The 137,004-nt window shown below is 49.4% G+C and overlaps 2 protein-coding genes across 2 annotated transcripts in view; both read left to right on the plus strand.

The window, feature by feature from the left end:
* The first annotated feature begins 49,345 nt into the window (after positions 1–49,345).
* On the plus strand, positions 49,346–113,848 carry LOC140394891 (BTB/POZ domain-containing protein 2-like). The gene is given in 11 exon segments (XM_072482048.1): positions 49,346–49,840; positions 64,498–64,654; positions 83,368–83,473; positions 89,588–89,598; positions 89,600–89,644; positions 89,646–89,724; positions 89,727–89,786; positions 91,870–92,062; positions 100,273–100,360; positions 107,422–107,568; positions 108,350–113,848. Coding segments are annotated over 11 exon segments (1,476 nt in total). The 5' UTR covers positions 49,346–49,412; the 3' UTR covers positions 108,512–113,848.
* Positions 113,849–123,004: 9,156 nt separating this feature from the next.
* LOC140395761 (E-selectin-like) overlaps positions 123,005–137,004 on the plus strand; it is a 124,515-nt gene continuing 110,515 nt past the window's right edge. Inside the window, exons 1-2 of the mRNA XM_072483917.1 lie at positions 123,005–123,041; positions 123,298–123,663. Of these exons, the coding sequence (XP_072340018.1) occupies positions 123,005–123,041; positions 123,298–123,663 (403 nt within the window). The remainder of the gene's footprint in view (positions 123,042–123,297; positions 123,664–137,004) is intronic.

Here is a 137,004-nt window from a genome sequence, read left to right on the forward strand (position 1 = left end):
CCCCCACACAGCCCAGTGCCCCACCCCCACACAGCGCAGTGCCCCCCCCACACAGCCCAGTGCCCCACCCACACAGCCCAGTGCCCCCCCCACACAGCCCAGTGCCCCCCCCACACAGCCCAGTGCCCCCCCCCCACACAGCCCAGTGCCCCCCCCCACACAGCCCAGTGCCCCCCCCACACAGCCCAGTGCCCCCCCCACACAGCCCAGTGCCCCCCCCACACAGCCCAGTGCCCCCCCCACACAGCGCAGTGCCCCACCCACACAGCCCAGTGCCCCCCCCACACACAGCCCAGTGCCCCCCCCACACAGCCCAGTGCCCCCCCCACACAGCCCAGTGCCCCCCCCCACACAGCCCAGTGCCCCCCCCACACAGCCCAGTGCCCCCCCCACACAGCCCAGTGCCCCCCCCACACAGCCCAGTGCCCCCCCCACACAGCGCAGTGCCCCCCCCCACACAGCCCAGTGCCCCCCCCACACAGCCCAGTGCCCCCCCCACACAGCCCAGTGCCCCCCCCACACAGCGCAGTGCCCCACCCACACAGCCCAGTGCCCCCCCCCCACACAGCCCAGTGCCCCCCCCCACACAGCCCAGTGCCCCCCCCACACAGCCCAGTGCCCCCCCCCACACAGCCCAGTGCCCCCCCCACACAGCCCAGTGCCCCCCCCCCACACAGCCCAGTGCCCCCCCCACACAGCCCAGTGCCCCCCCCACACAGCGCAGTGCCCCCCCCACACAGCGCAGTGCCCCCCCCCACACAGCCCAGTGCCCCCCCCACACAGCCCAGTGCCCCCCCACACAGCCCAGTGCCCCCCCCCACAGCCCAGTGCCCCCCCCACACAGCCCAGTGCCCCCCCCCACACAGCCCAGTGCCCCCCCACACAGCCCAGTGCCCCCCCCCACACAGCCCAGTGCCCCCCCCACACAGCCCAGTGCCCCCCCCACACACAGCCCAGTGCCCCCCCCACAGCCCAGTGCCCCCCACACACAGCCCAGTGCCCCCCCACACAGCCCAGCCCCCCACACACAGCCCAGTGCCCCACCCACACAGCCCAGTGCCCCCCCCACACAGCCCAGTGCCCCCCCACACAGCCCAGTGCCCCCCCCACACAGCCCAGTGCCCCCCCCACACAGCCCAGTGCCCCCCCCACACAGCCCAGTGCCCCCCCCACACAGCGCAGTGCCCCCCCCCACACAGCGCAGTGCCCCCCCCACACAGCCCAGTGCCCCCCCACACAGCGCAGTGCCCCCCCCACACAGCCCAGTGCCCCCCCCACACACAGCGCAGTGCCCCCCCCCCACACAGCGCAGTGCCCCCCCCACACAGCGCAGTGCCCCCCCCACACAGCCCAGTGCCCCCCCCACACAGCCCAGTGCCCCCCCCACACAGCCCAGTGCCCCCCCACACAGCCCAGTGCCCCCCCCACACAGCCCAGTGCCCCCCCCACACAGCCCAGTGCCCCCCCACACAGCCCAGTGCCCCCCCCACACAGCCCAGCCCCACCCACACAGCCCAGTGCCCCCCCACACAGCCCAGTGCCCCCCACACAGCCCAGTGCCCCACCCACACAGCCCAGTGCCCCACCCACACAGCCCAGTGCCCCCCCACACAGCCCAGTGCCCCCCCACACAGCCCAGTGCCCCACCCCCACAGCCCAGTGCCCCCCCCACACAGCCCAGTGCCCCCCCCCACACAGCCCAGTGCCCCCCCCACACAGCCCAGTGCCCCCCCCACACAGCCCAGTGCCCCCCCCACACAGCCCAGTGCCCCCCCACACAGCCCAGTGCCCCCCCACACAGCCCAGTGCCCCCCCACACAGCCCAGTGCCCCCCCCCACACAGCCCAGTGCCCCCCCCACACAGCGCAGTGCCCCCCCCACACAGCGCAGTGCCCCCCCCACACAGCCCAGTGCCCCCCCCACACAGCCCAGTGCCCCCCCACACAGCCCAGTGCCCCCCCCCACAGCCCAGTGCCCCCCCCCCACACAGCCCAGTGCCCCCCCCACACAGCCCAGTGCCCCCCCACACAGCCCAGTGCCCCCCCCACACAGCCCAGTGCCCCCCCCACACACAGCCCAGTGCCCCCCCCCCACAGCCCAGTGCCCCCCACACACAGCCCAGTGCCCCCCCACACAGCCCAGCCCCCCACACACAGCCCAGTGCCCCACCCACACAGCCCAGTGCCCCCCCCACACAGCCCAGTGCCCCCCCACACAGCCCAGTGCCCCCCCCACACAGCCCAGTGCCCCCCCCACACAGCCCAGTGCCCCCCCCACACAGCCCAGTGCCCCCCCCACACAGCGCAGTGCCCCCCCCCACACAGCGCAGTGCCCCCCCCACACAGCCCAGTGCCCCCCCACACAGCGCAGTGCCCCCCCCACACAGCCCAGTGCCCCCCCACACACAGCGCAGTGCCCCCCCCCCACACAGCGCAGTGCCCCCCCCACACAGCCCAGTGCCCCCCCACACAGCCCAGTGCCCCCCCCACACAGCCCAGCCCCACCCACACAGCCCAGTGCCCCCCCACACAGCCCAGTGCCCCCCCACACAGCCCAGTGCCCCACCCACACAGCCCAGTGCCCCCCCACACAGCCCAGTGCCCCCCCACACAGCCCAGTGCCCCACCCCCACAGCCCAGTGCCCCCCCCACACAGCCCAGTGCCCCCCCCCCACACAGCCCAGTGCCCCCCCCACACAGCCCAGTGCCCCCCCCACACAGCCCAGTGCCCCCCCCACACAGCCCAGTGCCCCCCCACACAGCCCAGTGCCCCCCCCACACAGCCCAGTGCCCCCCCACACAGCCCAGTGCCCCCCCCACACAGCGCAGTGCCCCCCCCACACAGCCCAGTGCCCCACCCACACAGCCCAGTGCCCCACCCACACAGCCCAGTGCCCCACCCACACAGCCCAGTGCCCCCCCACACAGCCCAGTGCCCCCCCCACACAGCCCAGCCCCACCCCCACAGCCCAGTGCCCCCCCCACACAGCCCAGTGCCCCCCCCCACACAGCCCAGTGCCCCCCCCACACAGCGCAGTGCCCCCCCCACACAGCCCAGTGCCCCCCCCACACAGCCCAGTGCCCCCCCCACACAGCCCAGTGCCCCACCCACACAGCCCAGTGCCCCACCCACACAGCCCAGTGCCCCACCCACACAGCCCAGTGCCCCACCCACACAGCCCAGTGCCCCACCCACACAGCCCAGTGCCCCACCCACACAGCCCAGTGCCCCACCCACACAGCCCAGTGCCCCACCCACACAGCACAGTGCCCCACCCACACAGCCCAGTGCCCCCCCACACAGCCCAGTGCCCCCCCCCACACAGCCCAGTGCCCCCCCCCACACAGCCCAGTGCCCCCCCCACACAGCCCAGTGCCCCCCCACACAGCCCAGTGCCCCACCCACACAGCCCAGTGCCCCACCCACACAGCCCAGTGCCCCACCCACACAGCCCAGTGCCCCACCCCCACAGCCCAGTGCCCCACCCCCACAGCCCAGTGCCCCACCCACACAGCCCAGTGCCCCACCCCCACAGCCCAGTGCCCCACCCCCACAGCCCAGTGCCCCACCCCCACAGCCCAGTGCCCCACCCACACAGCCCAGTGCCCCACCCACACAGCCCAGTGCCCCACCCACACAGCCCAGTGCCCCACCCACACAGCCCAGTGCCCCACCCACACAGCCCAGTGCCCCACCCACACAGCCCAGTGCCCCACCCACACAGCCCAGTGCCCCACCCACACAGCCCAGTGCCCCACCCACACAGCCCAGTGCCCCACCCACACAGCCCAGTGCCCCACCCACACAGCCCAGTGCCCCACCCACACAGCCCAGTGCCCACCCACAGCCCAGTGCCCCACCCACACAGCTCAGTGCCCCACCCACACAGCCCAGTGCCCCACCCACACAGCCCAGTGCCCCACCCACACAGCCCAGTGCCCCACCCACACAGCTCAGTGCCCCACCCACACAGCCCAGTGCCCCACCCACACAGCTCAGTGCCCCACCCACAAAGCCCAGTGCCCCACCCACACAGACCAGTGCCCCACCCACACAGCCCGGTGCCCCACCCACACAGCACAGTGCCCCACCCACACAGCCCAGTGCCCCACCCACACATTGCCCAGTGCCCCACCCACACATTGCCCAGTGCCCCACCCATACAGACCACACATTGCCCAGTGCCCCACCCAAACAGACCACACATTGCCCAGTGCCCCACCCACACAGACCACACATTGCCCAGTGCCCCACCCACACAGACCACACATTGCCCAGTGCCCCACCCACACAGACCACACATTGCCCAGTGCCCCACCCAAACAGACCACACATTGCCCAGTGCCCCACCCAAACAGACCACACATTGCCCAGTGCCCCACCCACACAGACCACACATTGCCCAGTGCCCCACCCACACAGACCACACATTGCCCAGTGCCCCACCCACACAGACCACACATTACCCAGTGCCCCACCCACACAGACCACACATTGCCCAGTGCTCCACCCACACAGCCCAGTGCCCCACCCAAACAGACCACACATTACCCAGTGCCCCACCCACACAGACCACACATTGCTCAGTGCCCCACCCAAACAGACCACACATTGCCCAGTGCCCCACCCACACAGACCACACATTGCCCAGTGCCCCACCCACACAGACCACACATTGCCCAGTGCCCCACCCAAACAGACCACACATTACCCAGTGCCCCACCCACACAGACCACACATTGCTCAGTGCCCCACCCAAACAGACCACACATTGCCCAGTGCCCCACCCACACAGACCACACATTGCCCAGTGCCCCACCCACACAGACCACATATTGCCCAGTGCCCCACCCACACAGACCAGACATTGCCCAGTGCCCCACCCACACAGACCACACATTACCCAGTGCCCCACCCACACAGACCACACAATGCCCAGTGCCCCACCCACACAGACCACACATTGCCCAGTGCCCCACCCACACAGACCACACATTGCCCAGTGCCCCACCCACACAGACCACACATCACCCAGTGCCCCACCCACACAGACCAGACATTGCCCAGTGCCCCACCCACACAGACCACACATTGCCCAGTGCCCCACCCACACAGACCACACATCACCCAGTGCCCCACCCACACAGACCAGACATTGCCCAGTGCCCCACTCACACAGACCACACATTGCCCAGTGCCCCACCCAAACAGACCACACATTACCCAGTGCCCCACCCAAACAGACCACACATTGCCCAGTGCCCCACCCACACAGACCACACATTGCTCAATGCCCCACCCATACAGACCACACATTGCCCAGTGCCCCATCCAAACCGACCACACAGTGCCCAGTGCCCCACCCAAACAGACCACACATTACCCAGTGCCCCACCCAAACAGACCACACATTGCCCAGTGCCCCACCCACACAGACCACACATTACCCAGTGCCCCACCCAAACAGACCACACATTGCCCAGTGCCCCAGCCAAACAGACCACACATTACCCAGTGCCCCATCCAAACAGACCACACATTGCCCATTGCCCCACCCAAACAGACCACACATTGCCCAGTGCCCCACCCAAACAGACCACACATTGCCCAGTGCCCCACCCAAACAGACCACACATTGCTCAGTGCCCCACCCAAACAGACCACACATTGCCCAGTGCCCCACCCAAACAGACCACACATTGCCCAGTGCCCCACCCAAACAGACCACACATTACCCAGTGCCCCACCCAAACAGACCACACATTGCCCAGTGCCCCACCCAAACAGACCACACATTACCCAATGCCCCACCCAAACAGACCACACATTGCCCAGTGCCCCACCCACACAGACCACACATTGCCCAGTGCCCCACCCAAACAGACCACACATTACCCAGTGCCCCACCCAAACTGACCACACATTGCCCAGTGCCCCACCCAAACAGACCACACATTGCCCAGTGCCACACCCACACAGACCACACATTGCCCAGTGCCCCACCCAAACAGACCACACATTGCCCAGTGCCCCACCCAAACAGACCACACATTGCCCAGTGCCCCACCCAAACAGACCACACATTACCCAGTGCCCCACCCAAACTGACCACACATTGCCCAGTGCCCCACCCAAACAGACCACACATTGCCCAGTGCCCCACCCAAACAGACCACACATTGCCCAGTGCCCCACCCAAACAGACCACACATTACCCAATGCCCCACCCAAACAGACCACACATTGCCCAGTGCCCCACCCACACAGACCACACATTGCCCAGTGCCCCACCCAAACAGACCACACATTACCCAGTGCCCCACCCAAACTGACCACACATTACCCAGTGCCCCACCCAAACAGACCACACATTGCCCAGTGCCCCACCCAAACAGACCACACATTACCCAATGCCCCACCCAAACAGACCACACATTGCCCAGTGCCCCACCCATACAGACCACACATTGCCCAGTGCCCCACCCACACAGACCACACATTGCCCAGTGCCCCACCCAAACAGACCACACATTACCCAGTGCCCCACCCAAACAGACCACACATTACCCAGTGCCCCACCCAAACTGACCACACATTGCCCAGTGCCCCACCCAAACAGACCACACATTGCCCAGTGCCCCACCCACACAGACCACACATTGCCCAGTGCCCCACCCAAACAGACCACACATTGCCCAGTGCCCCACCCAAACAGACCACACATTACCCAATGCCCCACCCAAACAGACCACACATTGCCCAGTGCCCCACCCACACAGACCACACATTGCCCAGTGCCCCACCCAAACAGACCACACATTGCCCAGTGCACCACCCATACAGACCACACATTGCCCAGTGCCCCACCCAAACAGACCACACATTGCCCAGTGCCCCACCCAAACAGACCACACATTACCCAGTGCCCCACCCAAACAGACCACACATTGCCCAGTGCCACATCCAAACAGACCACACATTGCCCAGTGCCCCACCCAAACAGACCACACATTGCCCAGTGCCCCACCCACACAGACCACACATTGCCCAGTGCCCCACCCAAACAGACCACACATTACCCAGTGCCCCACCCAAACAGACCACACATTGCCCAGAGCCCCATCCAAACAGACCACACATTACCCAGTGCCCCACCCAAACAGACCACACATTGCCCAGTGCCCCACCCAAACAGACCACACATTGCCCAGTGCCCCACCCAAACAGACCACACATTGCCCAGTGCCCCACCCATACAGACCACACACTGCCCAGTGCCCCACCCACACATTACCCAGTGCCCCACCCAAACAGACCACACATTGCCCAGTGCCCCATCCAAACCGACCACACATTGCCCAGTGCCCCACCCAAACAGACCACACATTGCCCAGTGCCCCACCCACACAGACCACATATTGCCCAGTGCCCCACCCAAACAGACCACACATTACCCAGTGCCCCACCCAAACAGACCACACATTGCCCAGTGCCCCACCCAAACAGACCACACATTGCCCAGTGCCCCACCCACACAGACCACACATTGCCCAGTGCCCCACCCAAACAGACCACACATTATCCAATGCCCCACCCAAACAGACCACACATTGCCCAGTGCCCCACCCACACAGACCACACATTGCCCAGTGCCCCACCCAAACAGACCACACATTACCCAGTGGCCCACCCAAACAGACCACACATTACCCAGTGCCCCACCCAAACAGACCACACATTGCCCAGTGCCCCATCCAAACAGACCACACATTGCCCAGTGCCCCACCCAAACAGACCGCACATTGCCCAGTGCCCCACCCAAACAGACCACACATTACCCAGTGCCCCACCCAAACAGACCACACATTGCCCAGTGCCCCACCCAAACAGACCACACATTACCCAGTGCCCCACCCAAACAGACCACACATTACCCAGTGCCCCAACCAAACAGACCACACATTGCCCAGTGCCCCACCCACACAGACCACACATTGCCCAGTGCCCCACCCACACAGACCACACATTGACCAGTGCCCCACCCACACAGACCACACATTGCCCAGTGCCCCACTCACACAGACCACACATTGCCCAGTGCCCCACCCAAACAGACCACACATTGCCCAGTGCCCCACCCAAACAGACCACACATTGCCCAGTGCCCCACCCAAACAGACCACACATTGCCCAGTGCCCCACCCATACAGACCACACATTGCCCAGTGCCCCACCCACACATTGCCCAGTGCCCCACCCAAACAGATCACACATTGCCCAGTGCCCCACCCAAACAGACCACACATTGCCCAGTGCCCCACCCAAACAGACCACACATTGCCCAGTGCCCCACCCAAACAGACCACACATTGCCCAGTGCCCTACCCAAACAGACCACACATTGCCCAGTGCGCCACCCAAACAGACCACACATTGCCCAGTGCCCCATCCAAACAGACCACACATTGCCCAGTGCCCCACCCAAACAGACCACACATTGCCCAGTGCCCCACCCAAACAGACCACACATTGCCCAGTGCCCTACCCAAACAGACCACACATTACCCAGTGCCCCACCCACACAGACCACACATTACCCAGTGCCCCACCCAAACAGACCACACATTGCCCAGTGCCCCATCCAAACAGACCACACATTGCCCAGTGCCCCACCCAAACAGACCACACATTGCCCAGTGCCCCACCCATACAGACCACACATTACCCACTGTCCCACCCAAACAGACCACACATTGCCCAGTGCCCCATCCAAACAGACCACACATTGCCCAGTGCCCCATCCAAACAGACCACACATTGCCCAGTGCCCCATCCAAACAGACCACACATTACCCAGTGCCCCATCCAAACAGACCACACATTGCCCAGTGCCCCATCCAAACAGACCACACATTGCCCAGTGCCCCACCCATACAGACCACACATTGCCCAGTGCCCCATCCAAACAGACCACACCTTGCCCAGTGCCCCATCCAAACAGACCACACATTGCCCAGTGCCCCACCCATACAGACCACACATTACCCAGTGCCCCACCCAAACAGACCACACATTGCCCAGTGCCCCACCCATACAGACCACACATTGCCCAGTGCCCCACCCATACAGACCACACATTGCCCAGTGCCCCATCCAAACAGACCACACATTGCCCAGTGCCCCATCCAAACAGACCACACATTACCCAGTGCCCCATCCAAACAGACCACACATTGCCCAGTGCCCCATCCAAACAGACCACACATTGCCCAGTGCCCCACCCATACAGACCACACATTGCCCAGTGCCCCATCCAAACAGACCACACATTGCCCAGTGCCCCATCCAAACAGACCACACATTGCCCAGTGCCCCACCCATACAGACCACACATTGCCCAGTGCCCCACCCATACAGACCACACATTACCCAGTGCCCCACCCAAACAGACCACACATTGCCCAGTGCCCCACCCATACAGACCACACATTGCCCAGTGCCCCACCCATACAGACCACACATTACCCAGTGCCCCACCCAAACAGACCACACATTGCCCAGTGCCCCATCCAAACAGACCACACATTGCCCAGTGCCCCATCCAAACAGACCACACATTGCCCAGTGCCCCACCCAAACAGACCACACATTACCCAGTGCCCCACCCATACAGACCACACATTGCTCAGTGCCCCACCCAAACAGACCACACATCGCTCAGTGCCCCACCCAAACAGACCACACATTGCCCAGTGCCCCACCCAAACAGACCACACATTGCCCAGTGCCCCACCCAAACAGACCACACATTACCCAGTGCCCCACCCACACAGACCACACATTGCTCAGTGCCCCACCCACACAGACCACACATTGCCCAGTGCCCCACCCACACAGACCACACATTGCCCAGTGCCCCACCCAAACAGACCACACATTACCCAGTGCCCCACCCAAACAGACCACACATTGCCCAGTGCCCCACCCAAACAGACCACACATTGCCCAGTGCCCCACCCAAACAGACCACACATTACCCAGTGCCCCACCCAAACAGACCACACATTACCCAGTGCCCCACCCAAATAGACCACACATTGCCCAGTGCCCCACCCAAACAGACCACACATTGCCCAGTGCCCCACCCAAACAGACCACACATTGCCCAGTGCCCCACCCAAACAGACCACACATTGCCCAGTGCCCCACCCAAACAGACCACACATTACCCAGTGCCCCACCCAAATAGACCACACATTGCCCAGTGCCCCATCCAAACAGACCACACATTACCCAATGCCCCACCCAAACAGACCACACATTGCCCAGTGCCCCACCCACACAGACCACACATTGCCCAGTGCCCCACCCAAACAGACCACACATTACCCAGTGCCCCACCCAAACAGACCACACATTGCCCAGTGCCCCATCCAAACTGACCACACATTGCCCAGTGCCCCACCCAAATAGACCACACATTGCCCAGTGCCCCACCCAAACAGACCACACATTACCCAGTGCCCCACCCAAATAGACCACACATTGCCCAGTGCCCCATCCAAACAGACCACACATTACCCAATGCCCCACCCAAACAGACCACACATTGCCCAGTGCCCCACCCACACAGACCACACATTGCCCAGTGCCCCACCCAAACAGACCACACATTACCCAGTGCCCCACCGAAACAGACCACACATTGCCCAGTGCCCCATCCAAACTGACCACACATTGCCCAGTGCCCCACCCAAATAGACCACACATTGCCCAGTGCCCCACCCAAACAGACCACACATTACCCAGTGCCCCACCCAAACAGACCACACAGTGCCCAGTGCCCCACCCATACAGACCACACATTACCCAGTGCCCCACCCAAACAGACCACACATTGCCCAGTGCCCCACCCAAACAGACCACACTTTGCCCAGTGCCCCACCCAAACAGACCACACATTGCCCAGTGCCCCACCCACACAGACCACACATTGCCCAGTGCCCCACCCACACAGACCACACATTGCCCAGTGCCCCACCCACACAGACCACACATTGCCCAGTGCCCCACCCAAACAGACCACACATTACCCAGTGCCCCACCCAAACAGACCACACATTGCCCAGTGCCCCACCCAAACAGACCACACATTACCCAATGCCCCACCCAAACAGACCACACATTGCCCAGTGCCCCACCCACACAGACCACACATTGCCCAGTGCCCCACCCAAACAGACCACACATTACCCAATGCCCCACCCAAACAGACCACACATTACCCAGTGCCCCACCCAAACAGACCACACATTGCCCAGTGCCCCATCCAAACAGACCACACATTGCCCAGTGCCCCACCCACACAGACCACACATTGCCCAGTGCCCCACCCATACAGACCACACATTACCCAGTGCCCCACCCAAACAGACCACACATTGCCCAGTGCCCCACCCACACAGACCACACATTGCCCAGTGCCCCACCCAAACAGACCACACATTGCCCAGTGCCCCACCCACACAGACCACACATTGCCCAGTGCCCCACCCACACAGACCACACATTGCCCAATGCCCCACCCACACAGACCACACATTACCCAGTGCCCCATCCAAACAGACCACACATTGCCCAGTGCCCCACCCAAACAGACCACACATTGCCCAGTGCCCCACCCAAACAGACCACACATTACCCAGTGCCCCACCCAAACAGACCACACATTACCCAGTGCCCCACCCACACAGACCACACATTGCCCTGTGCCCCACCCACACAGACCACACATTACCCAGTGCCCCATCCAAACAGATCACACATTGCCCAGTGCCCCACCCAAACAGACCACACATTGCCCAGTGCCCGATCCAAACAGACCACACATTACCCAGTGCCCCATCCAAACAGACCACACATTACCCAGTGCCCCACCCAAACAGACCACACATTGCCCAGTGCCCGATCCAAACAGACCACACATTACCCAGTGCCCCATCCAAACAGACCACACATTGCCCAGTGCCCCACCCACACAGACCACACATTACCCAGTGCCCCATCCAAACAGACCACACATTACCCAGTGCCCCATCCAAACAGACCACACATTGCTCAGTGCCCCACCCAAACAGACCACACATTACCCAGTGCCCCACCCAAACAGACCACACATTGCCCAGTGCCCCACCCACACAGACCACACATTGCCCAGTGCCCCACCCAAACAGACCACACATTACCCAGTGCCCCATCCAAACAGACCACACATTGCCCAGTGCCCCACCCACACAGACCACACATTGCCCAGTGCCAAATCCAAACAGACCACACATTACCCAGTGCCCCACCCACACAGACCACACATTGCCCAGTGCCCCATCCAAACAGACCACACATTACCCAGTGCCCCATCCAAACAGACCACACATTGCTCAGTGCCCCACCCAAACAGACCACTCATTGCCCAGTGCCCCATCCAAACAGACCACACATTATCCAGTGCCCCATCCAAACAGACCACACATTGCCCAGTGCCCCACCCACACAGACCACACATTACCCAGTGCCCCACCCAAACAGACCACACATTACCCAGTGCCCCACCCACACAGACCACACATTACCCAGTGCCCCACCCAAACAGACCACACATTGCCCAGTGCCCCACCCACACAGACCACACATTGCCCAGTGCCCCATCCAAACAGACCACACATTACCCAGTGCCCCACCCACACAGACCACACATTGCCCAGTGCCCCACCCACACAGACCACACATTACTCAGTGCCCCATCCAAACAGACCACACATTGCCCAGTGCCCCACCCACACAGACCACACATTGCCCAGTGCCCCACCCACACAGACCACACATTGCCCAGTGCCCCACCCTCACAGACCACACATTGCCCAGTGCCCCACCCACACAGACCACACATTACCCAGTGCCCCACCCACACAGACCACACATTGCCCAGTGCCCCACCCACACAGACCACACATTGCCCAGTGCCCCACCCAAACAGACCACACATTGCCCAGTGCCCCACCCACACAGACCACACATTGCCCAGTGCCCCACCCAAACAGACCACACATTGCCCAGTGCCCCACCCAAACAGACCACACATTGCCCAGTGCCCCACCCATACAGACCACACATTGCCCAGTGCCCCACCCATACAGACCACACATTGCCCAGTGCCCCACCCACACAGACCACACATTGCCCAGTGCCCCACCCAAACAGACCACACATTACCCAGTGCCCCACCCAAACAGACCACACATTACCCAGTGCCCCACCCAAACAGACCACCCATTGCCCAGTGCCCCACCCAAACAGACCACACATTGCCCAGTGCCCCAGCCAAACAGACCACACATTGCCCAGTGCCCCACCCAAACAGACCACACATTGCCCAGTGCCCCACCCAAACAGACCACACATTGCTCAGTGCCCCACCCAAACAGACCACACATTGCCCAGTTCCCCATCCAAACAGACCACACATTGCCCAGTGCCCCACCCAAACAGACCACACATTACCCAGTGCTCCACCCAAACAGACCACACATTGCTCAGTGCCCCACCCAAACAGACCACACATTACCCAGTGCCCCACCCAAACAGACCACACATTGCCCAGTGCCCCACCCAAACAGACCACACATTACCCAGTGCCCCAGCCAAACAGACCACACATTACCCAGTGCCCCATCCAAACAGACCACACATTGCCCAGTGCCCCACCCAAACAGACCACACATTACCCAGTGCCCCACCCAAACAGACCACACATTGCCCAGTGCCCCACCCAAACAGACCACACATTACCCAGTGCCCCACCCAAACAGACCACACATTGCCCAGTGCCCCACCCAAACAGACCACACATTACCCAGTGCCCCACCCAAACAGACCACACATTACCCAGTGCCCCACCCATAGAGACCACACATTGCTCAGTGCCCCACCCAAACAGACCACACATTGCCCAGTGCCCCACCCAAACAGACCACACATTGCCCAGTGCCCCACCCAAACAGGCCACACATTGCCCATTGCCCCACCCAAACAGACCACACATTGCCCAGTGCCCCAGCCAAACAGACCACACATTGCCCAGTGCCCCACCCAAACAGACTACAATTGCACAGTGCCCCACCCAAACAGACCACACATTGCCCAGTGCCCCACCCAAACAGACCACACATTGCCCAGTGCCCCACCCAAACAGACCACACATTACCCAGTGCCCCACCCACACAGACCACACATTACCCAGTGCCCCACCCAAACAGACCACACATTGCCCAGTGCCCCACCCAAACAGACCACACATTGCCCAGTGCCCCAGCCAAACAGACCACACATTACCCAGTGCCCCACCCAAACAGACCACACATTGCCCAGTGCCCCACCCAAACAGACCACACATTACCCAGTGCCCCACCCACACAGACCACACATTACCCAGTGCCCCACCCAAACAGACCACACATTGCCCAGTGCCCCACCCAAACAGACCACACATTACCCAGTGCCCCACCCATAGAGACCACACATTGCTCAGTGCCCCACCCAAACAGACCACACATTACCCAGTGCCCCACCCACACAGACCACACATTACCCAGTGCCCCACCCAAACAGACCACACATTGCCCAGTGCCCCACCCAAACAGACCACACATTACCCAGTGCCCCATCCATAGAGACCACACATTGCCCAGTGCCCCACCCAAACAGACCACACATTGCCCAGTGCCCCACCCAAACAGACCACACATTGCCAGGGCCGCAGCCAAACAGACCACACATTGCCCAGTGCCCCACCCAAACAGACCACACATTGCCCAGTGCCCCACCCGAACAGACCACACATTGCCCAGTGCCCCACCCACACAGACCACACATTGCCCAGTGCCCCACCCACACAGACCACACATTACCCAGTGCCCCACCCAAACAGACCACACATTACCCAGTGCCCCACCCAAACAGACCACACATTGCCCAGTGCCCAGCCAAACAGACCACACATTGCCCAGTGTCCCAGCCAAACAGACCACACATTACCCAATGCCACACCCAAACAGACCACACATTGCCCAGTGCCCCATCCAAACAGACCACACATTGCCCAGTGCCCCACCCATACAGACCACACATTGCCCAGTGCCCCATCCAAACAGACCACACATTACCCAGTGCCCCAGCCAAACAGACCACACATTGCCCAGTGCCCCACCCAAACAGACCACACATTGCCCAGTGCCCCATCCAAACAGACCACACATTGCCCAGTGCCCCAGCCAAACAGACCACACATTGCCCAGTGCCCCATCCAAACAGACCACACATTGCCCAGTGCCCCACCCATACAGACCACACATTACCCAGTGCCCCACGCAAACAGACCACACATTACCCAGTGGCCCACCCAAACAGACCACGCATTGCCCAGTGCCCCACCCAAACAGACCACACATTGCCCAGTGCCCCACCCAAACAGACCACACATTGCCCAGTGCCCCACCCAAACAGACCACACATTACCCAGTGCCCCACCCAAACAGACCACACATTACCCAGTGCCCCACCCAAACAGACCACACATTGCTCAGTGCCCCACCCACACAGACCACACATTGCCCAGTGCCCCAGCCAAACAGACCACACATTGCCCAGTGCCCCAGCCAAACAGACCACACATTGCCCAGTGCCCCACCCAAACAGACCACACATTGCCCAGTGCCCCAGCCAAACAGACCACACATTGCCCAGTGCCCCAGCCAAACAGACCACACATTACCCAGTGCCCCACCCAAACAGACCACACATTGCTCAGTGCCCCACCCAAACAGAACACACATTGCCCAGTGCCCCATCCAAACAGACCACACATTGCCCAGTGCCCCACCCACACAGACCACACATTGCTCAGTGCCCCACCCACACAGACCACACATTGCCCAGTGCCCCAGCCAAACAGACCACACATTGCCCAGTGCCCCAGCCAAACAGACCACACATTGCTCAGTGCCCCACCCACACAGACCACACATTGCCCAGTGCCCCAGCCAAACAGACCACACATTGCCCAGTGCCCCAGCCAAACAGACCACACATTGCCCAGTGCCCCACCCAAACAGACCACACATTGCCCAGTGCCCCACCCAAACAGACCACACATTACCCAGTGCCCCACCCAAACAGACCACACATTACCCAGTGCCCCACCCAAACAGACCACACATTGCCCAGTGCCCCACCCAAACAGACCACACATTACCCAGTGCCCCACCCACACAGACCACACATTGACCAGTGCCCCAAGCAAACAGACCACACATTACCCAGTGCCCCACCCAAACAGACCACACATTGCCCAGTGCCCCACCCAAACAGACCACACATTGCCCAGTGCCCCACCCAAACAGACCACACATTACCCAGTGCCCCACCCACACAGACCACACATTACCCAGTGCCCCACCCACACAGACCACACATTGCTCAGTGCCCCACCCACACAGACCACACATTGCCCAGTGCCCCAGCCAAACAGACCACACATTGCCCAGTGCCCCAGCCAAACAGACCACACATTGCCCAGTGCCCCACCCAAACAGACCACACATTGCCCAGTGCCCCAGCCAAACAGACCACACATTGCCCAGTGCCCCAGCCAAACAGACCACACATTGCCCAGTGCCCCAGCCAAACAGACCACACATTGCCCAGTGCCCCAGCCAAACAGACCACACATTGCCCAGTGCCCCAGCCAAACAGACCACACATTGCCCAGTGCCCCACCCAAACAGACCACACATTGCCCAGTGCCCCACCCAAACAGACCACACATTGCCCAGTGCCCCAGCCAAACAGACCACACATTGCCCAGTGCCCCAGCCAAACAGACCACACATTGCCCAGTGCCCCACCCAAACAGACCACACATTGCCCAGTGCCCCACCCACACAGACCACACATTACCCAGTGCCCCACCCAAACAGACCACACATTACCCAGTGCCCCACCCAAACAGACCACACATTACCCAGTGCCCCATCCAAACAGACCACACATTGCCCAGTGCCCCACCCACACAGACCACACATTACCCAGTGCCCCACCCATACAGACCACACATTACCCAGTGCCCCACCCAAACAGACCACACATTACCCAGTGCCCCACCCAAACAGACCACACATTGCCCAGTGCCCCACCCACACAGACCACACATTGCCCAGTGCCCCACCCACACAGACCACACATTGCCCAGTGCCCCACCCAAACAGACCACACATTGCCCAGTGCCCCACCCACACAGACCACACATTGCCCAGTGCCCCACCCAAACAGACCACACATTGCCCAGTGCCCCAGCCAAACAGACCACACATTGCCCAGTGCCCCAGCCAAACAGACCACACATTGCTCAGTGCCCCACCCACACAGACCACACATTACCCAGTGCCCCACCCAAACAGACCACACATTACCCAGTGCCCCACCCAAACAGACCACACATTGCCCAGTGCCCCACCCAAACAGACCACACATTGCCCAGTGCCCCACCCAAACAGACCACACATTGCCCAGTGCCCCACCCAAACAGACCACACATTACCCAGTGCCCCACCCAAACAGACCACACATTACCCAGTGCCCCACCCAAACAGACCACACATTGCCCAGCGCCCCACCCAAATAGACCACACATTACCCAGTGCCCCACCCATACAGACCACACATTACCCAGTGCCCCACCCATACAGACCACACATTACCCAGTGCCCCACCCAAACAGACCACACATTGCCCAGTGCCCCACCCAAACAGACCACACATTACCCAGTGCCCCACCCAAACAGACCACACATTGCCCAGTGTGTTCACAGCACCTTGACCACAGGAACAAAACCGTAACCTGGCCATCAACCATAACTTCTTTAGTCCTTTTGATTTAGTTCATGGTTTTGTGAAGACTGCTTAAAAGTAGGGCTTTGAAACATCTGCAGTTAAAAAACAGATTGTGATACATCAACAATAAGAAAACAATCCAGTTTTTACATAACACCCGTAGCATAATAACAGGCCTCAAACCACTTCAGAGGAATTTTATGAAACAGAATTTGACAGTGAGACACATGGAGAGATACTGTTGCAGGTGGCCAAAAGCTTCGTCAAAAGGTGGGTTGTCAGCAGCACATTCGAGGGGGAAAGCAAGGAGAGAGGTGGTCCGCTTCAGAGAGAGAATTCCAGAGCTTGACGTCTGGCAGCTGGAGGCTCGACCACCAATAATGGGCCAATTAAAGTCAGGGATGCTCAAGGAGCCATAATCAATGGGGTTGGAAATAACAGAGACAGATTGAGAGAGCCCAGGCAGCAAGGTCCTGGATGAATTGAAACGAGAAGTTTTAGGGCAGCACGGTAGCACAGTGGTTAGCACTGTGGCTTCACAGCTCCAGGGTCCCAGGTTCGATTCCCGGCTTGGGTCACTGTCTGTGCGGAGTCTGCACGTTCTCCCCGTGTCTGCGTGGGTTTCCTCCGGGTGCTGTGGTTTCCTCCCATAGTCCAAAGATGTGCAGGTCAGGTGGATTGGCCGTGATAAATTGCCCTTGGTGTCCAAAAAAGGTTAGTGGGGTTATTGGGATAGGGTGGAAGTGAGGGCTTAAGTAGGTCGGTGCAGACTCGGTGGGCCGAATGGCCTCCTTCAGCACTGTATGTTCTATGTTCTAAAATCGAGGCACTGCTATAATATTTATAATTTATATAATTTAATTACATAAATTGAGTACGTTTTCTGTGTTTCTAAAGCCACTTGGGACATCAGCACTCAATCTATCTAATAGATATACCTATTTGTTTGGAATGTAGATTGATTCAGCAGCTTGTCAAAAGATTCCAAATCCACTGGATTAAATTCATAATAGTGATTAAAATGATTGAAAAATATTAATCAAATTGAGTGTATTGTCCTCAAAGACATCTACCCGCTTCCACACAGGTGCCTTGGACACTGACAATCCAGCGGTCTCCTTTCTGGAGAATGTGCTACAATTGCTTAGCAATTCATTGAAAACACCTCTCAACCTTAATGTTTAATGTGTATTTCAGTTCTGTTCACACATAGGAATGTATTTGGCAAAAAGCACCTCCGACCCATTACACTTCTGATGATATTTACTGACTTAAACCATGAATATTGAATGAGTAAAACCTAACATTAACTACTCTCAATTATTGATGCCTACCCACAATCCATAACACCAAAGAATCTCTCAAATTCTGTTGTTACGGTCGTGTCATCAGCTAACCTGTGGATGGAGTTGGAGCCAAATATTGCCACGCAGTCGCGTGTGTATAGGGGATAGAGTTTGGGGCTAAGTACGCAGCCTTGCGGGGCCACAGTGTTGAGGACTATTGTGGAGGAGGTGTTGTTGTTTATCCTGACTGATTGTGGTCTATGGGTCAGGAAGTTGAGGATCCAGTTGCAGAGGGAGGAGCCAAGTCCTAGGTTTTGGAGCTTAGCTGAGATTATGGTATTGAAGGTGAAGCATTGAAGAAGGAGTAGTCAATAAATAGGAGTCTGATGTAGGAGTCCTTGTTGTCGAGATGCTCTAGGAATGAGTGACGGGGCCAGGGAGATAGTGTCTGCTGTGGACCGGTTGTGGTGGTATGCAAATTACATTAGATCGAGGCATTCTGGAGTAGATGTGTCTCATGACCAATCTTTCAAAGCACTTCATAATGATCATTGTCAAGGCCACTGGACTTGAGGGACACATGAGTCGTATAGAGCAGTGTTCTTCAAACTCAGGGGTGCGACTCGCGGGCGGGTGTCGCGAGGGTCGCGGAGCCATCCTTCGCAGCGCTCCCGATCACGCGCAGCAGCCGGCTTTTAATAACGCCGGCTGCAAGCGGCCTTCAAAATGTCCGCAAACATATTTTAAAAAGTCGCCCGCATTGCGCATGCCCGCCCGATCATCGCGCACACGTGTGCAGTGCGGCCGGTTTTTAAACAGTCGCAGCTTTTTCTTTTACAAGTTCGGGGGGGGTTTATTCATTTATTTTATTCATTTTACTTTTATTTTTTTTTACAAGTTCGGGGAGGTTTATTTGATAAAATTTTACAGCAAAAAGATGCAGAACTTTGGACAGATGGAGACTCCATACTTTCTGACACCGGAAGGCTTCACCTTCATCCAACAGGCTCCATTGGAGGAGCGTGTGTGTACGAGGGTCAAAGGGACCCAAAACCATTTCCTCCATTTTTGTCAACAGCAAACAAGGTAAGAGAAAACGGTGTGTCGCGAAGGTCAGCCGGCGTGGGTCGGGAAGGTCGCCCGGCGTGGGTCGCGAAGGTCGGCCGGGTTGGGTCCCGAAGGTTGGCCGGTTGGTAAAAATGGGCCCCGGAAAAAAAGTTTGAAGAACACTGGTATAGACCCTTGGTCTCCTTCTGCACCTTCGTGTCCCCTGCATGGCTGACACAGTCCCTGGCCCCACAACCACTAGGAGTTTCACTAGTATAGAAGTGAATGTTAGAGTCAGGTGACCTCACACTGACTAGGGGCTGAGAATGAAATTGCTTGTGCACGTTCATTCTGTTTTTAAAAAATATTTTTATTCTCCTCATTTTCCACCTTTTTCATCAAATATACACCCAACAAAAGATAACTGACAATAACAAACACAATAGCAATCCCCCAACCAGCATCTCCTTCAGCATACAAACCCAAACCGCTCCCCTACATCCCAAATACTAAACAAGAAAGACCAAAAGAGAATCCACGGTCGTCCCATACATGGTAAACAATAAACAATACCCCCCCCCCCCCAGCACCCCCTCCCCCCCCCCGCACCCCCTCACCCCCCCCCAGCATCCCCTCCCCCCCCAGCACCCCCTCCGCCCCCCCCCCCCCAGCACCCCTACCCCCCCCCCCCCCCCCCCCCCAGCATCCCCTCCATTGCTTCCTCACCGCGTCAGGGTCCCAGGTTCAATTCCAGCCTCGGGCCACTGTCTGTGCGGAGTCTGCACGTTCTCCCCGTGTCTGCGTGGGTTTCCTCCGGGTGCTCCGGTTTCCTCCCACAGTCCAAAGACGTGCAGGTTAGGTGGGTTGACCTGCGAAATTGCCCATTAGTGTCCAGGGATGTGCAGGTTAGGACATGGTATTATAGGAATAGGGCGGGTTGGGCATGGGTAGAGTGCTAATTTAAAGGGTCGGTGCAGACCCGATGGGCCGAATGGCCTCCTTGGCACTGCAGGGATTCAGTGCTTCTATGATCTATGATTCCATGAATTCCTGGGACTTCAGCAGGTTACTTTGCAGCAGAAGAAAAAAGGACAAAAAAATTAAATGGCAATACAAGACCAGAATTTGGAAAGTTTTAACTTTACATCTAACCATAAATATATTTTGATTTCTTTCCCATTTTCCTTCTCCATTACATTCCTAACACTTTTTCACGTAAATACTCCACCTCCAAAATCATACACATTTCCTTCCTCTTCTACTTTATAATTTACATCAGAATTTACAAACTCAAATTCACTGTCGCAAACAAATTCCCCCATCCTCCCCGGAAGTTAAAGTTTTCTTAATTTTGCTTCACAGAGATTCCTGACTTAGGTTCTGAAAGCTCGCAGAAGCTTGCATTCATTCTGTTCGCAAGCCAGCTTTGAAGCCACAGGTTTTGTCATAGATCATTTTTCATGGCTTTTATATTGGGGATTTTCAAAGCTAAGGTGGAAATAGAATATCTCGTGTTATTTGGGCTTCGGAAAGCTACACAACTAAGTTACCAGTCCTTCCTGATAAGTGAACCTTGAGAGGGACCTATTTCAGGAAATGCTACAGATCAGGGATAATCCACACTGACGATTCGACCCCTTTCGATCTGACACTTTCATCTTCGCCGAAAGCATTTGTGGTTTGATCCCACCTCTCAGCAGCAACTTCAAACTGCTCAGTCTTCACAGGCCTTTGTATCTTTAGTTCCTATCAGAAAAATCTAACTTTGAACATCATCCTGCAAAAGCGCTGAGTGCATCTACAGATCAATTGGATGTTAGCATTAAATAGTTTCTAAAGGGGAAGAAAAGCTGACATAAAGAGAGCAAAAGTTAAAGTTTGTGTGAGCTGCAATAAAATGTTCATCTGTGCCAAAGACTGAGCATTTCATAAGTTTCCTGTTTACAAAGCTGATGCAGTCAGAACAGGGCGTGACTGCTGATTACAGGAGGCTGTTGTGATTGGAAATCAGAATTGTGCATTGGAACGTGGCCGTGTAACTTGGATGATATGTAATATTGAATATTATGTTGAAAAAAATAAACCAAAGTGAATAGTTTTCATGAACAAAGGACAGTACATACTAAGTAGCTCTTTCTAAAGAAAATATATAATAATATAGCAGAGCCTTTGATGTATTTAATGTTTTGACTGAAGTGGAAATGAAATGGCTTTTCCACTAGCCTGTGTATTAGTTATCATTGCTTTTTAAACATTTTAAAAAAAATTTAGAGTGTCCAATTCATTTTTATTTCCAATTAAGGGGCAATTTAGTGTGGCCAATCCACCTAGCCTGCACATCTTTGGGTTGTGGGGGCGAAACCCATGCAGACACGGGGCGAATGTGCAAAATCCACACGGACAGTGTCCCAGAGCCGGGACCTCGGCGCCGTGAGGCAGCAGTGCTAACCACTGTGCCACCGTGCTGTCCTATCATTGCTTTTTATATCTTGATGTTAGCGTACATTCAGGTGGTCTTTTACGCGTCGGCCATCGTGGTGGCTGTGGCCGATGCAGAGGGAAAAGAGTGCCCCCATGGCACAGGCCCACCCGCGGATCGGTGGACCCCGATCGCGGGCCAGGCCACCGTGGGGGCACCCCCCAGGGACAGATCGCCCCTTGCCACCCCCCCCCCCTCAGAGCCTGCCCGCGCTGCCTGATCCCGCCGGTAAGAGAGGTGGTTTGATTCTCACCGGCGGACAAGGCATTCCAGCAGCGGGACTTCGGCCCATCACGGGCTGGAGAATCGCCGGTGGGGGCCTGCCGACCGGCGCGGCGCGATTCCTGCCCCCGCCAAATATCCGGTGCCGGAGAATTTGGCAACCGGCAGGGGCGGGATTCACGCCAGCTCCCGGCGAATCTCCGACCCGGCGGGGGGGGGGGGGTGGGAGAATCCCGCCCCTGGTCTCTGCATTTATCGATAAGATTAAAAGTCTTATATTTAATATACACCTATCACACCGTATCTACCATCACATCTCTGGGGGGATTAAACTCAACCATAGCATGTCCATTTAGTATCAAAAAGATATGACTGTTTTAAACAAGAACCATCTGTTAAATTACCAAATATCAAATCGACTACAGGCGGCATGCTAGCACAGTGGTTAGCACGGTTGCATTCGCGGCTGGGTCACTGTCTGTGCGGAGTCTGCACGTTCTCCCCGTGTCTGCGTGGGTTTCCTCCGGGTGCTCCGGTTTCCTCCCACAAGTCCCGAAAGACGTGCTGTTAGGTGAATTGGACATTCTGAATTCTCCCTCTGTGTACCCGAACAGGCGCCGGAATGTGGCGACTAGGGGCTTTTCACAGTAACTTCATTGCAGTGTTAATGTAAGCCTACTTGTGACATGAATAAAGATCGATCAATTAGGGGATCAGGGGTTATGGGGAGAAGGCAGGAGAATGGGGATGAGAAAAATATCAGCCATGATTGAATGGCGGAGCAGACTCGATGGGCCGAGTGGCCTAATTCTGCTCCTATGTCTTATGGTCTCAGAAATACCAATAAAGAAAGAATGAAAGGCTGTGCCATCAATAAGACCATAAGACGTAGAAGCAGAAATAGGCCATTCGGCCCATCAAGTCAGCTCCGCCATTCAATGTGACCATGACTGATCTGATCTGATAACTCCCAACTCCACTTTCCTGCCTTATCTCATTAACCTTGATTCCCTGACTGATTAGAAATCTGTCTACCTCAGCCTTGAACATACTTAACGCCCCAATCTGCAAGATATGAATCCCAAACTGGCATATTATAGATCATTGTTCACAGAATTACAGTGCAGAAGGAGGCCATTCGGCCCATCGAGTTTGCATTGGCCCTTGGAAAGAGCACCCTACTTAAAACCCCACTCTTCCGCCTACCCCTGTAACCCAGTATCCCCACCTAACCTTTTTGGACACTAAGGGCAATTTATCATGGCCAATCCACCTAACTTACACATCTTTGGACTTGTGGAAGGAAACCGGAGCACCCGGAGGAAACCCACGCAGACACGGGGAGAACGTGCAGACTCTGCACAGACAGTGACCCAAGCCGGGAATCGAACCTGGGACCCTGGAGCTATGAAGCAACGGTGCTAACCACTGTGCTACCATATTGCACAACTGACTAATCAAATTGCTCAAAATATTCTCGAAACTGTCTCTATCTTTGGTTTTGCTGATACCTTTAATTCTTTAGCTTTTATAAGAAACCTACAGGAAAGTTCAGATCAAAACACTTATTCTCCCCATAATGGTTTTGCAACCGTTTTGGCTTTGATGAAGTGTCACACGCGCTCGAAACATTAACTCTATTTTCTCTCTCTGCCAGACCTGCTGAGTTTTTCCAGCGTTTTGTGTTTTTGTGTATGATTTTATAAATATTTGGCAAAGATATTTTCACATTTGTCAGCTATTTAACATAGAATAACACCTCAAGGCAGAAACAACAACAAGAGTTTGCATTTACATAGAACCTTTACAGTGAAATTTCCCAAGGTATTTCCAGACCATTTGGGCCTCCACAGGTGAATGAAGAACCACCAATGTTGGAGGGATATAATTGGGGTGCTTTTGTGAGGGCCATGAAGAATCCAGCACGAGTTTCAAGGATACAAAGAAATAACATTTATTTACAATAACTAACACACACACACACACACCTAATGATTTCTCCGGGAAGCTCATACTCCCACAGGATTGTGGGATTGTCATTAGTCCCCAGCCAATGGTAAGCAGGCAGGTTATAACAGGTGCACAAGAGGCTAAATTGGAGGAATGCAGAGCGTTCCAAGGGTTGTAGAGTAGGAGGGGGGTACAGGGATAGGGAGGAAATGAGGCCATGGAGAGATCTGAAAAACAAGGCTGAAATTTTTTTATTGAGATGCTGCCAAGTCAGGAGTGACTGGTTGCCAGTGAGCGTAAGGGTGATGGGTGAATGGCATTTGTTTTATTTCTTCATGGGCTATGAGTGTCGCTAGCAAGGCCATCTTTTGTTGCCCATCTCTAATTACCCTCGAACTGCCATTCTTCACCATTTTAATCCATGTGGTGTAGATATACCTACAGACCTGTTACTGAGGGAATTCCAGAATCTTGACCTGGTGTCAGTAAAGGGTTTGCGATATAGCTGCAAGTTAGAATGGTCCATGACTCGGAAGGGAACCGCAACTGGCGATGATCTTATGAATCTGTTGCCCTTGTTCTTTTAATTGGTGGAGGCTGCGGGTTTGGATGGTCCTGTTGAAGGAGCCTTGGTGAATGGCTCAAGTGCACCTTGTAAATGGTGCAGACTGATGCCACCTGGTGTGAGTTAGGGTGAGAGATATTCCCCATCCTGCATCTTCAACTATTACTGTTCAACTATTTGAAGAAGAGTCAGACAGACTCGAAACACTTGGCAGAATTTTCCGGCCCTTCCAGTCCTGCTGAAGGCGAGACCCAGACGCTGCCAGACTGCTGAGTCTTTCCAGCATTTTCTGCTTTTATTTCAGATTTCCAGCATCTGCCGTATTGTACTTTTATTCCATAATTAACGGCCCATTTGTGGGCTGATTAAGGATGCTGTGGACAAGGTCTTCCTGGTGGTAGGTGGGCCTCACATTGTGAGCCAAGCCAAACAGGTTACCCTGGAGGCAGCTTGTTAGTGGCTGGCCTGCCTCCCTCATTCCCTCTAATGGAGCCCCAGCCATCAGCGGGCCACACCACTGTACCGCTCTGCGGAGAGTGTCTGACGATGGAGGCAGCTGTGTATTTCCCTGCTGCAGCAGCAGAGGCTATCGCTGATAGCACTGCCATCCTTCCAAAGCTGCATGCTCTCTGATTGGTCACAGCCTCAGGAATCCAACCACCCCCATCTTCCTCAATTGGATGGTGAAGCTGGAGACCACCTCTCACTCGGTTGCCTCCAGAATCTCTGGGCTGGGTACCTTAAAGGCCAGTGTGGAGTTCGGACCTGGAAATGGTCCTGACTTAACATTCCTATCATAAAAGCATAATAATCTACCATATTAGCACTGTAGCTTCACAGCAACAGGGACCCGGGTTTAATTACCGGCTTGGGTCACTGTCTGTGCGGAGTCTGCACGTTCTTCCTGTGCCTGCGTGGGTTTCCTCCGGGTGCTCCGGTTTCCTCCCACAAATCCCGAAAGACGTGTTGTTAGGCAAATTAAACATTCTGAATGCTCTGTGTACCCGAACATGCCCCAGAGTGTGGCAACTGGGGGATTTTCACAATAACTTCATTGCAGTGTTAATGTAAGCCTACTTGTGACACTAATAAAGATTATTAAATGCACATGCTGGACTGCATTACTACATAGTGGCTTTGAACACTTTGTTAATGGTTAATTGGATTGATATCTGCTTGAAGAATGTCAAAGGATGACTATTACATTTAAGATTGGCTCTTTACCCCTTTAATCCGCTTAATTAAGTTGTATTCGACAAAATTGTATGGTTCAAAACCACATGTTTTGTCAGCCAGTCAGTAATCCAACTTTTGGACAAAAGAGGAAAACACGGTCCTGGATGTTAAAACTGATTAATATCTTTTTGCATCCCGACTGCAGAATGTCCTGAACAAGAGCACAAATGTAACCTCAGTAACTGCATTGCCGACACCAATAAACCAGAGGATTCACCCAAACCAACAATAAACGTGTCTGTAGTCACAGTCATGACAACGGCAGGACCAATCATTTACTGCATTCAAGTCTTTGATAACATAATGTCGACACAGATTACACAATCGGACTTTGTGGTTAAAACAGAAACTCGTTTTCATTTCTGTTATCTGCACGATTCAAAATGTAATAATCGATTGCAAAAAACCTTGAAGAACCAATTCAGTATATTGCTCCAACAGATATATCTAATGTCAGATCCAGCACAGGTGTGTATTACTTGGCTAGGACTGCCCATTGGGTCATTCTATCCAGACAGCCTTGTTATGTAAAAGCGACATCCTGCGGATGGTGGAAATCTGAAATAGTGGTATTCTCTATCAGGAGAGATTTATGAAGACATGGCGTTTAATGGTGTTATGAATGGTGTATTTTTTAAAATGATGCCATAACCTACCTGGGTGCCTCACGTATGGAAGAGAAAATATATATTTTTAAAATAATGCTCCATCTAGTGGCAACACGGTGCTTCCCTTTCTGCGTTGCTCGACTACATTGCTCACCGAGATTTTCAGTGGCAGGTGCACTGAGCAGAGTTAGGCCTTGAACTGAACCGGTTCGCTCTGCAGCCCACAGCCTGGTGAGATTTGAATAGTACTTCACAATTTCTGCTGTATTGGATGATATTGGGTTTCTTTACTGACTCCTTTCTGTTGCCTCTTTATGACCTACTCAATATGACAAACGTGAGCAATTTTACTGCTTGGCACATTTTCCAATTTGAATTAGTCAGCATTTTTTCCAATCAATTGTGATGGATTTTGAACAATTTGGAAGCAGCTAACTGGCTGCTAAAAACATTGAGTTATGAAAACTCAAAGACCGAGACAAAATAAAACGCTGGATGGTTAATTTCCAAATAGATTGATGATCTAAATTAAGCAGAATAGTAAGAATTGGCAACAGTGTGTCTTTACACACTTTGGGATTTTTAAACAGGAAAATAAGGTTTTCTTTCCCCATGTCACATTATGATGCCTCAGTAATGTATATTCAATATAAAAAGCTAACAAGTTTAGTAACCTCGTGGTTACGGGATTGGCCCTAGCAGCCCGCAGGTAGCGATTTTAAGTCCCATAATAAAATGTGCTATTGAATTCAGTTAAGTCCATAATTAGTGGACTAGCATCAGAAAATAACCATGAAGGCTGCAATAAAAACCCAACAACTTCATTGATATCCTTCAGAAATGGGACATGCTGTGCATGGATAAGTGTGAGATCATCCAACTTGGTTGTAAAAATGGAAAGGCAACTTATTATCCAAATGGGGAGAGATTTTGGGGAGCTTCAGTGCAGAGGGATCTGGGGGTCCTTGTGCATGAGTCATAGAAAACGAGCATGCAGGTACAGCGGGTACTAAATAAAGTGAATGGAATGTTGACATTTATAACAAAAGGAATTGAGTATAAAGGTAAGGAAGTGTTGTTGCAACTGTACAAAGCATTGGGGAGACTGCACCTGGAGTATTGGGCACAGTTTTGGTCCCCTTATTAGAGGAAAGATGTAGTGGATTTGGAGGCAGTTCAGAGGACGTCACCCCAGAGATGAGGGGTTTGTCGTATGAAGAGAGATTGAACAGTTTAGTCCTATACCCTCCATTCAAATTGAGGTATATATGATGATAAAAGGTATGGACAAAGTAGACGTGGAGCTGAAGCTTCCTCTTGTGGAACATTCTAGAACGAGAGATCACAGTCTCAGGAGACGTGGTAGCAAATTCAAAACAGATTTGAGGAAAAACTATTTCTCCCAAAGGGTTGTGAATCTGTGGAATTTGCTACCCAGAGTGCGGTGGATGCTGGGACAGTCAGTAAATTTAAGTTAGACAGATTTTTAATTGGTAATGGGTTGAAGGGTCATGGAGAACGGGCAGGACGGTGGAGTTGAGGCCAGGATGGGATCAGCCATGATCACATTGAGGGTGTTAGGCTCGGGAGGCTAAATTGCCGACTCCCGCTCCTAGTTCTTATTATGTGGAGATGCCGGCATTGGACTGGGGTGGGCACAGTAAGAAGTCTGACAACGCCAGGTTAAAGTCCAACAGGTTTGTTTCAAATCACTAGCTTTCGGAGCGCTGCTCCTTCCTCAGGTGAATGAAGATGTTTTTTTTTTTTTAAACGCATTTTATTCAAACTTGTAGCAAAGTAGGTTACAGCAAATAAACACCCGGGAAACATTCTTCCCAACAATCAACTATACAGTTTGTACAGATTTTTCTCCTTTTTCACCCCCCCTCCCTCCTAATCACCACCCCCCCCCCTGCGACGAACAGCTCCTCAAACACGGTCACAAACATCCCCCACCATTTCTCAAACTGGGGCAGCACGGTAGCATTGTGGATAGCACAATTGCTTCACAGCTCCAGGGTCCCAGGTTCGATTCCGGCTTGGGTCACTGTCTGTGCGGAGTCTGCACATCCTCCCCGTGTGTGCGTGGGTTTCCTCCAGGTGCTCCGGTTTCCTCCCACAGTCCAAAGATGTGCAGGTTAGGTGGATTGACCGTGATAAATTGCCCTTAGTGTTCAAAATTGCCCTTAGTGTTGGGTGGGGTTACTGGGTTATGGGGATAGGGTGGAGGTGTTGACCTTGGGTGGGGTGCTCTTTCCAAGAGCCGGTGCAGACCCGAAGGGCCGAATGGCCTCTTTCTGCACTGTAAATTCTATGATTTTCTATGAAAAAACTCCCCTGCTGAGCCCATTAACTCATACTTTATCTTCTCTAACTGCAGGAAGTCATACAGGTCACCCAACCATGCTGCTACCCCCGGTGCAATTCGTCGCTGTGCAATCAGAGAGGCGAAGGCCAAGACATCGGCCTTCCTCCTCTCCTTGAGCTCCTGCTTCTCTGAAACCCAAAATATCGCCACCAAAGGGTCCGCCTCCTCCTCCACTATCCTGGCTAAGACCGCGAACACTCCCGCCCAGAATCTCCCCAATTTTTCACAGCCCCATAACGTGCGCATGATTCGCTGGCCCCCACCCACACCTCTCACACTCATCTGCTACCCCCTGAAAGAACCCACTCATTCTCGCCCGAGTCATATGCATCCTGTGCACCACCTTAAACTGTATCAGGCTCATCCTTGCACAAGAGGAGGTCCCGTTTACCCTTTGCAGTGCCTCACTCCATACTCCCCAATTGATCTTCATTCCCAACTCCGCTTCCAATATCTCTTGATCTTCACCACCCGCTCGCCTCCCTGCTCCCCAGCCACTTATATATATCCCCAATTCTTCCCTCCCCTCCACATCCGGAAGCAGCAGTCACTCCAGCAGGGTGTATCCTGGTGTAGCCAGTTAAAATGGCTAACTCCCGATTTAAAATGGCGAATGGCAAAGGCTGATGGGAAAGTCAGCCAACAGGACACAAATGAGCAGCTGCAGGTTGAGTGTGTATTTACCTCTGGAAAGGCCAGACAAGATCGATACCAGCAACCATCAGCATAACAAAACACCAGCCATCTGCATATTAATGAGCAATCCCCGGGAATAATGAGCAACATTTAGACACATAAAGCCAAACCAGACTCTTTGGCGCCAGCAGACGCCTACACAAAGGGAGGTGAACGACTACCTCAGGACCGCCCATCGATCAGGGAACCGCTCCAGTATTGGAGAAATCGAACCAAGTGATTGGGACAAAGTCCAATCACTTGGAACCAGGTACAGGGTCCGCCCCGAAAGGCGGGGAGCCCCTGGGGACTATAAGAATTAAGCCCAAGTTCAAATCGTTCTTCTTGACCGGGTCACTCAGCAACGCGAACCAACCCTCGACAGTGACCGGTTCAGCCGCCGCTGATATCCAGTAAGTCTTACTTCAACGCTCGCTACGAGATAGGCGCTCCTAGCTACCAATCTGTACCAACTTCGAATCCCGTAGGCTCAGAACCCGAATGAAAGGCCATTCGTTTCCCTGACCTGGTGGGCCAGTTCCAAGTTAAGTATTGGCCTGTTAGTCGTAGAAGTAGCTTAGACATAGAATTTATACATGAGTAGTGATTACTGTGTATAATAAATGTGCTTTGATTTGAATCTTACTAAGCGGTGTATTGGATTATTGATCATTACTCGGACTTGAACCATGTGACGGTATCAGAAAGATACCTGGCGACTCAAGAGCAAAGGTGATAAAACAGAGCAATTAAGCTAAGGCAAAAGTTAGCAACACCGGCAATCTAGGAAACCCCTTCCAGACCTTTTGTGCAAAGTCCCTAACTTGTAGATACCTGAACTCACTACCCCTCGACAGCTCTACCCTCTCCCTTAGCTCCTCCAGACTGGCGAACCCTTTCTCAAAATACAAATCCCTCACCTTGACCAGCCCCACTTCCCTCCACCTCCTGTATACTCTATCCATCCCCCCCGGCTCAAACCCATGATTCTCGCACAGCGGCGTTAGCACCGACATGTGAATGAAGAGGTCTGTTCCAGAAACATATATACAGACAAAGTCAAAGATGCAAGACAATGCTTGGAATGAGAGCATTTGCAGGTAATTAAGTCTTTACAGAGATGGGATAACCCCAGGTTAAAGAGGTGTGAATTGTGTCAAGTCAGGACAGTTGGTAGGATTTCGCAGGCCAGATGGTGGGGGATGAATGTAATGCGACATGAATCCCAGGTCCCGGTTGAGGCCGCACTCATGTGTGCGGAACTTGGCTATAAGTTTCTGCTCGGCGATTCTGCGTTGTCGCGCGTCCTGAAGGCCGCCTTGGAGAATGCTTACCCGGAGATCAGAGGCTGAATGCCCTTGACTGCTGAAGTGTTCCCCGACTGGAAGGGAACATTCCTGCCTGGTGATTGTCGCGCGATGGCCTTTCATCCATTGTCACAGCGTCTGCATGGTCTCTCCAATGTACCACGCTTCGGGGCATCCTTTCCTGCAGCGTATGAGGTAGACAACGTTGGCTGAGTTGCACGATTATGTACCGTGTACCAGGTGGGAGGTGTTCTCGTGTGTAATGGTGGTATCCATGTCGATGATCTGGCACGTCTTGCAGAGATTGCCATGGCAGGGTTGTGTGGTGTCGTGGTCACTGTTCTGAAGGCTGGGTAGTTTGCTGCAAACAATGGTTTGTTTGAGGTTGCGCGGTTGTTTGAAGGCAAGTAGTGGGGGTGTGGGGATGACCTTGGCAAGATGTTCATCTTCATCGATGACGTGTTGAAGGCTGTGAAGATGACGTAGTTTCTCCGCTCCAGGGAAGTACTGGACGACGAAGGGTATTCTGTTGGTTGTGTCCTGTGTTTGTCTTCTGAGGAGGTTGGTGCGGTTTTTTGCAGTGGAGCGTTGGAACTGTCGATCGATGAGTCGAGCGCCATATCCCGGTCGTACAAGGGCATCTTTCAAAGTCTGTAGATGTCTGTTATGCTCCTTCTCGTCTGAGCAGATCCTGTGTATATGGAGGGCTTGTCCATAGGGGATGGCTTCTTTAATGTGTTTTGGGTGGAAGCTGGAGAAGTGGAGCATCGTGAGGTTATCCGTGGGTTTGCGGTAAAGCGAAGTGCTGAGGTGACCGTCCTTGATGGAGACGAGTGTCCAAGAATGCAACCGATTCTGGAGAGTAGTCCATGGTGAGTCTGATGGTGGGATGGAACTTATTGATGTCATCGTGTAGTCGTTTCAGTGATTCTTCACTGTGGATCCAAAGGAAAAAAAATCATCGATGTATCTGGTGTATAACGTTGGTTGAAGGTTGTGGTGGTATGTATTAGGGGTCATGTGGGACCTGTGAAGCCGAGATGCTATTGGCTGACAGATCCCAGGTCCTGGTTGGATCTGCCGACTTCTGGCTCCGCCCTGAAGGCGGAGTATAAGAACCCGAGCTTCTCCCCGCAGCTTCATTCTGTTGCTGAGCTGCTGGGGACAAGCATCGCTTGGATCGACTTCATCACTTCTCGTCTCTCGTAAGTCATTGTGCGCTATAATTTATTAAGTGAGCTTAAAAGACTATGGAGCTCCGGATCGCCCCGGAATGCCTGCGGATCAGCCCCCACGCAGCGAACTCGGCAGCAGTATTCAAACACTGGCAAGCATGCTTTGAAGGCTACCTCCGAACGGCCCCCGTCCGGATCACAGAAGACCAGAAAATGCAGGTCTTGCGTTTGAGGGTAAGCCCGGAATATTACCCTCTCATAGAAGACGCCAAGGATTTCCCGACGGCGCTCGCATTGCTGAAGGGCATCTACACTCGGCCCATTAACCAGGTCTACGCGCGCCACCAACTCGCGACGAGACGGCAAAGTCCCGGAGAATCGCTAGAGGAATTCTACGCCGCGCTGCTAATTTTGGGACGAGGCTGCAGCTGCCCGCCGGTGAACACGATCGAACACACGGACCTGCTAATTCGTGATGCATTTGTGGCAGGTATGAACTCTCCCCAAATCCGCCAAAGACTTTTGGAAAGAGAGTCACTAGGACTCTCAGAGGCACGGGCCCTTGCAGCTTCCCTAGATGTGGCCTCGCAAAACGCCCGCGCCTACGGCCCCGACCACGCGGCAGCCCCTTGGGCTCCATGGATCCCTGTCGCGACAAACTCGGCCCCCCCCTCGCAAGCTTGCGCGGTTAAAGCGTCAGACCATCCCGGGGGTGCCCGCTGCTATTTCTGCGGACAAGCGAAACACCCCCGGCAGCGCTGCCCGGCCCGCGCAGCTATTTGTAAAAGCTGCAGCAAGAAGGGCCATTACGCGGCTGTGTGCCGGTCCCGGGGGGTCGCCGCAATCCCCAGAGAAGAACGAGCCCAGCACATCCCAAACGCTCCCCAACCCCCCCAGCGCCCCATGTGCGACCCGCGGGCGCCGTCATTTTGGGTTCCGGGCACCACGAGGGGAGGATGGGCGCCACAATCTTGTGACCCCCCAGTCACGTGCAATCCATGGGGGTGGCCATTTTGTCCACCCCCGGCCGCGGCGATTCATGGACGCCACCATCTTGGTTGACAACAAAGGACCCCAGCATCGACGGCTCCACGGGGTCCGAAGAAGATGCCGCGACACTACTACCACGACTGGCTTCGGTGACACTGGATCAATCGCGGCCCCGGACGCTCCAGACGACGACAACAACGGTGCTGGTCAACGGATACGAGACGCAATGCCTGATCGACTCTGGGAGCACTGAAAGTTTTATTCACCCCGACACGGTAAGACGCTGTTTTCTGACCATCCATCCAAGCATGCAAAAGATTTCCCTAGCTGCAGGATCCCACTCCGTAGAGATCAAAGGGTTCGCATCGCAAACCTAACGGTGCAAGGGAGGGAGTTTAAGAACTACAGGCTCTACGTCCTTCCCCAACTCTGCGCGCCCACATTACTGGGATTAGATTTCCAGTGTAACCTGCAGAGCCTAACATTCCAATTCGGCGGCCCAATACCCCCACTCACTATCTGCGGCCTCGCAACTCTCAAGGTTGAACCGCCGTCCTTGTTTGCAAACCTCACCCCGGATTGCAAACCCGTCGCCACTAGGAGCAGACGGTACAGCGCCCAGGACCGGATATTTATTCGGTCTGAATTCCAGCGGTTGCTGAAGGAAGGCATAATCCAGGCCAGCAATAGTCCCTGGAGAGCCCAGGTGGTAGTAGCAAAGACCGGGGAGAAGCAAAGGATGGTCGTAGACTATAGTCAGACCATCAACAGGTACACGCAGCTAGATGCGTACCCTCTCCCCCGCATATCCGACATGGTCAATCGGATTGCCCAGTATAAGGTCTTTTCCACCGTGGAGCTCAAGTCCGCCTACCACCAGCTCCCCATCCGCCCAGGTGACCGCAAGTACACCGCCTTCGAGGCAGACGGGCGTCTATACCACTTCCTAAGGGTCCCATTTGGCGTAACGAACGGGGTCTTGGTCTTCCAACGGGAGATGGACCGAATGGTTGACCAGCACGGGTTGCAGGCCACGTTCCCGTATCTCGACAACGTAACCATCTGCGGCCACGATCAGCAGGACCATGACGCCAACCTCCAAAAGTTCCTCCAGACCGCTAATGCCCTGAACCTCACATATAACGAGGAAAAATGCGTTTTTAGCACAAACCGTTTGGCCATCCTGGGATACGTAGTGCGCAATGGAGTAATAGGCCCCAACCCCGAACGCATGCGCCCCCTTATGGAATTCCCCCTCCCCCACTGCTCCAAAGCCCTGAAACGTTGCCTGGGTTTCTTTTCATATTATGCCCAGTGGGTCCCCCAGTACGCAGACAAGGCCCGCCCGCTAATACAGTCCACTACCTTCCCCCTGTCGACAGAGGCTCGCCTGGCCTTCAGCCGCATCAAAGCGGATATCGCAAAGGCCACGATGCGCGCCATCGACAAGTCCCTCCCCTTCCAGGTCGAGAGCGACGCATCTGATGTAGCTCTGGCTTAACCAAGAGGGCAGACCCGTGGCTTTTTTCTCCCGGACCCTCCACGCCTCAGAAATCCTCCACTCCTCAGTGGAAAAGGAAGCCCAAGCCATAGTAGAAGCTGTGAGACATTGGAGGCATTACCTGGCCGGCAGGAGATTCACTCTCCTCACCGACCAACGGTCGGTAGCCTTCATGTTCGATAATGCACAGTGGGGCAAAATTAAGAATGACAAGATCCTAAGGTGGAGGATCGAGCTCTCCACCTTCAACTATGAGATCTTGTATCGTCCCGGAAAGCTGAACGAGCCGTCCGATGCCCTATCCCGCGGCACATGTGCCAACGCACAAATAGACCGCCTCCAAGCCCTCCACGAGGACCTCTGCCACCCGGGGGTCACTCGATTCTACCATTTCGTAAAGTCCCGCAACCTCCCCTACTCTGTGGAGGAGGTCCGTACAGTCACCAGGAACTGCCACATCTGCGCAGAGTGCAAAGCGCACTTTTTCAGGCCGGATAGAGCGCACCTGATCAAGGCTTCCCGCCACTTTGAACGCCTCAGTTTGGATTTCAAAGGGCCCCTCCCCTCCACCGACCGCAACGCATACTTCCAGAACGTGGTGGACTAGTACTACCGTTTCCCCTTCGCCATCCCCTGCCCCGACATGCCAGCGGCCACAGTCATTAAAGCCCTTGGCACCATATTCACACTGTTCGGTTGCCCCGCGTATATCCATAGCGACAGGGGGTCCTCCTTCATGAGTGATGAGCTGCGCCAGTTCCTGCTCAGCAAGGGCATAGCCTCGAGCAGGACGACCAGCTACAACCCCCGGGGGAACGGGCAAGTAGAGAGGGAGAACGGCACGGTCTGGAAAACCGTCCTACTGGCCCTACGGTCCAGGGATCTCCCAGTTTCCCGGTGGCAGGAGGTCCTCCCGGACGCTCTCCACTCCATCCGGTCGCTGCTGTGTACCACCACTAACCAAACGCCTCATGAGCGCCTCCTAGTCTTCCCCAGGAAGTCCGCCTCCGGAACGTCGCTGCCGACCTGGCTGGCGGCCCCAGGACCTATCTTGCTCCGGAAACATGTGCAGGCGCACAAATCGGACCCGTTGGTCGAGAGGGTTCACCTTCTCCACGCGAACCCGCAGTACGCCTACGTGGCGTACCCCGACGGCCGACAGGACACGGTCTCCCTGTGGGACCTGGCGCCCGCCGGCAACACACACACCCCCCCCCGACACAGATCATCCCCTCCCTGCCACCGGCGCACCCCGCGACCGCCCCCTTCCCGGGCGGATCGGTCCTCCTCCCGTGCCCGCCCAGGAGTAAAACAGGAACAAACACCGAAACGCTCCCGGAGACGACAATGCCCGAGCAGGCACCTGCACCACCACCGGGGCTGAGGCGATCAACGAGGAAGACCAGACCGCCCGCTCGACTCGTGGAATCCGCGTGACACCAAGAATGTTGTTGTAACAAAAAAAATTTTTTTTTGCTCATATTGTAAATAGTTCTCACAAACTTGTACATAGCCCAGTGTAGGGCTAAAGCTGTAGTGACACTGTCCAAAATTTGTTCCAGGGCCAGCCTTGTAAACCCCTACCACCATGCGAACCACCACCCCGCCGGGTTCCTTTTTAACAAGGGATGAATGTGGTGGTATGTATTACGGGTCATGTGGGACCTGTGAAGCCGAGATGCTATTGGCTGACAGATCCCGGGTCCTGGTTGGATCTGCCGACTTCTGGCTCCGCCCTGAAGGCGGAGTATAAGAACCCGAGCTTCTCCCCGCAGCTTCATTCTGTTGCTGAGCTGCTGGGGACAAGCATCGCTTAATAAAGCCTGGATCGACTTCATCACTTCTCGTCTCTCGTAAGTCATTGTGCGCTACACAGGTCCTGTGCGGTGAGGAGGTCTTGTTCAAACTTGATCATGAAGATGTTGGCATATTGAGGTGTGAATTGTGGAAGAGAGAATCATGTTCTCTAGATCTTATGTTCTAAGAAAGAACTATTCTGTCTAATTCCACCTTCCAGCTCTTGGTCTGTAGCCCTGTCGGTTACAGCACCTCAAGCACAAATCTAGTGTTCTTGATCAATAAGGGGATCGGGGGAGAAGGCAGGAGAATGAGGATGAGGAACATTATCAGCCATGATCGAATGGCAGAACAGACTCGATGGGCCAAATGGCCTAATTCTGCTTCTAAATCTTATGGTCTTATGGACTTATATCTGTCTCCACTTTCATAGAATCATAGAATTTACAGCCATTGAATTTACAGTGCAGAAGGAGGCCATTCGGCCCATCGAGTCTGCACTGGCTCTTGGAAAGAGCACCCTACCCAAGGCCAACACCGCCACCCTATCCCCATAACCCAGTAACCCCAACCTACACTAAGGGCAATTTTGGACACTAAGGGCAATTTATCATGGTCAATCCACCTAACCCGCACATCTTTGGACTGTGGGAGGAAACCGGAGCACCCGGAGGAAACCCATGCACACACGGGGAGGATGTGCAGACTCCGCACAGACAGTGACCCAAGCCGGAATCGAACCTGGGACCCTGGAGCTGTGAAGCAATTGTGCTATCCACAAGGCTACTGTGCTGCTTAACTTCTAAGTGGTAGACTTTCTGTGGAAATAAATAAATTGCTTTCCATAGGGTTTGCTGGGTAGAGAAAGTAGAGATTTCCGAGTCTGCAGACGCCAACTCGTCCTGGGGATGGGAATTATTCAACAAGTGTAGCCAAAGAAGGGATTGGCTGGCAGAAGTCCCAGACTGATTGGAGGGGCCTGGGGCATAGGCCAGAGTGGGTGGATTGATGGAAATCCACCCAGAGCAAAACGGAGACTACTGCTGATTGCTCATGCCTGTTAACTACTGCTCAGATAAAGTCGTGAGCCTTGTTTATACTGAATAAAATATAGAATTAGCTGTCACCAATATGGGTCACCTGGTGTTTGGATCGTGAAACTGTTACAGAATCCTGTCACATAACGCAAGGTTTTAGATTTTGAAAACGTATCATTTGGTGCAGACACAAAACGGAGCGAAGCCTTAAACTGTAACACTGATTCTCTCTTCCATGAACAGATACTGATGCGAGCAGTTGTTGATTTTAAGTTGGATATTGATGGAAATTTGTGAACCAAAGTTATTCGGGGATATGGAAGAAAAGTGGACATTTGGAGTTAGGTCACGGACCAGCTATGATTTCATTGAAAGAAAGAACAGACAGCAGGGCCTAAATGGCCACTCCTGTTTCTATATTGTGACCAATTACTACATTTTTCTTTCACTTTAATGGCAGGATGCAGCATGATAAGAGCTGTTTTCTTGCCAGATTTTTTAATCACCGGCCGATTGTACAACAGGCCAAACTTGCTGGGAAAGCCTGGAAACTAACTGAAGATATTCAATGACGTGGATGGCCTCCCATTGGAAAATGGAGTCATCAAAGAACAAAGAACAAAGAAAAGTACAGCACAGGAACAGGCCCTTCGGCCCTCCAAGCCTGCGCCGACCACGCTGCCCGTCCAAACTAAAATCTTCTACACTTCCGGGGTCCATATCTCTCTATTCCCATCCTATTCATGTATTTGTCAAGAGATGCCCCTTAAACGTCACTATCATCCCTGCTTCCACCACCTCCTCCGGTAGCGAGTTCCAGGCACCCACTACCTTGTGAAAAAGACTTGCCTCGTACATCTCCTCTAAACCCTGCCCTTCGCACCTTAAACCTATGACCCCTATTAATTGACCTCTCTACCCTAGGAAAAATTCTCTGACCATCCACTCTGTCTATGCCCCTCATAATTTTGTAGATCTCTATCAAGGGGCAGCACGGTAGCATTGTGGATAGCACAATTTCTTCACAGCTCCAGGGTCCCAGGTTCGATTCCGGCTTGGGTCACTTTCTGTGCGGAGTCTGCACATCCTCCCCGTGTGTGTGTGGGTTTCCTCCGGGTGCTCCGGTTTCCTCCCACAGTCCAAAGATGCGCAGGTTAGGTGGATTGGCCATGCTAAATTGCCCTTAGTGTCCAAAATTGCCCTTAGTGTTGGGTGGGGTTACTGGGTTATGGGGATAGGGTGGAGGTGTTGACATTGGATAGGGTGCTCTTTCCAAGAGCCGGTGCAGACTCGATGGGCCGAATGGCCTCCTTCTGCACTGTAAATTCTATGATAATCTATGATCAGGTTGCCCCTCAACCTCCGTCGTTCCAGTGAGAACAAACCAAGTTTATTCAACCTCTCCTCATAGCTTATGCCCTCTGTTGCTCTATGTATTTATCTTGGTGAACCACAAGCCTTTCCCTTATATCGATCAAATGACCACACAACCAGTTAGTTAGTTCAAAAGATGGTTTATTTACATACACAAGAGTTATCTCAACATGCAAACACAATATCTACTACGCGTTAAACTACACCTATCAGTTACAATAACCTATACTTCAGGGCGACCGGCACTGTGCAAATGGATAAAGGCCTTTATCTGGATTTCACTTGGTTGGTTCGAAGAAAGTGGCTCTGTCTCTGCTGGGCTCATCCGTCAGGTAGCGATCATTGGTCTTGAACTTGGCTGGCTGTTCCTGCTGCAATTGGATTGGCACAGGCCGGATCCAAAAGAGACAGAACACATGGCTGTGCTCTTTTATCCCCCTGGGATTTTGCGCTCTTTGGGGCGGTCCTTAACCTTGGACTCAATAGTTCGACAGGGCTCTGATCACTCTCTTCGATTTCGGCCAATAAAGGGGCGGGTGCCTTGGTGGCTGGGCGGGTCCTTAGCGGTCATTGACCTTGGCAGTTGGGCTCTCTGAGTAAGGGGAGTGGCGCCGATCAGTCTGTGGCTGTACCGGTTGCTTGATTGGAGTTCCATTGTCCTGGAAAAATGGGCCATTAAAATGTAAACGAGCGGGGATTTTGGTCAGGTCTGCTTACCTGTGTTTTAGATACACATGAAATGAAATGAAATGAAAATCGCTTATAGGCTGTGTATCTGTCTGAGTCCTGGTTTGGCCATAATTCCCATGGTCCTTTGCAGGTGGCCAACTTAGATGGCTACAACCCGTCCTCTTGCTCCTGAACGCAAAGCGTGTTGGATCACACTATCGATCCGTGTTCATCCTTGGTGGACCGGTCATCCTTGGTCAAGGCAAGGTTCTACTCTACTCTATCTTATGGTTTGGGACATTTACCTAATATTCCATTAATACATTCATAAATGAATTCATCTCTAATGGTTACTATAATTTAGGTCACTATAAAACATTTAATTTATCCACACAGTTGATCTCTAGCTAACACTATCTAAGCTACTCTCATGCTGCTGGTGATTATCAAAGAACTCATATACAGTACAAAATTTAAAACAGCAGCATCACATTTCTACTTAATCCTAATAAAGTTAAAGAGGTACATGGTTTATTTTTAGCAGCGATTGTTACATGAGTTCATTTTGTTGAATTCCAAAGAAGGGGGCTCGGACCGTATATATCGGGGAGCGGGAGGCTTTTGCTCGCCATTTACGGAGTCCAAGTGTCTGAATCACACTGCAGATTATTGCAATTACTAGAAGAGCCTCTACTGTGTATGAAAGGGGATTCCATTTGGCAATGTTTTCGCACCAAGTGGGGGTTTCAATGTCTGTCTTTATGTGTGGTGTAGTGTCCGGGCTGGTGGTGGCCTGTTGGGTGGTAGTGTTCGGGGCTGGTGTGGGGTTTGTAACAAAAGTCCGTTGCGCGCGCAGTTGCGGAAGTCCAGCGATGATCCAAACGCGTGTCAGCTGTCCATGCTTCATCCAGTGTTTTCTGTTTACCGGGTAATCCTGGGGGTGCAAACATAGTATCTGTTATTATCTTTGGTTAATATCTCGTTTTATTAGTCTTTCGCTCCTTACTCCAATTACCCGTTATGATTGTCACCATGTGTGCTCCCTCATTTTTTTTTGTTTAAATAAATTTTGGAGAGAGACCAGAAATGCAAATTTAAAGTGCAGAATTCAATGTTTGAGTATCTCACAGCTTGTGTAGTCGATGCTTGGAGTGGGCGGTCACTTTCTTCGACCAGTCTCCATCTTTTATCACAACCATGAGAGGTTGAGGCTTTGCTGAACCAGCCGAATTGCAGGGCGGACAGTTTTATATATTTGTTAGTCGCAATCGCATTTGGCCTGGGGTGTAACTAGCACATGGAGTCGGTGTAGTGTGGCCGAAGAAGAGAGGAAGAAGGAGAGAAACAACAATGAAGTGGCCTTGCTGAGGTGTCCCTGCCATGAGAAGTGGTGGGTAAGCGCTCACAGTTTGCATGGGGCAGCTGGGACCTTGTAGCTGCTGTGGGTGTTGCTCTATTTATTTATCTTGGTGAACCACAAGCCTTTCCCTTGTATCGATCAAATGACCACACAACCAGTTAGTTAGTTCAAAAGATGGTTTATTTACATACACAAGAGTTATCTCAACATGCAAACACAATATCTACTACGCGTTAAACTACACCTATCAGCTACAATAACCCATACTTCAGGGCGACCGGCACTGTGCAAATGGATAAAGGTCTTTATCTGGATTTCACTTGGCTGGTTCGAAGAAAGTGGCTCTGTCTCTGCTGGGCTCAGCCGTCAGGTAGCGATCCTTGGTCTTGAACTTGGCTGGCTGTTCCTGCTGCGATTGGGTTGGCACAGGCCGGATCCAAAAGAGACAGAACACATGGCTGTGTCCCCTTTTATCCCTCTGGGATTTCGCACTCTTTTGGGCGGTCCTTAACCTTGGACCCAATAGTTCGACAGGGCTCTGATCACTCTCTTCGATTTCAGCCAATAAAGGGGCGGGTGCCTTGGCAGCTGGGCGGGTCCTTAGCGGTCATTGACCTTGGCAGTTGGACTTTCTGAGTAAGGGGAGTGGCGCCGATCAGTCTGTGGCTGTACCGGTTGCTTGATTGGAGTTCTATTGTCCTGGGAAATGGGCCATTGAAATGCAAACGAGCAGGGGTTATCTGTGTTTTAGATACACATAGGCTGTGTATCCGTCTGAGTCCTGGGTTGGCCATAATTCCCATGGTCCTTTGTAGGTGGCCATCTTAGATGGCTACACTTCCATACCAGGCAACATTCTGGTAAATCTCTTCTGCACCCTCTCTAAAGCCTCCACATCCCTCTGGTAGTGTGGCGACAAGAATTGAACACTATACTCCAAGTGTGGCCTAACTAAGGTTCTATACAGCTGCAACATGACTTGCCAATTCTTATACTCAATGCCCCGGCCAATGAAGGCAAGCATGCCGTATGCCTTCTTGACTACCTTCTCCACCTGTGTTGCCCCTTTCAGTGACCTGTGGACCTGTACTCCTAGATCTCTCTGACTGTCAATACTCTTGCGGGTTCTACCATCACTGTATATTCCTTACCTGTATTAGACCTTCCAAAATGCATTATCTCACATTTGTCCGGATTAAACTCCATCTGCCATCTCTCCGCCCAAGTCTCCAGACAATCTAAATCCTGCTGTATCCTCTGACAGTCCTCATCGCTATCCGCAATTCCACCAACCTTTGTGTTGTCCGCAAACTTACTAATCAGACCAGTTACATTTTCCTCCAAATCATTTATATACACTACAAAGAGCAAAGGTCCCAGCACTGATCCCTGTGGAACACCACTGGTCACAGCCCTCCAATTAGAAAAGCATCCTTCCATTGCTACTCTCTGCCTTCTATGACCTAGCCAGTTCTGTATCCACCTTGCCAGCTCACCTTTGATCTCGTGTGACTTTATCTTTTGTACCAGTCTGCCATGAGGCACCTTGTCAAAGGCCTTACTGAAGTCCATATAGACAACATCCACTGCCTTACCTGCATCAATCATCTTTGTGACCTCCTCGAAAAACTCTATCAAGTTAGTGAGACACGATCTCTCCTTCACAAAACCGTGCTGCCTCTCGCTAATCAGCTCAGGCAAAGACAGTTAAGCTTGGCAACTGGATCAACTCAACCCTATTTTTCCCATTGAAGCAAAATTTTGATGACTAGGTTTTGACTTGACAAGCCTAGTATTATCTACTGTAATTATTTTTGAAAATAAATTTAGAGTACCAATTTTTTTTTTTCCAATTAAGGGGCAATTTAGCGTGGCCAATCCACCTACCCCGCGCATCTTTGGGTTGTGGGGGGAAACCCACGCAGACACGGGGAGAATGTGCAAAATCCACACGGACAGTGACCCAGGGCCGGGATTCCAACCCGGGTCCTCAGCGCCACAATCCCAGTGCTAACCCTGCGCCACATGCCGCCCTCACCTGTAATCATACATACTTGAGAACTTTCGAGAGATTGATTAGAATGTGGAATGTCCAACCATACTGAGCAGTTGGATAGCATAGATGCATTTAAACACATGAGGGAGAAAGGAATAGAAGGGTATGCTGTTATGGTCAAATTAAATTGGAAGGATGTTCACATGAGACGGTCACAAGAGGAGGAACTACTTCTCGCAGAGGGTGGTGTGTTTGTGGAACTCGCTGCCCCATAGAGCGGTGGAATCTGAGTCATTAAATGGTTTCACGAAGGAGATTGATACATTTCTGATAAAAAGCAAGTTAAAGGGATATGGGATAACAGGCAGGAAGAGATCAGCAATGAATGGCGGAGCAGTCTTGAAGGGCTGAATTGCCGACTTCTGCTCCTAATTTCTATGTTCCAAATGGAGCATAATAATGATGCAAACTATTTGGGTTGAATGGTCTGTTTCTGTGATATAAAATCAGAATCTACATTATAGCCTGAAAACACCCCCTCCACCGAAATAAACTACAAAGGCAATTATTAGCTTATTTTATCAACATTTGTAGAGTGGACTTTTAATATAGCGACCATCTCCACTGTGTTGCACTCAATGTGCTCTGTTGCCATTTGCCATATTTAATTTCTTGCTGTGCTCTTTGAATTATTTTGCTGGTTTTTTTTCTTCTGCTTGCTGTGTCCTCTCTTTTGTGATTTATATTTCTTGTGATCATCACTGTTCTTGTTCTGTCAGTGACAAGGCTGCATCATCTCACCTTCCAGGAATCAGCTCATTCAGTTGTTCTTCTCCACAACCATCAAGACATTTTTCAATCTTCCCTTTTTGTGTCTGTGCCTGTAATTTTTACGGCCTCTTTTGTACATTTCCACAGGCACAATTGGACACAGTATACCTGAGTCCTTTCTCAATTCAGGGTTTGATGGTGACTGGTTTGCACTAGCAGAACTTTACCATATTCATTATTCAGAAAGTAATCTGTGAGGTCACTTTATCATCCCTTATAGTAAAAAGATAGAAGCTCATAACTAATTATTTGTGATTAAGGAACATAGTTATTAGAGATGGTTAGCGGGTATGTATCTCCAAGAAAATGGAATTAAATTTGAGGACCAGTGAATTTGCAAGTGATGATTTCAGCAAAGGAGCTGAGGACACATTACTGTCCTGTACAAAGAACAATACAGCACAGGAACAGGCCCTTCGGCCCTCCAAGCCTGCGCCTATCCACATGTCCTATCCAGACCAACCGCCTGTATCCTTCTATACCCCGTCTGTTCATGTGCCTATCCAGATAAGTCTCAACGGTCACTAACGTATCTGCCTCAGCCACCTCACTGGGCCGTGCATTCCAGGTCACCCCCACCCTCTGTGTAAAAAACTTCCCCCGCACATCTCCACTGAACCTTTCCCCTCTCACCTTGAACCTGTGCCCCCTTGTAATTGTCATTTCCACCCTGGGAAAAAGCCTCCAACTGTTCACACTATCTATACCCCTAATAATTTTATAAATTTCTATCAGGTCGCCCCTCAGCCTCCATCTCTCTCGGGAGAACAATCCCAGTTTATTCAATCTCTCCTCATAGCTAATACCCTTCACGTTTAATAAATAAGATTCAGAATATTTATTCGCTATTGAAAAGAATGCTTAATAGAGATGGGTGTTGTAACACCAACCATAACCAGGGAGGAATTAAATTGAACATCAGTGGGTAAGGGATTCAGCAAAAGGCGCCTGAGGTCGCTTTATAGTCCAGCACTAACTAGGTTCCGCTGAACCCTGAGGTTCCATCGAAGACATCCAGGGATTCCCCGATAGGTCGTTGTAAATTTGACAAAAGCTGTCACGGAATGTGGGATGGAAAGTGGCCACAGAGTAAGGGAAAGAGAGGAGAGCGTTTGTATGCGTGAAAGAGAGAGTTGAGTAGCCATGGAGCGTGTTTTGTGTGTGAGTGCACGAGAGTGCGAGGTGTGTATGTGTGTATCTAATATAAGAATCCAGCTCTCCAGCAGTACTCCTAATATTAAAGAGATGTCGAAAAAGGTAAGACTGTTGAGCAAGAGAACTTTAAAATTGTAACGTATACATATAAGAAATAGAAAAGACTTTCATAAATTTTTTTTGTATGCTTGTACATAATCATAGAATCATAGAATTTATAGTGCAGAAGGAGGCCATTCGGCCCATCGAGTCTGCACCGGCTCTTTGAAAAGCACCCTACCCAAGGCCACACCTCTATCCGATCCCCATAACTCAGTAACCCCAGCCAACACTAAGGACAATTTTGGACACTAAGGGCAATTTAGCAGGGGCAATCCACCTAACCTGCACATCTTTGGACTGTGGGAAGAAACAGGAGCACCCGGAGGAAACCCACGCATACATGGGGAGAACGTGCAGACTCCGCACAGACAGTGAACCAAGCCGGGAATCGAACCTGGGACCCTGGAGCTGTAAAGCAATTGTGCTAACCACCATGCTACCCTATATTTATTATATTATACATGTTTCAGATTCACCAGCATAGACAGGGGCTGGTTTCGCACAGTGGCCTAAATAGCTGGCTTGTAATGCAGAACAAGGCCAGCAGCGCGGGTTCAATTCCTGTACCGGCCTCCCCGAACAGGTGCCGGAATGTGGCGACTAGGGGCTTGTCACGGTGACTCCATTGAAGCCTACTTGTGACAATAAGCTATTATATTATATATGTGACTTCAGTTCTGCCCACACCCTGAGGCCACTTACTCTCACCTCACTTCTGAAATTCAGTTTATAGGGGCTGTTTGGCACAGGACTAAATCGCTGGCTTTGAAAGCAGACCAAGGCAGGGCAGCAGCACGGTTCAATTCCCGTAACAGCCTCCCCGAACAGGCGCCGGAATGTGGCGACTAGGGGCTTTTCACAGTAACTTCATTGAAGCCTACTTGTGACATTAAGCGATTTTCATTTCATTTCATCTATGTTTGAACCATGCAGTCCAGAAATGAGTGGGCCGGGCGGAACTCAAACTCAGCAACGGTGAGCAGGTTGTTGGAAAGTAAGTGCTGCTTGATAGCACGATTGACAACACCTTCCTTCACTTTTCTGATGATTGCGAGTGGTCTGATGGAGCAGTAATTGGCCAGGTTCAATTTGCCCCGCTTTCTGTAGATAGGGCATACCTGGCAATTATCCATGTTGTTGGATAGATGCCAGCTGTTCTAGTCGTATGGAACAGCTTGGCTAGGGGCTCAACTAGTTCTGGAATGCATGATTTTAGTAAAACTGCTGGGATGTTATCAGGGCCCACGGCCTTTGCTGCAATCAGTGCGTTCAGCGATTTCTTGAGGTCATGTGGAGTTGGCTAACAGCTGGCATCTGTGAACACTTTGCTTTTTGTACTGATTCGTCACATCACAACAAAAACACAAAGGAACACTCCAAACTGCCCTAAAACATAGCTCAATCTATGAAGAGTTCAGAGATTTTTATTGGAAAAAGGATGCAAAGATGCATCACCTCATTACCAATGTAAGTCTTCACCTATTATCATAAAGATTGCTTTTCATATCATAGGCTACACCTTACTGTTCAGCAGTGAACAATTTTATTGTAGAAATGCTTAACATCAGGGCAGCACGGTGGCACAGTGGTTAGCACTGCTGCCTCACGCACCGAGAACCAATTGTTTGTGATTGAAATCTTCAGCATAAGAATGTTTCTCAGGGGTTTCGTGCAGGACTCTTGGGAGGTGGAAAGAGTTTGGTCTCTGGAAAAGTTTGGGAGACCCTGATCCAGCAAATTAAAAACACGAATAAAGCTCATAATTGATTGTTTGTGACTGAAGGGTACAGGGATGGTGAGAGGAAGAAGGGGGTGTGGTGATGCAACACCAACCTGAGCCAGAATTGAATTAAATTGAGCAGCAGTGGATTTACAATTGCCCCAAAAGGGGGTTGGATGAACCCCCCCCCCCCCCCGTGAGGCTGTTGTACACGGTGTGTGTGGTTGGGGTGCATGGAGGGAGCTGCTGGGGGACCGGGAGCTGGGAGGGGGATGGGGTGCTGCTGGGGAGAGTTGTTGGGGGACAGGGACCTGCTAGGGGACAGGGCTGCTGGTGTACAGGGAACTGCTGGGAATCAGGGCGCTGCTGTGGGACAGGATGCTGCTGGGAGCTGGCCGCTGGGAATCAGGGTGCTGCTGGGGAGTTGACTGCTGGGAGTCAGGGTGCTGCTGGGAGCAGGCTGCTGGGAGTCAGGGTGTTGGCTGCTGGGTAGCTGCTGGAAGCTGACTGTTAGGAGGCGGCTCTTGGGAGTCAGGGTGCTGCTGGGATCTGACTGCTGGGGGAGCTGCTGGGAGTCAGGTTGCTGCTGGGATCTGGCTGCTGGGGCAGATGCTGGGATCTGGCTGGCGGGATCTGGCTGCTGGGATCTGGCTGCAGGGAACTGGCTGCTGGGATCTGGCTGCTGGGGTTGGGCTGCTGGGGTCGGGCTTCTGGGATCTGGTTGCTGGGACAGGGAGCTGGGATAGGACTGCTGGGGTCTGGCTGCAGGGAACTGGCTGCTGGGATCTGGCTGTTGGGGTTGGGCTGCTGGGGTCGGGCTTCTGGGATCTGGCTGCTGGGATCTGGTTGCTGGGACAGGGAGCTGGGATAGGACTGCTGGGGTCTGGCTGCTGGGGGAGCTGCTGGACACTGGCTGCCGGAATCTGGCCACTGGAGGTGCTGCTGGGATCTGGATGCTGGGATCAGGCTGCTGGGGGAGCTGCTGGGATCTGGCTGCAGGGGTTGGGCTGCTGGGATCTGGCTGCTGGGGAGGTGCTGGGATCAGGCTTCTGGGATTGGGCTGCTGGGATCAGGCTGCGGGGACTGGGCTGCTGGGACCCGGTTGTTGGGATCAGGCTGCTGGGACTGTGCTGCTGGGATCTGGCTGCAGGAACTGGGCTGCTGGGAACGGGCCGATTCCCGTTTAAGCAGGGCCAGGCAGGGCGGCCGCTGGGATTGGGTTGCTGGGACCGGGTTGATTCCCCTTCAAGCAGGGCCAGGCAGGACGGCTGCTGCTGGGATCTGGCTGCTGGAACCAGGCTGCTGGGATTGGGTTGCTGGGACCGGGCTGCCGCTGCTGGGACCGGGCTGCTGGGATTGGGTTGCTGGGACCGGGCTGCCGCTGCTGGGACCGGGCTGCTGGGATTGGGTTGCTGGGACCGGGCTGCCGCTGCTGGGACAAGGCTGCTGGGACCGGGCTGCTGGGATTGGGTTGCTGGGACCGGGCTGCCGCTGCTGGGACCGGGCTGCCGGGATGTGACTGCTGGGATCTGGCTGCTGGGACGGGCTGCGGGGGCCGGGCTGCTGGGACGGGCTGCGGGGGCCGGGCTGCTGGGCCAGGCTGCAGGGACCGGGCTGCTGGGATTGGGTTGCTGGGACCGGGCTGCCGCTGCTGGGACGGGCTGCTGGGACGGGCTGCGGGGGCCGGGCTGCTGGGACGGGCTGCGGGGGCCGGGCTGCTGGGACCGGGTTGCTGGGACCAGGCTGCTGGGATCTGGCTGCTGGGACGGGCTGCGGGGGCCGGGCTGCTGGGATTGGGTTGCTGGGACCGGGCTGCCGCTGCTGGGACGGGCTGCGGGGGCCGGGCTGCTGGGACGGGCTGCGGGGGCCGGGCTGCTGGGACGGGCTGCGGGGGCCGGGCTGCTGGGACCGGGTTGCTGGGACCAGGCTGCTGGGATCTGGCTGCTGGGACGGGCTGCGGGGGCCGGGCGGATTCCCCTTTAAGCAGGGCCAGGCAGGGCGGCCGCTGTTTGTAAACAGATGGAGTCCAAGATGGCGGCGGCGGCGGGAGGGAGCGGCCTGAGCGCCGGGAACCGGGTCAACGTGGCCAATGGCGGCGGCGCGGGGAGCCCGGGCCTGGGCCCCGGCTCTGCTCCCGCTCCGGGTGCCGGCTGCTCCCCGCCGGCCGCGGCCGAGGTGGTGATTTTCCGCGAGCCCATGTACAACTGGCAGGCCGGCAAGACCACGGTGAAGGAGCGCTTCGCCTTCCTCTTCAACAACGAGATCCTCAGCGACGTCCACTTCCTGGTGGGGAAGGGCCTGGGCTCGCAGCGCATCCCCGCGCACCGCTTCGTGCTGGCCGTCGGCAGCGCCGTCTTCGACGCCATGTTCAACGGCGGCATGGCCACCAGCTCGGCCGAGATCGAGCTGCCCGACGTGGAGCCCGCGGCCTTCCTGGCGCTGCTCAAGTGAGTGTGGCCGGGCGGAGCCGGGAATCTACCCCGGGGCCTGGGCCCTGCGGCCGGGCGGAGCCGGGAATCTACCCCGGGGCCTGGGCCCTGCGGCCGGGCGGAGCCGGGAATCTACCCCGGGGCCTGGGCCCTGCGGCCGGGCGGAGCCGGGAATCTACCCCGGGGCCTGGGCCCTGCGGAGCCGGGAATCTACCCCGGGGCCTGGGCCCTGCGGCCGGGCGGAGCCGGGAATCTACCCCGGGGCCTGGGCCCTGCGGCCGGGTGTTTATTGTTATTGTTGCGGGGCGGGCGCCGCCTTTCCCGCGGTTTCACCGCCCTTTCCCGGGGGGGGGGGGGGGGGGTGATGCTGCTCTGTGTGTGGGGGGGGGGTGGGGGTGATGCTGCTCTGTGTGGGGGGGGGGTGGGGGTGATGCTGCTCTGTGTGTGGAGGGGTGGGGGTGATGCTGCTCTGTGTGGGGGGGATGAGGGTGATGCTGCTCTGTGTGGGGGGGATGAGGGTGATGCTGCTCTGTGTGTGGGGGGGGGGTGGGGGTGATGCTGCTCTGTGTGGGGGGGGGGTGGGGGTGATGCTGCTCTGTGTGGGGGGGGGGTGGGGGTGATGCTGCTCTGTGTGGGGGGGGGATGGGGGATGCTGCTCTGTGTGTGGGGGGGGATGAGGGTGATGCTGCTCTGTGTGGGGGGGATGAGGGTGATGCTGCTCTGTGTGTGGGGGGGGGGTGATGCTGCTCTGTGTGTGGAGGGGTGGGGGTGATGCTGCTCTGTGTGTGGGGGGGGGGTGATGCTGCTCTGTGTGTGGAGGGGTGGGGGTGATGCTGCTCTGTGTGGGGGGGATGAGGGTGATGCTGCTCTGTGTGTGGGGGGATGGGGGATGCTGCTCTGTGTGTGGGGGGGGGTGGGGGTGATGCTGCTCTGTGTGTGGAGGGGTGGGGGTGATGCTGCTCTGTGTGTGGAGGGGTGGGGGTGATGCTGCTCTGTGTGTGGAGGGGTGGGGGTGATGCTGCTCTGTGTGGGGGGGATGAGGGTGATGCTGCTCTGTGTGGGGGGATGGGGGATGCTGCTCTGTGTGTGGGGGGGGGTGGGGGTGATGCTGCTCTGTGTGTGGAGGGGTGGGGGTGATGCTGCTCTGTGTGGGGGGGATGAGGGTGATGCTGCTCTGTGTGGGGGGGATGAGGGTGATGCTGCTCTGTGTGTGGGGGGATGGGGGATGCTGCTCTGTGTGTGGGGGGGGGTGGGGGTGATGCTGCTCTGTGTGTGGAGGGGTGGGGGTGATGCTGCTCTGTGTGTGGGGGGATGGGGGATGCTGCTCTGTGTGGGGGGATGGGGGATGCTGCTCTGTGTGTGGGGGGGGGTGGGGGTGATGCTGCTCTGTGTGTGGGGGGGGGGTGGGGGTGATGCTGCTCTGTGTGTGGAGGGGTGGGGGTGATGCTGCTCTGTGTGTGGGGGTGATGCTGCTCTGTGGGGCGGGGTGGGGGTGATGCTGCTCTGTGTGTGGGGGTGATGCTGCTCTGTGTGTGGGGGTGATGCTGCTCTGTGTGGGGGGGATGAGGGTGATGCTGCTCTGTGTGGGGGGGATGAGGGTGATGCTGCTCTGTGTGTGGGGGGATGGGGGATGCTGCTCTGTGTGTGGGGGGGGGGTGGGGGTGATGCTGCTCTGTGTGTGGAGGGGTGGGGGTGATGCTGCTCTGTGTGTGGGGGTGATGCTGCTCTGTGGGGCGGGGTGGGGGTGATGCTGCTCTGTGTGTGGGGGTGATGCTGCTCTGTGTGGGGTGGGGTGGGGGTGATGCTGCTCTGTGTGTGGGGTGGGGTGGGGGTGATGCTGCTCTGTGTGTGGGGGTGATGCTGCTCTGTGTGTGTGGGGGGGGTGGGGGTGATGCTGCTCTGTGTGTGTGGGGGGGTGGGGGTGATGCTGCTCTGTGTGGGGGGCACTCTGGGTACTGAGTGATTTCTGCAGCCAGGGCGCTGACTGTCTCGCTGCACAGCAGCTGCTGCCCCCCATCCAGCTGCACATTCGCCAAATCCCATCCAGTGTGTGTATAAAACCCTCAGCGCTTGCTGCAGGTTCCTCATTGCAGCGAGACTGTCACCCACACACCTGATTGTTTATTTTTCTCAGGGCCCCAGGTTCCCGCTTTGCTGCCCCACCCAGTTCTTTTCCACAGTTGCATCATTTATGGGATTGAAGACCTAGCGACCCCGCTGTGTATTCACCGTTTGCTGACAGCACTGTGTTTTATGCTCCTCTTTAAGCTGCCTGCTCTCTGCTTTTTGAACGTGGCACCTGGTTGCTCTTGCCAAGCTTTCACTGCTTTGGAGTTTTCTATCGTGTAAATTGCCACCTCTGTGATATGTTCTGCTGATCGTTTCAATAAGAATCTGTAATGACGCACAGCTCAACGCAATACAGCTGCCAAATTCGTATGACTTTCTTGCTACTGTTCTTTCACTGCCCGGCTTCAAAAGCTTATTTAAAATAACTGAAGCTATCTGTGATTACTGGGCTGGCAGCTTTGATCGCATGACTGTTTTGCATTTAAATGTATTTGCGAATAATTTAGTGTGGCAGGCTGCTCAACTTGGTAATCATTCCACTTGAGCCTAATTTTGCCTGAAGTTGATGCACACTTTCTCGCGGAGGGGTTACTGGATACAGAGCAGGACCTGGAAACCCTGGATAATCTGGAAGCTTCAGTCTGGTACCTTGCCCTCCCTCAGTTTAAGAAGCCCTGGGACTTGAACCTGTGACTTTTTTCCAGCATATCATTTAATATCCCATGGGATATGTTAATTTACCCGTTAGCTGACAGGAAGCCCTGTGGATCTCCATTATTTCTTCCACTTGGTCCTTTTCTATGTGGCAGCTGCAGTGGTTAGAGGTATAGAATTTAAAAATAATAAAAATGGTTTAAATGTGTTAGCATATTCATGGTACTGGTTGATTGTGCAGTGATATTCCTAAATTTTCAATCATATTTCATTAGCTGACCCTTGTCCAGCAGTGGTGATTTAAGGCCAGCTACAACTTTCACCCCTCTTGTACTCAAAGTGGTGGCATGCACTGGAATGCAATCCTGTGAACAATATCCACCTTTCAATGAACAGCACAAGTTCCTGTTTCCAAGTGTGGGGTAGATGATGCCGCAGAGGAGTTAGTCTGATTTTGGTCTCAGCCGGTGTCCATAGTTATTTACTGGCAACTGCTGGAAAGCAATCCAGGGAGAATAACTGTTCTGACAGAAATCCACACAGACCAGTGATTAAACAGTTGCTGTTCTGTGTAGAAGTACACATTCTACATAATATATTTAACGACCAAGTCATAACTTTTACATGTCTGGATGAGAAAATGTTTCTGACAGTTTAGTGACCTAAATCTTTCTTTGACCATGTTCCTGTGCAATGCCTTGGGATGTTTTGTGTTAAGGGGTCTTTGGAAATGCAAGGTTCTAAAGGACAGGGGGCAGACTCTCTGTATTTGGTATTGCAAAAGGTTAGATTCTGCGAAAATGGCATGCAATTTGAAAGTCCATTTTGAAATTTGAAAAGATTCTTTGAAAGACAGTAAGTCTTAAATTCAGTATTGTGTATTCAAGCAGGTGCGCGAGTGATTTATTATCAAGTTTGAAAATCCTGGTTCCAAGTAAAAAATTTGTTCAGTGCAAAATTAACAGGTCACAAGCATATCACTAATTGTAAATCATTCTCTTATGTTAAACATCATGTTAAACTTCATAGGAACATGATGCTGTGGTGTACCTTATTACATCCAATGTTTTTCATCTAGCTATTCTGCTTTTGGATTTATTTGTTTTCCAGCTGCTTGCACCCTTAGCTCAAATCTCCCTGAGCTAGGTTTCAATAAAACTAAAGCTGCTTGATTTTGTTAGATCAGGTCCAGGAAGACTTATATTTCCCCTGTATGGGTTCTCCCTACAGTGTGGAATAGGCCCATTTCCCCACCCTATCCCCGTAACCCCACCTAACCTGCACATCCCCGGACGCTCGGGGGCAGTGATGTAGTAGTGCTAACCACTGTGCCACCCAACCCGTTCAACTGTACCGAGTAGAAGGACTGCAATCTCTGCACACCCACTTGATTTTTAAAAACTTATATAAATGGCCCTGTTTCATATACATTTTGTTCATTGTGATATTATTAATTGGTATTGTGACAAAATTGTGTTGGGCATGCCAAGTGAGTAAGCTGTCAGACACACTCTGCATGCTCTTCATCTTTGTAGTGTCATGTGGGAGTACCTTTAACAAATGGGTGGTTATAAATGGATATGTGTATAAATATCTGTAGTGAGAGTACCTTTAAGAAATGGGTGTTTACTACTGCAGTGATGTCAGAGTGTGGGTGGAGCTGGGCGGTCAGCTTTTTACTTTCGTTTTAGGCTGTTTGCTGCAGGGTGTGTTTTAGTTTCGCTTTCAGTGTTGGAGCTGAAGCCAGACACAGCAGCTATACTGCTGTTCTCTCTGCCATCAAAAGACTATCTCTTGATCATTTGGTGAATTCAGAATAAATGTTTTCAGTAGTGACTTTAACCTGATGTGCTTCTGATAAAGGTTTTGTTTTTAAGTCGTATGGATGTTAAAAAAGAAAGCTTAAAGGTTTACTTAGTGTTGGAGTTTTTGGGGGTTGTATTTGAACTAATGGTTGCTAAGATGTTCACTGTGTTTTAAAAAGGTTAACGTGAGTTCATAGAATAAACATTGTTTTGCTTTAAAAAATACTTTTCGATTTCTGCTGTCCCACACCTGTAGAGTGGGCCGTGTGCTCCCCATACCACAATCTAGTAAAAGTTGTGGGTCAGGTGAACTCCATGATACACTTTGGGGTTCTCTAAACCCTGGCCCATAACAGTAGCTAATTCAGAGGTATTGAAAATTCAGAGTGGCCCCGCCAATTCTGCGTTTTTAAGTGACCTTGCTCTCTGATTTTAATAATTTTGCAAAGACTAATGAAGAATTTATATTGATACCACCATCAAGTTGGAGCATTGCTGACTTTATTTCATTTCCCTACGATAGCGTGGCACTTCTGCCAAGATTACTAATGAGGTTCTTCAAGTTCTGATCATCTACATTGTTGAAGGATAATATTTGCAAATTCAACTCAACTTTTTAAATAGTAGAGATGAATCAAAAACTATGAATCAAAATTATGAATTTTCTAGCCGGCGTGATTTCTGTTTTTTTTTTATTGGGCTGGGTTTTTGCAGTCTGCTACAACATAACAGCTAGCCACTGACCCTGAAGAAAGCTGCCTACAGCGATCGAATGGTCACTGTGATGTGGACTTTCCTGAAACCTGTTTGATTGTGGCACTGGGTTGAGGGTTTTCTGGGTGTCCAGCAACAGTGTTGGCACTATGCAGGGTAAACAACCAGTTCCATTGAAGGAAAAGTAATGAAATTATTTTAATATACAGAGAATGCAATAAATGATTGGAACTTGCATACAAGATTAAGACGCAAGCTAAGATATCATAAATATTTTTTAAATATAAATTTAGTGTACCCAATTCATTTTTCCCAATTAAGGGGCAATTTAGCGTGGCCAATCCACCTACCCTGCACATCTTTGGGTTGTGGGGCGAAACCAACGCAGACACGGAGAATGTGCAAACTCCACACGGACAGTGACCCAGAGCCGGGATTGAACCTGGGACCTCGGCGCCATGAGGCTGCAGGGCTAACTCACTGCGCCACCGTGCTGCCCTGATATCATAAATATTTGAAAAAAATAAATTTAGCAAAATTTAGATTGATGATTGGAGGGTGGCACGGTGGTTAGCACAACTGCCTCACGGCGCTGGGGATCTAGGTTCTATCCCGGCCCCGGGTCACTCCGCGTGGAGTTTGCACATTCTCCCCGTGTCTGCGAGGGTCTCACCCCCACAACCCAAAGATGTGCAGGGTAGGTGGATTGGCCACACTAAATTGCCCCTTAATTGGGGGGAAAAAAGAATTTGGGGTACTCTAAATTTAATAAAATAAAAAATATCTTAGCACTTCAAACAGTATTGTCTTCTGTTAATTCAAAGTTATTTAATTGTGCTATTTTAATGCAATTACTTAATGGAATTATTGGTGGCAAGAGTTACTTGTTACTATTAATGGTATCACTTTTTATAGAAAGTAAACTTTTGGAGGACATTAAACCAATAGCATGCAATACCTTAGAATAGCTTTTTTTTTTACTTTAAAAAAAAAATTTAGAGTTCCCAATTCATTTTTTCCCCAATTAAGGGTAAACACGGGGAGAATGTACAAACTCCATACGGACAGTGAACCAGAGCCGGGATCGAACCTGGGACCTCAGCACCCTGAGGCCGCAGTGCTAACCCACTGCGCCACCGTGCTGCCCTCATACCTAGAATAGCTATATCATACAATTTAGTTACATCACTAAACATCACTGTTTGTTGCCTATGCTTATTTTAAAAATCCATCCTACAGTGTACCGTTTGTAATTGACATTGGAAACTATATAAAGGCATGTTAATAAACAGTGCATTATGGCTTGTCTGTAAATGGGGGAAGACACAAATAATTGGGTCTTTGGGAACTGTAATTACAGGATTTGGTGTGTGAACTAGATAACTGGGAACAATGTTCTTTAAGAACCCACACAATATTCTGTAACAAGAAATGTATGAGGGTGAGGATATTATCTATGAGGGATTGTAAAAGCCCATGGGATATAGGAGGGTAATGTGGCAAATTGGATCCACAGTTGGCTTAGTAACAGGAAACAAAGGGTAATGGCCAATAGCTGCTCTTTCAAGTGGAAAGCTGTTTCAAGTGGTGTTCCGCATGGCTCGTTGTTGGGACCCCTGCTGTTTGTTTTATCTATTAACAATTTGGACTTGAACCTGGGGGACAGGATTGGGAAATTTGCCGACGACACAAAAATTGGCTGCGTAGTGGATCGTGTAGAGGATAGCTGTAAGCTCCAAAATGATATTGATGGGTTGGTGGAGTGCGCAGGAAAGTGGCAGATGGAGTTCAATTCGGATAAGTTTTGAGGTAATGCATTTCGGGAGGTCAAACAGTAAAAGGGAATACACAATAAATGGCGATACACAGAGGGGTAGATGAAGTTTTTTTTCTTTTCATGGGCAATTTACCATGGCTAATCCACGTATCCTACCGACCCTGCACATCCTTGGATTGTGGGGGTGAGGCCCACACAGTCACGGGGAGAATGTGCAAACTCCACACGGTCAGTGACTCGGGGCTGGGATCGAACCTGGGTCCTCACCTCCTTGAGGCAGCAGTGCTAACCACTGTGCCCATGTGTCACCCTTGGCTTGAGGGGAGGGGGGTGGTAGATAAAGTGAGAGATCTTGGCGTGCAAGTGCACGGGTCCCTAAAGGTAGCAGTACAGATAGATAAGTTTGTAAAGAAAGCTTATGGAATGCTCTCCTTCACTGACAGAGGTATAGAGTACAAAAGTAGGGATATAATGATGGAATTGTATAAAACACTGGCAAGACCATAATTGGGGTATTGTGTACAGTTCTGGTCACCATGTTACAGGAAGGATGTAATGGTGGGCAGCACGGTGGCACAGTGGTTAGCACTGCTGTCTCACGGCGCTGAGGTCCCAAGTTCGGTCCCAGCTCTGGGTCACTGTCTGTGTGCAGTTTGCACATTCTCCCCGTGTCTGCGTGGGTTTCGCCCCCACAACCCAAAGACGTGCAGGGTAGGTGGATTGGCCACGCTAAATTGCCCCTTAATTGGAAAAAATGAATTGAGTACTCTTTAAATTTAAAAAAAGGAAGGATGTAATTGCTCTGGAACGAGCACAGAGAAGATTTACCAGAATGTTGCCAAGGTTGGAGAATTGTAGCTATGTGGAGAGGTTGGGGTTGTTTGGCTTGGAACAGAGAAGGCTGAGGGGTGACGTGATTGAGGTATGCAAAATTGTGAGGGGTGCAGATAGAGTAGACAGGAGGAACCTGTTTCCCTTGGCAGAGAGTTCAAAAACCAGGCATCATAGATTCAAGCTAGTTACAGTCTACTGTGCAGTACATAAGTGGCAGAAGGACATGAGGAAAAACCTTCTTATACAGAGGGTGGTGGGTGTCTGGAATTTGCTGCCCAAGTTAGTGCTGGAGACAGAGACCCTAAACTCATTTTTAAAAAGTACCCGGATCTGCCCCTCAGCTGCCAGGGCAGCACAGTGGCTTCACAGCACCAGGGCCCCAGGTTCGATTCCCCGCTGGGTCACTGTCTGTGCGGAGTCTGCACGTTCTCCCCATGTCTGCGTGGGTTTCCTCCGGGTGCTCCGGTTTTCTCCCACAGTGGCTTTTCGCAGTAACTTCATTGAAGCCTACTTGTGACAATGAGCAATTATTATTACAGTCCAAAGATGTGTAGGTTAGGTGGATTGGCCATGATAAATTGCCCTTCGTGACCAAAAAGATTAGGAGGGGTTATTGGGGTTTGGGGATAGGGTGGAAGTGAGGGCTTGGGTGGGTCGGTGCAGACTCGATGGGCCGAATGGCCTACTTCTGCACTGTATGTTCTATGGGCTGTGTGCAGGAAGATGGATTTAGAAAGGGAACCAAGGTCGTTGGGCCAACATGGACAAATGGGCCAAAATGATCCCTCTTTTTGCTGTGTCATTTTGGTTCTGGGTTTTGACTTTGATGCTTCCACTGCGCCAGAGTTCATGGTAACAGGACTTTTGCATCTTCTAAGTCTTTGATAGATGCAACATCAAAGTTTTGTAAGAAGCAAATGTGATAAAGTGTCCATTGATTTAGTATGTCAGTCACATCGTTTTTGCACTGAGTGCTAAATTTGGTGCATTTGAGTGCTATAGTGAGAGTTTGGTGACTTGAGGGAGTATAAGGCTTCATTTTTATCTAAAGTCTAGTTTTTCTTTTATTTAGTTCATTAACTTAAAAGTTGCTGTTTGGTTTAGAAGAAGGTGAATTTTCAATCAGCTTTAAACAAAGCTTCTACTTGTAGGCACTTGCAGCTGGCGCTTGTTAATTCGATTAGGCCAGTTTTCAGAGGCTAGATTCACAGTATAAAAGTGATCCCCTACAGTGCAGACTTTGCTTGCACTGAGTGCTGAATTTGGTGCATTTGAGTGCTAGAGTGAGAGTTTGGTGACTGAGGGAGTGCTGAATTGGTGCATTTGAGTGCTATAGTGAGAGTTTGGTGACTGAGGGAGTGCTGAATTGGTGCATTTGAGTGCTATAGTGAGAGTTTGGTGACTGAGGGAGTTAGGTGAGGAGGGAGTAAGGTGCTCCTTTCATTTTGTTGCCTACACTTCCGCAAAGAGCAAGAAGGGAGCCAGGAGTTTACAGAGAGTGCAGCTGACTGGGAGCAGAGTCTGAGGGCGGAGATCCAGTTGGTCCACAGGGCAGCTATATTCTGTAAGGTAAGAGGGAATGGAGGCTAGGCCAGTCGCATGCTCCTCCTGTAGGATGTGGGTGGTGAGGGATACCACCGGTGTCCCCGCTGACTATACCTGCGGGAAGTGCACCCAACTCCAGCTCCTCAAAGACCGTGTTAGGGAACTGGAGCTGAAGCTGGATGAACTTCGGATCATCCGGGAGGCAGAGGGGGTGATAGAGAAGAGTTACAGAGAGGTAACCACACCCAAGGTACAGGACAAGAATAGCTGGGTTACAGTCAGGGGAAAAAAACAAACAGGCAGACAGTGCAGGGATCCCTCGTGGCCGTTCCCCTTCAAAACAAGTATACCGTTTTGGATGATGTTGGGGGGGATGACCTACCGGGGAAGGCCCTAGCGGCCAGGTCTCTGGCACTGAGTCTGGCTCTGGGGCTCAGAAGGGAAGGGGGGAGAATAGAAAAGCAATAGTTGTAGGAGATTCAATGGTTAGGGGAATAAATAGGAGATTCTGTGGTCGCGAGCGAGACTCCCGGAAGGTATGTTGCCTCCTGGGTGCCAGGGCCAGGGATGTCTCGGATCGTGTCTTCAGGATCCTTTAGGGGGAGGGGGAGCAGCCAGAAGTCGTGGTGCACATTGGTACCAACGACGTAGGTAGGGAATGGGGTGTGGAGGTAATAAACGAGTTTAGGGAGTTAGGCTGGTAGTTAAAAGCCAGGACAGACAGAGTTGTCAGTTCGGGTTTGTTGCCGGTGTCACATGATAGCGAGGCTAGGAATAGGGAGAGAGTGCAGCTGAACACGTGGCTGCAGGAATGGTGTAGGAGGGAGGGCTTCAGGTATTTGGATAATTGGAGCGCATTCTGGGGAAGGTGGGACCTGTGCAAGCAGGACGGGTTGCACCTGAACCAGAGGGGCACCAATATCCTGGGAGGGAGGTTTTCTAGTACTCTTCGGGAGGGTTTAAACTAATTTGGCTGGGGAATGGGAAACGGATTTGTAGTCCAGCAACTAAGGTAGCCGATATTCAGGACGCCAAAACGTGTAATGAGGCAGTGGGGAAGGGAACACTGACAAAGGAGAGTACTTGCAGGCATGGAGATGGGTTGAAGTGTGTATACTTCAAAGCAAGAAGCATCAGGAATAAGGTGGGTGAATTTAAGGCATGGATCGGTACTTGGGACTACGATGTGGTGGCCATCACGGAAACTTGGATAGAAGAGGGGCAGAAATGGTTGTTGGAGGTCCCTGGTTATAGATGTTTCAATAAGATTAGGGAGGGTGGTAAAAGAGGTGGGGGGTGGCATTGTTAATTAGAGATAGTATAACAGCTGCAGAAAGGCAGTTCGAGGAGTATCAGCCGACTGAGGTAGTATGGGTTGAAGTCAGAAATAGGAAAGGAGCAGTCACCTTGTTAGGAGTTTTCTATAGGCCCCCCAATAGTAGCAGAGAAGTGGAGGAACAGATTTTGGAAAGGTGCAGAAGTCACAGGGTAGTAGTCATGGGTGACTTTAACTTCCCAAACATTGAGTGGAAACTCTTTAGATCAAATAGTTTGGATGGGGTGGTGTTTGTGCAGTGTGTCCAGGAAGCTGTTCTAACACAGTATGTAGATTGTCCAACCAGAGGAGGAGCAATATTGGATTTAGTACTTGGTAATGAGCCAGGGCAAGTGTTAGATTTGTTAGTGGGGGAGCATTTTGGAGATAGTGACCACAATTCTGTGACTTTCACTTTAGTAATGGAGAGGGATAGGTGCGTGCAACAGGGCAAGGTTTACAATTGGGGGAAGGGTAAATACGATGTTGTCAGACAAGAATTGAAGTGCATAAGTTGGGAACATAGGCTGTTAGGGAAGGACACAAGTGAAATGTGGAACTTGTTCAAGGAACAGGTACTACGTGTCCTTGATATGTATGTCCCTGTCAGGCAGGGAAGCGATGGTCGAGTGAGGGAACCATGGTTGACAAGAGAGGTTGAATGTCTTGTTAAGAGGAAAAAGGAGACTTATGTAAGGCTGAGGAAACAAGGTTCAGACAGGGCGTTGGAGGGATACAAGATAGCCAGGAGGGAACTGAAGAAAGGGATTAGGAGAGCTAAGAGAGGGCATGAACAATCTTTGGCGGGTAGGATCAAGGAAAACCCCAAGCCCTTTTACACATAGGTGAGAAATATGAGAATGACTAGAGCGAGGGTAGGTCCGATCAAGGACAGTAACGGGAGATTGTGTAGTGAGTCTGAAGAGATAGGAGAGTTCTTGAACGAGTACTTTTCTTCTGTATTTACAAATGAGAGGGGCCATATTGTTGGAGAGGACAGTGTGAAAGAGACTGATAAGCTCGAGGAAATACTTGTTAGGAAGGAAGATGTGTTGGGCATTTTGAAAAACTTGAGGATAGACAAGTCCCCCGGGCCTGACGGGATATATCCAAGGATTCTATGGAAAGCAAGAGATGAAATTGCAGAGCCGTTGGCAATGATCTTTTCGTCCTCACTGTCAACAGGGGTGATACCAGGGGATTGGAGAGTGGCGAATGTCGTGCCCCTGTTCAAAAAAGGGACTAGGGATAACCCTGGGAATTACAGGCCAGTTAGTCTTACTTCGGTGGTAGGCAAAGTAATGGAAAGGGTACTGAAGGATAGGATTTCTGAGCATCTGGAAAGACACTGCTTGATTAGGGATAGTCAGTACGGATTTGTGAAAGGTAGGTCTTGCCTTACAAGTCTTATTGAATTCTTTGAGGAGGTGACCAAACATGTGGATGAAGGTAAAGCAGTGGATGTAGTGTACATGGATTTTAGTAAGGCATTTGATAAGGTTCCCCATGGTATGCTTCTGCAGAAAGTAAGGAGGCATGGGATAGTGGGAAATTTGGCCAGTTGGATAACGAACTGGCTAACTGATAGAAGTCAGAGCGTGGTGGTGGATGGCAAATATTCAGCCTGGATCCCAGTTACCAGTGGCATACCGCAGGGATAAGTTCTGGGTCCTCTGCATTTTGTGATTTTCGTTAATGACTTGGATGAGGGAGTTGAAGGGTGGGTCAGTAAATTTGCAGACGATACGAAGATTGGTGGAGTTGTGGATAGTGAGGAGGGCTGTTGTCGGCTGCAAAGAGACATAGATATGATGCAGAGCTGGGCTGAGAAGTGGCAGATGGAGTTTAACCCTGAAAAGTGTGAGGTTGTCCATTTTGGAAGAACAAATATGAATGCAGAATACAGGGTTAACGGTAGAGTTCTTGGCAATGTGGAGGAGCAGAGAGATCCTGGGGTCTATGTTCATACATCTTTGAAAGTTGCCACTCAAGTGGATAGAGCTGTGAAGAAGGCCTATGGTGTGCTAGCGTTCATTAACAGAGGGATTGAATTTAAGAGCCGTGAGGTGATGATGCAGCTGTACAAAACTTTGGTAAGGCCACATTTGGAGCACTGTGTACAGTTCTGGTCGCCTCATTTCAGGAAGGATGTGGAAGCTTTGGAAAAGGTGCAAAGGAGATTTACCAGGATGTTGCCTGGAATGGCGAGTAGGTCTTACGAGGAAAGGTTGAGGGTGCAAGGCCTTTTCTCATTAGAACGGAGAAGGATGAGGGGCGACTTGATAGAGGTTTATAAGATGATCAGGGGAATAGATAGAGTAGACAGTCAGAGACTTTTTCCCCGGGTGGAACAAACCATTACAAGGGGACATAAATTTAAGGTGAAAGGTGGAGGATATAGGAGGGATATCAGAGGTAGGTTCTTTACCCAGAGAGTAGTGGGGGCATGGAATGCACTGCCTGTGGAAGTAGTTGAGTCGGAAACATTAGGGACCTTCAAGCAGCTATTGGATAGGTACATGGATTACGGTAAAATGATATAGTGTAGATTTATTTGTTCTTAAGGGCAGCACGGTAGAATTGTGGATAGCACAATTGCTTCACAGCTCCAGGGTCCCAGGTTCGATTCCCCACTGGGTCGCTGTCTGTGCGGAGTCTGCACATCCTCCCCGTGTCTGCGTGGGTTTCCTCCGGGTGCTCCGGTTTCTTCCCACAGTCCAAAGATATGCAGGTTAGGTGGATTGGCCATGATAAATTGCCCTTCGTGTCCAAAATTGCCCTTGGTGTTGGGTGGAGGTGTTGACTTTGGGTAGGGTGCTCTTTCCAAGAGCCGGTGCAGACTCAGTGGGCCGAATGGCCTCCTACTGCACTGTTAATTCAATGATAATCTATGATTAATCTAGGACAAAGCTTCGGCACATCATCGTGGGCCGAAGGGCCTGTTCTGTGCTGTACTTTTCTATGTTCTATGTTCTATCGTCTGCTGTGTAGTACAATACCAGCATAGGAATGAAGATAAAATGCTGGAAAATCTCAGCAGGTCTGGCAGCATCTGTAGGGAGAGAAAAGAGCTAACGTTTCGAGTCCGATGACTCATTGTCAAACATATCTATACTTAGCATAGGCCTAGCTAGGTTCAGTCTCTTGATGTGCTGAATTATTAGAAATGCAGATACTACAATTGGCCTCAGTGTCCCGAGATCAGGGAGGGGATCCCTGCTTCTGGTTACTGTGCAGCGCCATGCTTGAAATTGTGCGTGGACTTGAGATGAAATCTTCAGCCTTGGCTGATGGGCTATGTGTGCACTACTTATGTGACCATTCTTTGTGCTCTGGCCTGATTTTTATGTTGCATTGTTCTCCAGGATATAATGAATATTCTCATCTTAGAACTTCAATGGTGATGGTGTCTGCAAACCACAGATTTTAAACTCCCCCTATTTTGTACAATCCAGGCAGCTTTCTGGAAATGTACCCTTAAAAGAACTTTAGATAGAAATTCCAATTTTGAATTTGGCTAAAGGAAGGCACCCTCAATTTCAATGTGACCCATAATATGCTTATGAATTGAAGCATATCTGGCATTGTATGAAACCATTAAAATTAATTAATTCAAGTCAAATTCTCCTGCCCAGCACAATCCATTATCCTTTTTTTAATATAAATTTAGAGTACCCAATTATTTTTTTTCCAATTAAGGGGCAATTTAGTGTGGCCAATCCACCTACTCTGCACATCTTTGGGTTGTGGGGGTGAAACCCACGCAAACACGGGGAGAATGTGCAAACTCCACACTGACAGTGACCCGGGTCCTCAGTGCCATAGGCTGCAGTGCCAACCACTGTGCCGCCCTTTCCATTATCCTCTTTAAGGCCTGAATTAAATTTCTGTGCCAGACCAATGTTTTATATATTTAAAGTTCTGGAAAGGTGACTGTTGACTTCTTTGTATTTTTCTCCAGATTCCTTTATTCTGACGACGTCCAGATTGGACCAGAAACTGTTATGACTACACTGTACACAGCTAAAAAGTATGCAGTACCTGCCCTTGAAGCACACTGTGTGGAGTTCTTGAAGAAGAACCTCCGAGCAGACAATGCGTTTATGCTTCTTACACAGGTACGTTGGAACATTCATGTCGTGCATGATATCTGTCTGCAGAAGAAACTGAGAAAGATGGTAAGTGTTGATCCTATTACTCAAAAGTATGTAAGCCATCAGTTTTATTTTTTCCCATGTGATATTGGCTACACTGCCAAAAAAACAGTTTTACAAACAGTTGAAGTTTAATGCATAGCTGTTGGTGTAATCTGCGTTCTTCAGAAAGTATTGCAGGACTGGCTGTAATCTGTAATTACTCAGAATACACTTGTATTATAGAACATTACAGCGCAGTACAGGCCCTTCGGCCCTCGTTGTTGCGCCAACCTGTGAAACCACTCTAAAGCCCATCTACACTATTCCCTTGTTGTCCATATGTCTATCCAATGACCATTTGAATGCCCTTAGTGTTGGCGAGTCCACTACTGTTGCAGGCAGGGCATTCCACACCCTTACTACTCTCTGAGTAAAGAACCTACCTCTGACATCTGTCTTATACCTATCTCCCCTCAATTTAAAGCTATGTCCCCTCGTGCTAGACATCACCATCCGAGGGAAAAGGCTCTCACTGTCCACCCTATCCAATCCTCTGATCATCTTGTATGCCTCAATTATGGAACTTTTTTTTAAGACTAATTCCGTTTCAGGCAAGGCTGCCTGTTTGATTCAGTTGATCTTCTAGTTGAACAAAAACCTAGTCCGTTGTTCAACTTCATATAAGGATGACCAAGCTACTCGAAGCTGACTGATGCCTGCACCACCTCCGGTGCCTGAAGGCTTTGGGGGTGCTCCAATCAGCCTTGCAGTTACTGTAATGCTGTTGACACACCCTCCTGGATTTCCCGGTTCTGACTTTGCATCTCCAGGAGCTTGGGGAGAACCTTTCCAGGCATCTGGCTGGGGGCCAAACCTCTGAATACCTGCTCCTTTGGAAATTCCTGCCTCCACCTGATGTGCAGCAGAAGTTGTATGGTGCTCATCAGATGGTGACCCAGACGCCTACCTGCTAATATCATTCAGAGGTGCCCGTCCCTGTGCTGGTGGACGGTGGGTGTGGGTGATGCAAATCCTATGGATGAAGGTTCAGTGGATCATTAATGTCATTCTCACTACTTTCCTGCTATCTCCATCATCATGGGGGTGAGGAGATGCAACCCTGGCATTCTCCTGCCCCGCCTTCTCCCCCTTCCTTTTATTGTGGGCTATTTTCAATGTCTATCGTTCTGCCTGGAAGTCTAAGAACGGTTGCCACCGCCTAAAGAACCCTTGTACCGACCCTCTCAAGGCGAATTTCAGTCTCTCCAACTTAATGAACCCTGCCATATCACTGATCCAGGATTCCACGCTTGGGGGCCTCGCATCCTTCCACTGAAGAAGAATCCTTCGCCGGGCTGCCAGGGACGCAAAGGCCAGAATTCCGGCCTCTTTCGCCTCCTGCACTCCCGGCTCCTCTGCCACCCCAAATATTGCGAGCCCCCAGCCTGGTTTGACCCTGGATCCTACCACCCTCGACACCATCCTCGCTACGCCCATCCAAAATTCCTCCAGCGCTGGGCTTGCCCAGAACATATGGGTGTGGTTTGCTGGGCTCCCTGAGCACCTAACACACCTGTCCTCACCCCCAAAAAAACGACTCATCTTTGTCCCGGTTATGTGTGCCCTGTGCAGCACCTTAAACTGTATGAGGCTGAGCCTCGCGCACGATGAGGAAGAGTTCACCCTCCCCAGGGCATCTGCCCACGTCCCTTCCTCAATTTCCTCTCCCAACTCCTCCTCCCACTTACCTTTTACCTCCACCACCGAGGCCTCCTCCTCCTCCTGCATCACCTGGTAAGTTTCCGAGATCTTCCCCACTTCTTCCCCCCCCACCCCCCCGAGAGCACCCTGTCCTGAACTGTGTGTGGCAGTAGCCGCGGGAATTCCACCACGTGCCGTCTGGCAAACGCCCTTACCTGTAAGTACTTGAAGGTGTTCCCCGGGGGGGAGCCCGTACTTCTCCAGCTCACCCAGGTGCGCAAACTTCCCGTCCACAAACAGGTCCCCCAACTTTCTTATTCCTGCCCTGTGCCACCCTGCAAGCCCTCCACCTGTTCTTCCTGGGGCGAACCGGTGGTTCCCCCGTAATGGGGTCCACGCCGAGGCCCCAACTCTTCTCTCTCCCCCCCCCCACTGTGTCGCCTCCACTGCCCCCAAATTTTGAGGGCAACCACCACCACCGGGCTTGTGCTATACCTCCTTGGAGGGAGCGGCAGCGGCGCCGTTGCCAGCGCCCCCAGACTCGTAGCCACACAAGACAGCCTCTTCCATGCAGCCCCCTCCCCCTCCATCACCCACTTGCGCATCATCGTCGCATTGGCGGCCCAGTAGTACCCACAGAGGTTGGGCAGCGCCAGACCCCCCTATCTCTACTCCGCTCCAGGATCACCCTTCTCACCCTCGGAGTCCCTCGCGCCCACACAACCCCCATTATACTCCTGTTAACCCGCATGACAAAAGCCTTCGGGATAAACGGGGAGGCACTGGAACAGGAATCTTGGGAGCACCGTCATTTTGATTGACTGCACCCTACCCGCCAAGGACAGCGGCAACGCGTCCCACCTCTTGAACTCCTCCTCCATTTGCTCCACCAGCCTTGTAAAATTAAGCCTATGCAGGGCCCCCCAGCTCCTGGCCACCTGGACCCCCAAATACCTGAAGCTCCTCTCCGCCCTTTTTAGTGGGAGCTCGCCAATCCCCCTCTCCTGGTCCCCTGGATGAACTACGAACAGCTCACTCTTCCCCATGTTGAGCTTGTATCCCGAAAAGTCCCTGAATTCCCTAAGAATCCTCATTACCTCCGGCATTCCTCCCACTGGGTCTGCCACATACAGCAGCAGGTTGTCCGCATAAAGTGACACCCTATGCTCCTCCCCACCACGCACCAACCCCCTCCAGTTCCTTGACTCCCTCAGTGCCATAGCCAGGGGTTCAATCGCCAGTGCGAAGAGCAGGGGAGACAAGGGACACCCCTGGCTCATCCCTCGGTGCAACCGAAAGTACTCCGACCTCCTCCTGTTTGTGGCCACACTCTCCATCGGGACCTCATACAACAGCCTAACCCACCTGACAAACCCCATCCCAAACCCGAACCTCTTCAGCACCTCCCACAGGTATCCCTACTCTTCCCTATCGAAGGCTTTCTCAGCGTCCATCGCCACCACTATCTCCGCCTCCCTCAAAAGCCTCCGCACATTCGCGTTCAACCGTCTCCCCTTCACAACCCCCCCCCCCCCCCCCCCTCCCTTGCCTCATTAAAGGTCCTGACTAACAGCGGGCCCAACAGGTCCATATATTTTTTATCGAATTCGACCGGGAAACCGTCCGGCCCCGGTGCCTTCCCTGCCTGCTGCTTCCTATCCCTTTGATCAGCTCTTCCAGCCCAATCGGGGCCCCCAATCCCACCACCAGTCCCTCTTCCACCTTTGGAAACCTCAATTGGTCCAGGAAGCGGCCCATCCCTCTCTCCGCCTGTGGGGGCTCGGATCGATACAATTCCTCGTAAAAGTCCCTGAAGACCCCATTGATGCCAACCCCATTCCGCACCACACTCACTGCCCTGTCCGTGACTCCCCCGATCTCCCGAGCTGCGTCCCGCTTCCGAAGCTGATACACCAGCAACCGGCTTGCCTTTTTCCATACTCGTAAATCGCCCCATGGGCGTTCCTCCACTGCACCTCCGCCTTCCTGGTGGTCACCAGGTTGAATTCGGCCTGGAGGCTGTGCCTCTTCCTCAACAATCCTTCCTCGGGCTCCTCCGCATACCTCCTGTCTACCCTCAACCATCTCCCCCACCAGCCTCTCCCTCTCCCTCCGCTCCTTGTGGGCCCTAATGGAGATCAGCTCTCCCCTCACCACCGCCTTCAGTGCCTCCCATACCATCCCCACTCTGACCTGCCCGTTGTCATTGGACTCCCAAGTACCTCTCTATACTTCCTCGGACTCGCTCGCTCACCTCCTCGTCCGCCAACAGCCCCACCTCCAAGCGCCACAGCAGGCGCTGGTCCCTCTCCTCCCCCATCTCCAAGTCCACCCAATGCAGGGCGTGGTCCGAAATGGCTATTGCCGAATACTCGGTATCCTCCAGTCTCGCTATCAGCGCCCTACTCAAAACAAAAAAGTCGATTCGGGAATAAGCCTTATGGACATGTGAGAAGAATGAAAATTCCCTCACCCCCGGCCTTGCAAATCTCCAAGGATCCACCCCTCCCATCTGGTCCATAAACCCCCTCAGCACTCTAGCCGCCGCCGGCTTCCTACCTGTCCTAGACCTGGAGCGATCCACTGCCGGATCCAGCACCATGTTAAAGTCTCCCCCCATTATCAGGCCTCCACTTCCAAGTCTGGGATCCGACCCAACATACGCCGCATAAAACCCGCATCGTCCCAGTTCGGAGCATACACATTGACCAGTACCACCCTCTCTCCCTGCAGCTTACCACTTACCATTATGTACCTACCGCCATTATCTGCCACAATGCTCGACGCCTCGAATGACACCTTCTTTCCCACCAAGATCGCCACCCCTCGATTTTTGGCATCTAGCCCCGAGTGAAACACCTGACCGACCCACCCTTTCCTCAATCTTACCTGGTCTGCCACCTTCAGGTGTGTCTCCTGAAGCATAACCACATCCGCCTTGAGCCCCTTCAGGTGCGCGAACATGTGTGCCCGCTTAACCGGCCCAACAAAGAACAAAGAAATGTACAGCACAGGAACAGGCCCTTCGGCCCTCCAAGCCCGTGCCGACCATGCTGCCCGACTAAACTACAATCTTCTACACTTCCTGGGTCCATATCCCTCTATTCCCATCCTATTCATGTATTTGTCAAGATGCCCCTTAAATGTCACTATCGTCCCTGCTTCCACCACCTCCTCCGGTAGCGAGTTCCAGGCACCCACTACCCTCTGCGTAAAAAAACTTGCCTCGTACATCTACTCTAAACCTTGCCCCTCTCACCTTAAACCTATGCCCCCTAGTAATTGACCCCTCTACTCTGGGAAAAGCCTCTGACTATCCACTCTGTCTATGCCCCTCATAATTTTGTAGACCTCTATCAGGTCTCCCCTCAACTTCCTTCGTTCCAGTGAGAACAAACCAAGTTTATTCAACCGCTCCTCATAGCTAATGCCCTCCATACCAGGCAACATTCTGGTAAATCTCTTCTGCACCCTCTCTAAAGCCTCCACATCCTTCTGGTAGTGTGGCGACCAGAATTGAACACTATACTCCAAGTGTGGCCTAACTAAGATTCTATACAGCTGCAACATGACTTGCCAATTCTTATACTCAATGCCCCGGCCAATGAAGGCAAGCATGCCGTATGCCTTCTTGACTACCTTCTCCACCTGTGTTGCCCCTTTCAATGACCTGTGGACCTGTACTCCTAGATCTCTTTGACTTTCAATACTCTTGAGGGTTCTACCATTCACTGTATATTCCCTACCTGCATTAGACCTTCCAAAATGCATTACCTCACATTTGTCCGGATTAAACTCCATCTGCCACCTCTCCGCCCAAGTCTCCAGACAATCTAAATCCTGCTGTATCCTCCGACAGTCCTCATCACTATCCGCAATTCCACCAACCTTTGTGTCGTCTGCAAACTTACTAATCAGACCAGTTACATTTTCCTCCCAATCATTTATATATACTACAAAGAGCAAAGGTCCCAGCACTGATCCCTGTGGAACACCACTGGTCACAGCCCTCCAATTAGAAAAACATCCTTCCATTGCTACTCTCTGCCTTCTATGACCTAGCCAGTTCTGTATCCACCTTGCCAGCTCACCCCTGATCCCGTGTGACTTCACCTTTTCAGTCCCATTCAGTCCCCTTACATTCCAGGTTATCAGCCGGATCAGGGGGCGATCTGACCCCCTCCCCTGCCGACTAGCCATGACCCCTCCTCGGCCAGCCATGCGCCCACACCCGGCCCGTTTCCCACAGCGGCATACCCCCGTCTCGACCCCCTCCCACTCAGCTCCTCCTTGACCATAGCAGCAGCAAATCGACCCTCCCCCTCCCCCCGGGGCTAGGACCCATCCTAGCTGATTTACTCCCCCCATTGCACTTCCGCAAGTCAACTGATTCCTTCTGACCTCGGCCACTCCTGCCTCTCCTTCGACTCCTCCCATTGTGTGGCACACCCTCCTCTCCTGTTCCCCATCCATAGGCTCTCCCCCCTCCGTTCTAAGCGCGGGAAACAACCCTCGCTTCCCCGCCCCAGCCCGGCCCCCTCCAGTCTTCACCGCGGGAAAAAGCCCGCGCTTTCCACCTACCCGGCCCCGCCACCTCTGAAGCAGCTCCTTTGACAGGCCCAGTCCCCTCACACCTGACTCGGGCCTCCCCCTCCCCTGCGGTGCCCTATCTCAACGCCAGCCACCACCCCTGTTCCGTTTGCTTACCCCCTCCAAGAGCCCCCGACCAACCCAACCAAAACAGTGCCCAACCCGCCCCAGCCACCCTCACCGACCCAAAAGAGAAAAACACCGAGAAAAAGAAACCCGGAGCCTCGAGGAAAAAAACAATTAAAAAAAATTAAACATAACATATCAACCGCAGTCCCCAATCGCCCATCCCGACCCTCAATCTGTGTCCAACTTCTCAGCCTGAACAAAGGCCCACGCATCCTCCGGAGACTCAAAATAATGGTGCCGGTCTTTGTAGGTGACCCACAGTTGCGCCGGCTGCAACATGCCAAACTTCACCCCCTTCCTGTGCAGCGCCGCCTTCGCTCGATTGTACCCGGCCCTCCTCTTCGCCACCTCCGCACTCCAGTCCTGGTATATTCGAACCTCCGCGTTCTCCCACCTGCTGCTCCTCTCCTTGGCCCACCTGAGTGCACACTCCTGATCGGCGAACCGATGAAACTGCACCAGCACCGCCCGCGGAGGCTCGTTAGCTTTGGGCCTCCTCGCAAGCACTCTATCGGCCCCTTCCAGCTCCAGGGGCCCCTGGAAGGACCCCGCTCCCATCAGCGAGATCAACATGGTGACCACATAGGCCCCCACGCCCGGCCCCTCCAGCCCCTCCGGGAGGCCCAGAATCCGCGGATTCTTCCGCCTCGACCGATTCTCCATCTCCTCGAACCGCTCCTGCCATTTCTTGTGGAGCGCCTCGTGCGCCTCCAACTTTACCGTCAGGCCTAAGATCTCGTCCTCGTTATCTGAGATCTTTTGTCGAGCCTCGCGGATCGCCACCCCTGGGCCGTCTGTGTCTCCAGCAGCTTATCAATAGAAGCCTTCATCGGCTCTCGCAGATCCGTTTTAATCTCTCTGAAGCAGCGCTCGATACCCTCCTGCTGCTCCTCCGCCCACTGCATCCACGCTGCCTGGTCTCCGCCGCTGCCATTTTGTCCTTCTTTCCTCTCACCTTCTTCGGGTCCACCACCACCTTTTTTGTCGCCCCGCTCCTAGTTGAAGCCATATACTGACGGGGAGCTGTTGTAGACTCCTTCCCACACCGAGAAACGTCGAGAAAGTGCCGTTGGGGGCCCTGAAAAGAGCCCAAAAGTCCATTCCAAGCGGGAGCTGCCGTACGTGTGGCTTAGCTCCGCATAGCCGCAACCGGAAGTGAGGTCATTCATTTTCTTGCAGCATTGGCTGCGGGGTCCTCCATGTTGAGCTGCTGGCATTGACTACATGGAGCAGGTCTCCACACTGCCATCCTCTTGGCTTGACTGGAAGTGAGCGCAGAAGGACCTTGTTAACAGTGAACAATTGTGACCCAGTTTGGGCAAATTCGGCACCCGGAGACTCCAAATCTGCATGATTCACCTGGGGATGTTGCACCAAGAACGGGAAGATTGAGATCAGATTCACACCAGAACAGAGCATGATTCGCACCAATTTTCATGCCCAAAACAGTCACTGGGAAAATTTCACCCAATGTGATCTTTTCATTGGAACTGGGATTTTCCATGGTTGCATCCCAGAGCTGGAGCATCAGCAGACTATTTGCCGTTGCTAGTTCCGTTTACATGAGTCTTTCTGGCTTAGTCCCACACTGAGTGCAATTATCCACAGGCTTTTTGTGAATCTGCCTCTAGTTTTTAGCTATAGTGACTAATATAAGTTGAACTGTTGAGGAACAGCTTACCGTTTTATTTTTAATAAATATGTTGCTAAAGAGGTAGGTTGTAACCTAAGTTGCAGCAGTCTCCACTGACTTCAATCTGATATTGATGCCCTCATGAGGAATGGCAAAACAGCTGATTTGACTTTTAAACATTTAACATCTTGTATGTTAACTTTTTTTTTTAGAAAAATCTCTAAATTTCCAGACGTGAAGCTACCAAAGTTTTTATCTTTCTTTGAAATTTAGAGTACCCAATTCTTTTTTTCCATTTAAGGGGCAATTTAGCGTGGCCAATCCACCTCCCCTGCACATCTTTTTTTGAGTTGTGGGGGCGAAACCCACGCAAACACGAGGAGAATGTGCAAACTCCACACGGACATTGACCCGGGGCCGGGATCAAACCTGGAAACTTAGCGCCATGAGGCAGCAGTGCTAACCACTGCCCCACCGTGCCGCCTGCAAATTTTTATCTTTCATGAAGTACTTGTGACACTGATTCAGTTTCCCCGTTCTGCCGAGTACCCAACCTTGTGTGTGCTGTGAAGGGAGACACTAATTATAAGGATCATCCTATGGGGAAAATCCAATCCTGACTGTTCTTGTTTGCCGCCTAGCAACTGGCTTAGAGCTGCATTGCAGAGGACGTATTGCTAGATGGATGTGGATGTTGCATAATGCAAAGAAACTGGGGGGGGGGGGGGGGAATAAGAGAGGTTTTTGACGGCATATTGCCAGTGTTAAATTAACATGCTGACAAATTGATTTAGATATGGCATAAAATTAGGGGCCTATTGTTTAGCAGGAGAATAAATATCTTCACTCAAATTATTGTAAATCTCTGGAATTCTCTATCCCAGAGGGTTGAATTAGGGTTAGGGTTAGTATTGAGTATATCCAGGATTCCGTGTGGAGTTTGCACATTCTCCCCGTGTCTGCATGGGTCTCACCCCCACAACCCAAAGATGTGCAGGGTAGGTGGATTGGCTACACTAAATAGTCCCTTAATTGGAATTTTTTTTTTAAATGTAAGAAAAAGTATATCCAGGGTTGAGAGAGCGATTTTTTTTTTTTTTTTTTTTTTTTTTTTTTTTTTTTTTTTTTTTTTTTTTTTTTTTTTTTTTTTTTGTGTCTCCGAGAATCTAGCGGTATAGAGAGTGGGTGGGAAAGTGGAGTTTGAGGTTGGAGATCATATTGAATTGCAGAGCAGGCTTGAGACCTTATGGTCTACTCATCCTTCATGTGTTCTTAATTCTGAAGATTAACACAGTGTTTTAAACGGATTGTTGCCCTGCCCCAGATTCCCGTGACGTAGGTTCTGATGTAACCATCATAATCTGATTATATACTAACGATCCTTCAGCATATAAAAGATTTCATTGTACGACATCTGATATCATGCAGCAAAACCTCCTAATATTGGAATATTTTCATATTGGGGAAACCCGGGAACTTGTCTAAACAGCAATGTGACATTTTTTAAAACATTGAATATTGGGACTCCCTGAACCTTTTCATCTCTGGGCGCGTACTAAATGAACGTGCACTGCAAACCTTCTGGAAAATACAGATCTTGAAAGTTTTAAATTCCTCGTTTCACTGACATTTAGGACAGATAGAACTCATTTGAATAGCACCATCAGAAGTGGGGCAAAGCAAGGCACAACAAATGGCAGGAAATGAAGAATGGAAAAGGTGCGAATTGTGAGGGGTAGGCACTGGCAAGAGAGGAAGGTGAGAGTTGAAAACCTGGTGGAAGGTGGACAGACTTGGCGGGGGTCAAGGAGGGGAATGACATGCAGATGGAGAGGGACATGAAATGCCAGAATTATTCCGTGTACTCCTGGGATAGTAAATAGGTCACCAACATAGGTGACAAGGATTTCAGTTCTGGCAGGGAGGCTGGAAATTGCTGATACTTTCTAATATTGGAAAATTTGATTCACTAAAATTAACTGTTCAGAATCCATGCATATTGTATTCGGGCAGGCTGATTATGGGATACACGGAAAACAGCAGTGAGTTAATTGGAAACAGACAGTAGTGCCCAGCAGATGAATCATAAGCTTTGGCTTGTAGGATGGTTTACTGTGCTAAAATTACTGTTCCCTCTTAATTGTCCTTTTCATACCATGCATAGCTGTGGTATTAAATTTTAAAATTTCAGTTTTTACAATTGTTTTTAATAATATTGCAGAGGCACAGAGCTGTGTGTGGTAATACCTGCATAAGGCCAGGCGAAGCAGTCGTGGGACAGCCGTCTGGATGCCAGGGTTCAGTTTCTGTATGGCCACGGAACAGGGAGGATCCAGAGAAAGCACTAAACGGGGACGAGGAATTTAAGGAAGGAGACCAAGTTGGAGAGGGAGAGGTAGGGCAGGAGAGATTTGAAAAGCAATCTAGTGGAAAAATGCTGGTGGGACTTCTTTTTGGAGGGGGTGGTGGGGCAAAGCTACTGAACTAAGGGAGTAAATTCTTATCTACACCCTGTTCTCTCTCTCTCTCCACCACCTGTAATTATATAACTGTATTTATACTCAATTGTGGGAACTTTTGGTGGCAACGTAAGCTTCTGTTGATACGCTTGTATAGAATGCACAATATAATAACGTCTTGAATAAATCTATCAATTCTGCATTATGTTAATCTGTGTTATGCTGCATGAGGTCGGACCATTTAAAAGAGCATTCTGTCCCCATTATAATCTAAATTGCTAGACATTTGAACGGTAGACATCGAAAACTGGTTGGCAATTTCAGTGTAGCAATTGTTCAGGGTTTTAATGAGAGATTGAGGTACGCCTTGACAAAGACAGCAATGGGGACAAGATGATATCACACTCACTTCTATAAAGGTTTGTTTAATGAGCCATGCATACTTTGGAATATGTTGAAATGGAATTTAAAGCCAAACCAGTGACAAGAATAGGCCTTTCAACCCTTTGCCCTGGTATCCTAATGACGTCTGGCCCCATCATGCCATCCATCTTTGTTTTATCATCACTAATTCTCTCGCCTCTATTATTTGCCAGGAAGATTACAATAATATGATAAATGCCATGTTTATTGTAATAAACCTTTTCCAAGGTACTTTCCTGAGAGGAACTGAGTTGAAGGGTGCAGACTAGAAGGTTTTGCGGATCTGTTCTAGATGGTCAAGAGAAGGACAGGAGAAGGCACTTGGGGAAAGAAAGTGAGACTGTCGGCTCACAAGGATTTAATATGTGTGGGAGCAGGCCAGGTTCTCCCAGGATCAAAGCAAATAGACTGGAGGATGTCACCTTCGCAGCTGGAAGGAGAGCATGGAGGCTTTTGTATATATTTATTCCAAACATTTACCACTCGTGGAGTACAGAAATTCTGATTAATATCTTAAAATTGCATTTCAATAATTTAAATTTATGTCCTCTTTTCCTACTTCGGTTTAATGTCGAGTACTATTCTGGATTTACATATCTTTCTACACCTATCATGTTATTTAGTGTATGGGGCCTAATCAACATTTAGTTCTGGCATCAGTCATTTGCTTTTACTATAACCAAATTCCTGTCTCCTCCTATTGGCTTCATTGTCTTCTGTTATTTCCCTGCTTTTTTAAATACTTCTCTATCAGCTAGTTCATACCCTTAGCTGTTTCTGCTGTTGAGTCGAATACAGAACCAGGCATGAATCATCTGCATCTTTCAAATTCTTGAATCCATATCTGCCATTAATTTTCTTTATTGACAGTAATGTTGCCTGAACTCTGCTCTGATCCACCATAATGACACAGTAGATAGGAGCAGACTATGTCGTCCCTCAAGACTGCTCTACCATTCAATACGACCATGGCTGATTTTCTACCTGAACTCCATTTTCCTGCTCATTCCCTATATCTCCTTGATTCATTTTGATACCAAAAATCTGTCTATCGCAGCCTTGAATATACTCGAGGATGGGGCATTGGAAGTTGCAAGAATTCACAATCGCGTGTTAAGAAATTTCTCCTCCCCTCAATGTTCTTTAAACAATTTTAAATATTCTCTAGATTGCATGCATATCTTTACAACAATGAATACATCTTAAAAGTATCATAACTTTGTCAATAGACACACTGCCTGTTCTGTCTAAGATGAACTACTTTCAGTCCTGATCTACCTGCTTAATTAATGCATCCTGTCCCACTCAATAATCTGGAAAGATTCTCCCTGCCCAACCCATCACACCAACTGCAATGTTTGTACCTCTTCTGAAAACAATGGCTCATATTGGAGTGAGATTCGCCATTCTTCAGCTGAGAGTCCAGAAGGGACAATTGAAAGACTATTCCAGAGTGCTGAAAGGACATTATCAGAATTGTACCTGTCTCTATCCACACGTGGTAGGGTTTGTTTGATGAGTAGGAGAACACTCGAGATATTTTAAGGCTAAATCCATTGTCCTAAATGAGATCAACAAAATCAGCACAAAACAAATTTGAATCTGAGATCTATTTACGCCTGGTCTGATTTTGCTGATCCAGGCGATGTTCTCTGCTTGAATGCATTGAATAAAACTGGTCAATTCAATCTCTGTTGTTGAAGCCACCAGTATTGAATGCTGTGTTAAAGCTTGCTTGTCAAAAATATTCTTTAAAAATCTTTCTGCAACAGGTGAATGGTTAACAATCTTGTACATTTTCAACTTGCATTTAGCTAAGTTTTTTGACAGTTTTGGAAGCTGCGTAGGCGGTATTTGAATGCAATACTGAATAACAAAAATAAGATTACAGCTTTACCACAGTTTGTTATAGCTGCCAGTGAAGTGAAGTTAATGGATTATTACTGATGTATCAGTTTGTTTTGTTTCCAAGTCTTGCTTTATTTTGCAGTTTTTTTGTCAGTAGGAATCCTCTAGACTCTCTGCTATTTATTGAGGAACTGACAAGTGTGTTATATCAACTCAAATTAAATTCTGTTTCTTCCTTCAAGGTAGTATTTTTTGGTTGTAGGTTGAATGTTGTCCCACAGTTATCACAACGATGTTCTCGAGTCTGGTGGAAGTGTTGACTGGTTTGACCAGACTTGGCAGAAAAACCAAATGGTTGGAAAGGTTGCTGCTTCTGCATGAATTTTGTTGGAAATTTGAAAGGATTATGTTAGGAATGATTTGGACTAATGCAGGGTATTTACTGAAATTATTACTGGACAGTTTATTTTTTTTAAAAATCCAATTGAGGGGCAGTTTAGCGTGGCCAACCCACCTACCCTGCAATCTTTGGGTTGTGGGGCTGAGACCCACACAGACACTGGGAAAGCTCCACTCACAACAATCACCCAAGGCTACCCTCATCCCCAAATCATAGCATTTATGTAGGGGGGAAAGAATCCTACGATCTGTAAGAGCGTCCTACAAAAGAAGGAGAACCATGGGGGAACTGGCCCTTTCAAACTTCCAACTCTACCACTGGGCAGTCACTGCAGAGAGAGTATGGGGCTGGGTCAAGGAGCCAGGAGCGGAATGGGTAAAAGTGGAGCAGAGTTCCTGTACGGGGACGTCCCTCTGGGCACTGGCCTTGGGCCCCACTCCTATTCCCCCCGGTCAGGTACTTTAAAAAAAAAAAAAACATAATGGTGGAAGCTTTATGAAAACTCAGACACCCTATGGACTAGTAGAAATGTCCACCATGACCCCCATCTGCAAAAATCATAAATTCACCCGGCGCCTCCTTTTAAAAACTGGAGACGAGACGAGGTGACACTGACGGTAGGGGACTACAGCAGGATAGTGACCCTGGGGGAACTGATGGACAAGCTACAGCTCCCAAAAGGAATCAAGTTGCGATTATATGCAACTAACGAACTTGTCCCACAAGGAGACAGCCACGTTCCCCTAGCTACCAGGACACTCCCGACTGGACAGCCTTCTACTTCTAGCCGTGGGTGAGTTGGGGATGGTAATCGCTGCCATTTATAGGCAACTCCTAGAGAATACGGTCACCATTGGACGCGATGAGGAAAAAGTGGGAGGAGGAATTGAACATGGAAATAGAGGAGGACTCTGGATTGAAGCACTACGTAGGTTGAACTTCACCTCCTTGTGCTCAGGGCTGAACCTAATGCAGCTAAAGCTGGTGCACAGAGCGCATTTGATCAGATCCCACATGAGCGGGTTCTTTCTGGAGGTGGAGGACAAATGTGAACAGTGCCAGGGAGGCGTGGCCAACCACACTCGCATGTTCTGGTCATGTCCCAGACTTGTCGGGTACTGAACTCTCTTTTTCGAAGGCATGCTCAAGGCTGTAGGGGTGAGGGTGGAACCATGCCCGCTTGTGGCAGTCTTTGGGGTATCGGCGCAGCCAGAACTGTTTATGGGGAGAGGGGCGGAGGGGCAGACACCATAGCCTTTACTTCCCTGATCACGTGCCGGAGAATTCTGCTCAGCTGGAGATCAGCGCCACCCAAGGCCGCTGACTGGCTGTCCGACTTAACGGAATTCCTTAAATTGGAAACGCTGAAATACACCATCAGATGATTGGAGGATGGCTTCCGCAACACATGGAAGCAATGAACCAAACTGTTCACCTGTTCATGCCCAGCAACCAATCCAGGAGGAGGGGGGAGAGGGAGACAGAGCAGACAAAAGATGAAGGGTTCGGGAAGTTTGAGACCAGAGAAGGGAGGTGGGGGATGACACCATCCAGGGAAGACACAGCAGGGAAGAGGGACCAAAGGGGGGGGGGGGGGAAAGAGAGAGAACCCAGGGGGACGGCCACAGCAACAAGAGGGCACACCTGGGTGATCCCAAATGAACCCCTGGCCTGTTGTAATACCATGGGGCCACGTGGAAATAGTGAAACAATGCAGTTGGGATAACCAATTACTGAGGGCCTAACGCTAACAGGCTGCTAATCTATATATAGGTTTCCTGTGTATTTACACCGGATCACTTTGTTTCCCTGTTTTCGTTTTGTTTTATGCTGTGTATGGCCTTTGGATCTCTTGATTATTATGTAAATCTTTATTCAGCAAATGTTATTGCAAGTTAAATGCAAAACCAATAAAAACATATTTCAACAAAAACAGGCGGAACAATATCAATCATTGGGTGCCAGTCTTGATCATTTTCTTCTGTTGGACACTGGGAATGAACTTCACTGTCATGCAATTGAGATTAAATAACCTGTCTGCCAACAGTTACTGGCTATGGGGAAATAGCAAATTGGGTAAGATATTGGAGAGTGGGAAATATGATTGGGATGGGAGAACAATCTTAACTTAACCCCTTTGCTGTTCCTCTTGTTTTCTTCCATCCCATTCTCAAAAAGAAAAGCGTTGCTTTTTGCAGATACTACTCCAATGGAATACAAATCAAAACCTTTGCAGACTAAATACAAAATAGCAGAATTTAAAGTGCGATGCCCTGAGCTATCATCTATTTAAGCCTTCAGATAAGTCCCAAAGTCAGTAAACTAAAATCTTTTTCCTGTGTTAATCAGTAGAAGTGTCATTGTGACAGAAGATGAATTGATACTTGTGTACCATTTAGATAAGCTAAAATGATTAATTTTACGTTTATTTTACAGCTATATGCAGCAATGCTACAGCGCCCACATTAATGCAAACCTTTGTTCTTTTAATAGGGATATGCGAACAAGATGGGACAGGTAAAGACCCTTTGGTCCCTCCAGCCTGACCTACATAATTGTGATACCTTGTCTATCACAATATAAATACTCTCCATCCCGCCCCGTCCTGTGTGTCCCCGGGGAGATGAAAATCCAGATTAAAAACTCGAGTCAACTTTGGAGGGAGGGGGGGAAGAGAGTGAGTCTGGGTATCTCCTCTCTCACCTCTCTCGGAGATCACTTTTGTCTCTGAAGAGGTGACGTCCGCCCCATTAAGAATTCAACAAATTGTGCTAGTCCGCAGTCTATTACAGAAATCCTCAGTTCCCTGGGAAAAGAATCTCCAAACACCTTACCAGATCAGGCCTTGCACAACTTAAAATTGTGCCACCCCTCGCTAACCTTTGTAATTTGAACAAGCTGTCAACTGGAATACCATATATTCCCTTCATTTATCGAATAATATAAACCGAGCTTTGATAAAACCAAACCTGGAGTGTTGTGTACAGTTTTGGTCTCTCTACCAGGAACGATAAACTGGTCTTCAAGCAGGCACATTAAAAGTTCACTAGATTCATTCTTGAGATGAGAGGGGCTGTCCTCGGATTAGATTGGCCCCACCTCCTCTGGAGTATTGAGGAAGCTGGAGTGGATAGATGCTGAGAGGCTGCTTCTCCTACCTGGAGAGTTTAGATCCAAGATATAAAGTTTTGGGATAATGAAGGGGAGGTAGTGGCGGTGTGATATTGTCGCTGGACTAGTAACCCAGAGAGTGGAGCCCCACCACGGCAGATGGTGAAATTGAATTCAATAAAAACCTGGAATTAAAAGTCTAACGGTGACCATGAAACTTGTTGATTGTTGTCAAAACCCATCTGGTTTACTAATGTTGTTTAGAGGAAGGAACATTTTTTAAATATAAATTTAGAGTCCCCAATTCATTTTTTCCAATTAAGGGGCAATTTAGTGTGGCTAATCCACCTACCCTGCTCATCTTTGGGTTGTGGGGGCGAAACTCCACACGGACAGTGACCCAGAGCCGGGATCGAACCTGGGACCTCGGCGACGTGAGGCAGCAATGCTAACCACTGCACCACCGTGCTGCCCCTGGGAAAGGAAATCTGCTATCTTGTCTGGTCTACATGTGACTCCAGACCCACATCAATGTGGTTGACTCTTAAGTGCCCTCCGGGGTGGACAATAAACACCCAATTCCCATGAACGAATAAATTTTAAAAATAGATAATTTAGGTCTGATATGACCAGAAATTGCTTCACTCATTGGGTTGCAAGTCTTTGGAACTCTCTACTTCTGTGGATACACCGTCATTGAATATATTCCAGTCTGAGGTAGAGTCTAAAAATAAATTGAAAGGAATCGAGGGATAGCGGGCAGCACGGTGGCCTTGTGGATAGCACAATTGCTTCACAGCTCCAGGGTCCCGGGTTCGATTCCGGCTTGGGTCACTGTCTGTGCGGAGTCTGCACGTCCTCCCCGTGTGTGCGTGGGTTTCCTCCCACAGTCCAAAGATGTGCAGGTTAGGTGGATTGGCCATGATAAATTGCCCTTAGTGTCCAAAATTGCCCTTAGTGTTGGGTGGGGTTACTGGGTTATGGGGATAGGGTGGCGGTGTTGACCTTGGGTAGGGCGCTCTTTCCAAGAGCCGGTGCAGACTCGATGGGCCGAATGGCCTCCTTCTGCACTGTAAATTCTATGATAATCTATGATAATCTATCTATGATATGGTGTCAGGCAAGAAAGTGGAATTGGGATCAAGGATCAGTTGTGATGTTGCTGAATGTTGGAGCAGGTTTGAGGGACGTGGCCTCCTGCTACTCCTTATAAAGTTCAATCTATGCTGGGAGTCCCAATTCCTTCAGCACATCTTGATAACTTAAGATTCTTTATACTGAGAATCAGTCTACTGGATTTCCGTCAAAGCCATATCAGGATATGAAAATCTGACCCTGTTCCATTGAGGCCTGACCCGTTGTACAGGGACAAAATAGTAGGTAATAAAAACAGAAAATGCTGCAAATACTCTGGTCAGGCAGTATCTGTGATGACAGAAAGAGCTAATTTCTCAGGTCAAGACCTTCTATCAGAACTAGAGACCATAGTTACCTATATCCATCTTTTTTAAATATGAGGACTTCATTTGCTTCCTTCTGGCATGTGGGAAGCATCCCAGTATGAAGTGAGCTATTAGAATTGTGACCTAGGGGCTCATACAAAGCATTTCCAATCTTCCTGAGGGGCCCCTGGCAGTTAACATCTGACCCGGCTGCTCTTTGTGTTATCAATTTAATTCTTAATTCTATCTCAAACAATATGTTCATCATCTAATTTGATATTACTAGCATCATTTTCCATAATAAATCGATTAGTTTTACTATACCCAGCGAATCCTTTGTAACCTGTCCTTGAGAATCTTTCAGTGACTGTCTTTGATTGTTCTCTGACTCATCACATAGAAAAAGCTATTTCCATTACTAATAATACACTAATAAATTCTCTGAGATCCTCTTTTCCAATAGCATTTTAACTGATGTAATAGTCTCTGTTTTCTTTAACTGTTCCTTGAACTAAACTCTTGGCGAGATAACTAATTTGTCAAAACATTTCTGTTTCCCTCTTCATATTTATTTTCATCCAGCTTAAACTGCAAGTATAACAAGCATTAGAAATTGAGAGGGAGAGCTAATTAATGAAGGAAATCAGCTTGTCCAGAACGCCCTATATAGTAAAAGCAATAAGCTTCTCTTTCAACTACATAATTATTTGTACTGCTCTTGAAACACATGAATTAAAATATTTAATAAGAATATTCATCAATTGAATTGAGATTCTAATTTTTTTTAAAATGTTATACTCCCAAAAAGCCTGGCTTTACATTTCGAACACCTAAGACTAGAAAATGAAAGCAAATTTTGATGCCTAGAGATGTTTTGTCACCGTTGAAACTGTTTATTTCCTGGAGGAAACTTGTTTGACTGAATTGTTCAAGACTAATGCACCCATTTTGTTCCTCAGGCAAGACTCTTTGATGAACCACAGCTTGCAAGCTTATGTCTGGAAAATATTGATAAAAATACTTCAGATGCAATCAGTGCAGAAGGTTTTACAGATATTGATTTAGGTAAGTGTATTCATCTAATTAAAAGAAAAAATTATAGATTTTAAAATGTTTTTAAAAAAAATAATCTTTATTCAACAATTTTCACAGATTATCGCAACAGAAAAATAGAACCCCCCCTTTACACACACAATAAAACAACAAGAACAAAAAGTGCACAAATAAACGTTAAACAGTAAACAATAGTCCATCCCTTACTAGACACAAAATTACCCCCCCCCCCCTCCCCCCCCCACACACCCCCCCCCCCCCCCCCCCCCCCCCCCCCCCCACCCCCCCCCCCCCCCCTCCCCCTTGGGTTGCTGCTGCTGACCATCTCCTAATGCTCCGCCAGGAAGTCTAGGAACGGCTGCCACCGCCTGAAGAACCCTTGCACAGATGCCCTTAATGCAAATTTCACCTTCTCCAATTTAATAAACTTTGCATTGTCGTTAATCCAGGATTCCAGGCTCGTCCGACACCCCAAATATTGCGAGCCCCCAGCTAGGCCTAACCCTGGAGTTCACTACCCTTGACGCCGTCCTTAAAATGTTTTTTTAACAATTCTTTTTTCACCTAATGAAGGTTGGCATTGCTGGAATGTGATGAGAAAAGTTTTGAATTTCCTCTGTTTGCTAATTCTATTTCTACTTTGAAATGTACATTGTGCGAGATTGGGTAACGTTTTTTATTTTAAAAACCTCTGGCGTGGTTTGATTGAAAACATTCATTCCAAAATTTGAAACATTCTGATTCAACAGTTATAATCTAAATTTAGAATAATGCAGCTTAACAAGGCAAAAACAATCAAAAGACTGAGATGATAACTTAGTCCTTGAGAGGGTGGCACAGTGGTTAGCACTGCTGCCTGCGGCGCCGAGGACCCGGGTTTGATCCCGGTCCTGGGTCACTGTCTGTGTGGAGTTTGCACATTCTCCCCGTGTCTGCGTCGGTTTCACCCCCACAATCCAAAGATGTGCAGGGTAGGTGGATTGGCCACACTAAATTGCCCCTTAATTGGGAAAAAAAAGAATTGGGTACTCTAAATTTAGAGAAAAAAAACCTTGAGAATAAAGTTTGTGCAGTTTAAATATACTGCTCAATTTATAATTGGCTCCAAATTACTTTTTAAACTTTTTGTATTGATTGTGTAAGAGAATTTGGATCTGACAAATCAAATATGGTAAGATATCTCTGTTTATTGTGTTTGACAAAGTCTTGGATGGGCATGCGATGTCTATAAGCAGGAAACTGAGAAATAAACACAATTACTCTACATTTTCCTAAGTAGAGCGGTAACTTACATCAAATATTTCCATTCTGATACTCTCCGTTGTTAAGGAAAGCTCAAGATCTTTAGATTCAGGTTTTCATGCACATTGCCCATTGCTGCTTCATTATGACATGACCGGCATTATTGTGAAATGACTCTCAGAAATGAGCGATTTCCTTCAAAACACCAGATCCCATTCCTGTCATGCCTCATACCTCCAGACTGCCTTGGTAACTCATTTCACAATGTTGTCACAAAAATAAGTTAACATGCATGGATCATACCCTACAACTCGGGAGAAGCTGAACAGCATAGTCAGGTGAATTGTACCCTGGTTAAATTCTAAAGCATCCTAATGAGCAACTCTAAGCATTATAGCCATGGAACAAATTATAGCCAAAGTACAAATCCAAAATCCATTTTAAAGGGCAGTGCAAGCATGTGCGATGAAGCCAAATCTTAATCCTGCTTGTACCTTGGATACTTTGCAGCCTCCTCTTTGAGGATGATCCTTCACTTAACGATTCAGCAACCTCACAATCTTTTAATTGTTTTAAACTTCCCACTTTCTTGTGAATCCTGTAAATAATATCTTGCAAGGCTACATTGCTGCCATCTGAACAATGAGGAAGACTAGACAATAACTTCATCCATTGTACACATTTTACTCTCATGAATGAGTTTCTAGCATACCCCTTTTGATGTGTTTTTGTAATTACTCTAGCAAGTTTTAAGTTTTCTTTACATCTTCCTAAATATACTTAATCACTTATAGCTAAACTTTACAACTGACCATAACGCTTCTGACTAGAGAGTAACTGCCGTAACTTTGTGGACTCATTGAGTTCCACTGATTATAACGCAGAATGAAACCACATACTGATAATGAACTTCACCGTGCGTCACAGCCATTTCAGCAAGTACTACTTTTCCTGAACTGTGCATGAAGTGTCTGGTGCAACCAGAGCACTTTCCCTCTCACCAGCAACTTCAACTGGATTACAAATTCCTGTGCATCTTCCTTCAACAAACGTATGCATGCACTTTAAATACCACATATGTTTATCATATAGCAATAGTGTTCCATTATCATAGAAACAATAGCAAAACAAAATAAAAACATAAAATGCTGGATAAACTCAGCAGGTCTGGCAGCATCTACGGTGAGAGAAGCAGTTAACGTTTCGATTGTAGGACCCTTCTACAGAACTGAAATAGCAAAACAATATCACTTTGCTTGCAAGGCTTCATAGCCTTAATGCATCGATCCAAATCTTACCTATGGTTTTCATTTAACATAAACATTAAAAATCCAATTGTTTATAACCCTGTTACAATTGAAGATAGCACTGAATGCATAATTGCTTTTGAGATCCGTTCTTAATTGTATGTGATGTTCCTTTAAACAATTTATTTAATTACTTGTGCATTGTGTCCACATTCATCAGTTTTCCAGATTCTTTTTAAATTGCTCTTAGTAGAATTTTGTGCAATTTCTCATAGCAATGAATTGTTAAAATTTGTTTAAAACATTAATTAGATGCAAAAGAATCAAAAAAGGGGAATTCAACAGATTGAGGAAAAACAAAAATCACAAATCACGGTTGGTCCATTATTTTGATTCTTCTCCTTGTCTTGGACATTTAATTGATTTACCCTGGTCCAGTTATTGTTGGGTTCTTAGATAATATAATAATCTTTATTGTCACAAGTAGGCTTACATTAACACTACAATGAAGTTACTATGAAAAGGGGAGAACGTGCAGACTCCACACAGACAGTCACCCAAGCTGGGAATTGAACCTGGGACCCTGGAGCTGTGAAGCAACAGTGCAAACCACTGTGCTACCGTGTTGCCAACACGGTAATGCCGGTGCCCGGGGTTTCATAGAACATAGAACAATACAGCGCAGTACAGGCCCTTCGGCCCACGATGTTGCACCGAAACAAAAGCCATCTAACTTACACTATGCCATTATCATCCATATGTTTATCCAATAAACTTTTAAATGCCCTCAATGTTGGCGAGTTCACTACTGTAGCAGGTAGGGCATTCCACGGCCTCACTACTCTTTGCGTAAAGAACCTACCTCTGACCTCTGTCCTATATCTATTACCCCTCAGTTTAAAGTTATGTCCCCTCGTGCCAGCCATATCCATCCGCGGGAGAAGGCTCTCACTGTCCACCCTATCCAACCCCCTGATCATTTAGTATGCCTCTATTAAGTCTCCTCTTAACCTTCTTCTCTCCAACGAAAACAACCTCAAGTCCGTCAGCCTTTCCTCATAAGATTTTCCCTCCATACCAGGCAACATCCTGGTAAATCTCCTCTGCACCCGCTCCAAAGCCTCCACGTCCTTCCTATAATGCGGTGACCAGAACTGTACGCAATACTCCAAATGCAGCCTTACCAGAGTTCTGTACAGCTGCAACATGACCTCCCGACTCCGGAACTCAATCCCTCTACCAATAAAGGCCAACACTCCATAGGCTTTCTTCACAACCCTATCAACCTGGGTGGCAACTTTCAGGGATCTATGTACATGGACACCTAGATCCCTCTGCTCAGCCACACTTTCAAGAACTTTACCATTAGCCAAATATTCCGCATTCCTGTTATTCCTTCCAAAGTGAATCACCTCACACTTCTCTACATTAAACTCCATTTGCCACCTCTCAGCCCAGCTCTGCAGCTTATCTATATCCCTCTGTAACCTGCTACATCCTTCCACACTATCGACAACACCACCGACTTTAGTATCGTCTGCAAATTTACTCACCCACCCTTCTGCGCCTTCCTCTAGGTCATTGATAAAAATGACAAACAGCAACGGCCCCAGAACAGATCCTTGTGGTACTCCACTTGTGACTGTACTCCATTCTGAACATTTCCCATCAACCACCACCCTCTGTCTTCTTTCAGCTAGCCAATTTCCGATCCACATCTCTAAATCACCCGACGGCGCGGGGCTGCCCCACAATGGGAAACCCCATTGACCGGCCGGCGCAACGGAGAATCCCGCCGGCGGGTCGGGGCAGAAAAGTGGCGGGGCGGAGAATCCAGACCAAGGTTTGAATTGGGTGATTCTACTAGATCAATATCAGCCCACCTGGAACTACCAGTTGTCATTAACAATAGAAGTATTTAGGTAATCTGGTATCTGCTTCCTCAGAACGGCAGGGAATGTCTACACTTTTGAGCTCAGTCCAAACACTTGCTACTGACCAAATCTTTGAAGAGCAGGCAATACCTTTTAAAATGCTCAGTAGGAATAATTTGTTTTAACACTGCAGACATGGCAGTAGCATGTTTGGCATTGTATCAGTCCCCGGGCCACTTGTAAAACTGCCAGATTTTAATACAAAGATACTGTCCTTTTTTGAATTTAATCTTTTAACAGCTGGCACATTTTTGGAAAAAGCTCCAGCTATTTTCAATTTTGTTTAGCCGGTGCAAGTAAATTGATTATTTTTTCAGTACAGAGTAAAAGTGCTGGTGACAGGATGTCTGTGTAAAACTTTTAAGTTTGCGCTTTGGATTCCTGCAATCATTCCTTGTGGATTTTGTGAGTCATACACAGTCTGCTAGCCTTCTATTGCAGCATCATCTTTGCTCTGGTTTACTTTGAATGGCTAGACAAGATGGCAGTGGTCCAGCTGGATTTTCACAGATCTGTCATAGGACTATAATTCTGCGTTTGGCACTCAAAGGAGCTGTCTAACATTCTTCTCCTGACTTAAACTTCTGGTCTTGGACACTGATTTCTCACCATATGACTTCGATAGAAACGTACATAGAAAACTGAAGCAGGAGGAGCCTGCTCAGCCCTTCGAGCCTGTTCCACCGTTCATTATGATCATGGCTGATCATCAGTAACCTGATCCCATCTCTTCCCCCCCCCCCCCCATATCCCTTGATCCCTTTAGCCCCAAGATCTAATTCTTCCTTCAAATTACACAACGTTTTGCCTCAACTACTTTCTGTGATGATGTGGAGATGCTGGCGTTGGACTGGGTGAGCACAGTAAGGAGTCTTACAACACCAGGTTAAAGTCCAACAGGTTGTTTCGAATCACTAGCTTTCGGAGCACTGCTCCTTCCTCAGGTGAGTGCTAACTACTGTGCTGCCAACATACCCTGTCCTCTAACAATTCCACAATTGACGAATGTTAGTTTATTCCTTTAATGTAATTTTTGTGAAATATTTAAGGGGCGGGTTTCTCCGCCGGGGGAAGGAGCTGTGCTTCGAAAGCTAGTGATTCGAAACAAACCTGTTGGACTTTAACCTGGTGTTGTAAGACTTTTTACTCTACTTCCTGTGGTAGTGAATTCCACAGATTCACCACTCTCTGGGTGAAGAAATTTCTCCTCACCTCAGTCCTCGAAGATTTACCCCTTATCCTCAAACTATGACCCCTAGTTCTGGACTCCCCACCCATCGGGAACATTCTTTCTGAATCTATGTACCTTGTCTAATCTGTTAGAATTTTAGAAGTTTCTATGAGATTCTCTCTCACTCTTCTAAACTCCAATGAATATAATCCTAACCGACTTAGTCTCTCCTCATATGACAGGTCCCGCCATCCCAGGAATCAGCCTGGTAAACCTTCGCTGCTCTCCCTCCATAGGAAGAACATCCTTCCTCAGGTAAGGACACCAAAACCGCCCACAATACTCCAGGTGTGGCCTCACCAAGGCCCTGTACAATTGCAGTAACTCGCGTTACTGTAACTTTATGGTTTGCATTCAGACATCAAGTGAGGTTATATGGACACTTTTTTTTAAAGTGGTGTATTTGTTACTAAGAAATACTTCTTGTCTTGGACCTCCAAATTGCTTGCTTTAATGTTTGTTTCGGTTGCAGATACACTAATGGGCCGTGCTAGAACGAGATACTCTTGGCATTCGGGAAATTCGATTGTTTTAATGCTGTGGTGCGCTGGGCAGACGCAGAATGCCAACGGCAGCAGCTTCAACTCACTCCTGAAAACAAACGTAAAGTTTTGGAAAAGCGTTGTCCCTCATCCGATTTCCACTAATGACCATCGAGGAGTTTGCAGCAGGTGACTCTGCATATTACACTCTATGACGTCACTTTGAAAGCTTTTATATGTGCCTTTCTGGATGTAATAAATATGGGTTGAGAACAAGCAGTAATGGTCTATTTTAATAATGGTTCTATTTTAATTCAAGAATAGGGTAATTCAGAGGACATGTTCCATCTAGACAATGAATAAGTGTAAAACAAATTGGGTGCATTCCGATAATATAAAATTATTGAATGGGTGTTAAACTAACTTTACTGGACCAAAGTAATATGCGATTGTTAATATTGTAGGCGGTCTTAAGTTGCCAGTGAGAGTTTAAAAGATAAATACTGTGCTGAATTGCCTTGATTGAGAAGCCATCTGGTGTAGATTAGTAAAAAAGATCTGGTGGCAATTTCAATATACTTCTTTGACATTTCCCAAGGATTAATATGTCATTATGAATCTTTGCTGAGTTTCAAGAGCTACAATTATTAACGGGTATGGGGGTGTTCTGAGTTTACAGTTTAAAAGAGGTTATTGAAGGATTAGTTGCCTGTGGGGTCTAAATAGGAATTTGTTTTTATGAGAAATTGAACATTTGAGATTTGAAAGCCTTCAATGGGTTTTCTGAATGGGTGTTTTTTCATTATCAAGGAGAGCTGTATGAGATTGCGGTTATTTTAAATCTCCCCATGGTGGGTACTGGGTGAATGGCTGTGGTGAGGATATGGGAGAGGTGGGAGAGGTGGAGGGGGGGGGGGGGGGGGGGGGGGGGGGGGGAAGATGCGTGGGTAGGATGAGACCAGATGGTCTGACAGTTTCTAAGGGCACCAAGGTGGTCCTTCGAACCAGCTTGCCTCTGCACTCGCCCCCTCTCGGTGGCCACCTAGGATTTACTTAAAGGGTTAAATTGATTCTAACGAGGCCCTTAAAATCAAGGAGAGTCTGCCAAGACGGAGAATTTCCCAACTCATAACCTGCCCACATAACGTTAATCTGGCTCATAGTCTTTGTGAAACCTGGAACCACAAAGCAATGACTTGTAAAGAAGAGCAGCTAAATTGATCCTGTATTCATCTGAGAGCAACTGTGAGGGTGAGCTACTGCTTAAACTCTCTGCGTAGGAAATGGGAGTAAAGCCATTCAACGCTGTGAACCTGCGCTGCCATCTAATAAGGTCATGGTCGATCCATCTCAACGTCACTTTTCCACCCGATTCTCGTTCTTTGATTGTGCGATGCATTGCCTCAGTTTGGTGATTTTTGTCACAACCTTTACACAACTTGTCTCTTGTCGACCAATTCCGGAATGTTAAGAGATTTGGAGTGTCCTATTCAGCATGTAACAGAGAATAGAGAACCTATTATATGGGTTCCTCATTATATTTAATTGCTTCCATGCAAATTTATTTTTATGTTGTGCTTCACTGTTCAGTGAAGTGTTTTAAAAGGAAGGAAGTTTATCTGGTGAATTTCTTTAGCCCACAGCTACTGTTAGTTAGTCAGATCCGAAGAGCATGGAAAACCCTTTTTATTAATGTGTGTGGGAAGGACAAAGGGAAAGATTTTTTTGGGATGCTAGGAAATTGAAAGGCCATCCACAATTGTCACCTTCAGTTTGCAGCAGCGTTCCCTATATTCAAAACGGGTTCTTGTAAACTGTCCCTGTCTCAATGCAGTGCCACCTACTTCCCCAGCATCCCAATGTTCTCTCATGCCTTCGTGAAGATGCTAACTCGTGCTAGTGTATTCTTCCGGAAATGTCCGCATCCTTTGACACTGTGCTGAAACACCCATTCCTTATTTAAATATGGACAGAAAATACAAGTTAACTACTTGACTGAAGAATATCGCAATGGAGCCTGATCCTGATGTCGCATGGCTTCCACTTTCAGATTTCATGTGGGGGTGGTCATTGGATATCAATCAGGGACTGTTCCCTCCCTCAGCATAGGGATACTGAAACCAATTGTCAGTCCCTTATTACGCTCATGGCTAAAATTACTCTCTCGGTCTGTCTGAGTCAATACCAAATAGAAAATTAGTTGTTCTGATGAGTGATTAGAATCTATTGAATAGTTTCAAGTATACAATGTGTTTTCCCCCTCCCACCACAGGGCCTGCACAGTCAGGGATTCTAACGGACCGAGAAGTTGTCAGTCTCTTCCTACATTTTACAGTCAACCCGAAGCCTCGGGTGGAGTTTATAGACAGACCCCGCTGTTGCCTCAGGGGCAAGGAGTGTAGCATCAATCGTTTCCAACAGGTGGAAAGCCGCTGGGGCTACAGTGGTACAAGTGACCGAATAAGGTAAAATGTTTCTGTACAGATGTGCACCTTTGTAAGGGTTTGGGGGTAACTGGGACCAGTGGTTTGATGCTGAGAATCAAAGATCAGGATGTTTGCTCCTCCTTCAAATATGTGAGTTAGCCATCTAATCTGAGATAGCGGCCGACGTACCAGAATTGGCCTTTGTTCACGGTGGACCTGTTGATCATCCAGGATTACTGCTCCAGATTGCGACCCAATGATCCCCTAACAAGATTGACTATAAAAGCACCTTTCACCCCACAACTTCCCCAAACGCTGTGAATGGTGTCTGGACTCCAGTGAAGGGCTGCCAATCCCCTAGATCCATCCATCAGCAGATGTTGCTGTTTTCAGCAAAGGAGAAAACAAAATCTGAGGAAATTTAAGCAAAATGTATTCTTTCTGGATACTTTCAAATATGCATGTCTAAAAATTGGATTTATAACTATGCATTGGATTTTCAATGTCCCAAGCAGGTCAGTAATTAAGATAATTGTAGGGGGGTTTATTTTTGAATGTGGTGAATTGTTATAATCTGGAATTTAATTTTCAAAAGAGAATTGGATATATCCTTGAAAATGTGAAATTTGCAGGGTTATTGGGGAGAAGACTAATTGGGTAGCTGCTTCACAGCAATGATGGGCGGCAAGGCCATCTTCTGTGCTGTTTGATTCTAATGTAGTGTAGAAATTCTATTTGCTAATCACTTTCCTGTTAAAATCGGCTATCAAAACTTTTGGTCTTTGTAGGGCATAAGTTGCCTTAGTTGGAGAAGCTAATGCTCTTCGGAAGGGTTTAAACTAGTTCAGCAGGGGCTTGGGAACCTGAATTCTAGCTCCAGTATACAGGAGGTTGAGAGTAGTGAGATCATGAGTAAGGTTTCAAAGTTGCAGGAGTGTACCGGCAGGCAGGAAGGTGGTTTAAAGTATGTCTTCTTCAATGCCAGGAGCATCCGGAATAAGGTGGGTGAACTTGCGGCATGGGTTGGTACCTGGGACTTCGATGTTGTGGCCATTTCGGAGACATGGATAGAGCAGGGACAGGAATGGTTGTTGCAGGTGCCAGGATTTAGATATTTCAGTAAGCTCAGGGAAGGTGGTAAAAGAGGGGGAGGGGTGGCATTGTTAGTCAAGGACAGTATTACGGTGGCAGAAAGGACGTTTGATGAGGACTCGTCTACTGAGGTAGTATGGGCTGAGGTTAGAAACAGGAAAGGAGAGGTCACCCTGTTAGGGGTTTTCTATAGGCTTCCGAAAAGTTCCAGAGATGTAGAGGAAAGGATTGCAAAGATGATTCTGGATAGGAGCGAAAGCAACAGGGTAGTTGTTATGGGGGACTTTAACTTTCCAAATATTGACGGGAAACGCTATAGTTCTAGTACTTTAGATGGGTCTGTTTTTGTCCAATGTGTGCAGGAGGGTTTCCTGACACAGTATGTAGATAGGCCAACGAGAGGCGAGGCCATATTGGATTTGGTACTGGGTAATGAACCAGGACAGGTGTTAGATTTGGAGGTAGGTGAGCACTTTGGTGATAGTGACCACAATTCCATTGCGTTTACTTTAGTGATGGAAAGGGATAGGTATATACCGCAGGGCAAGAGTTGTATCTGGAGGAAAGGCAATTATGATGCGATGAGGCAAGACTTAGGATGCATCGGATGGAGAGGAAAACTGCAGGGGATGGGCACAATGGAATGTGGAGCTTGTTCAACGAACAGCTACTGCGTGTCCTTGATAAGTATGTACCTGTCTGGCAGGGAGGAAGTCGTCGAGCAAGGGAACTGTGGTTTACTAAAGCAGTCGAAAGACTTGTCAAGAGGAAGAAGGAGGCTTATGTAAAGATGAGACATGAAGGTTCAGTTAGGGCGCTCGAGAGGGTTGCATCTAAACCGGAGAGGCATAAATATCCTGGCCGCGAGGTTTGCTAGTGTCACACGGGAGGGTTTAAACTAGTATGGCAGGGGGGTGGGCACGGGAGCAATAGGTCAGAAGGTGAGAGCATTGAGGGAGAACTAGGGAATAGGGACAGTGTGGCTCTGAGGCAGCGCAGACTGGGAGAAGTTGCTGAACACAGCGGGTCTGGTGGCCTGAAGTGCATATGTTTTAATGCAAGGAGCATTACGGGTAAGGCAGATGAACTTAGAGCTTGGATTACTACTTGGAACTATGATGTTGTTGCCATTACAGAGACCTGGTTGAGGGAAGGGCAGGATTGGCAGCTAAACGTTCCAGGATTTAGATGTTTCAGGCGGGATAGAGGGGGATGTAAAAGGGGAGGCGGAGTTGCGCTACTTGTTCAGGAGAGTATCACAGCTATACAGCGAGAGGACACCTCAGAGGGCAGTGAGGCTATATGGGTAGAGATCAGGAATAAGAAGGGTGCAGTCACAATGTTGGGGGTATACTACAGGCCTCCCAACAGCCAGCGGGAGATAGAGGAGCAGATAGGTAGACAGATTTTGGAAAAGAGTAAAAACAACAGGGTTGTGGTGATGGGAGACTTCAACTTCCCCAATATTGACTGGGACTCACTTAGTGCCAGGGGCTTAGACGGGGCAGAGTTTGTAAGGAGCATCCAGGAGGGCTTCTTAAAACAATATGTAAACAGTCCAACTAGGGAAGGGGCGGTACTGGACCTGGTATTGGGGAATGAGCCCGGCCAGGTGGTAGATGTTTCAGTAGGGGAGCATTTCGGTAACAGTGACCACAATTCAGTAAGTTTTAAAGTACTGGTGGACAAGGATAAGAGTGGTCCGAGGATGAATGTGCTAAATTGGGGGAAGGCTAATTATAACAATATTAGGCGGGAACTGAAGAACATAGATTGGGGGCGGATGTTTGAGGGCAAATCAACATCTGACATGTGGGAGGCTTTCAAGTGTCAGTTGAAAGGAATACAGGACAGGCATGTTCCTGTGAGGAAGAAAGATAAATACGGCAATTTTCGGGAACCTTGGATGACGAGTGATATTGTAGGCCTCGTCAAAAAGAAAAAGGAGGCATTTGTCAGGGCTAAAAGGCTGGGAACAGACGAAGCCTGTGTGGCATATAAGGAAAGTAGGAAGGAACTTAAGCAAGGAGTCAGGAGGGCTAGAAGGGGTCATGAAAAGGCATTGGCAAATAGGGTTAAGGAAAATCCCAAGGCTTTTTACACTTACATAAAAAGTAAGAGGGTAGCCAGGGAAAGGGTTGGCCCACTGAAGGATAGGCAAGGGAATCTATGTGTGGAGCCAGAGGAAATGGGCGAGGTACTAAATGAATACTTTGCATCAGTATTCACCAAAGAGAAGGAATTGGTAGATGTTGAGTCTGGAGAAGGGTGTGTAGATAGCCTGGGTCACATTGTGATCCAAAAAGACGAGGTGTTGGGTGTCTTAAAAAATATTAAGGTAGATAAGTCCCCAGGGCCGGATGGGATCTACCCCAGAATACTGAAGGAGGCTGGAGAGGAAATTGCTGAGGCCTTGACAGAAATCTTTGGATCCTCGCTGTCTTCAGGGGATGTCCCGGAGGACTGGAGAATAGCCAATGTTGTTCCTCTGTTTAAGAAGGGTGGCAGGGATAATCCCGGGAACTACAGGCCGGTGAGCCTTACTTCAGTGGTAGGGAAATTACTGGAGAGAATTCTTCGAGACAGGATCTACTCCCATTTGGAAGCAAATGGACGTATTAGTGAGAGGCAGCACGGTTTTGTGAAGGGGAGGTCGTGTCTCACTAACTTGATAGAGTTTTTCGAGGAGGTCACTAAGATGATTGATGCAGGTAGGGCAGTAGATGTTGTCTATATGGACTTCAGTAAGGCCTTTGACAAGGTCCCTCATGGTAGACTGGTACAAAAGGTGAAGTCACACGGGATCAGGGGTGAACTGGCAAGGTGGATACAGAACTGGCTAGGCCATAGAAGGCAGAGGGTAGCAATGGAGGGATGCTTTTCTAATTGGAGGGCTGTGACCAGTGGTGTTCCACAGGGATCAGTGCTGGGACCTTTGCTCTTTGTAGTATATATAAATGATTTGGAGGAAAATGTAACTGGTCTGATTAGTAAGTTTGCAGACGACACAAAGGTTGGTGGAATTGCGGATAGCGATGAGGACTGTCTGAGGATACAGCAGGATTTAGATTGTCTGGAGACTTGGGCGGAGAGATGGCAGATGGAGTTTAACCTGGACAAATGTGAGGTAATGCATTTTGGAAGGGCTAATGCAGGTAGGGAATATACAGTGAATGGTAGAACCCTCAAGAGTATTGAAAGTCAAAGAGATCTAGGAGTACAGGTCCACAGATCACTGAAAGGGGCTACACAGGTGGAGAAGGTAGTCAAGAAGGCATACGGCATGCTTGCCTTCATTGGCCGGGGCATTGAGTATAAGAATTGGCAAGTCATGTTGCAGCTGTATAGAACCTTAGTTAGGCCACACTTGGAGTATAGTGTTCAATTCTGGTCGCCACACTACCAGAAGGATGTGGAGGCTTTAGAGAGGGTGCAGAAGAGATTTACCAGAATGTTGCCTGGTATGGAGGGCATAAGCTATGAGGAGCGATTGAATAAACTCGGTTTGTTCTCACTGGAACGAAGGAGGTTGAGGGGCGACCTGATAGAGGTATACAAAATTATGAGGGGCATAGACAGAGTGGATAGTCAGAGGCTTTTCCCCAGGGTAGAGGGGTCAATTACTAGGGGGCATAGGTTTAAGGTGAGAGGGGCAAAGTTTAGAGTAGATGTACGAGGCAAGTTTTTTACGCAGAGGGTAGTGGGTGCCTGGAACTCACTACCGGAGGAGGTAGTGGAGGCAGGGACGATAGGGACATTTAAGGGGCATCTTGACAAATATATGAATAGGATGGGAATAGAAGGATACGGACCCAGGAAGTGTAGAAGATTGTAGTTTAGTCGGGCAGTATGGTCGGCACGGGCTTGGAGGGCCGAAGGGCCTGTTCCTGTGCTGTACATTTCTTTGTTCTTTGTTCTTTGTTTGAGAGTTACAAGTTAGCTAGGAAGGACGCCCTAAAGAGAGAGCTAAGAAGAGCCAGGAGGGGCACAAGAAGTCTTTGGCAGGTAGGATCAAGGATAACCCTAAAGCTTTCTATAGATATGTCAGGAATAAACGAATGACTAGGGTAAGAGTAGGGCCAGTCAAGGACAGTAGCGGGAAGTTGTGCTTGGAGTCCGAGGAAATAGGAGAGGTGCTAAACGAATATTTTTCGTCAGTTTTCACACCGGAGAAAGACAATGATGTCGAGGAGAATACTGAGATTCAGGCTACTAGACTAGAAGGGCTTGAGGTTCATAAGGAGGAGGTGTTAGCAATTCTGGAAAATGTGAAAATAGATAAGTCCCCTGGGCCAGATGGGATTTATCCTAGGATTCTCTGGGAAGCTAGGGAGGAAATTGTTGAGCCTTTGGCTTTGATCTTTAAGTCATCTTTGTCTACAGGTATAGTCATGATGTGGAGATGCCGGCGTTGGACTGGGGTGAGCACAGTACGAAGTCTTACAACACCAGGTTAAAGTCCAACAGGTTTGTTTAGAAACAAACCTGTTGGACTTTAACCTGGTGTTGTAAGACTTCGTACTGTACAGGAATAGTGCCAGAAGACTGGAGGATAGCAAATGTTGTCCCCTTGTTCAAGAAGGGGAGCAGAGACAACCCCTGTAACTATAGAGCAGTGAGCCTTACTTCTGTTGTGGGCAAAATCTTGGAAAGGTTTATGAGAGATAGGATGTATAATCATCTGGAAAGGAATAATTTGATTAGAGATAGTCAACACGGTTTTGTGAAGGGTGTAGGTCCTGCCTCACAAACCTTATTGAGTTCTTTGAGAAGGTGACCAAACAGGTGGATGTGGTGTATATGGATTTCAGTAAAGCGTTTGATAAGGTTCCCCACGGTAGGCTACTGCAGAAAATACGGAGGCATGGGCTTCAGGGTCATTTAGCAGTTTGGATCAGAAATTGGCTAGCTGGAAGAAGATGAAGGGCGGTGGTTGATGGGAAATGTTCAGACTGGAGTCCAGTTACTAGTGGTGTACCACAAGGATCTGTTTTGGGGCCACTGCTGTTTGTCATTTTTATAAATGAACTGGAGGAGGGCGTAGAAGGATGGGTGAGTAAATTTGCAGATGACACTAAAGTCGGTGGAGTTGTGGACAGTGCAGAAGGATGTTACAAGTTACAGAGGGACATAGATAAGCTGCAGCGCTGGGCTGAGAGGTGGCAAATGGAGTTTAATGCAGAAAAGTGAGAGGTGATTCATTTTGGAAGGAATAACAGGAAGACAGAGTACTGGGCTAATGGTAAGATTCTTGGCAGTGTGGATGAGCAGAGAGATCTCGGTGTCCATGTACATAGATCTGTGAAAGTTGCCACCCAGGTTGAGAGGGTTGTTAAGGCGTACGGTGTGTTAGCTTTTATTGGTAGAGGGATTGAGTTTCGGAGCCATGAGGTCATGTTGCAGCTGTACAAAACTCTGGTGCGGCCGCATTATAGGAAGGATGTGGAAGCATTGGAAAAGGTGCAGAGGCGATTTACCAGAATGTTGCCTGGTATGGAGGGAAGATCTTATCATAGAATTTACAGTGCAGAAGGAGGCCATTCGGCCCATCGAGTCTGCACCGGCTCTTGGAAAGAGCACCCTACCCAAGGTCATCACCTCCGCCCTATCCCCATAACCCAGTAACCCCACCCAACACTAAGGGCAATTTTGGACACTAAGGGCAATTTATCATGGCCAATCCACCTAACCCGCACATCTTTGGACTGTGGGAGGAAACTGGAGCACCCGGAGGAAACCCACGCACACACGGGGAGGATGTGCAGACTCCGCACAGACAGTGACCCAAGCCGGAATCGAACCTGGGACCTTGGAGCTGTGAAGCAATTGTGAGGAAAGGCTGAGGGACTTGAGGCTGTTTTCGTTAGAGAGAAGAAGGTTAAGAGGTGACTTAATTGAGGCATACAAGATGATCAGAGGATTGGATAGGGTGGACAGTGAGAGCCTTTTTCCTCGGATGATGATGTCCAGCACGAGGGGACATAGCTTTAAATTGAGGGGAGATAGATACAAGACAGATGTCAGAGGTAGGTTCTTTACTTGGAGAGTAGTAAGGGTGTGGAATGCCCTGCCTGCAACAGTAGTGGACTCGCCAACACTAAGGGCATTCAAATGGTCATTGGATAGACATATGGACGATAAGGGAATAGTGTAGATGGGCTTTAGAGTGGTTTCACAGGTCGGCGCAACCTCGAGGGCCGAAGGGCCTGTACTGCGCTGTAATGCTCTATGTTCTATGCTCCACAGGTCCTACATCAACAGTTATAATACAAAACACACTGAATTCGAGGAATCAATATCTCCTTTGGACATAGTTAAATATTCATTCATAATATTAGAAGTCAGGTCCCAGGTTCGATCCCGGCGCAGTGGGTTAGCACTGCTGCCTCACGGCGCCGTGGTCCCAGGTTCGATCCCGGCTCTGGGTCACTGTCCGTGTGGAGTTTGCACACCGACATTCCCCCCGTACCTGCGTGGGTTTCGCCCCCACAACCCAAAGATGTGCAGGGCAGGTGGATTGGCTATGCTAAATTGCCCCTTAATTGGAAAAAATTAATTGGGTACTCTAAATTTTAAAATTCTAGGGGCTGGTTTAGCACAGTGGGCTATATAGCTGGCTTGCACTGCAGAACAAGGCCAGCAGCGCGGATTCAATTCCTGTACCAGCCTCCCCGAACAGGCGCCGGACTGTGGCGACTAGGGGCTTGTCACGGTAACTTCATTGAAGTCTACTTGTGACAATAAGTGATTATTATTATATATATTAGAAGTCACTTTTTGCACTTGGTGTGGATAGGTCTGTAATCTCATTGGTGGATTTAGGTTACAAATCCACATACACAGTAACAGAATTGTCTAATCCTGTAACCTCACTCCATTAGACTGGGCAGTTGAAGAGTAGCTTAAACTAAGCTGAATGTGGTTTGGAGAAAGCTACATCAGGACAAAGGCACTCCGAATATATAGAATGCTGCAGTTAGGACACTAGCATTAAAGTATAATTTGCAAATCATACATGGAACAGATTATAATAGTTGTAGTTAAAGTAACATGTAAAGTATGGGGCAGGAAATAGTGCTGCTTGGTAATTGACTGGTCAGTTTTGTTCTGATTGTAAAGGAGGTGTATTTGATCTAATGTATATTTTAATTCCACAGGTTTACTGTGAATAGGAGGATATTTGTGGTTGGGTTTGGCTTGTACGGATCCATTCATGGGCCCACAGACTATCAAGTAAATATACAGGTAAAAATAAATACTTGCATTTGTAGAGTATAGGCATGCCCTCAAGCATTTTACAGCCAATGATGTACTTTTTCTTTTGAACTATAGTCATTATTGTCATGTAGGAAACATGACGGGCAGTTTGCTCACGGAAGGGTCTCTGACATGAATATGACATTAAACACGTAGGGTGCGATTCTCTGCCCGCATTGCACTCGTGGAGAATCCTGGGAGAGCCCTCCCACGGTCTTCCCAGCAGCCTCTGTGCCTCGTGGGATTCACCCAAGTCCCGCAGGGCGTCGGTTCAGAACTCCGCCCAAAATAGGCAGGCCCAATAACGCTCACAGAAGTAGGTCTTAAACCTACTTAAGACCCCCCGGCTCGATATCCACCGGCCATCCCAGGGAGGCTGCAGCCAGGCGCCGATCAGTTCTGGTCCACAAGAACGTGGACCGGGCGGAATAGCACTGGGAGGTCTCTCGGGCCATCGGAGTCCCCTGGGTCGAAAGGGTCACTGCCGAGTGGCCCCCTGGCCCTCCCTGGAACATGGTTACCTTGACACTGCCACCCTGGCACTGCCAAAGTGACTGGAGCACTTTCAGGGTGGCATTGCCAAGGGTCAGGGGGCAAGTGGAGGCGATGCCCATGAAAGGAGAGTGGGGGGGGTGCTACATGGCCATCAGCAGGGGCCTCTGGGAGGTTGGGGGGAGTGATGGGTGGGGGTCCTAGAAGATAGAGGGGGTGCTGTAAGGGGGATTATGGCAGCCCCCCCCCAGTGACCACATATGAAAGCTGTCCTCACTTGGGGGAGGTGGGGGAGTGCCCATGTGTGTGGGGGGGGGGGCGGGGGACATTGCCCATGGGTGGGGGGGACACACAAGCTCGCTTAGTGATCGAAATGGCGGTCCGATCTCTGAGTTTAGCTCCCCAGTGCTAAAAAAGTTCTAGTGTGGGGTAAACCAGTGAGAAGCTTCCCCAGGGTTCAAAAAGGTGACTCAGTGTCATTGAATAGCCGGCGGGAAACTCTCGGAAAAACCTGCCCCGGAAAAACCTGCCACAAATTAACTTGGAATTTGTTGGGGGAGAGTCACGGCCGTAATGTTGCTTAGGATAAATATTTTTATTTTTTTTTAGAAAATATTCTATTGAGGCATTTATAATTTTAACAATTTTACCCATCAAAATTTGAACAAAAAAGGAAAATGCAACAATATAACCAACAAACCCTCTGAGCACAAAACCCCAGTCAACATAGCTTACACAAACTGCCACCTTCCCAAACCACCCCTTCATTGGTTCTCCTGCCCTTACCTGTCTCTCTCATGCCACCCCCGCTCCCTCTGCTGACAGCTTAATTCTTCTCCAGAAGTCGATGAACGGCTGCCACCTCCGAGCAAACCCCTGCAGCGATCCCCTCCAGGCAAATTACATTTTCTCGCGTTTGAGGAAACCCCGCCATGTTGCTAACCCACACCCCCAACTTTGGGGGCTCCAAGTCCTTCCACCCTAGTAAGATCCGTCTCCGGGCCACCGGGGAGGTAAAGGCCAGGACGTCGGCCTCTCTTCTCACCCCTTGGGCTTCCGACATGCCAAAGATCGCCACCACTGGACTTGGCACCACCCTCACCGTCAATACTTCTGACATGACGTCAACCCCCCCCCCCCACATCCTCCTCCTCAAACAACCTGCTCATCCGGGCTGCAGTCATGTGCGCCCTATGGACCACCTTAAAGTGGATCAGGCTGAGCCTGGCGCACGACGAGGATGCATTAGCTCTCTTCAGGTCCTCCTCCCATAACCTGGCCTCCAACGCCCCACCCAGCTCCTCACCTCTCCTATCGGGGCTCCCTCCCACTCCATCAGCTCCTTATCGATCTCGGAGACCTGCCCCTCTCCTACTCCTACCCTCGACACCACCTCATCCTGTAGCCCCTTGGGCGGCAGGCGCGGGAAGGTCGAACCTGCCTCCGCACAAAGCCCCTCACCTGCAGATACCGGAACCCCCCCCCGGCAACTCAAATTCCTCCAGTTCCTCCCAAGCTCGGGAAACCCTTATCAGTGAAGGGATCCCCAAATCTCTCAATCCCTGCCCGTTCCCAAACCCCCCCCGGAGCAAACCACTGGTTATCATATATCGGTGTCCACCCCTCCAAACCTCATGTGCTGCCTCCACTGTCCCCACACCCTCGGGGCTGCCACCACTACTGGGCTTGTGGATTAACGAGCACCCCCACACACCAAAAACCTCCCATAAGGATTCCCACTCCACCCAATCAAAGGCCTTCTCTGCGTCCATGTCCACCACCACCTCAACGTCGTGTCCCTCTGGAGGCATCATGATAACATTAAGCATCCTCTCATGTTGGTTGCCAAGTGCCGCCGCCCCTTAACAAACCCCGTCTGGTCCTCCCCTATTACCCCTGGGACGCAGTCCTTGATCCTTGTGGCCAGGATCTTTGCCAATAGTTTGGCATCCACATTTAACAGGGAGATCGGCCTATACGACCCACAATTTTCCGGATCCTTATCCCGTTTTAAGATGAGGGCGATCGACGCCTGTGACAACGTCGGGGGGAGCACTCCCAACTCCGTTGCTTCATTTAAAGACCTAACCAGCAGCAATCCCAAAACCCCCGAGAACATGTTATAGAATTCCGCCGGGTACCCGTCCGGTCCCAGGCCTTACCCGATTGCATCGTCTCCAACCCCTCTACTACTTCTGCCAGTCCAATTGGGGCCCCCAAGCCCTCCACCAGCTCCTCGTCAACCTTCGGGAACTTCAACCCTCACAGAAACTCCCTCATCCCCTTTTGCTATAAAACTCCCTAAATACCCCATTCACCCCCGCTGTGTCCAGCACCGTCCCCAGCACCGTGTCCCCCCCCATTCACCCCCCGCCGTATCCGGCACCGCGTGTGTCCCCCCATTCACCCCCGCTGTGTCCAGCGCCATCCCCAGCACCATGTCCCCCCCCCCCCCATTCACCCCCCGCCGTATCCGGCACCGTGTCCCCCCCATTCACCCCCGCCGTATCCGGCACCGCGTGTCCCCCGTGTCCTTGACTTTCCCAATTTCTCACGCCGCCTCCTGCTTCCTCAACTGATGCGCTAGCTTCCTGCTCACTTTCTCCCCATACTCGTACACTGCCCCCCCTCACCCTTCGCAACTGCCCCACCGCCTTACCCGTGGTTAACTGCCCAAACTCCATTGGCAGCCACTGGTGTTCCTTTAGCAGCCCTTCCTCCAGGGCCTCAGCATATCTCCTGTTCGCCTGCAGGATTTCTCCATCAGCCTTTCTATCTCCACCCGTTCCGCCTTCCCCCTGTGTGCCCGAATCAAAATAAACTCCCCCTTGACCACTGGCTTCAGTGCCTCCAAAACCCTCCCTGCCGTAACCTCCACATGTCATTAACCTCCACATACCCCCAGATGGCCTTCCTCACACACCTCGTCCTCCGCTAACAGTCTCACATCCAGCCTCCATTGCGGGTGCCCCCCCCCCCCCCCAATGTGCACCATGAACCCCCGAAGCTCCTGAGCTGTAGCCAACACCCTCCCCAAACTCGAGCTCAATCGGCCCAATCTCTGATCCAGGACCGTATTAAAGTCCCTCCCCATAATCAGTTGATGAGAGTCCAGGTCTGGAATCTTCCCCAGCACCCACCTCATAAATTCCACATCGTCTCAGATCGGGGCATAGATGTTGACCAATATCACCGGCATCCCCTCCAATTTCCTGCTTACCATAACGTACCTCCCTCCAGAGTCCACCACTATATTTCCCACCCCAAACGCCATCTGTTTATTGACTGCCAAAGTCCCTCTTGGGCCAGCGTGTGGCCTGTGTCCCGCACCACCTCAGGCCCGCCCTCGGGTGCCCCCCCGGTCACTGATCTTCCTCCTTTACACTTTAAATATCTTTCCCCTGTCAGCAGCACTTCCACCCCTCCCAGAGCCGCCAGCAACAACCCCTGCCCCCATTCCCTCCACTGACCTTCCACTCCCCACTGCGCTTCTGTGAACTAGCCCGCCCAGCTAGCCTGGCAGCCCCCGCCCAGCTAGCCTGGCAGCCCCCGCCCATGCTGCCTAGCATCCTACCCCCTGCTGATTCCCCCCCCCCTGCTCGAACATTAGTGCAAACAAACCAAAACCAACTCCTCCCCAAACCCAAACAAAGAGATCAACCCCCCCCTCTCTTAACAAAGGACAAAAAAAAAACCTGAAGCTGAAAAAGAAAGAAATGGCCCCAAACATAAATTAGCCGTAACATCAGAACAGCATCTCCACCAAAGTTCAGTGTCCACCTTCTCCGGCCAGTCCATTGTATCTGACAAATTCTACCGCCTCGTCCGCCGAGCCAAAGAACAATTCCCGGCCTTCCAAGGTCACCCACGGACGTGCCGGGTACAGTAACCCAAACTTCACCCCCTTCTTGTAGAGGGCTGCCTTGACCCTGTTGTAGCTCGCTGTCTCATTGGCCAACTCTGTACGCAGGTCCTGGTACACTCTGATTTCACTGCCCTCCCAGGTGCAGTGCCTCGTCTGCCTGGCCCACCTCATAATTCGTTGCTGTCCAGGAACCGGTGTAGCCGCACCACCATCGCCCTTGGCGGCTCGTTCACCTGCGGCTTCCTCATTAGCGCCCTGTGCGCTCAATCCACCTCCAAAGGCTGTGCAAACATGCCCTCCGAGCAGCTTCTCCAGCATCCTCCCCACGTACGCGCCAACATTGGCTCCTTCACTCCCCTCCAGCTGGCCAATGATCCTTATGTTCTGCCTTAGTGACCAGTTCTCTAGGTCCTCGAGCTTCTCCTGAAGCCGCTTTAGCTGATCGCGCATCAGCCCCATCCCGGCTGCCATCGAGGCAAACTGCTCCTCGTGTTCCCCTGACGCCACCTCCATCTTCTGGATCGCCTGACCCTGGGCCGCCAACCTCGTCTACACGCAGGCGACCACCGCCCTGATCGAATCCACCGCCTGGGCCAGGTACTCCAGACTCTCCTTCTGTTGCTGGGTGAATTTCTCATTTAAGAAGCTCCCCAGTTGGTCTGTCGACCACAGAGCTGCCAAGGCAACCGGGGAAAAGGTCTGAAAAAACTGCCATGAGCGGCAGCCACCAAATGGGCGACCACTCACTCCATGGCTGCCACCAGAAGTGGCACTTGGGATAAATATTGTTCAGGATGCTGGGAAGAAGTCCCTTGCTCTTCAGAATAATGTGGTACAATCTTTTATGTCCATCTGAGAGGGCAGTCGAGGCTTCAGTTACACTTCATCCAAAGGATGGTATCTTAATTGCAGCAGCCCCTCAGCAATGCACTGTGTTTGGCTGGGTTAAATTATTTGGAGTTTGAACTGAACCCACAACTTTCTGACTTTTGAGAGGCGTGTGCGTTACAAACTGAGCTATCTTGCTGACAACCGTACTGTGTAATTATTGCCAATGCTCGCATAACTTGCTAATATGCAAACATAAGTTTGTGACAAATCAGCAACGAACAGAACTTGTTCCTGGATGAGCTGAGAAAATAGTGAAGGACACGAATACACCAGAAGTGAAAACATTTAAGAGTAAATGGAATTAGGTGAGAAAGGGAAATAACTGCATTCTGTTTGAAGAACTTAAACCTTTTTTAATACATTAGAAAAGCTCATTTCATTTAAGTATGATTAAAATAATTTTCTTTAAATTCATGTAATATAAAATAAAATTACAGATTTCTACCAGATCATCTCCAAAAAAAAAAAGACTTGACGTTTTAGAGATGTACCAAATGTTTCTTTTTAATTGTCCTGGAATATGGAAACAGCAATGCCACAATTATTGCCCTTCGCTGGGTTTCTTGAGCAGGTGGTGATGGGGTTTTCCTTAAAGTCCTGCAGTCCTTGTGGCAATGATACTCAACAGTGGACTAGGTAGGGATTTCCAGGAGCAGTAAATTGACTAGTTAGGATGGTTCTGTGACTTGAGAGGAATTTGGATGTGAACCAAGTTCCAACAGTACAGCTCTTATTCCTCTTGTGGTAAAGTTTGTGTGTGTGGGAGACACTGATTGACGAGTTGGCGAGTTGCTGAGGTGCATCTTTTACTCTCGTGAAACATTAGCACTAGTATAAAACTATACTGAAGAGCTACATTTTATTAAGACTAACATTTGACAAAGAAAAAGCTTCTATTGTGATAATGTCAAATTGGTTTACTTTGATATTCAAACTTAATCTGGGGACTAATGTTTATTGGAAGATGTTGAAGGTATGTGGTTTGTAATTTGGGGTGGCAACAGTCACCAGCTGTAGACCAAATTTAAAGAACATATAATGACATTGGGAACACTGATCTAAAATTAGTCTTAAATTACTTCAAAGCAGTTTATGATGGGAAAAAGAAAACAAGGATTCTTAAACAGGGAGGATGTTATCTGCATATTCAGTGCATACATTTTAAGAAGTTGGGCGTGTGCACGTGGGCGGCACGGTAGCACAGTGGTTAGCACTGTTGCTTCACAGCCCAGGGTCCCAGGTTTGATTCCCGGCTTGGGTCACTGTCTGTGCGGAGTCTGCACATTCTCCCCGTGTCTGCGTGGGTTTCCTCCGGGTGCTCCGGTTTCCTCCCACTCGTCCCGAAAGACGTGATGTTAGATGAATTGGACATTCTGAATTCTCCCTCAGTGTACCCGAACAGGCGCCGGAATGTGGCGAGTAGGGGATATTCACAGTAACACTTCATTGCTGTGTCAATGTAAGCCTGCTTGTGACAATAAAGATTATTATTATAAAGATTATTATTACGCGCACACACACAGTTTTGTTTGTGTTTCATCCTTCTGTATTTTTCACCTAGAGAACAACTGGGTTTTGGTGTTTCTAATAACATTGGCTGCACAAACTGTTATTTGTTACTCATTCCCAATTAACGCTCTGTGCTTGTGCTGCATTTAGGTTAATTTGCATATGACTACAAAGGATGCAAATTGTGTACATTTAGCCTGTCTTCATAGTAATAGCTTTGTTCAAATTGATTTGTAAAATTACAGATGCTCTAAACTGATATTCGTAAATTGCAATGTATGTTTTGTTTTAGATTATCCATACGGACAGTAACACAATTTTGGGACAGAATGACACTGGATTTAGCTGTGATGGATCGTCCAACACTTTCAGGGTTATGTTCAAGGAACCAGTGGAAATTTTACCCAATGTTAACTATACTGCATGTGCTACATTGAAGGTATGTCACCAAACTTGATCTTTAAAAACATTGTTAATTCCTGGGAATCAGTGATGAATTATAAATTACAAAATTGGCAGTTAATCAATTCATGAATTTCATGGAAGATCATTCTCAATATTCCCACCATGCTAATAGCTACTGGCAGTAACATAAAATGGAAATGGAGACAAAATCTAGCACGAGAGCAAAGTTGTCATCCAAATATTTGCTGAGGTTTAATGTCTTTAAATCATTGCTAAATATCTGCCCTCCACTTTCTCCCCCTATTCTTTCACATCTCTCCCTCCTCTTTGTTTCTGCTTTCTCAAAAGTAAACTGATACATTTCTCTCTCCTTGTACCTGTTCAGATCATTTTGATCAGGTGGCTGCTATATACCTTGTGGAATTTGTGCTTTCTCCATTAGCCAACAGTAAAAACATCTTTATAGGCCCTCTTTACCCCCTTCCCAAGTGGGAAAGTACCTTTATTATATCTTCTCTCCCCATCCACTGCACAAAAAAACACCCCCCTTTGGTAAATTAATTGAGTACGTGTGAGTTCAGTATATGCTGATTCAACCTGCATATTGCATGATAGCATGTATAACCTGCTGTGTCTTGGCTTGTTTGACGAGCATTTTACTGTTTTCAAAATTAATTTCCATTGAGTAACCTTCACCGCTCAATTAAAGATGACCAATTACCTTTTGCAATGCTACAGTATTTAGCACAAATTTATTTTGGTTTCCTCAATTCCCAAAGATGGTTTTGGCAATAATTCTTGATATGTTTATATAGGGGCCAGATTCACACTATGGAACAAAAGGACTTCGTAAAGTCATCCATGAATCTCCGACAACAGGCACAAAAACCGTCTTCACTTTCTGTTACGCTGCTGGAAATAATAATGGAACATCAGTAGAAGATGGACAGGTTCCGGAGATTATCTTTTACACGTAGTCGAGCTCAGTGAACCCTCAAAAAAGACCTTGGATAATCTGTCAAAGACAAACTGGTTGTATGCTACTGTATATTTGAGATGAAGAGCAATGTGCCCACTGCTGGGCACAGGTTTTGAATATTGTGCTTTATTTTTAAATGTTATTGGCTGGCAATGTAAAAACAGAGCTTTTCTTTCCTTCCCTCCAGCTCCCTGTTACAGAACGTGGGAGTATTGATATTGTGGTGCCAATTCTCGAAGCAGATATTTTGCTTACTGATGTGTGAAAAGCACTTGTGTAACCAGGGCTGTAGCAAAGCTGAGTATTTTAAGCCTTGAAGTTTCAGTTTAAACAACCAAAGCATTATTACAATGAGGAAGGACCTTGGTGGTGGTCAACAAGGCCAAGACTACATAAGAGGAGAACTTCAAATGAGTCTGTAGCACGTTATTCTGTATAAACCTTGGATTGGACCAGCAGCTTGTGACACAAGGAACAATATTAAGATTTTAAAAGGGAAGTGTGTTAACTTGTAATGTTTAATGAAGTGAATGAGTAAATAAACATGAGCATGTTCATCAGCACTAAATTGTAACTAGAAAGTTGCAATATGTACAACCCGTTTTCAGCTAAACAGTCGCTAACGTTTGTAAATGGTGTACTCAATTCAGTAGGAAATTAGTCAGACTATTACCATAATTGCTGCCAGCTATATGTGATTCCAATTTCTAGGAAAGTCGCCTTTATTAACCGCATATTGTAATCAGTGGTATAGTATAAAATTAACACACATTCGCACCTACCAAGATAGCACTGCAAAATCTTCATGCTTTTCCTAATTAAAGGTGATTTTGTATTCCGTTTAATTAACTCAGTTACTAACTGGAGTACAAAATAAATATAGGTCTCCACACATTCAACATTCAATTTCTAGCCTGTTGTGCTACCAATTGCAGAGTGGAGCACTTTGAATTTCAGTGGAGATGCTGTTGCGTTGCTAGACCTACAGACTGAATGATCAGTTGGAACTGGTTGGAATCAGAATAGTTGCATATCTCGGGACATGTGGACATAACCACGACAGTGTGAAGTAGAAGATGCCCTCAGAATAGGAGGCATAACAGCATAAAAGATGCAGATTCAGTAAATCAGAAGAATCTAGGGTGCTGGGGCAAATGTCACAAAATAAAACGGTTTAAAATTAAGATTATGTTGCCCCACTCAACAGCTGACATACCTAACAGCCCTTTGTGCTAACTTATTTCAAGCTTTTTTTCTAGAAATCCTGTACTGTTGTTTCTCCGGGGTGCCACTTTGATGTAATTCTTGTAATAATTTACTTAGTGGCTTAATTTCTCTCCTTCCCACACCCAATCAGCACCCTTTTAAGCCTGAGGTAATTTGCAAAAGTCTGTTATTGTAGAAGAATGTAACTTTGTTATGAAGTGATATATTGTGCAAATTGCCACGTGAGGGTAACTCTGATATCGCATTGTTTTCAAATTATCACTAAAATAGCATTTATTTTTAAAATGTGCATGAATTCACACTTGAAACAAATATATATTTCAGCAATGGATGAAGCTCCTGTACTAGTGCTAACCCCACATTGAACCCATTTACTCCAATCCCTTTTGAACCATTCGACGTGAATTTGAACCACCGACCTGGCTTAGTTTTAACAGCACACCAACACAAACACTCGTACCCAATGAGTAATGCAAAGAGGATGGTCTATGTTTATTTTACATTTTGTGTCTTATCAACTGTGAACAATAATGCAGTAATAATATTTCAAAACGTTTGCTAAATGTTTAACCTATTTTAATGCCAGCATGATTGTGGGAACACTATCTTCTCAAGGATGCTCCCTATTGTATTTAGAATGAAAGTGGAATCATTTGCATGTTTTTTTAATTGCCTTGGTGCTCGAGTGCAACTCTTGCGTACATGTTGCTCTACAAAACACCATTGGATCATAATGAAACTAGGTGTAGAAAACTCCTTTTGTAACCAATGACATTGTATTTACATTTTTTTTATTAACACAAGGTTGCATGTACAAGGCTAGAAATCGCAAAGGTGCTAATTGGTCACCCATCTAGGTGTAAAACATGTAGTTGTGGCCATTTGAATTCAATCCTTGCCTTGTAAATGCTACTTTACTTTTATGTTGCAGAAATCAGGAAACCAATTTGATGCCTAAGCCTGTGTGTAAATTTTTGGGTTTCCCACTGTTATAAACCAGATGAGAAGATGATTTGCTTTTGTGGTACAAGATCTCTCTTTCTTCTCTCTCTCTCTCTCTCTCTCTCTCTCTCTCTCTCTCTCTCTCTCTCTCTCTCTCTCTCTCTCTCTCTCTCTCTCTCTTCCCCCCCCACCCCACACACAGACGCGCGCACACACACACACACCATGACCCTTAATAATTCTCATGATTTGTAATCCTCTCAACCGTTTTCACTTTACCATTGATAAAGTATCTAGAGAAGTAGAAAGCTGATTAATTGCTAGTGCTGTGAAAAAGCGAACACACAGCTTGCTTTTTACTCTTGGATTTGATCCCCTTTAAAGTTAACCTTCTGATTGGTTTATATTGAACTGTAGTATCTGCCAGGCAGAGTACACTTTAGTGCTGTGACTGCCATTTTTTTAGATTTCATTTTAAAATTGGTTTGAACCTAAAAAATACTGTTAAAATACCTGTGTAGTTTGGGAAGCAATTTGCATTGCAACAATAAATTGTTCTAAAGTAGCTTAAGCAATGCTCAAATGCACAAAAAAAAGAATTAATGTATCTGGAATAGAAAAAGGTATGATGCTAAAAATGTGGGGATGTCGTAAATTGTTTGTTACCCAACCATTGGTAAACAATCTCCTAATCTCTGAATTATTTGGGACAACCCTTAGAAGACGGGAGACCCATCACTGATGAGCAGAATCAGAGTGATTTGTGTCACAAGGACAGCGTTTATTCCGGTTACTTTATGGTACCTTTTTTTTCACAATTTCAGACAGTGACATTTACAATTGTTCATACTTGCTGATCTATTGGGCTGTTGAATTTTCAGCCATAAGTTCATATTTTCTTAAATGTTGTTCTAAACTGAGTAGTTGTTCTACACCTATAAGCAGGGAGCGACAGATCTGAAGAAAGTTATTTGATGCGACCAAAACGGACAAGTGGCTGGGCCTACAGGCTGCTCGTAAAAAAACACCAGGTTTTGCCTAATTTTTAAGCTGGATGGTACCTCTTAGTCGATGCTGATTTCTAAAGTGTCATTACTGTGTGAATTGTTTAAAAACCACATATACTTTTTAATCTAATCGAATCCGCTACCAAGTTGAACTTTGTTTAATTGTTAAACTGGAATAAGTACTTCACACCTGCAGTTAGCTACCAGGGTGACGCACTGAAACTTAAAAATGCTTGTTGAACAGCAACTTTGATGTGGCCCTTTCATCAACCAGTAACAAGCCATGGCATTACTTCAAATAATTTTTGCTTATTTAGACTATGAATGTATCGGTAATTTTATTTTAGAAACTGCCTGTTTGCATTCACAAGCAAATGTATCATGTAAATTCAAAAGGAGTACTTTAGAATCTTAGATACTGTATGATGAATGTATATGATCAGTAAACTTATCCTAAATGTATTTTCACTTCATAAGCTTTGGGAGTGCATTTTGTCAAGATGTCTACAGTTCAGCAAGACTGCAGTGGAAATGTGCCGTGTAGTGTGTACGATTGTACCAGTGTAAAGTTCACAAAACTCAGTATATCGACTTCAAAAGGCCTTGTATTTGAAAGCCTCAAGAAGGAAATTAAAAACCTTGCAAATAAGCTTTTGTTACAAACTGAAACACAGTTAAGTATCCAAACATTCCCAAAAGGGATAAAGTGACAATATGATTCAGACTATATCCTTTATAGTATTGAGCACCAAAAAACTTTCTCCAAATTAATTTTGATGTCAAAGCTTTGTAGTCATTGTGGGAAACCCCCTTGCTCGCTTTCGTTATCCCTGTGTAGGAAAGACACTACAGAGGAAATATCTGTATTGTGCTTAACTGGGTGATTTACAACACTCAAACTCTAGGTGATGCCATGATTCTGATTCAGTCCGAGATTTTATGTATGTTCTGTTGTCAGTGGATTATTTTGAGTTTAAAGGAGTAGTCTAACAAATCAGCAAATGCAGTAACTCCATTGCCGTCTCTGGCCATTAGCATTTTTAAAACTGAAATTCCATAGCCATGAAATTTAGTTACTACATATTAATATGCACTTTACAAATCACTGTAGAACCATGATCTTGTACAGATCGCTGTTTCTAGCAGCACCATTAGTTGGCCATAAGTAGCACTACAGTGCCATCCTGTTAGACGCATAGCAACTTAGAACCACAGTGTGTTTTCTTCATATCTCATTTTTTGTGTCTATAATGCTTTTGACAGATGCACAAAGTTCACGGACTGTATCATAATCTAATTGCCCCTTGCAGTTAGGGAAGAAAACCAATTGGTCAGTGAATGTTGGGAGATTTTGGGTATGAAATTAAAAGTTTGTTACAGATCTCACTTTTTTTTCTTTTAAAATTTAGAGTACCCAATTTCTTCTCCAATTAAGGGGCAATTTAGCGTGGCAATCTAACTAACCTGCACATCTTTGGGTTGTGGGGGGTGAGACCCACGCAGACATGGGGAGAATGTGCAAACTCAACACTGACAGTGACCCAGGGCCTGGTTTCAAACCTGGGTCCTCAGCGCCATAGTCCCAGTGCTAACCACTGCGCCACATGCCGCCCTTCAAATCTCCTCACTTGGCACTGGAAATTCAACCCTGTGTAACTGTGCAAAAAAGTAGTTTTGAATATTTGCGTGAAAGTTACATTAATGGCATTAAGTGTGTAAGAGTGGCTTGTCTTCAAGGCCATGTATAATACTATTGCTTATACTGGTCTGAAGTAATATATAGAATAATAAATTGGTAGGAGGGAATTAACCTAGCAATTATTCCATACAGGGGTTCTGGTTGAAACTTGAATGATGCATACGTCTTCTCAGCCCAGAGACTCGATTTTACTCCACTCCTATCTATTATTTTTATAATATAATACAGTTTGAATCTTATTCATGGATTTATATAAATTCCTGAATTTAAAACTGCTTCAAATCCTCGAGTGATGTTAATGTGTGCATGTTATAAGTAGGGATGATGCCATTTCAAAGAAAATCACTGGCAAACAAATGTGGGTTAATACATTCTAATATTGGTATGATCGCTGAAGTGCAAGCTCAAAAAAGTTGTTTCACAAATCTACTTTGTTACAAATAAAAGTTTTAAAAAATCATTCCTGTGTATAATTTACTTTGTCTATATATCCACAACCTTATTACATTACCATTTTAAAAATAAAGTTTGATATAAATCCACTTCAGTTGCATACCTTGCACAAACATCTTCGGTTTCAAATACCTTGCTTTAACCTAAAATCAATTATTGCTCTTTTTTGTTTTGTAAATCTGTCTTTTGTAATAAAAGACACATTTATGTAATTGCATTTCATGTAGCACCTTTCATTACCCTGAAGATATCTCCAATTTGGCATATCTCATATAGACACAGGCAATCAATTTGATATGAAAACGTTCCATAAACACCAATTACTGATTGATTAGGTTTTGGTGACGTTAATTGATGGATGAATGGTGGTGAGCTCTGTTCTTGCGATAGTGCCATGGAATCTCTCACCTATTTCAACATATGTGAAACCAAAGAGGAAGGGTGGTAAAGGTATGCTATGAATAACATTGGAGTAGTTATGACGGAGTTTCAAGCATACGTAGGGGTATTAGTAAATCCACTCAATACGTCAGGTCACTGCAGAGCACTTACTGCTGCAAACAGAGCGCTGAACTATACAGCCAAATGTAATTTTGAACAAGCCTTTCTTGAATTCGGGTATGCAAAATATATGGATCTGGCCTATATCCTCTTCATCTGGTTTGCAAAGATCTGGTTCCTTTGTTCCATTACTTTAGCCACAAAACATATTTGCGATGTTATTTTCTGGCAATCGGCACTTTTAATTTGCCAGTCTTCCAAAACATTAGAAATCCCCTCCATGTAACATTTGGAGGCAACAGGGTATTAGGGAATTTAGGACCTTTCACGAAAAGGGGAAATATGCAAAGCAGCAAATGGATTCAAAAACTTGGACCATACTGAGAAGGTATACACTGGCAGTGATCTGTCAAGTTCATATGTGACCCACAGATTTCAGGAAAAGGAACAGAGTGCTCTATAAAATGGGCACCCTTGCATTTGGGAAGGGAGAAGGGAAGTCAAGGAAGAGGATTGGTCTTCCAAGAAGGCATTTTTGCAGGAGCTAAGGGCCATGATGTCGGTTTTGTAAACGGGACCCATTGAAAACCTGCAGTGGTTCCTGGATGGGAAGTATTTATCTCGGCCTCAAAATAAATACAAGATTGCACCCAGAATGTTACCTTGTTTGCTCTTGGCATCAATGCTGATTGATCTGCTAAATGTTTCCAGGATTTTCTGTTTTTATTTTACATTTCTTCTGATTGTAATGATGGATATAACACAGTGGTTAGCATTGTTGCTTCACAGCGCCAAGGACCCTGGTTCGATTCCTGGCTTGGGTCACTGCCTGTGTGGAGTCTGCACTTCTCCCTGTGTCTGCGTGGGTCACCTTCAGATGCTCCGGTTTCCTCCCACAAGTCTCGAAATCCGTGCTTGTTAGGTGAATTGGACATTCTGAATTCTCCCTCAGTGTACCTGAACAGGTGCTGGAATGTGGTGACTAGTGGATTTTCACAGTAACTTCATTGCAGTGTTAATGTAAACCTACTTGTGACACAAATAAAGATGATTATTATGTAGAAACAGTTTCCCAGTCGGGATCAAAATAGCCTGTGGTGCTGGATCTTGGTGGTAGGGTTTTAAGCTAGCCCAAACCGATTCCAGCAAGTTGGCTTGTGTCAATAATTTAATGATGTACCCGGCGCACCTTGCCCATTCTTTAAGAGTATTGATCCAGTTGAGGGAGCTGGAGTTGAAATTGGGTTGCTTGGGTGTGCAGCACTTAAGAATTACCAAGCTACTGAAAGGGAGACAGCTGGTTTTGGTTTGGAAGCCAACGAAACATGGCTGGAGAAAATCCCCAAAGTATATCTTGGCAGGGAGGAGGCTGGAGATTTTACCAGCAGTGGTGGTAATGAGGAGAAAGTCTGTTCCTGGGAGGGGGGAAATCCAACAAATAAAGCTAAAGGAGTCAGGTGAGAGATTTCCATTCCGGTAGATCAATGAATGCTGTCTCCATGCATCAATATATTTTTTGAAATAAATTTAGAGTACTCAATCATTTTTTTTCTCAATTAAGGGGCAATTTAGCAAGATGTTTTGTGGCCAATCCACCTACCGTGCACATCTTTGGGTTGTGGGGGTGAAACCCACGCAGACACAGGGAGAGTGTGCACATGGACAGTAACCCAGGGCTGGGATTGAACCCGAGTCCTCGGAACCGTGAGGCAGCAAAGCTAACCACTGTGCCACCCTCCATGCATCGATCTGAGTTCTCTAGACTGACAAAGTATGAAGTAAGCAGGAAGTACCCATTCAAAGCAAACAGAACGGCTGTATTCTGCACTGTGCGTTCAAATCTTTAATGCTGCCCACTAAGCATTGCCTCCACTTCTCACTTCTTAAACCTTGCTGACTCTGAAGCCACACCTCCAACTTGTGGGGAAAATGTGAATGAGGATGTTTGACACTGACAGATGCTGCCTCTTGTGTCTATAGATCTCATTTGTGGCAATATCAAGGAAGCACTTTTCATCATTGCTGGCACCAAAACAGCAGCAGCCAAAAACTGACCCGCAGCCAAGAAGAACCCATCTGACACCAGGCTCCATCTTCAGAGAAGTACGCACTCCAGCAGTAGTGGCAGTATGGCAGGGAATAAAGAGCAGCCTGTGTAGTAACTTGCAGACAAAGAATGAAGAAAAGTACAGCACAGGAACAGGCCCTTCGGCCCTCCAAGCCTGTGCTGATCATGATGCCCTAATTAAAAAACACCTGCCCTTACTCGGTCCGTATCCCTCTATTTCCTCCCTATTCATGTATCCATCCAGATGCCTCTTAAATGTTGCTAATGTGCTGCTTCCACCACATCCTCTGCCAGCGCGTTCCACCACTCACTGCGTGAAAATCTTACCCCACACATCTCCCTCTCACCTTGAACCTGTGCCCCCTGTAATTGACACTTCCACCCATGGACAAAGCCCCTGACTATCCATCCTGTCTATGGCTCTCAGAATTTTGTCGACCTCTATCCAGCCTCCCCCTCAGCCTCCGTCATTCCAGTGAGAACAATCCTTGTTTATTCAACCTCTCCTCAGAGCCAACACCCTCGAGACCAGGCAACATCCTGGTGAATCTTCTTTGCACTCGCTCCAAAACTTCCATGTTCTTCGAATAATGTGGGGACCAGAACTACACGCAATACTCCAAATGCGGCCTAACCAAGATTTTATACAGCTGCAACATGACTTTCCTACTCTTGTACTCAAAGCCCCGGCTGATGAATGCAAGCATGCCACATGCCATCTTAATCACCTTGGCCACCTGTGTTGCCACTTTTAAGGAACTGTGGACATGCACACCCAAACGGTGGCAACTGTAATGCGTACCGCTAAATCTCAGAATTTAAAGGGCAGCATGGTGGCGCAGTGGTTAGCCCTGCTGCCTCACGGCGCCGAGGTCCCAGGTTCGATCCCAGCTCTGGGTCACTGTCCGTGTGGAGTTTGCACATTCTCCCCATGTTTGCGTGGGTCTTGCCCCCACAACCCAAAAATGTGCAGCGTAGGTGGATTGGCCACACTAAATTGCCCCCTAATTGGAAAAAATGAATTGGGTAAAATCTGCCATTAGACCAGCTATCAGTACATTAAAAAAAAAAAATTTGCTTATTAGGCCAGCATTTATTGCTCATCCCTAGTTGCCCTTCAGAAGATGGTGGTGAGCTGTCTTCTTGAACCGCTACAGTCCCTGAGGTGTAGGTACACCTACTGTGCTGTTAGGGAGGGAGTTCAGGATGTTGCCCCAGCGACAGTGAAGGAACGGCGATATATTTCCAAGTCGGGGTGGTGAGTGGCTTGGAGGGAAACTTCCAGGTGGTGGGGTTCCCAGGTATCTGCTGCCCTTGTCCTTCTAGATGGTAGAGGTCGTGAGTTTGGAAGGTGCTGACGAAGGAACCTTGGTGAGTTACTGCAGTGCATCTTGTAGATGGTACACACGGCTGCCACTGTTCATCGGGGGTGGAGGGTTTGAATGTTTGTGGAAGGAGGAGCAATCAAGCAGGCTGCTTTGTCCTGTATGGTGTTTAGCTTCTTGAGTGTTCTTGGAGCTGCGCTCATCCAGGCAAGTGGCGAGTATTCCATTACACTCCTGACTTGTGACTTGTAGATGGTGGACAGACTTTGGGGGGTCAGGAAGTGAGTTACTTGCTGTAGGATTCCTAGTCTTTGACCTGCCCTGGTAGCCACAGTTTTAATGTGGCTAGCCCAGTTCAGTTTCTGATCAATGGTAACTCCCAGGATGTTGATTGTGGGGGATTCAGCAATAGTAATATCATTGAATGTCAAGAGGTGATGGTTAAATCCCCTCTTGTAGGAGATGGTCATTGCCTGGCACTTGTGTGGCACAAATGTAACTTGTCACTTGCCAGCCCCGAGCCTGGACATTGTCCAGGTCTTGCTGCATTTGGACAGGGACTGCTTCATTATCTGAGGAGTCGCGAATGGTGCTGAACATTGTGCAGTCGTCCACAAACATCCCCACTTCTGACCTTCTGATGGAGGGAACGTCATTGATGAAGCAGCTGAAGATGGTTGGGCCGAGGACACTACCCTGAGGAACTCCTGCAGTGATGTCCTGGAGCTGAGATGATTGACCTCCAACCACCACAACATCTTCCTTTGTGCCGGGTATGACTCCAACCAGGGGAGAGTTTCCCCGATTCCCATTGTCTCCAGTTTAGCTCGGGCTCCTTGATGCCACACTCGGTCAAATGCTGCCTTGATGTCAAGCGCAGTCACTCTCACCTCACCTCTGGCATTCAGCTCTTTTGTCCATGTTTGAACCAAGCCTGTAATGAGGTCAGGAGCTGAGTGACCCTGGCGGAACCCAAACTGAGCGTCCGTGAGTAGGTTATTGCCGAGTAAGTGCCGCTTGATAGCACTGTTGATGACTCCTTCCATCACTTTGCTGATGATGGAGAGCAGACTGATAGGGTGGTAATTGGCTGGGTTGGATTTGTCCTGTTTCTTGTGTACAGGACACACCTGGGCAATTTTCCACATTGCCGGGTAGATGCCAGTGTTGTAACTGTACTGGAACAGCTTGGCTAGGGGTGCGGCAAGTTCTGGAGCACAAGTCTTCAGTACTATTGCCGGACTATAGCCAGGACCCAGAGTCTTTGCAGTGTCCAGCGCCTTCAGCCATTTCTTGATATCACGTGGAGTGAATCGGATTGGCTGAAGACTGACATCTGTGATGCTGGGACCTCCGGAGAAGACTTGATGGATCATCGACTCGGCACTTCTGGCTGAATATTATTGCGAAGGCCTCAGCCTTGTCTTTTGCACAGATGTGCTGGGCTCCTCCATCATTGACGATAGGGATATTTGTGGAATCTTCTCCTCCAGTGAGTCGTTCAGTTGTCCCCCACCATTCATGGCTGGATGTGACAGGACTACAGAGCTTAGATCTGATGCATTGGTTGTGGAGTCGCTCAGCCTGTCTATTGCTTGTTGCTTATCCTGTTTGACACACATGTGGTCCTGTGTTATAGTTTCACCTCATTTTTCGGTATGCCTGATGTTGCTCCTGGCATCCCCTCCTGCACTCTTCATTGAACCAGGGTTGATCCCCTGGCTGGGTGGTAATGGTAGAATGGGGGATATCCCAGGCCATGAGGTTACAGATTGTGGTGGATACAATTCTGCTGCTGCTGATGGCCCACAGCGCCTCATGGATGCCCAGTCTGGAGTTGCTCGATCTGTTTGAAGTCTCTCCCATTTAGCACGGTGGTAGTGCCACACAACACGATGGAACATACCCTCAATGTGAAGACGGGACTTTGTCTCCACAAGGACTGTGTGGTGGTCACTTGAAAAAAATGAAAATGAAAATTGCTTATTGTCAAAAGTCGGCTTCGAATTAAGTTACTGTGAAAAGCCCTTAGTCGCCACATTCCAGCGCCTGTTCGGGGAGGCTGTTACGGGAATTGAACCGTGCTGCTGGCCTGCCTTGGTCTGCTTTCAAAGCCAGCGATTTAGCTCAGTGTGCTAAACCAGCCCCTTACTTCTACCGATACTGTCATGGACAGATACATCTGCAGCAGGCAGGTTGGTGAGGATGAGGTCAAGAATGTTTTTCCTCTTGTTGGTTCCCTCACCACCTGCTGCAGTCCCAGTCTCGCAGCTCAGTCCTTTTGGACCCGGCCAGCTCGGTCTGTGGTGGTATCACCGAGCCATTCTTGGTGATGGACATTGAAGTCCCCACCCAGAGCATATTCTGCGCCCTCGCCACCCTCAGTGCGTCCTCCAAGTGGTGCTCAACATGGAGGAGTACGGATTCATCAGCTGATGGTGGCCGGTACGTGGTAATCAGCAGGTTTCCTTGTCCATGTTTAACCTGACGCCATGAGACTTCATGGGGTCCAGAGTCGATGCTGAGGACTCCCAGCACAACTCCCTCCCGACTGATGGATGTTTCTCTGGTTGGCAATCAGTAGCTAGTGATGTCCTTCAGGGATCAGTGTTGGGCCCACAATTGTTCACAATTTGCATAGATGATTTGGAGTTGGGGACCAAGGGCAATGTGTCCAAGTTTGCGGACGACACTAAGATGAGTGGTAAAGCAAAAAGTGCAGAGGATACTGGAACTCTGCAGAGGGATTTGGATAGGCTAAGTGAATGGGCTAGGGTCTGGCAGATGGAATACAATGTTGACAAATGTGAGGTTATCCATTTTGGTAGGAATAACAGCAAAAGGGATTATTATTTCAATGATAAAATATTAAAACATGCTGCTGTGCAGAGAGACCTGGGTGTGCTAGTGCATGAGTCGCAAAAAGTTGGTTTACAGGTGCAACAGGGGATTAAGAAGGCGAATGGTATTTTGTCCTTCATTGCTGGAGGGATGGAGTTTAAGACTAGGGAGGTTATGCTGCAATTGTATAAGGTGTTAGTGAGGCCACACCTGGAGTATTGTGTTCAGTTTTAATCTCCTTACTTGAGAAAGGACGTACTGGCACTAGAGGGTGTGCAGAGGAGATTCATTAGGTTAATCCCAGAGCTGAAGGGGTTGGATTACGAGGAGAGGTTGAGTAGACTGGAACTGTACTCATTGGAATTTAGAAGGATGAGGGGGGATCTTATAGAAACATATAAAATTGTGAAGGGAATAGATGGGATAGATGCGGGCAGGTTGTTTCCACTGGCGGGTGAAAGCAGAACTAGGGGACATAGCCTCAAAATAAGGGGAAGTAGATTTAGGACTGAGTTTCAGAGGAACTTCTTCACCCAAAGGGTTGTGAATCTATGGAATTCCTTGCCCAGTGAAGCAGTTGAGGCTCCTTCATTAAATGTGTTTAAGATAAAGATAGATAGTTTTTTGAAGAATAAAAGGATTAAGGGTTATGGTGTTCGGGCCGAAAAGTGGAGCTGAGTCCACAAAAGATCAGCCATGATCTCATTGAATGGCGGAGCAGGCTCAAGGGGCCAGATCGCCTACTCCTGCTCCTAGTTCTTATGTTCTTATGATTATACCACTGTGCCGCCACTTCTGCTGGGTCTGTCCTGCCGGTGAGACAGGACTCACCCAGGAATGGTGATAGTGGTGTCTGGGACATTGTCTGTAAGGTATGATTCTGTGAGTATGACTATGTCAGGCTGTTACTTGACTAGTCTGTGGGACAGCACTCCCAACTTTGGCACAAGCTCCCAGATGTTGTAAGGAGGACTTTACAGGGTCGGCAGGGCTGGGTTTGCTGTTGTTGTTTCCGGTTCCTGGTTTGATGCCAGCTGGTCCGTCCGGTTTCATTCCTTTTTCATGTAGCAGTTCGATACACATGAGAGTGGCTTGCTAGGCCATTTCAGAATCAACATTGCTATGGGTCTGGAGTCACATATAGGCCAGACCCGGTAAGGACAACAGATTTCCTTCCCTAAAGACCGTTAGTGAACAAGATGGGTTTTTATGACAATCGTTTTATCATTAGACTTTTAATTCCAGATATTTTTATTGAGTGTAAATTCCACCAACTGCCATGGTGGGATTTGAACCCAGATCCCCAGATCATTATCCTGGGTCATCTGCCTTGCCACCATTACGTTGTGGGAGTAAAGGCAGGATGTGAGGTGGGTGTTTGGCGAAAACATGGGTTCCACTTGGATCTCCAGTAATCCTGTAAATCTACGTAGCTCTAACTTAATGCTACCTTGCGTGGATGTCAAAGTTAATAAATTAACTAGTTCTGCTGTAAAACGGCATCAATGACAAATACGTGCCCGAACTGCAGTGAAGTTACATTGCTGAGATTACAATACGGAGACCAATGACTGTCTTAAACAAGTACCATAAAACTGGAGCGCCATGGGCATCTTCACAGTTGTAGAAAGAGCAGTAATAGATCAAAGAGCATGAAACAGAACTTTACAGGAGAGAAGCAAACCATTCAGCCCTAAGGGCCTATATTAATGGTTATCCTCCATATAAACCTCATTCAAGCTCACTTCATCTCATTCCATCAACATATTCCTCTATCCCTTTTCCTTTGGGATTAATGACCTTTCCCACAAACGCAGTTAACTCCATGTGGGAGAACATTTCACATCCTCGACTTTCCCAGAGTTTCGGATTGTCAGTGAGTGTCTTATATTTCTGATTTGAACCACCTCACAAATAGAAAATCTTGCCCACGTCTTCCTTATTGAAACCCTTCATAGTTCAAAAAAAACTTCCCTCAGATTAACTCTCAGTCTTGTCTTTCCGAGGGAGCAGAGTCCAGACTGTTCTGCCTTTTCCGGGTAGTTGTACAATCACAGTATTGTTATCATCCTGGTAAATCGTCAACGTTTTCCTAGTGCATCTAGGTATTTTCTGAGTACAAGTTTCCTGCAGCAATTAAGCAAACCACATTGGACTTGGATTGTACCAAGGTCTACAAAGAAAAGGGAGGAACAACATCAAAATATGTTTAGGTGGGCTTGTTTTATATTTTCTGCCTAATAGTGCTGGACAAACTTGAGGAAAAATCCAACTTTTAGTGTTTGTTTATTTGACTTAAAATTGGTGCTTCATTCAGTAATTATTTTTTATTTCAATCAGGGACTATGGGGGTCACTCCCTCTTCAACATGAGTTACTTACCTTAGTTAAAGTTCTGCTGCTGTTTTCGTTGGTTCAGGTCTGGCAGCATGAGGAGCAATATCGTCACATTCCTGTTCTTGGCTGGTATGATAACTTCTTACACATTTCCCTTTATAATTACATGGATGTAGACAGAGAGTTTTGGAAATGTGGTTGTCAAACTAATTCTCGTGTAAAAAGCAATATCACTAATTCACATTTAACAATTGTACACAATAATGTTCTAGCTTCCTCGATGTCCATGATTAAAAATAGATCTTGAAGGGTTCAAGTCTATTCATTGAGCATTTTAGTTATAAATAAGTTTCATTTATGGTTGTTTTCTCCCCCATGTGTTTAGGCTATCCATGTATTTCTGAAAGTGTCCTGTATAAGTTACAGAGAGCTGAAAAATCATTCCAAGATTCCCAAGCGGATTGTACTTGGCGATTTGATGGACTGGCTGAAGTCTCCAATGTAGAACTGCAGCAATATTTAGCACAAATTGCAGGTGGCAATGATGCCTGGATTGGTGTGTCACAATGTAAACCAAACTGGTGCTACAGTGGCTCAGGTAGAACAGTGTCCTTCACCAACTGGGCACAGGGAGAGCCCAACAATTACTACTCTTTAATATTTGGGGCAGAGGACTGCGTTCTGATGCTCAGCAGCCAGAAATGGAACGATGAAAATTGCTCTACGAAATACTATTTTGTGTGCCAACAATGTAAGTATTATTATTACCCCCATGTAAGTATTATTATTAACCCCATGTAAGTATTATTATTAACCATGTAAGGATTATTAACCATGTAAGTATTATTATTAACCCCATGTAAGTATTATTATTAACCCCATGTAAGGATTATTAACCATGTAAGTATTATTATTAACAATGTGAGTAATATTATTAACAATGTAAGTCTGATTATTAACAATGTGAGTATTATTATTAACAATGTGAGTATTATTATTAACAATGTAAATATTATTAACAATTTGAGTATTATTATTAACAATGTGGGTATTATTATTAACCATGTAAGTATTATTAACAATGTGAGGAATATTATTAACAATGTGGGTATTATTATTAACCATGTAAATATTATTAACAATGTAAGTATTATTAACGATTTGAGTATTATTATTAACAATGTGGGTATTATTATTAACCATGTAAATATTATTAACAATTTGAGTATTATTATTAACAATGTGAGTATTATTCTTAACAATGAAAGTATTATTATTTAACAATGTATTATTATTAACAATGTAAGTATTAACAATGTGAGTATTATTATTATTAACAATGTAAGTAATATGGGCGGCATGTGGCACAGTGGTTAGCACTGGGACTGCGGCGCTGAGGACCCGAGTTCGAATCCCGGTCCTGGGTTACTGTCCATGTGGAGTTTGCACATTCTCCCTATGTCTGCGTGGGTTTCACCCCCACTACCCAAAGATGTGCAGGTTAGGTGGATTGGCCACGCTAAATTGCCCCTTAATTGGAAAAAAAAATAATTGGGTACTCTAAATTTATAAAATAAAAAAAACAATGTAAGTATGATTATTAACAATGGAAGTATTATTGTTATGAACATTGTGAGTATTTTTATTAACAATGTGAGTATTGTTGTCTCAGAGCTATCATTGCAAAGCAGGTGCTACAATATCTACAGGTTGTCAATGAGGGCATGTGTCACCGAACTTCTTTATTTCGTTTTTATTTTGTATCACCGTCCCGGTTTTCCACTAATGCACTGGAAATGGGCTTCAGTTGTAGTTGTACCAAGAAAACGTGTTTTCTGGCAGGAAAATCTTTTGGATTTCGGCGGCAGCGGTGCGCAGGGGCCTTCTTGGAGGTGAGTAGTGAGTTTAAAACCACTTACCTTTACAGGAGCAGTCCTTTGGATTTCGGCGGCAGCGGTGCGCAGGGGCCTTCTGGGAGGTGAGTAGTGTATTTAAAAACCTTACCTTTACAGGAGCAGCCCTTTGGATTTCGGCGGCAGCGGTGCGCAGGGGCCTTCTTGGAGGTGAGTAGTGAGTTTAAAACCACTTACCTTTACAGGAGCAGCCCTTTGGATTTCGGCGGGAACCGGAAGTTCGACATCTGGCAAGTCCCCCCCCCCCCAACCAATAAATTCTGGTGGAGAGGAAACCCGAGACACTACACATGTAGTGTCTCCCACCCACCCTCCTCCTCTAACCTAATAATAAGACCCATTGGTGTAAGGTAAGTGCCATATTATATTATTATATTATTAGCATTGTGCAGGTCAAGGATTGGAGGTGGAGGAGCAGTCTCTGTCAGCGAGAGAACCTGAGAACATCTCAGAAGGTAAGCAAGTGATTTTTACTTTTATACCTTTTTTTCAAATTGTGTGTGTCGGGGGGAAACTGAAGTGACATCACAGAAAAGCTGTGACCTGAGTGGCTGGTTGGGATTCTAACCTAAATTTTTTTGAGTATTTGGGAACTAATTAAACATATAATAACTTAATTATAATTTAGAGGATATCTAAGCCAGAGATCGGAGAATATTTTAGTTAGCTATCGCATTTCTATTAGAAATCTAGTGCTAGGAAACAGATAGTTGACAGTAACTTTGTAATTTAAAAAAAAAAGTATTTATAAAAAAAAAAAGACAAATTTTAATTTTAATTAATTGACGCAATGTCAGTTAGAGGGGTGCTGTGCTCTGACTGTGAGATGTGGCAGGTCCGGGAGGCTTCCAGCGTCCCGGATGGCTTCATCTGCAGAAAGTGCACCCAACTGCAGCTCCTCACAGACCGCATGGTTCGGTTGGAGCAGCAATTGGATGCACTTAGGAGCATGCAGGTGGCGGAAAGCGTCATAGATCGCAGTTATGTAAGTGTGGTCACACCCAAGGAGCAGGCAGAGAAATGGGTGACCACCAGAAAGGGCAGGCAGTCAGTGCAGGAATCCCCTGTGGTTGTCCCCCTCTCGAACAGATATACCCCTTTGGATACTGTCGGGGGGGATAGCCTATCAGGGGAAAACAGCAGCAGCCAGAGCAGTGGCACCACGGCTGGCTCTGATGTTCAGAAGGGAGGGTCAAAGCGCAGAAGAGTAATAGTTATAGGGGACTCTATAGTCAGGGGCACAGATAGGCGCTTCTGTGGACGTGAAAGAGACTCCAGGATGGTATGTTGCCTCCCTGGTGCCAGGGTCCAGGATGTCTCCGAACGGGTAGAGGGAATCCTGAAGGGGGAGGGCAAACAGGCAGAGGTCGTTGTACATATTGGTACTAACGACATAGGCAGGAAGGGGCATGAGGTCCTGCAGCAGGAGTTCAGGGAGCTAGGCAGAAAGTTAAAAGACAGGACCTCGAGGGTTGTAATCTCGGGATTACTCCCTGTGCCACGTGCCAGTGAGGCTAGAAATAGGAAGATAGAGCAGACAAACACGTGGCTAAACAGCTGGTGTAGGAGGGAGGGTTTCTGTTATCTGGACCACTGGGAGCTCTTCCGGGGCAGGTGTGACCTGTATAAGATGGACGGGTTGCATCTAAACCGGAGAGGCATAAATATCCTGGCCGCGAGATTTGCTAGTGTCACACGGGAGGGTTTAAACTAGTATGGCAGGGGGGTGGGCACGGGAGCAATAGGACAGAAGGTGAGAGCATTGAGGGAGAACTAGGGAATAGGGACAGTGTGGCTCTGAGGCAGAGCAGACGGGGAGAAGTTGCTGAACACAGCGGGTCTGGTGGCCTGAAGTGCATATGTTTTAATGCAAGGAGCATTACGGGTAAGGCAGATGAACTTAGAGCTTGGATTACTACTTGGAACTATGATGTTGTTGCCATTACAGAGACCTGGTTGAGGGAAGGGCAGGATTGGCAGCTAAACGTTCCAGGATTTAGATGTTTCAGGCGGGATAGAGGGGGATGTAAAAGGGGAGGCGGAGTTGCGCTACTTGTTCAGGAGAGTATCACAGCTATACAGCGAGAGGACACCTCAGAGGGCAGTGAGGCTATATGGGTAGAGATCAGGAATAAGAAGGGTGCAGTCACAATGTTGGGGGTATACTACAGGCCTCCCAACAGCCAGCGGGAGATAGAGGAGCAGATAGGTAGACAGATTTTGGAAAAGAGTAAAAACAACAGGGTTGTGGTGATGGGAGACTTCAACTTCCCCAATATTGACTGGGACTCACTTAGTGCCAGGGGCTTAGACGGGGCAGAGTTTGTAAGGAGCATCCAGGAGGGCTTCTTAAAACAATATGTAAACAGTCCAACTAGGGAAGGGGCGGTACTGGACCTGGTATTGGGGAATGAGCCCGGCCAGGTGGTAGATGTTTCAGTAGGGGAGCATTTCGGTAACAGTGACCACAATTCAGTACGTTTTAAAGTACTGGTGGACAAGGATAAGAGTGGTCCGAGGATGAATGTGCTAAATTGGGGGAAGGCTAATTATAACAATATTAGGCGGGAACTGAAGAACATAGATTGGGGGCGGATGTTTGAGGGCAAATCAACATCTGACATGTGGGAGGCTTTCAAGTGTCAGTTGAAAGGAATACAGGACAGGCATGTTCCTGTGAGGAAGAAAGATAAATACGGCAATTTTCGGGAACCTTGGATGACGAGTGATATTGTAGGCCTCGTCAAAAAGAAAAAGGAGGCATTTGTCAGGGCTAAAAGGCTGGGAACAGACGAAGCCTGTGTGGCATATAAGGAAAGTAGGAAGGAACTTAAGCAAGGAGTCAGGAGGGCTAGAAGGGGTCATGAAAAGTCATTGGCAAATAGGGTTAAGGAAAATCCCAAGGCTTTTTACACTTACATAAAAAGCAAGAGGGTAGCCAGGGAAAGGGTTGGCCCACTGAAGGATAGGCAAGGGAATCTATGTGTGGAGCCAGAGGAAATGGGCGAGGTACTAAATGAATACTTTGCATCAGTATTCACCAAAGAGAAGGAATTGGTAGATGTTGAGTCTGGAGAAGGGGGTGTAGATAGCCTGGGTCACATTGTGATCCAAAAAGACGAGGTGTTGGGTGTCTTAAAAAATATTAAGGTAGATAAGTCCCCAGGGCCGGATGGGATCTACCCCAGAATACTGAAGGAGGCTGGAGAGGAAATTGCTGAGGCCTTGACAGAAATCTTTGGATCCTCGCTGTCTTCAGGGGATGTCCCGGAGGACTGGAGAATAGCCAATGTTGTTCCTTTGTTTAAGAAGGGTGGCAGGGATAATCCCGGGAACTACAGGCCGGTGAGCCTTACTTCAGTGGTAGGGAAATTACTGGAGAGAATTCTTCGAGACAGGATCTACTCCCATTTGGAAGCAAATGGACGTATTAGTGAGAGGCAGCACGGTTTTGTGAAGGGGAGGTCGTGTCTCACTAACTTGATAGAGTTTTTCGAGGAGGTCACTAAGATGATTGATGCAGGTAGGGCAGTAGATGTTGTCTATATGGACTTCAGTAAGGCCTTTGACAAGGTCCCTCATGGTAGACTAGTACAAAAGGTGAAGTCACACGGGATCAGGGGTGAACTGGCAAGGTGGATACAGAACTGGCTAGGCCATAGAAGGCAGAGGGTAGCAATGGAGGGATGCTTTTCTAATTGGAGGGCTGTGACCAGTGGTGTTCCACAGGGATCAGTGCTGGGACCTTTGCTCTTTGTAGTATATATAAATGATTTGGAGGAAAATGTAACTGGTCTGATTAGTAAGTTTGCAGACGACACAAAGGTTGGTGGAATTGCGGATAGCGATGAGGACTGTCTGAGGATACAGCAGGATTTAGATTGTCTGGAGACTTGGGCGGAGAGATGGCAGATGGAGTTTAACCTGGACAAATGTGAGGTAATGCATTTTGGAAGGGCTAATGCAGGTAGGGAATATACAGTGAATGGTAGAACCCTCAAGAGTATTGAAAGTCAAAGAGATCTAGGAGTACAGGTCCACAGATCACTGAAAGGGGCTACACAGGTGGAGAAGGTAGTCAAGAAGGCATACGGCATGCTTGCCTTCATTGGCCGGGGCATTGAGTATAAGAATTGGCAAGTCATGTTGCAGCTGTATAGAACCTTAGTTAGGCCACACTTGGAGTATAGTGTTCAATTCTGGTCGCCACACTACCAGAAGGATGTGGAGGCTTTAGAGAGGGTGCAGAAGAGATTTACCAGAATGTTGCCTGGTATGGAGGGCATAAGCTATGAGGAGCGATTGAATAAACTCGGTTTGTTCTCACTGGAACGAAGGAGGTTGAGGGGCGACCTGATAGAGGTATACAAAATTATGAGGGGCATAGACAGAGTGGATAGTCAGAGGCTTTTCCCCAGGGTAGAGGGGTCAATTACTAGGGGGCATAGGTTTAAGGTGAGAGGGGCAAAGTTTAGAGTAGATGTACGAGGCAAGTTTTTTACGCAGAGGGTAGTGGGTGCCTGGAACTCACTACCGGAGGAGGTAGTGGAGGCAGGGACGATAGGGACATTTAAGGGGCATCTTGACAAATATATGAATAGGATGGGAATAGAAGGATACGGACCCAGGAAGTGTAGAAGATTGTAGTTTAGTCGGGCAGTATGGTCGGCGCAGGCTTGGAGGGCCGAAGGGCCTGTTCCTGTGCTGTACATTTCTTTGTTCTTTGTTTCTTTGTTCTTTGAAAAGCATTTTATTTTTCCTTCTGATGGCTGTGATGGGGCTCCAGTATTATCATAGATAATCATAGAATTTACAGTGCAGAAGGAGGCCGTTTGGCCCATCAAGTCTGCACCGGCCCTTGGAAAGAGCACCCTACCCAAGCCCACGCCTCCACCCTATCCCCGTAACCCAGTAACCCCACCTTAACCTTTTTGGACACTGAGGGCAATTTATCATGGCCAATCCACCTAACCCGCACATCTTTGGACTAAGGGAGGAAACCGGAGCACCCGGAGGAAACCCACGCACACACGGGGAGGACGTGCAGACTCCGGGTCCCTGGTGCTGTGAAGCAACAGTGCTAACCACTGTGCTACCATGCTGCCTATTAATGAGGGGATGGGGGGGGGGGGCTATTTCCCTACTAAAGTCCTCCCCACCCCTCTGAAATAAAACAGAAACCGTAGGAAATACTCAGCAGGTTTGGCAGCATCTGTGGAGGGAGGAACAGAGTTAATAGGTGGGATTTCCCCCCTCCCCCGGCGGTGAAGGTGGCCCGTCATTGGCCGATGGTGGGATCCTCTGGTCCTGCCGCTGTCAATGAGGTTTTCCTTTGTTCGTGCCCTCTGCCAGCAGGGAATCCATGGCGGGCATCCCCAGTGTTGTGACCGGAAGGTCCCGCAGAACATTTCCTGTTGCGTCTTTCAACAGAACAGGGGAAAATCAGAAATGTAACTGGTGGGTAAAGATCAAAATGAAAGGACTGTGGTAGGGCAGCAACCACCACCTTCCTGCACCTGGCTGAATTTACTTCCACATTGAACAACTTCTTCTTCAATACCACTCACTTCCTCCAAATGAGAAAGTGTTGCCTTGGATACCCACGTGGGTCTCAGTTTTGCTGGCCCCTTTTGGGGGATTAAATGGGATCATTTTTAGCACCCTGTTTAGCACAGGGCTAAATCGCTGGCTTTGAAAGCAGACCAAGGCAGGCCAGCAGCACGGTTCAATTCCCGTACCAGCCTCCCCGAACAGGCGCCAGAATGTGGCGACTAGGGGCTTTTCACAGTAACTTCATTTGAAGCCTACTTGTGACAATAAGCGATTTTCATTTCATTTCATCTTTGTTCCAGTCCTCGCTGGGCCCTCTGCCTCAGCTCTGTTTTGTGTTTCCTGCTCTCAATCCAAACTGGAAAATTTACCGACTATGCTTCCAGTTCCTACCTTTCCTGTTGCTTTCACATGATCCATCCCTGACTCTTCCCTTCCTGGACTTGTGTCATTATTTCTGGGGATATGCTTTCAACCAATTTTCACTAAAAGCCCACTGATTCCTTGACTACATTCCCTCACAAAGCGTTTCCAGGGAGGACTCGATTCCATTCTCCCAGTTTTGCTCTTAGAAACCTTTCATACTCCGGCTTCTGATATGTCTTCCCTTATCCTCAAATGCTGAATCTCCCCCTCCCCCACAGCACCCCCCACCCCACCCCCCAATCCTGCCCCCCCCCCCCCCAACGCCCTTCACTCTTCCCTTTCTACTTTATCAATTTCTGCTCTTCCATCTTCCTCTCCCTCCTGAAACCAAGATCATTTCCTCTTGTTCTGATCTTCCATCCCACCAGCCTCTATTTTCAAAGGGTAATTTTCCACCATTTATGCCCCCCCTAGTGTGATGCCACCACCAAACTCATCTCTCCATCCCACCCTCTTTTAGTATTCCAAAGGGACTCCGTGTTGCCCTGGTCTATTCCTCAGCCGCCCCCGACACCTTATCGTACGGCACCTTTCCGTGTAAGCAACACCTACCCTTTGCCTTGTCCCTTCTCACTGTTAAAAACAATTCATATGAACTTCTTTCAATTGAGTGTGTTGTATCCGTTACTCACAATGTGGTCTGCTTGACATGGAAGGGATCAAACGTACCTGACTTGGTAAACACATTGCGGATTATATTCACACAATTTGCGAGCGTGACCCTGAGTTTCCAGTCGCCGTATTTCGTTCCTCCCACTCTGACCTTTCCTTAACCTGCCAAAGTTTTCAAATGGAGCTCAGCTTAAAGTCAAGGAACTCAGCACCTCATCGTTGAACAATGCAAATCACAGCCTTCTGGACAGCCACCTTCAATAACAACAACTTATATTTATATAGAGTCTTTAAAACATTTTTTTTTACCCCCCCCCCCCCCCCCCCCACCCACCCACCCCAGGTCTCCAGTTCCTCCCGTCCACTGCCTCTTGTAAAACTCTTCCTCCCAACCTCGGTTCCTTTCCCCCAACTTTCCACCCCGGCTAGACCACTCGGACCCTGTTCTGCCAGGCTCCGATGGCCGCAGCCCCTCCCCCCACCTCACTCCCGTTCACTGGCCGGCTTAAACAGGCCAGCGTGGAGGCCCCGACCCGGGTCCCTTTCCCACTTGCCCGGCCCTAGGAAAGCCCAAAGATCCCCTTTTAGCACACAAACCCCGCATATCCACCGACACCCCAAAGAACCCTCATTTCGAGTGAAAGTCCCGTCTCTTCCCTTGTCCAAATATATACCACCTTGGCTCCTTTAATCTCTACACCCGCGCGCAGTGATACAAAAAAGAAGAAAATACAGTCATGAGGTTACATCGGCACATGGCCATTTCTCAATTTCTCAGTTCTGCCACAGTCCTTCTGCCTTTGCAAACTCCTCCGCTGCTTCCGCCGTTCCAAGATAAAAGTCCCTGAGCTTGTAAGTCACCCTCAGCTTTGCTGGATATACAATGCCGCACTGCACCTTGCTAATGTACAGTGCCCTCTTCACCCGGTTGAAGGCAGCCCGCCTCCTTGCCAGCTCCACCGTAAAGTCCACGTATACCAACTCCAGCCCACTGCACCACCCGCTTCTGCTTGGCCCAGCTCAGGACGTTCTCCTTCACACTGTACCTACGGAAGCACAGAGTCACTGCCCTTGGCGGCTCACTCGCCTTTGGTACAGGCCTCCACGACCGATGAGCCCGATCCAGTTCATATCGGGAGGGATCCTCCCCTTCCCCCAATAGTTTTGCCAGCATCGCGGCAAAATACTCAGTCGGCTTCGGTCCTTCAACTCCTTCGGGCAGCCCCACAATCCTCAAATTCTGTCTCCTGGATCTATTTTCCAGGTCTTCCATTTTTCCTCGCAGATCCTTGTTAATGTCCATCACCTTCCACATCTCCTTCCCCATCGAGGCAAGTTGATCACCGTGCTGCAATAATGTCTCCTCCACTTCCTTCAGCGCCTCCCCTTGCTCTCGCACCTCCGCCACTGCGCTCGCCACCTCCGTCCTCACCGGGGAAACCGCCTCCTCCACCAGCGCACTCAAAACCTCCCTCATCTCCTTCCTCACCGTCTCCATGCATTTTGCAATCTGCGCCAACTGCTTTTCAAATTCCGCAGCCATCACCTTAGTTATTTCTTCAGCCGTAAGCAATGCGGCCTTCCCTGGTGCTCCAGCCTCCATTTTCCTTGGTGACCCCGCGGTGACCTTTCCACTCCCCGACGGACCTCCAGCTGTTTTTTTTCCCGGCCGTTTTCTTGCTCACCCTCGACATTTTTCTTTGTTCTTTTTTTCCTCCTGTGCCTTCACTGTGCCTCCCCCGTGCCTTCTCCCTGCTTCTGCCGCCTCCGCGGACCCTGGGACTGGGCTTAAAGCCCCGAAAATGCCGTTCCCGAACGGGAGCCCTCCATTGTGCGGCCGCCTCCCGCCCGCCGTCACCGGAAGTTCCTATTTATATAGAGTCTTTAGCGTAATGGAACTCCCCAAGGCATTTCACAGGAGCATTATAAAACAAAGTATGTCATTGAGCCACATATTAGGTCAGGTGATCAAAAAGGTATGGTCTGTGGGGTGGCTTTTCAGGACGGTCTTTTCTTTAAAAAAATTATTTTTATTCATAATTTTTGCATAACCATTAACAACATTTAACAAAACAAGGTGAAAATTAACATTATATAAAGAAAAAAGAACAAGAATACCCCCCCCCCCCCCCGGATTGCTGCTGCTGCTGACCTTTACTGCTCTCCTAGAAAGCCAAGGAACAGCTGCCACCTCCGGGTGAACCCGTCATCGACCCTCTCAAGGCAAACTTTATTTTCTCGAGACCGGGAGACCCAGCCATGTCACTAACCCAGGTCTCCACACTCGGGGGTTTCGAGCCCCTCCACATTAAAAGGATCCGTCTCCGGGCTACCAGGGAGGCAAAGGCCAAGACCTCGACCTCTTTCGCTTCCTGAACTCCCGGATCGCCTGACGCACCGAAGATCGCTATCTCTGGACTCGGCACCACCCGCGTGTCTAGGATCTTGGACATTGCCTGAGCGAATCCCTGCCAGAATCCTTTGAGAGCCGGACATGCCCAGAACATATGGACATGGTTCGCTGGGCTTCCCGCACAACTCGCACATCTATCCTCAACCCCAAAGAACTTGCTCATTCTCGTTGCCGTCATGTGTGCCCAGTGGACCATCTTAAACTGGATTAAGCTAAGCCTGGCACATGATGAAGAGGAATTAACCCTGTTTAGGGCATCAGCCCACAGGCCCGCATCCAGCTCCCCGCCTAGCTCCTCCTCCCACTTGCCCTTAAGTTCCACCACTGGGGCTTCCTCCGCCTCCTGTAGTTCTTGGTAGATGTTCGACACCTTCCCCTCCCCTACCCAGGTGCCGGAGACCACCCTATCCTGTATCCTACGCGGGGGTAGCAACGGAAATGTCACCACCTGTTTTTTAAGAAAGGCGCGTACCTGAAGGTATCTGAAGGCATTTCCAGGGGGCAAATTAAATTTCTCCTCCAGCGCTTTCAAGCTGGGAAAAGTCCCGTCTATAAACAGGTCCCCCATCTTTTTAATACCTGCCCTATGCCAGCTTTGAAACCCTCCGTCTATCTTGCCCGGGACAAATCTGTGACTGACCCCAGATCCTTCGTGCCGCCGCCACCACCGGACTTGAGGAGTAGCGCGCCGGCGAGAATGGCAGAGGTGCCGTTACGAGCACCCCTAAGCTGGTGCCTTTACATGACGCCGCCTCTAACCGCTCCCATGTCGCCCCCTCCCCCACTACCCACTTCCTAATCATGGCTATATTAGCCGCGCAGTAATAGCTGCAAAAATTCGGCAGCGCAGCCCCCCCGATGTCAGAAGCAGTCGGATAATTCAGTGCCAATGGAGGAACTGAGAAAGGTAGCGGTGAAATAGAGCTCGGTGGCCAACATACAGGTGAAAAGTAACACTGCTTTCAGACGATGGCATGAGGGGCAGCAGCTGGATGAGAATTAGGAAGGGGCCGAGGATAGATCCTTGGGAGACACCTCACATAACAGGAAGAGACGCCACTGCAAGTAATGCTCCAGCTTTGATTGGATAGATAATGACGCAGGTAAAAGCAGTGCCACCTGATAGTGGAGAGACAATAGAGGCGGATGGGCAGCCACTTTGTCAAAGGCAGCAGACAAGTGGAGAAGGACGAGACGTTATCTTTGCCACAATTTAGAATTGTCCAGTAATATAGTTATATACAGTCAAATTTGTGACAGCAGATTTGAAGGAGAAATGGACAACAGCTGGAGAGAAAACCGTTCCCACTGAGTTCAACAAAGTCCAGTCAGAACCGCTGCCCCCATTCACTTCCTCTTTCTTTATTGGTTTGTGTTTTTGATCTTCACGTCTCTGGATTATTTCCTCCCCGTTACCTTCGGACGACAGAATTCAGAATCCTAACTTTCACCTTGCTAGAGATATCTGTCTCTCCCATCCCCCTCCCCACAGCCCACTCCCCACTCCCCATCCCCCTCCCCACAGCCCACTCCCCTCTCCCACTCCCCATCCCCCTCCCCACAGCCCACTCCCCACTCCCCTCTCCCACTCCCCATCCCCCTCCCCACAGCCCACTCCCACTCCCACTCCCCACTCCCCTCTCCCACTCCCCATCCCCCTCCCCACTCCACACTCCCCACTCCCCACTCCACTCTCCCCTCTCCCACTCCCCATCCTCCTCCCCACCCCCCACTCCCATCCCCCTCCCCACTCCCCAATCCCCTCTCCCACTCCCCTCTCCCACACCCCTCTCCCATCCCCCTCCCCACTCCCCTCTCCCACACCCCTCTCCCATCCCCCTCCCCACTCCCCTCTCCCACACCCCTCTCCCATCCCCCTCCCCGCTCCCCTCTCCCACTCCCACTCCCACTCCCCACTCCCCAATCCCATCCCGCTCCCCACCCCCCACTCCCATCCCCTCCCCACTCCCCTCTCCCACTCCCCATCCCCCTCCCCACTCCCCACTCCCATCCCCCTCGCCTCTCCCCACTCCCCTCTCCCACTCCCCATCCTCCTCCCCACCCCCCACTCCCATCCCCCTCCTCACTCCCCAATCCCCTCTCCCACTCCCCTCTCCCACTCCCATCCCGCTCCCCACCCCCCACTCCCATCCCCCTCCCCACTCCCCACTCCCCACTCCCATCCTCCTCCCCACCCCCCACTCCCACCCCCCTCCCCACTCCCCAATCCCCTCTCCCCCTCCCCACTCCCCACTCCCCTCTCCCACTCCCCCACTCCCCACTCCCCTCGCCCACTCCCCTCTCCCATCCCACTCCCCACTCCCCAATCCCCTCTCCCACACCCCTCTCCCATCCCCCTCCCCGCTCCCCTCTCCCACACCCATCCCGCTCCCCACCCCCCACTCCCACTCCCCTCCCCACTCCCCACTCCCCACTTCCATCCTCCTCCCCACCCCCCACTCCCATCCCCCTCCCCACTCCCCTCTCCCACACCCCTCTCCCATCCCCCTCCCCGCTCCCCTCTCCCACACCCATCCCGCTCCCCACCCCCCACTCCCATCCCCCTCCCCACTCCCCACTCCCCACTTCCATCCTCCTCCCCACCCCCCACTCCCACCCCCTCCCCACTCCCCTCTCCCATCCCACTCCCCACTCCCCTCTCCCACTCCCCTCTCCCACTCCCCTCTCCCCCTCCCCACACCCCACTCCCCTCCCCACTTCCCTCTCCCACTCCCCACACCCCACTCCCCACTCCCCTCTCCCACTCCCCACTCCCCTCTCCCACTCCCCACTCCCCTCTCCCACACCCCACTCCCCTCTCCCCACACCCCTCTCCCACACCCCACTCCCCACTCCACACTCCCCTCTCCCACACCCCACTCCCCTCTCCCCACTCCCCTCTCCCCCTCCCCACTCCCCACAGCCCACTCCCCACTCCCCTCTACCACACCACACCCCACATCCCACACAACTCTCCCCTCTCCCCACTCCCCTCTCCCACAACCCACTCCCCTCTCCCATTCCCCACTCCCCACTCCCCTCTCCCTACTCCCCACTCCCCACTACCCTCTCCCACTCCCCACTCCCCACACCCCACACAACACTCCCCTCTCCCCTCCCCACTCCCCTCTCCCCCTCTTCCCCTCCCCACTTCCCCCTCCCCACTCCCCTCTCCCAC

The sequence above is a fragment of the Scyliorhinus torazame genome, chromosome 18, assembly GCF_047496885.1.
Source record: "Scyliorhinus torazame isolate Kashiwa2021f chromosome 18, sScyTor2.1, whole genome shotgun sequence".
Taxonomy (NCBI): Eukaryota; Metazoa; Chordata; class Chondrichthyes; order Carcharhiniformes; family Scyliorhinidae; genus Scyliorhinus; species Scyliorhinus torazame.